The 109,665-nt window shown below is 54.5% G+C and overlaps 3 protein-coding genes across 6 annotated transcripts; 2 read left to right on the forward strand and 1 right to left on the reverse strand.

Moving 5' to 3' along the window:
• Window positions 1-21,965: 21,965 nt before the first annotated feature.
• Window positions 21,966-57,309, forward strand: PPFIA4 (PTPRF interacting protein alpha 4). 3 transcript variants are annotated; one of them, XM_067310527.1, is made up of 29 exons: window positions 21,966-22,710; window positions 30,298-30,399; window positions 30,518-30,682; window positions 31,566-31,640; window positions 32,958-33,053; window positions 33,550-33,771; window positions 34,315-34,461; window positions 34,978-35,116; window positions 35,489-35,568; window positions 37,342-37,473; window positions 38,985-39,047; window positions 40,408-40,499; window positions 43,102-43,240; window positions 43,507-43,712; window positions 44,182-44,422; window positions 44,702-44,737; window positions 45,423-45,556; window positions 45,728-45,891; window positions 46,612-46,708; window positions 47,011-47,092; window positions 47,738-47,938; window positions 49,290-49,352; window positions 51,426-51,601; window positions 52,535-52,632; window positions 53,376-53,551; window positions 53,819-53,887; window positions 55,016-55,193; window positions 56,378-56,469; window positions 56,600-57,309. In XM_067310527.1, the coding sequence occupies exons 1-28, from the start codon at window positions 22,474-22,476 to the stop codon at window positions 56,434-56,436; spliced, it is 3,669 nt and encodes a 1,222-aa protein (XP_067166628.1). In that variant the 5' UTR covers window positions 21,966-22,473; the 3' UTR covers window positions 56,437-56,469; window positions 56,600-57,309. The 3 variants fall into 3 exon arrangements, with proteins under 3 accessions (XP_067166628.1, XP_067166627.1, XP_067166630.1); XM_067310526.1 differs by having other exon boundaries at window positions 56,773-57,309; XM_067310529.1 differs by lacking the exon at window positions 44,702-44,737 and having other exon boundaries at window positions 56,773-57,309.
• Window positions 57,310-58,909: 1,600 nt separating this feature from the next.
• Window positions 58,910-62,825, reverse strand: MYOG (myogenin). Its single transcript, XM_067310637.1, has 3 exons — window positions 62,346-62,825; window positions 59,854-59,935; window positions 58,910-59,031 (listed from the first exon to the last, which is right to left on the reverse strand). The coding sequence occupies exons 1-3, from the start codon at window positions 62,823-62,825 to the stop codon at window positions 58,910-58,912; spliced, it is 684 nt and encodes a 227-aa protein (XP_067166738.1).
• A 16,106-nt stretch (window positions 62,826-78,931) lies between these two features.
• ADORA1 (adenosine A1 receptor) lies at window positions 78,932-108,333 on the forward strand. Of its 2 annotated transcripts, none has more exons than XM_067310539.1 (3): window positions 78,932-79,245; window positions 79,723-80,108; window positions 107,372-108,333. In XM_067310539.1, exons 1-3 carry the CDS (start codon window positions 78,976-78,978, stop codon window positions 108,003-108,005), a joined length of 1,290 nt encoding a protein of 429 aa, XP_067166640.1. In that variant the 5' UTR covers window positions 78,932-78,975; the 3' UTR covers window positions 108,006-108,333. The 2 variants fall into 2 exon arrangements, with proteins under 2 accessions (XP_067166640.1, XP_067166641.1); XM_067310540.1 differs by lacking the exon at window positions 78,932-79,245 and adding an exon at window positions 79,509-79,531.
• The last annotated feature ends 1,332 nt before the right edge of the window (window positions 108,334-109,665 follow it).

The raw sequence follows: 109,665 nt of genomic DNA on the forward strand, positions 1-109,665 counted from the left end.
GGGGTTGGCTGGGAGTACTACATCCTGCTATAATATGCTCAAGTCATGGATGCACGCATTGATAATTCCCCCAGTCTTGCAAAACTCCCTAGACTTTGGAGGCTAAAAAGTTGAGGAAACCATCTGCCATACCCACGCAACTGGCAGACACCAGCCACTTGGTTTCCTCCTCTCTCCACTGTGGGTAGGAGGAAATCCAGCCACTGGAGATGCCAGAGAGGTACTGCCACTACCCTGGGAGAGGGGTAGATGTGGTGACCCATTGGGAAGAGCCATCCTGCTCTGTGAGAGCAGGATGCAGCAATCCTCCATCGCTTAGTGTCCTGACTCTCTCCTTCCAAGGGGTCTCTGCTCTAATATAGGCTGATCGGGGTCAGCCTGAAATGCTGAAGCCCTGTTGTGGACAAGGAAGCAGAAGAGTCTTCCCAGGCTGCTGCCTTCACCCTGAGCTTTCTTCCCCCTCTTTCCTTCAGGCCTGGCGTGTGCACATGGAGAGTTACCATGGGTCAGCTGCCGTGTAGTCACCTGCTAAGCTGTGGCAAGCTGGAGGTTTCCTTGAGCCTGTCCTCCAAAACACATGAGATGTTGCAAAACTTCTCCACCAGATGATCAGACGCAGCTTATGAGCAACCACATTAATGGGTCCCTGGGGCAGCCCCTGTCCCTTTCCCCTGGCAGCTGAGACCCCTGTGGTCTCCATCTGCCCTTTTCCATCCCCATTGACTTCAGTTGAGGCTGATCCTCTGGAAGAAGCAGACACGGGTCAAGCAGCTGCCAAATGCACTTGATGGCATCCAAAGATTTCATATATCGGAGCTGCAAGAACTTGCAGGCACAGGGCAGGTGCCATTAACACCGATAACCAGAGCAGGCTGGCCATAGGAGAGCTGGTTTGGGCTGGTGGTAATGGGAGGATGCTGCTAATGAGATGGGGTTGGTGATTGCTGTGATGGCTTTATTGTCTTCCTATCATCCCCCAAAGATGATGGTTTGGGTGAGAAAGAGTTCGGCCTCTGTGCAGCCACAGCTCTCGGCTTCCTGCCTGCCTCGACCTTGCTCTGGCAGGGAGACGCATGCGGTTTGGCTCTTCCGTCTAGTTGTTGTTTTCCAAAAAGCGAATATTGTCAGATTCAGAGCAACTCTGGCCATATTGTGTGCATATTAATGCAGAGCCAAGGCAAGGCTCAGCATGTGCATGCGTCTGCCTCCAGTGCCCCGCAGATAGCAGGAGCAGGAGCTGGGTTTGTGCACATCAGGGTCTCTGCTCAGGAGCTGTAGAGGGATGTTATCTGCAGATGCAGCTCACAGCTGGCTGGGGAAGTGGTGGAGAGAGATGCCAAGAAGGGAGGCTGTGATGGGGAATCTGAGTCGCTTCTGCAAAACTCCTCACGTTGCTGCTTGTGAGATGCCGGAGAGGCAAATTGGCTGGGGAGGGATGGCTTGTCTCAGCATTCGAAGTAGGAAGGGGGCTTTGTGCCATTGCTAGAAGAGCGAGAGCAGAACAACTTCTGCTGAATCTCCTGGGCTGGGATGAAGCTGTCTTAGCTCTGGTGTGGGAGCCGGAGAGCCCGCAATGCTGCGTGACACTGATGCAGCCCAGACGCTCCTCTCCCATGCCAACATCACGGCAGCCTAAAAAAGCCAGGGGCATGCGAGGCCATGCCTGCCTAATGTGGGCACCGGGTGCCACTGGGTGCAGCTGACGGCCCTGGCTCGCCTCAGCTACGGATGCTCTGGCTCAGCTCTTCTGAAGGTGGGACAATCCCTGGGGGGCAGGAGATGTGGGTGTCCCCTCACGGCGCGGTGCCCATGGAGACGCCGGAGGGATTGCTCGTTTTGCTTTTCAGCTCGTGATTCTGGCAGATGGGTACCCGGCTGTGCTGAAAGTGCTGCGAGTGCCCTGAGAAAGCAATGAAGCATCCGTGCTCTTCTCTTCAAGCGGTCAGAGCAGGGATCTCGCAAAGTGTTACAGAGGCCGTGTGGCCCATGGGCGGCAAGAGAGCAGGGCTAGAGCCTCTAAGGGATGCATCAAAATACAGAGGCATTTAACTGCAGCTCGTATGGGACCCACTGCTCCGCAGTGGGATGAGGCTGGCCCAGGGTTGGCCCTGTGGGTCCCACTTTCCCTCTGGCTGGACAGTGGAGCTGGTGCTGCCCTCTTCACCAGCACAGCTCTGCGGCATCCCGAATTTCTGAGGGGTTACCCACTGCCCCCCCTCCAGAAGTCAGCCTATGCTGTAGTCACCAGGGTGGCTTTCGAGGGTGAGCAAAGCTGCTCTCAGATGTTTGCTCCCCATCCCACTTGTTCTCTGGCTGTTTGGCTTTCCCCATCATATCACTGTTCTCATCATTCATTATTTCTCTCTAGGTGAAGGCTTTTTAATAACATGTGACATTTCAGGCATTTTTAAGTCATTTCCTTTCTTCTCCTCCAATTTTCCTGCTGTTCTTCATAACTAGGAAACCTTTCTTTGTCCTCAGCCAGGGGGAGGTGGCTGTTATTGCTGCTGTTATCATATTCTACGAGGCTTGATTGGATTAACGAATATTCTTGTCTCTTTCTCTTTTGTGTCTCTTCCATTCCCATCTTCTTTAGCCTGATTTCTTTAGGAAATGAAGCTGGCAGGGTTGTCTTGTCACAGCCTGTTCTCTCCCCCCGCTAACTCTCAAATATGTTGGTCTCTCTTAGCAAATCTGACAGGGTGGAGAGCTCAAAATGCTCAGTGGCCCTTAGACTTGTGAACACTGGCAGCTGGCAGGGAGGACAGACGCAGGTGATGCCCCGGAGCGAGGTGCTGCAAGGGGACCGTGGTGATGCAACGGGCAGGGGGTTCACCACCCAGCAAATGTGACTACATATCACACTAGGAGCTTGAGGGGTCCCAGGAGCTGTTTCCCCAACCCATTAGCTGGGGTAATAGGCTGCATCGCCTGGCTATTTTTGCTGCTTAGTTGCTTTTCTTGTGTGTTTGGTGCTTGGAAAGGGAACTGGAGGAGGAAGGCTGCGCTAGCCAACTGAACAGGCCCTTAGTCTGGATTTCAAGAGACCTGGGTTGTGTTTTTAGCCGCAGACTCGTGCGTGGCTGTGCTCGAGGGCTTTCTTCCTGCAGCAGCAGGAGCTACAGCTGGTTTAAGCTAATATGTTGGAGTGTGAACTGCAGTGATGGAGGAGCCAGCAGAGATTTTCCGCTGCTGCCCCTGCTACCATTGCTGCAGGGAGAGGCAGTAACGCTGTTCCAGCTGCTGCTGCAAAAACCGGTTTTCTTGTTGTAACGTGGGGATTGTAGAACTTCCAGTGAGGGAAATCCTGAGGTTCACCCTTGCTCAGGGTGATTGCTTCTGCAGTATGTGGGGGGAACACAAGGTGGCATCAATAGTTCAAGTGCATCAGTGGAAAAAGACCAAAGAGCTTCTTGGTTCATAGTAGGACCCTGTTGTAGTGGCTGGCAGCTCCTGCTGTCCCAGCCCCAGGGCTGGGAGCCCATGGCAGCACTGCGACACCAGAGTTTGCCCTGCTTTAAGGTGAGGGCAAAGCTTCTCATGACATGAGAGCTCATTTCCCAGATCTTTAGACCTGGGTGGCTCATTTGTGTTGTGTCCTTTCCCTACTGAGATGCTGCAGATCACCCCATGTTGCTGGGCTGTAAAAGGTAGCTTGTACCCAGCATCCCTGAGGATGGGGAACTACGTGAGAACGTCCCCTTCCTTGGCCTGCTGTGGGGAGAGGGGTTGTGCCAGGCTGGGGTGGAGAGCTTGCGGCATCCACTCCAGCCCCTCTGTAGCCCCGTGGTATGGAGATGCTCAGCCAAGGTCCAAGAGGGCCCTTGCAATGAGGAAGCAACCTGTCTGCTTGGCGATTTAGCTGGGGACTTGGCTTTTTCTGTGGGTGAGTTACTGCTTGTTGGCACCAAGTCATGTTGCAGAGCTGCTTTCTGAAGATTTCGCCCTCGCTGTGCTGTGTCCTTCACTTTGCATGCGTGTCTGGTGTTTCTTTTGGGTGGCTGATTCTGCTGTTCTTTGCTTTCTTCAACCCTCATCCCTAAGGGGATGAACTGAGTCTTGTCAGACCTCAAACATAGCCCCTGCCTAGTCCCATTCCCAGAGGAGGAGATCTGGCTTGCTGTCAGGAGCCGTCTCGCTCCTCTGCATGGTCCCACCAGGCACCTGCTTTCCCCTCTACCTTGTGGTCCTTTCCAGCATGGGGGGTTTGCTGGGAAGTGCTGAGGCTGCGAAGAGCACGTGGGCACTTGTAGCCTAGCAGTGAGTAGGGTCCTTGCTGGCTCCCCATGGGCTGTCTTCTGCTAGGGGATCCCAAAACACGTGATCCCATTAGGGAGGATGCAAAGCAGTGGCTCTGAGTTGTGGTGCACCCCTTTATCATCCTCATGGCTGGACTCTCCATCTACTTGTGGCCTGCCAGGTATCAAGGCTTGATGATGGGAGGACAAGACCAGCTCAGATGCCACCATGTTCCTGCACAATGCAAAGACGCATGGAGCTAGGCTTTTTATCCACCTGTGAGATGTGGGTAAAGGAAGGAGAAGGGCTTGGCAGCTGTCCCTGGAAGAAGGAAGAGAGGTGGGGAACCACAGGCATCGAGGACTGAACAGCTCCACCCATCCTGGGACTAACTGCTGAAATTGCTGAATCTAGCAGCCCAGGCACATTCTGCAAAGAGAAAACACTGTGTTATTGCTTGGCACAACGTTCCCTGGAGTGGATGTACCTGTGGCCATGGGTCATGCTTGGGCCATGCTTGAGTACCTGCTGTGGCTCACACTGCTCTCTTATGTGCTGCTCACAGTGCTTGGTTCTGGCCAAGAACGTGCTGCTTCAGCTGCTGTGCATCCACATGGCATCTGCTCAGGAGCTGGGTGCTTGCATGGTTTCTCCTTCCAGGAAGGGTTTCGGTTTTACTTTGTAATCTCAGGCCTTTTTTTTGGTGGTGGTAAGATGGACTCTGTAAGTGAGGAGATCCCAGCTGAATAGTCCATTGAGGAAGCTGCTAATTTGAAGACATGTCTGTAATAATTAAATCATTATCTGGAGGGAAGTAGGGAACAGATATCCAGAACGGGGCTAATTAAAATCCAAACCCAGGATGACTCAAGCTCCAGGCCAGAGCACAGCAGAGTCTGCTGGGGATGTCTTCATGTGTAATTGCTTTTCACAACATCAGTCCCAATAGGAAACCTGTCTGTCCCCCTCATGAGACCCAGATTGACCCAGAAACTCTCCTGTCTTATCCTGTCCCACGTTTCCCAGACCAGATGCAGCTAGAGGATGGCCACACACTGCATACAGGGCACAGCAGGTGCTGAGACCCAATTTGGGAGGGTATTTGGGTCTTGGGCCTCAAGAACTGAATTCCTCCATATCTCTTGAAGATTTGGTCCTTATCTCTTTCAGCCCTCAGGCTTGGCCAGTGCTCCTTGGAAATCCTGTGAGATCAAGGAGCAAGGCAGGCTAGTATCAATGTCTGCTCCATGCACAGAAGGATTTCTGCTTTGGGGACCCAGTGCCTGGGAGGAACATGGATCAGGCTACAGGGAGAGATGAGTCTTGTGCTTTGGGGTGACTCTCCATCCAGGGTGGGAAGAGCCTGGGAGAGGTTTTTATGTTCTGTGTCACCTGTAAGGAGGCAATGCAGTGCTGGATATGGACCCTGCCCTTGAGTTATCCTTGCAGGTCAGCCGTGAGCGAGACCAAACAGATGAAAATGGCTCTGCTGAGCTGAGATGTGGTGGGCAGCAGATGCAGTTGTGACACTGGAGGGGAAAAAAGAGTCCTCCTACAGCACTTCATGTTATCACATGGAGATAGTGATGGGATATCTGCAGGGTGAGTGTTAACATGCATACCAAGAGGTGCCATGAATGCTTTGTCTGAGCCTAAGTAAGCCTCGTGTCCTTCATCTCCTTCAGCAGGGCCAAACCCTTTGCAAAGGGCAGTGCTTAAAAATCTCATGTCCTATTTTCAGAGGCTGGTCAAGGAGATGCTGGGTCTAGGGTTAATTCAGTGCTTTTGAGCTCCCTGCACTGGATGGCTGTCCACACCAGAGAGGTGTTACTGCTCTGGCTGCATAGTTTGAAGATCCTAACATGAATGTTAATGAGGTGGAACACAGCAGCAAGCATCACTTCGAACAAGCTGGCCTAGAATCACTGTATTACAGCAGAGAAGGGGCTGCAAATGTCCAAACCGGGTCACTTCCTAATTTGGTTAAGCGGAATTGGTGCATTTGCCTAGTGCAGAGAAGGTCAGGTGAGCTCTGTCTATCAGATGTGCTTGTGCTAAGCATTGCTCGGCAAATGCCTCTGTATCAGCACGGCAGGTAAAGCTCATCTCAGGTGGGCTGGCATCTGTGTGGAGCATCCGAGCTGGGGAAGGTTGGTGCCAGAGGCTGGGCAGGGAGCCACTTCTGCTTGGGTGAGCATCCCACCAACCCCTGACACACAGGTTTTTTTCCCCTACGTTGCCCTGGAGGGACTGCAGTGTTGCAGTAGCACAGCGGCTGGCACTGCGTCGGTGACATGGTGGGTCTCGGGGACAGGCTACTACAGGCTGCACCATCCCTAGGCCAGTTCTGGCAGAGCTGGGTGGGAGTACTTGGGCTCTGCTTGGCCGCCTGGCCTAGCAGCCACAGGGACTGGGGACTATGGGATGCACAGGGTCCAAAAGAAGTAAAAACTTAGAGTTGTCTGCAAAACCTTTAAAGGGTTGGCTTGGCTGCCGTGCGTAGGTCGTCTGTGGAGAGGGATGGGGGGGTATGACCTGTGTGGTCCTTGCTGTGTCCCTGCAGAGCTGGCAACTCAGTGTCTGTCTCCTGGCCTCTTAATTTGCCTGTTCATCCTCTCATCCTCATTCCTGTGATGCCCTCTGTGTTAGCAACACTCTTAAAAAGAGGAGTTCACGGTGTCCTGCAAACCCATCTCGTTAGTGCTCCTAACCCTGCATGTGTCCTGTCAGCTCGAGAGCTTTATTACACTGCTTGCTTTTAATAGAGAAGATGCGTGATATTGTCATCTCGGACAGCAGATGTGTTGCCACGTGTTTGGTTCATCCCCTGCCCCTCATCACCCTGTCAGGGATATTAAGGTTTCCCGGCCACCACATTTCCAAATGCCCGTAGGAGCACTGCTCAAACTGAGGGACCGGCATGGAAACAGCCGTGCCTGCATCTTTCCTAGCTGGTTGGGGACCAACATAATCACCTACATTTAATTTCTTTAAAAGCAAGCTGAGCTGCAAATGCACTTCTCCCTTTTCCTGGTGATGTCTCACATCGATCAGGTCAAGTCCTGCTCTCACCTAATCCCAGCCAGGCCAGTTCACTGGATCATCCCTGCTGCGAGTGCTTGGCTGTGTGGTCGCTTCCCACCTACCTCCTTCCAGCAGCATCACTGCCCTGGGAAATGTGTTAAATCCAGCCAGGTTGGCACCCACCTGCAGGGTGAGATCTGCCATGCAAGGTCCCTAGTGTGTCCTGGAGGTCCTTGAAGTGCTCAGAGGCAATTGCAAAGCACTGTGTTGAGGAGTCCTGTGCCGATGGGTGTAACAGGGGTGGATGCCCTTTGGGGGTGATCAATGGAAACATGGGATGGGCTGGACATGATTGGGGCCACCACCCTCATGACCTTCTTGGGCAAACTGGGCACAGCAGGGGAGACACTTACCAGTGGCCATGGACATCACGGGAAATGCAGTAGGGATGAGGGCACAGGCTCCTGGAGCTCTTGGCTGCAGGGCCACGAGGGTCCTGCACAGCAGAGCTGCTGCCAACAAGGTCGCAGAGCTCACTGCGTTAGTTAAGCTCCATGGAGCTAACATTTTAGGAGGGAACGAGTTGGAAATTTTCTGAACTAATGCCCAGTGCTGCTTTTTTTGACAATAAAACCTCAGATGAGAGGTCTGCTGGCATAGAGAAGAGACACCATCCTGGTGCAAACCATGTGCTTCCCCACCCTTTCTGGAGCAATTTTGTGTTAGCACCCTCCCTTTGAAGCTTATGTGGCTTTTTCAAGTCCCCCAAGATAGGGGAATGGTGCTGGGTTGCTGCAGTTCCCTGCCACAGCTGAGTTGCAGCATCGCGCTTTAGGGATTGCCCTTCTGTGAAAGTGCATGCTGGCCCCCAGTTTCCTCGGTTTTTCTCCTGTTCACGGCCGGACCCTGATAGCTTCGTGTTGTCTTTCCCTGGGTTTGGGACAAGTTGGTTGTTACCGTCACTTCCAGTTCCCTGAGCTCTGCCCAAAGGAGGGCAGCACCTCGGAAGACATGAACAGTGCTCCATTAATGCAGCTTAAAACCCTTTTGATGGCAAGCATATGCTTTTCCCAAGGCTGGGTTGATGGAAATGTCTTCTAAGCTTTCAGCATGAGTGTTGCATTGGTGCATGCGGTCCCCAGGAAGGGCAAGGGCTTCTCTGCTCCCTGCCTTTGTGGCAGCCCTGGGCCGTGATCCCTGCAGGGTGACGGCAGGGATGCTCTGCATGGTGTCATGCCAAGAAGGAAAACCTAAGGTCCAGAAGAGTTTCATGTCTCGCTGTGGGTCTCCCATTTTCAGTGCACTTGCATTTCAATACTGGAAACCTTCAGATGTTTCCAAGCCCCTCCTGAGAGCCTAGAGACGTCCTGTCACAGGGAGCCAATGCCCTGCTCTCAAGTGAGAGCCAATCTTTCTCTGTTTTGAACAGACCCTGAATCTGGGAACAGCTGGATCTTCATAAGGAAACGCAAGGCAGAAAGGGACGAGTGGCACGTTGTGGTGCTAATGGCCGTATTTTGCGGGGTGTCTCTCTGCCATAGGATACAAGCTCAGGAAAGAGCCAAGCCGCTTCTTAAATGAGAAATTCCCTGAGCCGGTTATCTGCAAGCAATTTGCGTATTTTTCTCAATGCATTTTTTCCTCTCCATTTTTTCTGCTCTTGACTTGAAGCTTCAGTGAGAATGACCCAGTTATGGGAAGCAATTAAACTTCAGTATCTCTCTGGTCTGGTGGGGCATGGCTCTGTCAAAAGCTCCCCACTGGATCAGACAGCAGCTTGTGGCATTCACAAAAAGCCTGATTTATTCTTCCTTATCTTTTTCTGTACTTGTTCCTCCCTGGATTTCTCTCATGCCCTTATCTGTCATTTGTTGGATGCTACCAGGATGCAAACACACAGGTCCCTTCTAAGGGGAAGGGAAACTTCCTGGTGAGCATCTCCTTCCCCACCAGGAGCCTTCAGAGATGAGTTCCCAGCTACGGGTACTTTGAGGTTGGCGTTGCTTATTCCACAGGTGGGCTTGAATCTATTTGTCTTGGTGTCTCGTGTTACAGTGGACAAGGGTTTAATGTTAATTCCTTGCTTGTACCCAGAAAGGAGATCTTAATGCGACAGCAGACATATAAAATACCTGATTTCCAGCCTTTCTGAGAGCAAAGACAGCCCTGGCCAAACAGCTGCAACCCGTAAAGCGAGCCTTCCCAGAGCACAGGCTGGGAGCTGGGGTCCCTGGAGGGAACTGGACTTTGCTATCCAGGAGAAGTGAGCTCCAGCTGGAGCTTCTTCCATGGTTGGGTATTTTTAGGGTGCTCCTTGTGGATTCTCTGATGTCTAATAAGGGTTGAGCTGATTCCACAGTTCTCTCAAAGGGGAACTGCTTGGATTTCCCTTCTCAACCCGATTCTCAAAGCTTATAGGCACGCAGCAGCTTTGGGGTCTCAACCTCACTGTCACAGTGAGAGAGGAGCATAGTCATCTGCCTCGAGATGTTTGGGGATGCACAGGGGCAGAGATATCACAGAAACCTCGTTCCTGAAAAGAAACAAGGCTTAAGATGAGAGAGACAGCTGCAGATGAAGCCTTCATGCGGCATTGCCCCGCTAGCTGGGGACTGCGTTTGCTGCTCTTTTCGCCCCTTGCTGCAGCGCCTGGCAGCTGTGTGCCAGGCAAGCTTCGTCTATGGGCTCGTTTTGCGTAACGAAGCATGCGGGCCAAGGATGCGGACTTGCTTGATGTGAGCTAGACAGAGGCAGGCAGCGCTCTAGTGTCTGTGCTTGCCCCCGGCTGCCTTTTAAATGTTGCTGTCCTCGAATGTCCCCAGGCGGCTGCCTCTGCCTGTGTCGCTTGCTATAAACCACAGGGATGAGCCGCCAGGAGCTGACGCTCAGCATACTGGTCCCTCCCCGCTTAGTTGTCATGCTGGCACCATCGGACGTGTGCAGGAGTGGTAGCAGGGTTATTCTGGCCAAGGTTTGGGGCACACTGGGACTGTGGTGCAGTTCACGTCCATCTCTTCCTCTGCCCACTCCATACTGGACTGGTCCTGCCCTCTGTATCCTCTGCCAGCTTCCTCCACCCCCTCCAAACCATGTGGGCAGATGACCAAAAGGCCAAGGCACTGTGGCTTGGCTGGGGAGGGTTGTGGTTATTCCCTGGCACACGGCTGCTCAGGAAGAAGAGCGAGCTTTGGCCAGGCAGCAATTTTACCCCACGATCCTGCCTTGCCCTACCAGGAGCTGAGCAAAGGTGGCTCTGAGATCCCATCCCTCCCAGCTGTGTCTGCAGATGTGTTTCAGGAGGGGTGGGAATACATGGGGTATGTATGTCTCCTTTTCTTCCACGGATGTTGCAGAGCTGTTACGATCCTGGAGCTGGCTCAGTCCCGACTGCGCAGAGCCGAGTAGCACGTCGGTCTCCCTGCTCCCCACCAAGGAGTCTCTGCAGCTGGGCGTAAGCTGTTTAGTATTAGGTCTGCCATCAGCAAAGGGATTAAATGACTTTCTAAAGCAAAACCTAGGAGGGGAATGATGTCAGCCTGCACTTAGCATAAGGAAGGGAAAGTGGAAGGGGTTAATACAAAGGGGAGCCCCCACGCCCCAAACTGTCTGCGATGCCTCTGGTCGGAGTCGTCCGATGCCCAAACCGAGGTCTCGGTGTGCTTCTTGGATAGGAAGGACTAAAACCTCCCACGTGAGGGAGGAAGGCAATGTCCGGATGTGTCTGGGGATAGCCCTTGGGTTGCCGGCAGGCGGGATGGGAGGGTCTGGGGAGTCGGGAGGGCTCAGGGTGCTGATCTCCTCACCATTACCTCTGCTCATGTGCTAATTGTTTTGTTGCTAGGGAAACCCATCCGTTTTGGCAGTTAAATCCTTCAGAGGTCACGCGGCGAGTGCACCTTGCCCTTCGCCATCGCAGCGGCCCCTCCATCCTTGCAAAGCACTCACCCTCTGCCAGCTGCCCCTTCCCTTCCCCATCAGCTTCGTCTCTGGCTCATCCACTGTGAGCACGGCCTGCCCAGCGAAGCGTTTTCGTTGCTGCTGTCCGTCCCCATGTATGTCGGTTGGGGTTTATAATAACGCGGCTCTGTGGTTGTCCTGTTCCTTACACTGCGGCCCAAAATGTGGTAGCTGGTGCATTGCTGAGCTTTGGAGGTGTCCCCATGTTGTGGATTGTGCTGCAGGACTTCACTTCTTGCTTTTCGCATTCAGATCGTGCTGGTGGTGAAAACCCTCAGAGTGTGATGCAGGGACGTGTTCCTGAGTCTGCAGGCAGTCTAAACTGGAGCTAGCAGCGGTAGGCACTTCCGCACTCTGTTCTGTGCTAGCTCTGAATACCCGGTAATACTTCCCAAATTTCACATAAAAAGCCTGGCTTGCCTCTTCTCTGGCTCTCCAAATTACCTAGCTGGACTCTTTCTCAATGCCACTCAAAATTGGTGGTCTGGTGAAGGCAGAAGGATGATGGCAAAATGCTTAAAACCTGCCTGAGCAGGGCAGGCGAGCTGGGTGCTGCTCCATGCCCTGGAGAACTCATTTAGCAGATTTCCCTCTCCGAAGCTTGCGCAGGCAGCAGTCAAATTTTATAATGCAAAATGGCGAGGGCAAATGGTGGCAATGGTTATTATTTCTGAGGCTCATTGCACAAAGGTCTCTTCTCAGGGTAAGGGTGATGGTCCTTGGTGCAGAAGAGATGCCAGCGAGCTGGGTGGTGCAGCAGAGACCCCAGATCCTGGGGAGATGAGCCAAGTGGCTGTTGCATTGCGAGGAGCATGGACTTTGCTGTGGGGTTTCCTTACAGTCTGTGGCCTCCTGTGTCCCCATGAGCCAGGTGCTCAAGGATCGCTGGCAAGCCCGAGCTGCCTGCTGTGATGTGGGTGCAAGGGCCCAGACGGGTGAAAAGGCACCACTACATCTTTTCTCAGGGCTCGAGCATGTCCATGGTGCAGATCTCGGCAGCCCCACTTTGTGCTGGTGACTCTTCTCTTGTCGCTGAATAAATTAGCAAATGCATGTGCTCCTACTGTGTGATTAAAGCAGGGCAGGGGCTGGTTTGCCAGTGAGGAGGATGGCTCCTGGCTCCATGGTGTCGTGTTCCCAGATGAAATAACTCTGTGTCAAAAGTGTTGTGGGGGCAGGACAGGTGCACCCACGGCAAAACGCTAAGTAAGATCACAGAAAATCTCCAACCATCACTCTGGGTCTCGGCTAACACTTGGCGTCGCGCTGTTGCCTCTGCGCTTTGGTCCCTGCAGCTGAGAGCAACTCAAAATTTCACCCTGCCAGTGGGGAAACTGAGGCACAAAGACTCACTTTCCTGAAGGTGAGAGGACTTTGTAACAATGCCACCTCTGTGAGAAACACAAGTTTTTCTCCCCATATTTGTAGACTGTTTCCCCATGGCTTTTTCCCTCCCAGAGAAGTCTGCATCCACCTTGGGCTGGAAACCAGCTTGACTTCTGGGATCCTGGTGCTTGTCTTCAGTTCAGACACTTCCAGGGGCTGGTTTACCTTGACATGGTGCTTTTAGAAGAGGCGTAGCAAGTGCATTTCCTTTTGCTGCTTGTTTAAATTGACCTCAAGTCAAGCAGAAGTCAAAGGAGAAGCCAGCTTTGTCCTAACAGAGCAAAGGCTGAGATTCTGGTTGCAAAGTTATAGAAGAAAAGCATAAAACAGCCATGTGCATGCAGGGAGTCAGGGATAGCAAGCAGACCGGCTTATTTAAAAAGGAAATGATTGTAACCAGCATTGCAGCCTGTGGCTTTCTGCATGGTGTTGGTTCCTGTTAGTGCCCTGTCCTCATCTCGGTAGATGGATTTGACTGCAGACCACATCCTGGAAGAGGGATTTGTGTTCGGTGTCATGCATCAAGCGTACCCGTTCTCCCTCCTCCAGGGAGGACAGCTCACAGCGCAAACTCTTTTGTGGTTTCGTGACCGCTCGCCCTCTATAGAAATCATTATTTCTCCAGCGTTGCTGGCAGTCCCATCAATTGAGCGATGCTGCCGGGTTTCTGTGGAAATCTGCCACAAAATGTTATTGGAGCAGATAACTGGGTATTGGATGCTGGTTGTAGGATTTGGGGGGGTTTTCTTAGCGTTTCTAGTGGTCCTGAGTAACCCCTTCAGCCTGCAGACTGCTGGACCAGCTCTGCAACAGGGTGAAATCCAGCTTGTAGGCAAATTATTGTGACTATATTCCCTTGCTTCACCAACATGCTTGCTGGGCTCCCATACAAACTCTTGGCCATACTGGGGTCCTGATGGATTTAGCAGTAACTTCAGACATGTCATTCTCTCTCCCACCAGTGGGGTTTTTGGCTGTTGCAGGCCCAGAGATCAAATTTAAAGGTAAGTCTGGGCTTGCTGAGTCTCTTGGCCAGGCTTTGGGATCCCACTTGTCAGTGGGACCGTCTGGTTTGGAGCCCTTCCGATTCTCTTTCCCGTCTGTCATCTTACCCCAAAGTGCAAAGGCAGGAGGTTTGCGTGTTGGCATGTCTTTAACCCAGCGTTCCCTCCCCTTACCCAATTCCTGCTAGCAATAAACAGAGATTGCATCTTTCCCTGGGGTCGATTTAGGACACTTAACCCATTTTGCGTTCTGAAACAGGGAAACTGAGTCAAGAACCATAATGTGACTGATATAACACTCTCCAACGGGTTACGTTTTGGATGCAGTGCCAAAGTCCTGCTAGGAGTATTCACCGTTGTCTGCACTGTGCGCCCTGTGTCTGCATCGGAGGACCCGACAGAGATTTCGACGGATCTGATGAGCTTTTTGTTGCAGAACAATTGCGTTTCTGCACAATGGCGAGGAGCAGGTGGCTTTCTGAAAATACCCACTGGAAGTTGTGTGTAATGCCTCCTCTCCCACGGGGAACTATAAATATCGGTAGAATACCAACACTTGCTTCTCCCTGCAAAGAAACAGCCAGATCTGGACATTTTTCCTCCCCGTTTCTCCTCTGCTTTAGTAAGTGGCTTAGGGCAAGCAAAGGCTGAGGATGGGAACCTCCTTTTGGTTTTGGAGCAAACCTTCATGGCAGAAGTGTAACTGTTAAGGTAAGATATTGGGAGTAGCTGTCTTCTTATTGCTTGCAGGGTCCTTTGCTGTCTTCTGTCCCCACACTTTAAGGACACCCGCTGCTGCGTGCCACCTTTGAGACAGGGTCCAAAGCCTGGAGATACTGCCCATATCCTTGCAGCATCACGTCTCCAGCAAGGGGCAGGTTGGGCTTTGTCCCCTGGGGAGCAAAGGACACATTGCTGCAGGCAGGGACCCTGGGTGATTTCCATGTGTGGCACATGAACATGGCAAAAAGCCTTCTCTCTCACCTCTGATTTTCCACTTGGGTCTGATCTGGTGGCCTGTGGGATGCATGGGCAGCAAGTCTCGGATCAGGGCTTGCTCCTGGATGTCAGGGCTCGCAGGGAGCCTGGTGTTCAAGCGAGCCTGTGCAGTGGGGAGGCGAGGTTTGCCCCAGGCAATGCACCCTGCTCCCCCAGTCTCCTGTTCTGGTGCCAGCGCTGCCTGCTGTGATGAGAGTGCTGAGGCCCAGATGAGTGAAGATGGGTACCGAGATCTGAACAGGGGAGGAACCACGACTGTAATTTTTCTCAGGGCTCAAATGCATGCGTAGCTCAGATCTCAGCAGTCCTTCTTCATGCCAGTGTCTCTTTTCCTGTAAATCCATCTCACTCTTTGGTAAGTGGATCCAATCCTTAATTATCTTTGCTACTAAAAATTGGCACCTTATTTCTAGCCAGAATGCCCCATTTCCCTTATCGTCCCTGGGTGTCCTGGCCACAGGCTGTCCCTGGCATCAGACGGGTACCATCTGCTCAGTACCCTGCTGTCAGCAGGGCTGCACTAAGGAACATGGATTCACCATCACCATATGGGCCTCATGGTATATTGGATCTTTCTTGTCCTTCTGCCATGGTGCATGCCAGTGAGGCCTCTGAGGCAAGAGAGTAAAGCAAAGGACCTGGGGAGAGATGCTGGGATGGGGCTGGACCTGCCGTTTGCTTCTTTTATAGCAATGCAGATTTTTCCTTGTGGATCCACTGGGATGGAGAAGCCAAGGTGTTTGAGCTCGCAGGCAAGGGCTGCTTGGGTCCAGACTTGTAAAACTCTTAAATAATGCCCATGTAACCTATGAAGCATATGGAGACGGGGCCGTGCGCAAGCACAGCAATGGAGGAGGGAAAGGGACGGTGGAGAAGGGCCATTAAGGTCTGTGGGGCAGGAGAGACACATGCAGAGCTCAGCTGGCTGTCTTCAACACTGACAACCCGCAGCTGGACATCTGCCATCAGCATGGCACAATCAGCGTCTTTCCTGCAATCCCATGGCCTCTGGAGTTTAAATCCCAGCCCATGGCCTGCACAAGTATGTGGCAGAGATGTCTCCAAGACTTGCCGTGGGTGAAAATTTCCATTTACAGACTCTGTACTTAAAATTACAGTTTCTGCCCAACCGCAACCTCTTTGCTGGTCTTCAGCCCCCTGATTTCCTGGGCAGTGGGAGCAGAGCACAGCTCAGACCTGGCATGACCACGATGGTGCTGGTGTCCCACTGGAGAGGCACCTTAAAGGCAAGCTCAGCCAATGGCCCTGCCATGATGGGAACAGGCAACAAGGGATGGGAACCACCAGTGTCTGCGAGCAGATGTGTCCTCAAAGTGCTGCAAGGAGCAGGGATGAGGATGTTTTTATATCCCTCTCTTCTGGGTGAGCCATCCTCTGGAGCCTGGCATGTACAGGGTAGGAGAGCAGCAAGGAAAGGTAAGGGATAGGACCTTCCCAGTCCCATTTGATGGGGCTATACAGTGTTCAGCATTCCTCGAATCAATTGGAGAAAACCATCCAGGCCTCCAGGTCTTACTGTATTGCCTCAGCTGCACCTGGGCTCTGCTCAGCACCCCGTGCTGAGCCAGGGCAATTCAGCATCCTCTTTCTCTCATACCAGGAACAATCTGCATTTTCTCAGCCTCTACCATGTCTCCAACCAAGGATAAACTGGAAAGTGGACTCTGTAGCAGAGATGTTGATGGCGATGTTCCCCCTCTGCCAGCCACAACCTGACCCCTCAGCTCAGTGGGTCAGGACTGACCTTCCCCAAGACCAGCTGGGGAGATCGGTGGCTCGGCATGTCCTGCCCCCCGAAACAGCATCCAGCTTCAACAAGGGCCAGATGTGCTCAAGCCAGGACATGGCTGCATCCGTGAGGATGGCGATGAGGATGTGCTTGCCAGAAACATCAGGATATGGCTCTTTGCACCCTGTCCATATAATGACGCTTAACAACATCAAAAGGCAAAGATGGAAGAAGAAGTGCCACAAGGAAAAACCTACAGCAAAAGGGGATCACCATCCTTCTTCCTCCCAGGTCTGGCCAGGAAGGGGTCAGCGCAGGATGGTCAGGACCCTGTCCTTGATCACGTGCTGTGCCGCAGCTCAGCCGGGTGATGTGGCCGACTGAGTGGAGGGGAGAGTCTTCTCAGGCTGGTGCGCTGCAAGCCTTGGGTGCTGGCACGGTTATGGACGAGGCCGTGGAGCGTGCCGGCGCTGGGCTCTCCTGCCCCAACAGCGCTGCTCTTTTGAGGCCAGGTTAGGCAGCTGATGAGGATTTTCTGAGAGCAGAAAAGATCAAACTGACATTTTTATGGAATGATCAATCTCTGCGAGCTTGCTGCCTCTGAGGTGTGTGTTAAACCATCTTTGCCAGCTGCCTGCTGGGGTGATGATCTTGCTGACAGAGCCACGGAGGGTTTTTTTTTCCCTTGTCAGGGCTGAGATGAGAATGAAGATGTTCAGAGAAGACTCAGGAACCTCTCTCTGCCTCGGTGTGCGGGCAATTTTGTCCATGGATAGAGGCTGGGAGTGCTTCTCATCCTGGTGTAAAAAGGGTGCCAGTCAAATTGGGGTGCTCTCCAGGTCACCTGTGTGGCTGCCAAGGAGGGTGCTGGATGGATGCTGTGTCCCGCACTGCAGGACGAGCATCCTGCCGGTGGCTTGGCTCTCTACAGAGTCGCACCAAGCAAATATCAGCCCAGGGGAAAAAAAAAACATTTTCCATCAGCTGCTCCATATCTGGGCGCTGTCACTGCAAACTAGCCTCTCCAAGCGGGCAATGCACAGCCGCACTATTTTGCTGTCCCAAACGGTGGCAAAAGCAACATTTTGGGAAGGTTATAAAGGAAGCACGTTTTCACTGGCGACAAACCTGCTTCCAACAAGTCTGTGCCTGGCAGCCCCACTAGACTAAAAATACCCAGCAAAGGGTTAGAGCTGTGCAGTGTCTGTTTTCTCTGCTCACCAGCTGTCTCTTTGCATCCTCACTCTTCCAGCCAATGATTGTCCCATCAGTTAAGGCCCTCTAACCCAGACATTAGCATTTACATAGTTTTACCGGATACAGTTGTAAAGATTGAGATTCACAGGCACTGTTTTGCTGCTAATTGCAAGCAAGCTCAGACCTTTCTGATATCCAGCACTTTTGGACTGCTTTAGGTCTGCCTCTGCTGCTCCTGAAGTCATGGGCAAAGTTTGCAATGCATTTGGGTTTGGGTGGTCATCCACATTCATCATCCCCAAGATGCTTAAAAGTGACCAGTTGGGCATCCAAGCCCGCCTAGAAATGCCCGGCTTCACCATGTGGGATCTGTGTCTTTTTCCTTGAACTCACAGGGGAAAAGGTGTGTGAAAATGGGTGATTTTCTATTGGTTTGGGAGGATGGACACAATCCAAAGGTTTGGGGTGGTACAGAAGTGGGGGGGTTGCTTGCATCTGTCCTGATCAAAGTCATCACTAGGCAGTTGGAAGCTGATGCTAGACTTGAGCTTCTTGTGTGCATGCTTGCCACTGTGCAGGTACACACCTCTGCGTGTGTTCACATCCCTGTGCACGTGCACATCCCTGCACGTGTGTGTGCCATCACAGGGGTGCACATCTGTGTGCACTCACCCTTGCCTGCTGCTTGCTGAACACTTCTGGCTCCAAAGGGCTCCAAGATAGCAGGTATCAAACCTGGTCTGGCCCTGGCGTCCTCATTTGGCATCACAAATGCCACCTCTGCAGCTGCTTTGACCCCAGACAGTGGTGCTTCCCATTAGGCTGTACTGTCCAAATTGTGCTGGTCTGAATGAGTGTCAGTGTCCATCTGTAGTGGTTATGGATGTAGCTGGTGCCTCCACTGCAGAGGGAGCATTTTGAGTGTGGCAGAGCATCAGCCTGGATTTGCCTGCGGGGGTCGTTCAGGCAGAGGGAGGCTTGAGGTACGGCCAGGTTATAACAAGGCTTTCCTGTGCCAATCCCTCTCTGCCTTGGCAGACGCATGGGTATGCAGCCGGGGATGAGCATCAGGGTGTCAATAGTGTACACAGAGAGCCTGAAAGCCCAGGGCTGGCTGGTTACCATGTGCCTGGGGGCTTCAGGCCGGGACAAAAGGGCTTTGGCAGCGCTTTGTGGCAGTAAGAAGTCTCATCCCTGTTTGTAGTGCTTCTCCAGCTGCAGTGATTTGTAGCATCTCTCCAGGAAGCCTTATACCATGGCACGCATCCTCCATAGCACCAATGACTGGTGGCCCAGTGTGCAAGGGGACAACGTGACTGCCCTTTCCATTGAAGACATCCCCCAAACCTGGGTATGGAGGAGCTTTGGACCCTTAGGAGACAAGTGTTGCCTGTCCTGGAAGGATAGTTTTATGCTCTATCACACCTTTGCTGAGCCACACTCGAGAGGGCAGAGCACAGATGTACAGTGAAGGTAACAGGATGTAACTGTATGCAGGAACAGGTTGCAATGATGCAAAATTGCATGTGGGCTCACCCATACCCCCTGCAAGTGCCCGTACGCGTGTTTGGCCATGGTGGAAGTGAGAAGAAAATTAGCCCTTGGATGATGCATGGGGGTGGAGCTGTGGGGTAAATTTGTGTGTCCTCCTGCGTTGTGTGGGTCCAGCCCCTTGGATTACCTCCGTGGGGAGCCACCGCAGCCCAGTCTGCAGAGTCTCCTGGTGGTACCCTCGGCGTCCTGATGCTGCTCACCCCATGTGCTGCTGGCACACAGAGCCAGTTTTGCGTTTGCAGCTGGGATAAATTTCCCTCCCAACATTGCTCCCATCAGATTTATGACTTGGTCATTCCCTGCAGCGTTTCCTCTCCCTGAACACCTGTGAATATTCACCCATGGGGCTGTTCCCTCCCGTCCTTGATCGATGTCTCTTAATTCGCCCACTAATTCATTCACTTCCCCGCTGGCAGCATGGGGGGACATGGCCACGTGGCTGATTTTGCCATTCGCATCACGTCACATTCGGGGGCTGTCTGGTTCTCCACGGTGTAAGCATGTTTCTCAATGCTCAGCTGCAGAACCAGAGGCACAGCAGCTAGATGGGGCATAGAAGCAGCCTGGTTTGGGTTTTGCACCCAAATTAATAGGGCTTAGCCATGGGGTATGACTGATTTCTGCTCTTCTGCCTGGAGTCTCCCAAGAGCGTGGGGCATCTGCCTCCAGGAGGGCTGGCAGTGTGACCGTGCTCACGTGCAGGTACTGCTGGGGCTGCCAGTTAGAGGACAGAGGATTGGAGAACCTTCTACCCGCTTGATTATGGGAAGGAACTCATGTCCAACTCAGCGCGGGGAGAGCTGGGGACTGGACAGACCCTTGCATGAGTGCTCTGTGCCCTTTCCTCCTCCAGCTTCCTTTTTGCAAGGATGCTACGGGGACAGGACGCCCTCAGCGCACAGTTATCCCAGACATCTGTGTCCTAATGGCCAGAGAGGAGCATGAACATGACTCAGGACAGCGTTACGTGCCTGCAACGGCTTTTATCCCACTGGAGGAATATGACTTAAATACGTAAAAGGGAAGGATGTGGGACAGCCACCTGTGCCACACAGTGCCCTGTCCCACATCTCCAGCCCATGAGAGCTGGCTTTCAGCATAACCCGCAGTGTGTTGGATGAACATTGAGGGGCTAGTGCTATTGCCAGGGCTTCTCTATTTTTAGAGGGTTTTCTTGTGTCAAACTTCCCATCAGCTGATGAGACAATGTCATCCCAAGAACTTTGCACGCAGCTACGGTTGCCCTGGCCTCGGCAGCAGCGATGTGTGTCAGCACGTCCGAGTGCACACGCCGTCTCCTTACATACACTGTCTTTGAACGGGGGGAAATGCCCCACAGTGCAACTGATCTGTTTGATATACAGGCAGAAAGCACAGGCATTTATTCCAGCTCAAAGGTCTAGCAAAGGCTGGTGGGGCCTGTTACTGCATGCAGGTCCTTTTTGCCCACATGTGTATTTTGGTTTGGAAAGGGGGTGATACAAGGAGATTCAGTCCTAGTTTCTGGCATTTTATCTATTGCAAAGATTTAGAAAATTGCTAAATTAAGGGTGACTTGGCTGGTGCTAGCCAAGCTGCCCTCACACCAAGCTCACCACATTGGGTTTTGCTGCTTCGTTCAAGTCCTGCCTCTGGTTTATCCCCCAGCATGACGCATCCTTGCCGACAAGACCTTGCAAAGATGGCAATGAGGGGTTGGCAGGTCCCTGGGGTGGCTGGGGTCCCTGGAGTGGCTGGCATGACAGCAGCACACCGACCTTTGCTGCTGGAGCCCCTCGTCTGGCTGTACCAGGTAGATGCGTTCCCAGAAAGGCTGCATCAGCAGAAATCCCTGTCTGGCTCCTCGCCTGCAGTGGCAGCTCCAGGCGCTTCCTGGCATCCCCCCTCCTCCCGTTATTTTAAGTCTCCACATCTCTGCTCGCAGGCTGCAAGCTGGGAGGTGTCCCAGCCTCTCTCCCCGGTGGCTTTTGGCTGTGAAAGTAGATGTGAGGCTGCTTTACCAGCATCACCCACAGGGTCAAGTCCTCCGGGACCACCACTCTTTAATCCAGCATAAATCCAGGCTGCTGCCCAAATTGGTGGTTCTGCCTCTCCCCTCCAGCCTCTCATCCCTAGCGCTGGCTGAGGGATGGTGCATATACTTGGGCAGTAATTTTGGAATGCTGCTGGCTCCAACCCCCAGGCAGAGATATGATCATCAGAGGACGCACTGTAACTGATTTAATGCTGAATGACCAATCCCACCGCATCTGTCCCCATTGGCGCTGTAAAGAGAGAGAGCATGAACATTAATCTGATCATTCAGTTCTTTTGTTGCTTTGACTTCATGCCAGGCTTGGTCCAAATTTGTGGGTTTGATCCTGATTTTAGGCTAATGGGGAGTATCTGCAGCCGGGGGACACGTGGGCTGCGGACTCTATCAGCAGACAGGTGCTCCGAGGAGGTCAATGGGATCTTGACCTGGGATATACGAATGCCAAAGGCTGCTGCAGGTTTTTTGCAAGGGCTCCAATGTATCTGTCAGCATTCCCAGGGATGCTGGTCCCTGCAGCTCAGTGTGGCAGCAGGCCGGCGTGTGGTGGGGGGTAGTGGGTACCCCTGCTCAATCACCCCCTTGGGGACGGGTGACATTGCCCACTCCCATGGGGGCTGAGCCTGCTGTTTGCAGCCACCCAAGGTTTGATGGGGTACATAGGGTGCTCGGAGGTGCCCTAGGGGTCTTGGGGGCAGCAGGAGGGATCTGATCTTTGTTCCCTCTCCTGTAGGTCACCACCTTGAGTTTAAAGAGCTGCGATGCTGGACAGAGACGCGTGCCCATACCAGAAGTGATCATCTCACTCAGCCTTGGAGGAGAACAGCCCTCCTTCATCTGACTCTTCCTCAGCATGTCCGGACAGCCCAAATATCCCCCAGATGCTCGCTGTGCTGCTGTCAGCTTGGGCTCCCCATCGGGACACGTCTCCAAGAGCCACTTCATTCCCCTCTGAACAACGTTCCTGTGACTCGTCGATGCTCTAGCCCCTCCAAAAGGCATCAGAGCAGCAGCACAAGGGGCTGCAACAGCCCCAGCAGTGACGAACAGCTGAGTGGAGAGATTTCAATCTGCGAGAGCCTCTTCAGTGGGAAGGACATCTCTCCATCCCCATGGGAGTGATGCTGGCTTCCACTTAGGCCTCAGTGGGTGCCTGAGCAGGAGGGATGGAGAAGCCCCTGACCTTTGCCTCCCAGCTGCCCTCTCCAGCACTGGCTCCCCAGGGTCCGTGGGAGCCCATAGCGATGTGATCAGGGCCCTGCAGCTCCACAGCACCCACTACCTGGCCCGTGGTCACCTCCAGGACCCTTGCCTGCCTGTTGTGCCCCACCATGATGTGCGAGGTGATGCCCACCATCAGTGAGGGGGACCCTCTGGGTCCCCAGCAGGGCCCTGATGCCGATGCTGACTTTGAGCAGTTGATGGTGAACATGCTGGATGAGAGGGACAAGCTGCTAGACACACTGCGGGAGACCCGCGAGACGCTCTCCGTCACCCAGAGCCGCTTGCAGGAGACCCTGCGGGAGCGGGACCAGCTCCAGAGGCAGCTGAACTCGGCCCTCCCTCAGGTAAGGATCCGACCCCAGGAAGAGCGGGAGCCCGTGTTGAGGTGTGTGAGGGGGGATAGGCCACTTGGGGTGGTTTTTAGCCCATTCTTTTAGGAAGGCCGATCTGGTGTTATAGTGGTGCTGGTGCTGGTTGTGTTGCACCTTGTGCCAAGAACATGTAAGCTCTCCCAAACATGTAAGCTCTCCCAAGCCAAGCCAGAACCAGGGTAGACAGCTCCCCTTCTCCTCCATACCCTGTTGGTCTGTTAGCCTGTGTGGGGAAGCATGGGACCACAATGTCCCTGTTAGCATATGGGGAAGAGGTGATAGCTTCCCGAGGATGCCCCAGGGTGAACGGGGAGGCAGACGCAGAGCCCACGCTAGCCCTCTGGTACCAAACAGCACGTGGGATGGTGCGTTTCGGGTGGTGTGGCTGGCTTGCTGCCTCTAGCTGGCTCCTCGAGACATAGGGCAGTCCTCGGTTTCGTGGGTTCCCCACCCCCACCTCATTTCCTTCCTGCTTGCAGTCTCTGAACAGGGACATCAGCCATGTTCCTTCCCCACTGCCAGAGGGAAACTCCCTTTCCCTGTCCTTTCTCTTGCCGGGAGGGCTCATTTCCAGCAGCCCCATTGCCCCAGGGGGCAAGGGGGGAGATGCAGACTTTCTGTGCCTGAGAGGGGATGTTGGATGCTGCCAAGCCCTGGCCACTCTCTCTGCTGCGCTTGGATCTGATCTCCAAAGATCCTCATTCCTGGAGGATGTTCTCAGGGCACTGCTCTGCCTACCTCTCATTGAGCAAGACGTCCTCACTCCCAAATCAGAGCTAGAGCCCTGCTCTGCTCCTTTTCAGCTGTGGGCCCCAAGGCCACAGAAAAAGTTTTCACAGTGGGACAGGGCTTCTTTGCACCCAGAAATTGCTCTGGACTCATTAAGGGGTCCAGGCTTGGCTCCACAGACCCTCTGAAGGAGCTGGCGGGACTGAGCCCTGGGAAAGGGATGCTCGGGCAGGCCGCCTAGCTCGACCCAGGCAGGGTGGGCACGTGGAGACGCCAGGCCCAGCAGCATTCGCCCACTAGGGCAAACTCTGCCACCAGCCCTCCTTTGTGGTGCCCCGTTGCCATGCTGGGCACAGAGCAGGGATCAGGGTGATGTGATGGGTCCATCTGTTCCCTGAGCTGGAGCAGACAGCAGCACACAGGGAAGTTGCCAGAGATCTGGGCTCAGCGAGCAGCCCGGGACACAGGGGAATCGGGGCTTGCTGTGGCCCTGCTGGGATTTCTGGTTCTGCTTTAAAACCTTGTGTTGTTCTCCTCCTGGCTCCTCCACTGGCAGATCCTGCTGCAGGTACTCCAGAGGCCTGGATTCGAGCTCTGCTCTGCAAGCAGAGATGCACAGGCCAGGAAGGGAGGTGGGGAAACATTGCAGGGATGCACAGGAGAGATCTGAGCTGCCCACCTTCCCTGCAGGACCTTGCAGGGAGCAGGATTCGGGGGGCTTTTGCACCTCTCTATTGTGGGTGGGATTCAGGGAGAGCCTGCCAAGAGCCCAGCAGGCAGGGGAAGCAGAAGGCTTGAAAGACTTGCATCCACGTGACTGTGCTGGTCCTGAGATCTTGGATCCTGTTGCTTTGCCTGCATGCTGCAGTGTGAGGCACCCAAGAGAGCCAGCTTGGGAAATGGTCAATGGACTGAAATAGATGGCACAAGCCAGGCCAGAGCTTGGGCTGGTGGCCAACCAACTCTCAGCATCCCTCCTCCACTCTGGATGGAGGGAAGCAGCCTGTGGGGAAGACAGCCCATGTCCCAGTGCACAGTGCTGGACTGGTCCTGGCTCTCCTCAGCTTGCCAAAAGCAAAAAGCCCAGAGGTGCTTCCCAGGAGCTCCTGGAGCCCCCATGTATGGGTTGCTCCCTGTCCCCAGAGATGCTCTGCAAAGTGCCCCGGTGCCCTCTCAGCCCTGTTCTCCAGGTGTCCAGGGTACAGGCACGGCCACCATCACCTCCTGTGTGCCGGTGGCTCGCGTCCCCTCTGCTCCAGGCTCCCCTGCTAACGTGCAGCTGGAGAGAGCAAGCCAGGTCACCCTGAGCACATGCCACCCACCCTGCCACAGCCGCCTCGGATTAAGGGACCACGCGGATTTAGTCTCTGCTCCGGCTGCAGTAAGGGGTCATCCGTGCCTTGGCATGGGCAATGTGCAGACAGACCAAAGCAAACTGGGTCACCGCAAAAGGACTCCGCATCAGCGCGCTGCACCAACGAGCTCGCTGGGTGCCCCGCTCCCAACCAGCGCTGCCGGTCCCTCCAGCTCCCCTGCACCACGGCAAGGGATGTGATTAGTGCAGGTGGCAGATGGGGAATTTCCCTGAGCTCCTGCTGCCTCCTGCTGCCTGCCTTTCCCAACAAGCCCCATTTCCTCCCCGGCACGGGCAGGCGACTGTCCGCCCTGCGGCTCTGCACCCAGGCACGGCAGCCCCCAGCGCCCTTAGCCCCAGCCTTCGCCGGAGATGAGGCCTCGGCATGAATGCAGGGAGCAAACCCAAAGGCGCTCACCTGCCCAATGGGATTAACCCCAGCATGTGCATGTACCAGGTAAGCAGGATGCGGCCGGTTTCTCCTCTGGAGTGTAGCATGTAGGCACAGGTCAGGGGCTTTCCGGGTGCCTGTCCCATCCTGTTCCTCCTCCTCCTACCTCTCTGTGAGCCAGTATCCCCCTCCTGAAACCTTCTTTGCCCTGGTGTTTATTGCAACAAGTCAGACTCCATCGGGAAAGGACAATCCGGGACTGCTGGACTGTCTGAAGAAACCCTGCTTTTTGGGCAGGTTGGGCATTCAGACCCTCGATTATCACCCACGAGGCTGATAACCCTTCCCCAGTATCTCTAAAGAGCCCAAGCCCCGGCTGTGCAGAGGATGTGTTGCGTGGGGAGGTTGGGAGGAGGTTGGTGGCCAGGGGACATGGCAGTCTGAATCCTTTTAGGGGACTGGGGCAGCCAGGTGATGCTGCCTCTGCATGGGATCCAGAGCACCGGCTGGGCATATCCTGAAGGCCGGTGATGCTCCAGGGCCTGCCCTTCTCCAGCACCAGCGTACTGGGTCCTGGACTACAATGCCAGATTGCCCCTCGGTTGATGAAAGCGGGCTTTTCTCCCCAGCTGGAGCAGACAGGGAACATACATGTCTGGGGCAGACCCACGGATGGGGCAGGCAGGGATGCTCCAGCCTGCAGCTCCTGGCCCCCCATGCCCATGTGGGGCCAGGTGCCATGTGGCTGAGCCGCCCCCCCCCCCTTTTCCATGGGGATGTTCCTCAGCCCCCAAAAGGCAGAACTGCAGGGCGATTTCCCGTGGAGACTAAGCTGCCTTAATGCTTCTTACATGATTTATTTATTCATGTGGGAGCACAGAATGCGACTTAATCAGGCTGAAAGCTCTCAACTCCAATTCCTCTCCCCTCCCTGCTGTTCAGGGAGTGTGGGCCAAGTTCTGGTGCTGAGGACCAAGGCCTGGTCGGGGTACGGGTGCTCTCAGCAGCACCCCAGGGCCCTGGGCATGGTTGCCAGCTCCCTCCTGCCTGACTGCTCAGCTCAGCTCCCATCCCTGCTTTTCTGGTTGTAAATGTGACCCAGGGATGCAATGTGCAGGACTCCAGGTGTGTCCAGATGTGTTCGCAGTACAGGGTCCCATGTGGGACAGTAATTCTCCCTGCCCCCCAGTGACTGGGGGCTCAGCAGGACTCCCTGTACCCAGCAGCGTGAGAGGGAGAACAGGCCTCCAAATTTCATAGAGGCTGCTGATACTGATGTCCTTGGAAACCTCCTGCAAATCTTCCATGCAGGCCCCTCTCCGCTGCACCCTCGCTGCCTCTCAGGGCTGCCCGAGGAGCAGAGAGCTGGGCTTTTGGGAGGGGAAGACCCGCTAAGACCCCCAAGCTCCCTGGAGGTGCCTGTGAGCCCACCTCCATCCCTGGCATCCTTGCGTCCTGACATCAAACGATCCCCCCAGTTCCTTCCATTCGACTTACAAACATAGAATACACGCTTGCAAAGAGCAATGTGAAAATACAACCCTAACTGGGTGGGAAATAGGAGAAGCCTTTTAAGTGTCTCAAGATTTTAGGGGAGGAGAGAGGGATCCAGCGGCTCAGCTTTGGACCCTTAGGGCTGGCTGTTCTCCTATGGCATGAGGGTGCTGGGATCTGGATTCCTGCTTGCTCGGCCGTATGCACGTTCATCTCCAAGCAATGCTGGGTGGAAATACGGGAGTCGTGGCTGTGCGCCAAGAGCGGGGGACACCTCTTCCCTGCGGATGGTCCACACAGAGTCACGGCACCGTGGCTGGAAGGGCCAGAATGTGCCGCTGTGCTACCCGACATTGACGGCAGGCAGTGGTTGAAGCCTTGGGTTTGCCTGGCGGGATTTAATCTTCATAATCCCATGCCACACATTGCCAGGGGTTGTGTTTATCCCTCAGACAGTGACTTAGGGCTTTCTCGTAATTCTGCTGCTCTGCTCCTGGGACAGCAAGGAGAAACTGGGAGGATGGGTCTGCCTCCTCCCAGCCTGTCACCCACACAGGTGGATGGGGCTCCGTCCCTTGCTCACCAAGTAAGTGGTGCTGACTTCCCAGCACAGTGGGGAGAGCATCCACCTCTGCAACCCCGGCCTTCCCCGCCAGCCACGGGGCAGAACAAGTGTTTTAGCCCTCAGCAAATCTGGGAACCGTGGGGTCCCTGCCCGGTGCTGGGGGAAGGTCAGCAGCCCATGTGCTTCATCGCTCCCTGTTATAGCTCAGGCTGCTGAATGACAGGCCCTGGGGACCTCTCGGCTGCAAGGATGCTTTTACTGAGCTCCATAAGCCTCCCTGTCTCTATCCTGGCGTATCGAGGGACTTGGGGAGTGATGTATCCCTAAATCTGAACCAGCCATCAATATATGGGCACCTAATCTCAGCACCGCTAACTGCTCTTGCTGCAGCTCTTGCATGCTTTCCCCTTGCCGGCTTTCCAAGCCCCAACGTAATCCGCATGGATGCTTGCAAGCTGCTTGCTCTTGTGTGCAGCTCTTGCATAACATGGGGATGCGCGTGCACATGCGTGTGCCGCTGGCCTCTGCCAAATCTTAATCCCCAGGGGCTGGGGAGAGTCCAGCTCTGGGAAAGCCTTGGCCAGGTCCGGTGACCTCCCCGGGAGCTGGCTCCATGGCAGGCTTTGCTGTACTTTTTGGAGCTGTAGGATGACCTGAGAGCAGGCATGGGATGGTCACTGGGCACGGCTGGGGCTGTCAGCAGAGATTTGGCTTGCTGAGGTCATTTTGGGGGGGTGATGGATGGAGATTGGGCTGGAGAAGTCTCGGGAGAAGCAATGGGGCAGGAGCAGGGCTGGAAAGGAGCCTGGGAGTTCAGATCCTGGGGTGAAGATGTCAAGGGACAGCAGCCCCAAGGGATGGTGATGGGCAGAAAGGTGGCTCTTCATGGAGATGGTGACTTTGCCTGCTGCGACTGCTCTTTCCCTTCCTCCCCGTTGTGGCATGTGGCATGCTCAATCCTGTCCCACTATGGGGTCTCAGTGTCACTCTGACACCACCATCCTCATATCAACCCCAGACTGAAAAGCACTGTGAGAGCAGGAATTGGGGAGAGGGAGGGCAGTGTCTCTTCGAGGGCCTAGGCCAGGTCAGCCTCTTCCCATGGCAAAGCTAAACCCTTGCCCGGTGAATCCCCTGTTAGCCTGCAAGGATGAAATGACGGGAAATCTGCTGCCTGGCATACAGAGATGCTGCATCCTGGGAGAGGACTGGTGCTGGGATTTCAGACAACCCTGCCTTGCAAACGACTCCAAAAATTGTGACGTTGGGAGAAAGGTGCCTCCATTCAGGGTTAGGTGTTCAAGAATCAGCAATTGGAGGTAAAAACAATCCCATCCAATACAGCTGTGCTCTTGTGTTGTTGAAGAGGGTTTCAGACAGAGACTGGACATCAGTGCGAGCCGTGTGGAGCATGGGGAGAGAAGGGAGAGGAAATTTTTGATTGGGACAAATAGATTTAAAAGCTCTTCATTTCTTGGCAAGATGTCAGCTGTTGCAGGAGGTTTCACTTTGAGTTGATCAGTGTTTAATTCAGCTTAAGCCTGAATGTTTTGCTTCAATTTTAAGATTGGGGTTTTTAAACATGAAAATTAGAGCGAAAGAGAATTTCACGCTGTAAAACTGCTCTCAGCCCCTTATCGAAATTTGGTTTGTTAATGCTCAAAGAAATCTCAGCTTCTTCTGAAACCCTTTTCCTTTTTAGTTCTTCTCAGCAACAGTGTGAAACCGATGTAAATTTATGAAGCGTTTCGGTGGTGCCCATTTGCATTTTACACTCCAAAAAGCTCCAGCTGCAAAGTGTTGCTTAGCCGTGGCATAAACTGGTGACTAAACCAGCAATGGAGCCCTGGGAGCAGTGGGAGGACGCTCCTGGGCTAACCTGGACACTTGATTTTCATTTTTAAAGAGAAAATTAACCCTCCTGCACTGTGGAAAGTTCATAGCAGGTTTTCTTTCCCCTCCAGTACAGTCACAAGTGCATTTGCTCTATTTCTAAGGAACCCATCATGTCCCAAAATCTGTGCTGGGGGGGTTATGGCTCTTCTTTGGCACTGCTCTGTGCCCAGCTCTTCCTTGCTGGCCGTGACCTCCCAGGAGGGACCGGTGGCCGGAGCAAGGACTGCTGGCATCTGCAAGACCGGTAGCAAGTGGGATACATCTTCCATTATGACCTGTCTCTCTTGGCTGGGACTTGGGGCTGGAAGGAGCACATCAGGGCTTGCTTCAGCACAGCTGCACAATGGCACTTTGCACCAAACCCTGCTGCTTTCATCCACAGGAGAGGTGCATGTGACCCTTCTGGGTTGTGCCTCATCCCTTCCTCGATTGCACCCCAGAGGTTGCAGAAATTGGGGAGTAAAAAGACTCAAAGGGGGACAAGACCACTTGGAAAGCTGGCCGAGCGGTTTGGGGTGCCAGGGATGAAACTGGGCAAGAATCTGCCTTTCTCTGGATATGGTCTGAACATCTCAGCCCAACTTGCTGACCCAAGGTGGTTCTTATCATTTCCCTTGGAACGAAATTTTGGGTAAAGCCAGGCCCTGAGGCCATGGGCAGAGGTCGGCTCAGGGCCAGGGGACCCATCCTGGCTGGCTGTGGCTTTGCAGTGTGTTTTAACCTGCTAGGACGCTCCAAGGCAGGTGCGCTGCTGGGTTGTGTCAAGGGGACAGTGAGGATGGAAGCATGCTGGCGGCCTTGGCTGGGGCGCTTCAAATGCCGTCGAGCACCTCTGGAGCTGCAGAGCAGTTTCTTGTGTCATTATTAATCAAACCAAATGGATAAACACCAAGGTGCTGCATTCCTCCCTTAAAGCCCTTGGGGAGTCCAGGAATAAATTGCCTCCCAGCCTGGTTGTGCTTCTCCTTTGGTTTTTCTTCGTTCCCTTCTTCCCCTCCCCATCCCCTTCACTCGCTGGCCAGGTGCTGGATGGAAGCTGCTCTGTGATGGGGATCCTGGCGGCAGGGCCGGCACACTGGCTCTGGCTCCGTCGTGTGCTTCCTGCTCACAGCCGTGCCCTGATTTCCGCAGGAGTTTGCAACGCTGACACGGGAGCTCAGCGCATGCCGGGAGCAGCTCCTGGAGAGGGAAGAGGAGATCTCAGAGCTGAAAGCCGAGCGCAATAACACCCGGGTAAGCGTAAAACCCTCTTGTTCAGGTCTCGGCTCCCAGAAACACTGGGCACCATGAGATGCTGGGTCAGTATCCACATGGCAAGGATGGTAAGAGCCTCACACTTGCTCTCTTGCAGCTCTTGCTAGAGCACTTGGAGTGCCTGGTGTCGAGGCATGAGCGGTCCCTGAGGATGACCGTGGTCAAGCGCCAGGCCCAGTCGCCATCCGGGGTCTCCAGTGAGGTCGAGGTGCTCAAAGCACTTAAGTCGCTGTTTGAGCATCTCAAGGCACTAGACGAAAAGGTGAGATGGGCTGCTGGGACTTCTCCCTCATGGCTCACTCCGTGAGCGTCCTTCACTCAGAACCAACCATCGAGGCTTTCTGACCCAACCTCCCTCCTTCTCCCCAGGGTGGCCTGGCCTTGTCTCTCCCTCTGGATGCCATTTTTTGTTGTTAAACCGGGTGGTGACACGTGGTCCCTCAGCAGCAAGTTTTTGGGTAGCCAAAAGCTGCAGCACCATGATTTTATCCGTCAGTCCTCCAGATGGGTTCGTCATTAGGCTCAGCATGGCAGTCTCTGTGCCACAGCTGCCTTTGCACGTGCACGGGGACATCAGATTGAGCAGAGCTCTGTGCGCTCAACTTCCGTGTGTCCCCAGCTCCGGGGCAACCCCTCTGCAGCCCCAACCCACGGCCAGGCCATACGGCTGATTGTGCTGAAATACAGTGGCTCAGACCTGAGCTGCAGCTGCAGAGCCAAGCCGGTGGAGCTGCTGAGTAGATGCTGCAGGGTTTGAGCTGCAGGGAGGTTGTTGGGGTCGGGGAAGGGAGTGCTGGTATTTGAGATCCTGATATGGTCTTTGCATTAGGACCCACAGCTGCTCCTCCTGACTCATTTGCCTTGAGCATCTCCCTGCTCTGTTAAAAGACATCTTCAAGGTGCCCCAGCCTTGAGTCTCCTCCAAGAGTCACTTTTTCCCAGGCTGTTCCTCTCCAATGTGCTTTCACTCCCTCAGATGATGGGATGGAGCATCTCTGCCCTCAGGTTGCTGAGCCTGTGCCCTGGATGTGATCCACCTGAGGCTGGCAGTCAGCCAGATAGGAGGGGCTGGGAGTTTGCCTGGCTCCTGGACACCTTCGCTACAGATGAGTAACAGCCTTTCCCGTTATCTTGCACAACTGCAGGTTCGAGAGCGCTTGCGAGCAGCGTTAGAGCGAGTGGCAACCTTAGAGGAGCAGCTTGTGGATGCCCATCGGCAGGTAAGAGGGACATTTCGCATCCTATGCCAGGGCCCTTGCTGGGGCACCTGGTGGACAGGGACTGCTTGATGCACCAAGGAGTGTGTTACACCCAATTTGTGAATTCATGTTGAATTTGGTGAAATTCAGCCCCCAAAATGATCATGCAAACTGGTAAAATGGCTCTCAGCATTTTTAATGTAATGGGTTTTATTTATATCAAGGCTTGCGCATGCTTAATATCTACAAAGAAACCGATAGTTCCATGAAACCTTTTGTCTCACAGATGAGGTTTTCCTCTATTGTTTTGCCATTTGGATTTTCATTTCACTGACAAAAGCAACCTGAACCTGATTCACTTCAGCTGGCTGACAGTGACTTTGCTTGTTGGGGTTTTTCCTGCCTCAGCAAAGACCCAAATCTCCCTGCTCCAAGCACCCTGTCTCACATTCCACACCTCCTTCCTTGCGTGGCCCTGACGCAGGGACTTGTCTGTCTCCCTCCAATATTTAGCCTGCTCATCTGGGAGCCCAGCCACTGCTGCCAAAAAGAGCCAGCCTGACCCATTAAGGCCTCTGTCTGGCAAAATTTTGCTCCTATTTCCAGTTGCCAGCGCATATCTCACAATACTTTTCCAGGCTCGGTGGGGAGGCAGCACTTGGCTTTTGAATGCCTTGCAAAGAGCTTTTCCCCCATCCTTCCACAGTGGAGCAAGGTGTGATGCAGGGGTTTATCTCCTGCTCCTGCTGCATATGTTTGCACCGGGTCTGGAGCCTGTTTGGCTGCCAAAACTAGTAATATTGCTTGTATTTGAAATGCTTCCCAGGATGCAGGGCTCAGCTCATGTAGCAACACCTCACCGCTGGGGCTCAGGCTCTTTGCATGGCCGTAACAAGCACTTCCATACAAGATGCAGCTTCATCCTGCTTCAGTGCTGTGCCTTCATTTCACCCCCTCGTACCCTGCATAGGATCTCTGCCTCCCTCTGTTTTCTTCAGCCTTTCCCTCCAGTTACCCCCAAGCAATAGGCACTGGTTGAATACTACGGTTGCTCTTAAAGGTGGGGGAAGCTGGTGGGAAGCTGGTTGCAACTGAGAGGTCAGGACACCTGATCTGTGTTCCACAGACTTGTGGGACCCATCCTGAGCACCATCTGCCTTCCCTTCTCCCAGCGTGTGGCAGTGGCCTCCATCTGCCTCCCCAGCACTATGCAGGGGCTGGTCGCCTTCCCTGTCCTCCTGCACCAGGACATGGGTGCAGCAAGGCTGGCATCACCCAGGGCCTGACCAGCCAGTCCTGTCAGGTCTCTCTGATTGATTAACTCCTGTTGTCTTGCAGGTGGCCACTCTGCAGCAAGGCCCTGTGCGGGAGGTCCCAGTAGGAGAGCGGGATGAAAGGGAACCCAAGGAGCCGGCACAGAAGCTTCCTTGGAAGGTGAGAGCCCTGAAAACACCTGCTCTGGCTGTGTTCACTGAGCCACAGTTTCTCCAATCCACCTGTTGCTGCCTACAGGATGCTGAATCACCCCTGGACATTTGAAAACCTTTTTCCCTCTCCATTGGGTCTAATCCCCTGGGAAATGTCCTTCCCTGCTAGGCGGATATAGGCCAAGCAGGCCATTTCCCAGTGCAGGGGAATCTGTGCTCCTGCTGGGACACTTGTTGGGACTTTGCTTCCCAGGGATGCTCTGCGCATCCAGGGTTTCAGCCCTCAACCATCCCTGTCTCATTGATCCTGTGAGGAGCCATGTCTCTGGTTAGTGGAGACTGTTAGCAGTGGCTCCCAGGGCCCCACATCCCTGTGCTCCCTGGCATCTCCCCGTCACGCCAGGTCCCTGCAGGGCCATGTTTGTCTGCTGGGTAGCCGCAGGCAATGCCAGCTCGTGCTTTGGGACAGTCAGGCATCCACACCCCTCTCTGCTGGCTTGCAGCGGCTCTCCAACGGCTCCGTCCACCCCGACGATGAGGCAGGGCGGGTGGTGGAGCTGCAGGAGCTCCTGGAGAAGCAGAATTTTGAAGTGGTCCAGGCCAAGGAGCGCATTTCTGCTTTGGCTGCCAGCGTCGCCGAGCTGGAGGAGGATCTGGGCACTGCCAGGAAAGATCTGATCAAATCGGAGGAGATGAGCAGCAAGTACCAGAGGGACCTCCGAGAGGTTAGGCATTGCCCTGTCACACTGTAAACCCTGTCCTGGGCCCTGCTGCGGCTTCAGAGACACTCACAGTTGCTCCACACTCTGGGCTGGGGAGGGATTGTAACTCCTATTGTACATGCAGAAAGGAGGGTTAAGGCCAGCATTTCTCAAAATAGACCATTGCCTTTGGGGGATTTTTGAGGCAGTCCATCAGCAGGGCTTCCCTGAGGTTGTGAGCAGATGCCAAGGAACCCAGGTGTGCTGCAGACTCACAGCAGTGAAACATGTCCGTACTAGTGGAAAGGGTGGTTTTTCTGTGATTACTTGATTCTCCTGCTATCCCCTCCCACTCTGTTGTCCTTCATCCCTGTACGAAGCATGTTTTTTATTGTGTGCTTGGACTTGGAGGGTGTCCCAGGCTTACAGGAGCTGTGTGGCTGGTTGTTCCCAAATTGAAGGTTACAGATCAGGACCATAAATGGGGAGAGGGATTGGGGAAGGACTGGGACTCGCCACTGTAGTTCTCCACTCGTACGGGACATGACTGCCCCATTGCTCTCTCAGGCTCTGGCTCAGAAAGAAGACATGGAGGAGAGGATCACCACACTGGAGAAACGCTACCTGGCAGCCCAGCGAGAAGCCACCTCCATCCACGACCTCAACGACAAGCTGGAAAGTGAGCTGGCCAACAAGGAGTCCCTGCACCGCCAGGTACCAGTGCTGACATGGATGGGGTAGCATGTCACCAGCTTTGCAAGGGGCTAGACGAGCCTGGCACATCCTAGCTGGTGCACCACCATCCTCCCCCTACCTTGAAACACCCCATCTGCAGGCCTGGGACTGTGCCAGATGACAGCCAGAAGCAGAGCCTGGAGGGACGAGGCTAAGCACCAGTTCCAGGTGCAATTGCAGCCACAGACCCAGTGGCAACATGTGTAGGAAGCATGTGCAGACAGCATCTTCGGGGGGATTTGGAAAGGGATTGAAATGGGAAGCATCAGACCCTTCTGGTCCAGTCATGGGTCAACCACAGTGGTGGGAGCAGGATGTATTTTCCCCCATCACCCTTTTCCCCCACCTGGGACTAGTCCCTCCCAGTTGGGACCAGCTCAGAGCTGGACCTGAAGGCTCCCACCACCCCAGGCCATTGGGAGGAAGAAGTAGGCACTGGGGATGGGATACAGGCAAGCCTCAGTGCCAGGCACCCTATTGTGCCCCGTTCTGCAGTGTGAGGAGAAAGCCCGGCACCTGCAAGAGCTGCTGGAGCTGGCGGAGCAGAAGCTGCAGCAGACGATGAGGAAAGCAGAGACGCTGCCCGAAGTGGAAGCAGAGCTGGCCCAGCGCATCGCGGCACTCACCAAGGCAAGTGTGAGGGGTACTTGGGGATGGCCAGGCCAGGAGAGCATGCAGGAACCAGAGGAAGAGACAGGTCTGGCCACCTGTGTGCAGTGACAGAGCCCCAGGGCCAGTGGCCCACTGCTCCCCAGTGTCCTGGCAAGCCCCCAAGCCCTCCTTGCAGGCTCAAGGCTCCCTGCTCTCATTCCAGCTGTGGAGTGCCTCCATCTCTGATCCCCTTGCTAGCATGGTCATTTTGGGGCTGACAGCACAGCAAACCGTGGTGGGGAGGCAGGCAGTGGGAGGGAGCGTTGCATCCTGGGGAGGGATGCTGCAAGGCAGGAAGGACCACAAAATTTTGGGGTTCACCATCCAAGAGGGCTGCTCTGCTTCTCCCAGGCAGAAGAGAGGCACGGGAGCATCGAGGAGCACCTTCGGCAGCTGGAGAGCCAGCTGGAGGAGAAGAACCAGGAGCTGGCCAGGGTAAGTGCTGCTCAACCCGGATGGGGGAGTCCTTGTGGGTCCTGGTCCAGCTTCAGTTCCCTCTCGCTTTGGCATGCAGGTGCCTGGGCACACTGCAACGGGCTGGCTCAGCTGATATCTCCAGTGCAGGATAGGGAGAAAGGTCTGGTTAGTCCTTTCCCAATCAGGATCTCTCTGTCTGGAGTCATTCAGGAGCTGGTGCCAGTCTCTGCTGCCAGCTGTGCAGCAATTTCCCCATCTCCCAGGCATCCTTTCTTGTTGTTAGTGTGTCTCATCCACTCCTTTCCCTGCACCACCCCCTTGCTCCCTGCACCATGCCTGCAGCTCAGGGCATTGCCTAGGCAGTGCCAGGCACGGACAGAAGCACCAAGCCAGGAGCCCAAACACAGGACAGATGGGGAAGCTCATCCTCCTGCCTGCGTGCTGGGCTGCTTGGTGGATGGAGCCTCCCAGCTCTGTCCAGAGTCTGTTTGGTGCTTGCCATGAAAGCTCCTTCACCTAGCAGAAGCCGTGAAATACTGAGACTGGCTCCGGCAGCTTTTCCCACCAGCCTGGATCAGTAACAGAGCTGGACTGAGGGGCGCTAGGAACAAAGAACATGACCCCTCGAAGTGGGAGGCTGAACCGGGGTGTTGCAGGATGTACTATTGGTGCCGTGCTCCTCAGCCAGCGATCTAGCTGTTGGCAAGGGAGGTTGCGATGCCCATTTCTCAGCTCACCTAGGCAGCAGTACAGCATGTGACCCAGCTCTTGGTCCTGCTGGGGAAGATCCAGGTTGTGGTGGCCCAGGGCGGAGATTTGGAGAAACCTTTGTGAATCCAGGGCGTTGGTACCCACTGGGGTCTGGAAGGTGTCCCCAGATTGTGACTGTCCTCATGTCAGGGACTCTCTCCAGAGAGCATATCTGGGCCCTGCCTTGTCTTTTTAGAAGCAGATCTACAAATAGCTGGTTGTCCTCTTGACTGCCTGATGCAGCTGATGGTATCACTGTGCATTTCAGCCCACATCCCATTATCTGTAAGCCTTAAAACACCAATATTTTGAAGGCATTTGAGTGCAAAACATTCTCCTGAAATCAAGTTTTGTGCTAAAGTTTTATTTGTTTCCAAGAGCTGACCAAAAGTGTCAGGGCTGAGCCTGCTCTCCTCCTTGCCAGTTCCGAGGATGGGCACAGGTGGGACCTGCTCTTGCACTGCCTGGGCAACTCCTGAGCATCACACAGGGTTGCTGCTTACGAGACAGGGGCCTGCTGGCATTGCTTGTCTGGGGGACGTGAACTGAGGCAGAGCCACGCTGCTGCCGTTGCCGTGTGCCTGCCATCCCCTGCCCAGGCATCTTTAGGGCTCTTGCACCCACGCTGTGCTTCATGGAGATCTCCATACTACATCACGTGTGATCTTATTCACACACCCTGGCTTCCCTAGTGCATCCCAGGGCAGTGGGAGACACGTGGATCAGGTTTTGGGCACTGTCAGGTGGGTAGAGGTGCATCTCCTTGGATGCTGTCCACTCTGTGCTTCAGCCCTGGCTGGGAAATGTATGTGGCAGAGACCAGCAGAGCCCCAGTGGAGGGTGTGATGTGTGCTGTGAGGATGGGTTTCCTCCCAGAGCTGGGCCCAGTGGATCAGCTGTTACGCCACCAGCGGGAATGAGATGGCAGGGGAACATCAAGCCTCTCCTGGTTCCCCATGGCGGGAGGAGCAGGTCTGAAGTCCCCTCCTGCCACAAGCATCCCCAAGGACTGACGTGACTGTCCACCGCTTGCCATTGCAGGCCCGCCAGCGGGAGAAGATGAACGAGGAACATAACAAGCGGCTCTCAGACACCGTGGACCGTCTGCTGAGCGAGTCAAATGAGCGGCTGCAGCTGCACCTCAAGGAAAGGATGGCGGCTTTGGAGGAGAAGGTAGTGACTGCAGTGCTGGCGCAGGGGGTCCTCTGGGGCTCCGGGGAGGGTGAGGGGTCTGCATCCCCTCTGGCACAGAGCCTCAGTCAGCTGCAGTGCAAAGGTTTGGAAGTACCCATGCAGGGATGGAGAAATGATCACGTGCAGGATGCCAGCCAGGCGCCAAGGCTGGTGGGAATGCAGGGAAGCGCATTCTGCACTGCGCCCTTGCCTCTGGCCAGCCCTCACCCTGCAAGACCCGTTCTCTGCCACCTTTCACCTCTAACAGCAGCAGGATTTGCCCTGCTCCATTCCCTCGCTTCCCTGTGCCTTCCCCTGCGCATCCTTGACCACAGCCTGTGCCCAGCTGGCACAACAAAACCCCTCTCTGCATTTTGCAGGAGAAAATGCAGCGTTCACCCTCTCCCACCTCCTGCCCACCTGCACATGCTGCCTTGAAACTTTCCTGTCCCCCAGGCCCTGCTGCCAGACTGATCTGCCTTGTCCAACCTGAGGCAGAGTCCATGAGCAGCCCTCCACATCCCATCCCACTCACCCTGGGGAGCTGGGCTTTCCTTTGCAGGAGCCAGCTGGAGTTGCTGCTGCCTCAGTGTGATTGCAATTAACTGGGAGAGCAGGTAGCTCAGAGCAAGGAGTATCCTTGCCTTGCAGAGGGGAGATCAGCCCTTGATAATTAACCTCTATTTGGGTTCCTACAGGAGCCAGGCTTCCCCCACGAATGGGAGATGCATCCCCAAGCTGATGCATCTAGGACCAGGTCTGTCTCCAAGTTGCTCTGCACCTTCTGTCCCCAACCAGAGCCGGCTGCATCAGCGTGTACAGCCATTCGGCTGGCATCTGAGTGGCTCTGGATAAAGAGCAGGACCCAGCACGTGGGACTGAGTCCAAATTCCCGCTCCCTAGGACAGGGACCAGAGTGGTGGCACATTACAAAGGGGCATCACCAGCTCCCCAGCCTGCTGCTGGAACTGGTTCACCCACAGAGTTTCTCCAAGTCTTTCTGGGGCAAAAATGATGCTGAAACGCCTGCCCAGCTGTCAGTGCCTCTCCAAAAAGAGTATTAGGTTAGACAGTCGCAAGCTCATCTTCTTTTCCTCCTGCCTTTTCGCTAGCGTAGATGCAGGGGACTCTTTTGTCCTTGACCCAGCTGCTTGAGGAGTTGATCTCCTCTTGGCTACATTTCCTAATCTGCAAACGCTGCCTATCAAATCTCTAATCACCACTCACCCACCGTGGTTGTGCTGTGGCTGTGGTGTGAGACAGGAACTGGGCCATGACAACCCTGCTTGAGGAGCAGGAGGTTTGCAGAGAAGACTGGTTTGCAGGCAGGTAGGTGAGGAAAAGGTCGGGGAACCATCGCCATCCCTCCTGCCACACGTCCATCACCCTGTCCACATGGTGATTCCACGCTGGCCATCCCTGCAAGGCCACAGGGCCACGGCCACTTCCTAAACAGTCTCTCTTTTTCTTTCCTGTTTTTGTTCCCTTTTCTTTTGTTTCATTTTTCAAAGAACACATTGTTACAAGAGCTGGAAAATACCCAAAAGCAGATAGAGGAACACCAACACGACAAGGTAAATGCTGCTGCAGGGAGCCTGCCCTAGTGACTGCGCTTCCTCGCTCCTAATCCCCGGCTAGTGGCAATCGCACCTCCTAAAATACCCTAGTTACGGAGGAGCTGGGATCCCAAAGCACCCAGCAGCAGGAGGCCACAAACTAACCCACGCAGTGGCTGGATGGAAGCTGCCACGCACCCTCCCGGAGACCCCCGGTTCAGTTCCCTAACAGGCACGTTCAGTCCAGTCTCCGTATTTCTATCACACTCATTCATCCCTGACCTCCACCAAGGACAGCAGCGAGGCTGGGGTTGCTTCGCCCGTGTTTCTAGAGGAGGGTTTTCCAGAGTGCTTGGCTGCTGCTTGGTGCGGCCTGACCGCGAGGGACAGTCCTGCCAAGATAGCCATGAGCCTTCTCCCTCGAGGCTTTCCTCACCCCCTTGCTCGACTTGGGGAAAGATTTGCTCCATGCCCAGGCTGCAGAAGGCCCCACAGGTCTTTGCACCTCCCCTGCTCTCAGATAAGATGTCCAAGTAGGGTCTGCAAGATGAGTCCACGTTATCCTGAGCCAGAAAGCCAGGGGGCTGCACCTTTGGAAGTGGTGGGACTTTTGAGGATGTGCCCTGTGTCTAGTGCATGGTTGGGGGGATCGGTGGGCTGCTTTTCCCCTCACCCAGGGCCTCTGCTCTCCCAGCTGCTCCCTGCCCGTGGCGAGAATGTGCGGGCATCGGTCCAGCTCTCTGGCCACGGCCGCTCAGCTCCAGGCAGAGCCAGAGCTCAGAGGCTCATATGATGATGCCTGTATGTTGCCTAGCCCCAGTTCAGTGTGTTTGCACAGAGGGCTGGATCTTGCTGTGCCTGGAGGAACCCATCTGCCCTGCTTCCCTGCTCAGCTGCAGCCTCCCTCCTTGCATCTCCCACAGAATAACCCAACCACTTAGCACAGACCCAGGCTCCCAATGAGGACGGGGCTGGCAGCAGGAGGAACAGGGCCAGTGTTAGATTTGTCTAGCGGGTTCCTTGCTGCCAACCTTTTGCCAAGATGAATGCACGCGTTCAGCCTGGAGCAAAGCCAGAGCATCCTAGTGGGACCGGTTCTCCTTCATCTCTCAAACCAGCATTGCTTTCAGCTCGCGTGTATCTGTCTGTCTGGCCTGTGATCACTCCCTCCCTTCGCGGCATCACCCCAGCATGGTCATTCACTGTCGCCTGCATGAGCTGTTTCTTTACTGATGTATCAAAGGTGCTTTGAACCTGGGATGGGGAATTTTAAAGAGAATATAAATATGAAAATAGCTAAGGACATGGATTGCACAAAATGTGGCTGCTCTGCAGAGCAAAACCAACCCCTGTCTGTCTCTTGTCTCATCCCGAACAGCGACGGTTGTCAGATGAGATCGACAAACTGAGACTGGAGGTTGATCAGCTCAAGACCAGAAGCGGGACGTTTGTGGAGAGCGTGCACACGAGGTAAGGGCCCAGCTGCCAAAGCCCATGCCAGCCCACATGCGCCCCTGGCTCGCATCCACGCACCCATGGTTTTTGCTCTTGGAGCACAATTTGGGACCCCAAAATGCAGTTGGCATCAGGCTTTCTTGGCTTTGCTGAGCTTCAGTGCGGGGCTGCAGGATGGCTCCTCGCAGCAGGGTCAGCTACAGCTTCACTGTCCCCAGTGTGGATCTGTCCCGGGGAGAGACGCTGACTTGAGAACTGCCCAGCCGAACTGAATGGCCCAAACTTTGGTCTTCTGAGGGTAAAAAAACACTGGGCATCATTTTTCTTTACATGCAAAGGGTGCAACCTCTCTCTGTCACCCTGGGGTGGTTTCACCCAGGCAGTGGATGCCGCAGTACTATCCTTGCTGCATGGCTCAAACTGCTGCAGACCATGCAGCAATTTTTTCTTTTCTGCTCATTTTTAGTCCTGCAAAAGTCCCTATGAAAGCTGGATGTTCACCAGATGTCTTTCCCCTCCCAGTGCACTGGGGACGGGCTGGTGGGGAAGGAGGAAGCTCTCACACAGTGGTGGCCCAGTGGCACAGAGATATCCATGTGGCACTGTGCTCTGCAAGGGTGCTTTCAAGGTGTCGCAGGCAAAAGAGAATGAACCTCCCTATTTTTACCTCCTCTCCATGATGACCCTCACACACCCTTTCATTTCAAGTTGGCTGGGAGAAGGGGGGATCCCAGCCCAGAGCAGCAGGAAGCAAGGTGAGTCCATTGGGTCTCAGCCTCCAGGACTGGATGAGGGGGCCAGCACCACTGCAAGAAAAGCGGGAACAGCCATGGAAAGTAAGAAAAGGAGGGTACCCGTGTTGCAGACTGTGTCCTCTCCTGAGCCCTCACAACTCGGATTAGAGACAATGAGGGACTGCCAGGACTGACCACCAGCCGCAAAAATTCACCTCTTAGGAAAGAACAAAAAGACAGAAAGGAGCCGGTGTAAAAGCTTCAAATATTTCAGCAGCTGGGGCAGAGAGGAGAGAGACTGGCTGCTCGATATCTGCCATGGAGAAAAGAAATGGGAAGAGCAAGGAAGAGATTGTGAGGATGAAGGACAGCCAAGTTCTGGAGAAGTGTCTGGGACATATGTGGGACTTCCTTGTGTAGGTTTGTAAGGACAGGACAGGCAATTTTTTTTTTCAGGAAAATTCAGCAAAAAGCTTGAGTTACAGAGGCTAAAATAATCCTCCAGATGAAATGTCAGCTTTTGTCTAAGGTTCCTTTATCTGTTTTTAGCTCAGAAGCAGCTTGTCAGCGGCTCCACAGCTTAAATCCCCTTGAAAACTTGGGCTGCACCTTCATCTGCAAACACCAAGCTGACGCCAAGCCAAGCTGCTCACACTAGCGATTTTGTCTGGGCTCAATAGGATACTGGGATAGGGAGCCTGGACCTACATCTCTGCTGGGAACCAGACCCACCATGGTGGAAAAATACTGATCTGCTCTGGAAAGTCTGTACTCCAGGCTGCTTTTTCCTTCTTAAATCAAGCCAAAAATCCTCACACCTCCTCTTACAATTCATATAGGGAGTAACGATCCCATTCTCTGCAAAGGGACTTCACTCAGCAGCCTGGATGGGTCTCTAAGACAAGGAGAGCTGAGCCAGTTGCTGCCTTTTACTTGCCTTTCCGTCGACTCAGTGACCAGCGGGATAGACACCGGTCATACATCCCCCACTAGATAAACAGGTCATCTTCCCTGCACAAAGAGCTGCTGTTGCTACCTTGGACTTCCTGCAGGCTCAGGCAAATGTCACTGAACTGGCAACATCAGGATCACCTTTACAGGCATTTCTACACGGCCAGGCAAGGTGGAGGTATCTAATTAGTACCATGAGTGGCAAAAAGTGTCCTCATGTCCAAACACTGTGTTGCTCTGCCCAGCACGTGAACCCACTCCTAAGCATCACCTGAGCTTGGAAGAAGAGGATGAAGAATTCCCAGACGCTTTCTGAAGGGAGAACCCAAGAGATGCTCATGTCCCCACACCCATAAAATCTGTTTCAAATGGGATTTTATTCATCAGGGCTTTTGTGAAAGTGTTGGAAAAAAAATTAAAATGAGAAGGAGAGCTCCCTGGTTGGCTCCAGTTCTGCACCCTGGGTATGGGGAGGAAGGACTCAAGGGGACTCTGGGACCGTAAATATTGAGAGGTACAGGCCGTGCTTGGAGAGGGGAAGACAGGAGGGGACTGTGCAGCCAAGGGCTTTGTAACAGACCTGCTATACTAAGTGTTTTCAGCCAGAACTGGCTGGACATCCCTGTGGGTACCGCAGCAAAGGGGGAGGTAGCAGCAGGATAGTGCCCAAGGCCGGGCTTCCTACAGCCTGCAACCACATCTCCAGGGCCAGGATGGGGGGAGCAAGGCTCCCTTCCCCTCCAGAGACTGGTTTTGCACCCTGTTTCATTCAGAGCAAGTGGGCATTGCTGGGGAGAGCATCCTGGAGTGGCACCATCCTCTTGCTCCTCTATCCCGGGCAAGCCTGGGTTGCAAGTGGAGGAGCTAGTGGGCCAGGGACCAGGAGCATCCTTGCACAGGGCAGCCTCCGCCATGGGCTCTCTTCCCCCCAGGTCCCACATGGGCAGCACCACAGACCTGCGCTTCCCACTGAGCACCATGGTCCATGCCCCTGCTGAGACCTTCGGGACAGCCCCGGGCCTGCCTCGCACACAGAAGGGTCGATTCGCCCGGCGAGAGGAGCCAGCCAAGGTAAGCCATCTTCACGGCGCCACTGGTTCAGGGTCTCCTCCTGGGCACTTGACTCTGGTCTCCTGGCTTGGACACTGGCCTCACATGGGGGCATCTTCCCTGAGTTGGGGACGTGGGGCAATTTCCTTCACTCGGCTTCTGTGGGGGAGTGATCCAGCAGGAAAGGTTTTTGCCTTGGGGTCATGTTGACTGTTGCTTGGAGGCTTCCAGTTTGGCTTTCAGAGACATGAGGGTGCTGTGCATGAATAGTGGATTTGTTCCCCCAGGACTGGGAGCAGGCCCAGGCAGGCAGTGTCCTGGCCACGGGGCCTCACGCGTTCGACAGCGACCCCGACATCTCCGATGTGGATGAGGACGACCACGAGACGCTCTTCAGCTCCATGGATGTGCTCTCTCCCAGCGGGCACTCGGATGCCCAGACGTTGGCCATGATGCTCCAGGAGCAGCTGGACGCCATCAATGAGGAGATCAGGTAGCAGCCACAGTCAAAAACTGACACCGTCTTGTTCTGAAACAGCTTCATGGGGCCACAAACTGCCAGGCCATGGGAGGAGGCTCCGATGCCCTGAGACTGAGGTCTTGGTCCAGTTTCAGCCGGGGAAGTGGCTCCAGAACATCCAGCCGCAGGGCTCGGTCCTTCCCTCCCTGTGGCTGCCTATGCCTCAGCTGCACCAGTGCTGGCTTGCTGAAAGAATTGCTGTTGAAAAGCAGCCCCCCCCCCTAAAATTTTAAATGAAATTGGGACCCCTCTGTGCCCTGGTTTCCATGGATGCTGATGGGTCTTGCTGCCATTCCTGGAGACCAGGGGCTCAAGTCACGGCACCTGGGGTGCATTTCCCTGGTGTAGGGAAAAAAGTCCATGGCCAGGAGGTGTGAGATGGCCAAGGACTGCTACCAGAAAAGTGGGGACCCAGGAGCTCTGAGCCCTGATGCACCCCCAGGATGATCCAAGAGGAGAAGGAGTCCACCGAACTTCGTGCAGAGGAGCTGGAGACCCGCGTGACGAGTGGCAGCATGGAGGGCCTGAACCTCACCCAGCTCTGCAAAAGGGCCTCCATCCCCACCTCGCTGACAGCCCTGTCCCTGGCCAGCTCATCCCCACCTCTCAGCGGGCGCTCCACCCCCAAGCTGTCCTCCCGCAGCGCTGCTCAGGACCTCGACCGCATGGGAATCATGACGCTGGTGAGGTGGCGCACAGGACCGATGGGAGCCTGGGGCAGGGGATGAAGCTGAACAGGGGGTGCACGTGTGGCTGACTGGGGTGGAAGCAATGCCCTGGTGTGTGCACGGGTGTATGGGGGTGTGACGTGGAACAGGGCGCCTGTGTTTGTCTTCTCCCAGCTTGGCTTGCCTGGCCCCAGTGCCACTCGCCGTGCCGGGGCATGGAGGGCTGCTGCGGGAAGTGTTCTCTGTTGACCACCTCCCTTTCTGTGTCTCTCTCACTTTCCCCCTTGCAATCAGCCCAGTGACTTGAGGAAGCATCGGAGGAAACTGCTTGTGAGTCGTTCCCATCCCGTTGGTTTCTGCCCAAGCCCCTTTTCCAGCCTGCTTCTGGCTTTGTCCATGCCAGGTCAGGCTGTGCAGAGCTGGGGACCCCAGGGATTCAGCAGGAACATCAGGGGGATCCCACCAGGTGCTTGGAGGCATGCCAGCCACATCACTGGAGTCTGAGCCCCATGTCCTCTGTGTTCCTTGGCTGCTCCTTTCGTCTTTGATCTGCATGGCGCTGCCTGTTCTGGCATGGGAGCTGGGACCAGCAGCCTGTGGGTACTGATGAGACACGGGATGTTCGGAAAGCCATCGGGTCTTCAAACATCGTGCATCCCTGCCGGGGACAGGGTGTTTTGGGGACATTCCCATATGTGCTCCTCAGAGCCCTCTGCTGCAGCTGGCAGTTTCTATCCCCGCATCCTGACCTGGACCATGGGGCTGCATCCTCTCTCCTCCCCATGCCCAGGATCTTGGCCTTTATGACCTCCCCATCTGCCTGGGCAACTCCAGCCATTGCTGGGGCTTGGGTTTAGGCTAATCCTGGCAGGTGGCAAAGCCTCAGAGTGCTGTCGGCTCTTTTGGCCATGCCTCTATGGAGCAAGAGAGAGGGGGTCAGTCTGGGGCAGCCAGCAGGGCATTGATGGGGCCAGCGGTTTTGCCATCAAACCTCACAGCTCCTCTGTCTGTTCAGTCACCTGCAGCTCGGGATGAGAGCCGAGAGGATAAAACCACCATCAAATGTGAGACCTCCCCCCCGTCCTCACCCAGGACGTTACGGCTGGAGAAGCTGGGCCACCCTGCACTAAGTCAAGAGGATGGGAAGAGGTATGTGGAGCATCCGTTCGATCTTGCACCAACAGTGGCTGCTCCATCAGTCCCAGGGCTCAGGGTGGGGGGAGCGTGGGGCTATGGGACTGGCTGGGGTTTGCTGTGGCTTGTGTGCTGCTCGGGAATAACCTAAAGGCTTTGCTGTTCCTCTCCCTCCTCCATCCCCAGCTCACTGGAGGAGCAGGCCAGCAACCCCAGCAGCAACAGCAGCCAGGACTCCCTGCACAAGGGCTCCAAGAGGAAGGGGATCAAATCCTCCATCGGGCGCTTGTTTGGGAAAAAAGAGAAGGGTCGCTTGATTCAGCTGAGCAGAGAAGGGGCCACAGGGCAGGGTCTGTGAGCAGCCCCATTCCCGTGTGCACTGGGTGGGCGTCCTCCCGGGCCAGGCTGTCCGCACACCTCCTGGCACTGTCTGGCTTTGGGGTGCTGTTGGGGGTGCCAGGCAGAGAAGTAGGGACATCCCATCTGATTTGGGGACATCAGGGCCACAGCTGAGTTGTGCCCAGAGTCTGCTGGCTCTGGTCCCTGTACAGCTTCTGTACTGGTCTGACAGTACAGCCCCAGTCTGAGGGCAGGCATATCCTGGGGCTTTCTGCTCCATGGCCTTTTCTGGCATGAGCATGTTATCAGCATTCGTGCTCTCCAACAGCTGCAGTGATAATAATGACTCCCCATCACTGTATCTTATCTCTAATATTCCCCAAATCTGCTTCCCTCTCCATGGGACCTCCCTGATCTTGCACAGCCCTTCAGTGGGCACCATGTTTCCACACCTAAATCCTTCACTGCTTCAGGGTTGAGTGTCTTGAAACAGAAGGGATGGCAGGCAAGGATCCCCTCTGCACTCCTCAGGGACCTGGGGTCTGTCGGAGTGGGTTGGAAATGGGGAGGGGGCCCATCACCTGCTGTACTGTGACCGTGCATCCCCAATGCCATGGTGTGGGGACCCCAGCAGTGCCCACGCTGACCCCGGGGATATCACACTAACCCTGGGGATGTCATGCTGATCCCGGGGATGTCACACTGACTCTGGGGATGTCTCGCTTGCTCAGTAGTACTGCTGACCGACACAGAGGTGGGCATGCAGGACCCCCTGGGACTCGGCAAGCTGGGGGCTCAGGCCGAGAAGGATCGACGCCTGCGGAAGAAGTGAGTGGCCCTCCTTCCCTGCCCCAGCAAGGAAATGTCCCACCTGATGGCTGTTAAGCCATGGCAGGTGCACGAGAATTGCTGAAAAGCCCTAAACTGAGACATCTTCTCAACTTCACCTTTCCTGGAGCCCTGTTAGCTCCACTATTGCTTTGTTGCTGGCTGCTTCTTGCTGCCCGCAGTCTCCTCTCTTTCAAGATGTCCTTCTCACCTACCTTCGTGTCACGGGCCTGTACAAGCCATAGCTGCTCCCTTCCCCGCAAACCCCCAATAAATCACTCTTCTGCTGCTGTTCCCTCCAGGCACGAACTCCTGGAAGAAGCTCGGAGGAAAGGTCTGCCCTTTGCTCACTGGGATGGCCCAACTGTCGTCTCCTGGCTGGAGGTGAGGCAGAGCATGCCCATGCATTGTCCCCACACACCAGCTGCTTTGCAGTTTCAGTCAATCTGTAGCATGCTCCCCTGGCAGGGGATGCAGTACCCCACACTCCAGCCACGCTTGGTCCTTGCACGCAGGTAGCGGTTGCAGAATAGCTCGTGCCTGGCAACTTCTCCCTGCCAAGCCCTGAGCCCCTCGAAGAGCCCTGCAGAGCAGGTGATTAGTGCGGGTGGCAGCAGGGACCTCTCCCTGGTCACAGAGACATTTGCCCTCCTGGCTGGTTGAGAAGGGATGTGGGAGAGGAGCTGTCTTAGAACCACTGTGGGACCAAGTGAGCAGGCCTAGGGGAGCAGAGCAGATCCCCACATCCCTCTCACAGTCTACAGAGTTGTGGTTGGGGGTTTCCTTATGCCTGAGCCTTGGCTTTGAGCTGAGAGGCTCAGCAGATGCTCTTTCCCTGTGCTGTGTCCATGACATGCAGGGATGCTGGGCTGCCACCAGGCCATCTGTGCAAGGTCTAAAAAACAAAGGAGCCCCACATGGGCATCCCACTTTTGGGATTTTGAGATTTAAACAGGGTATCCTGAAGACTGTCAGATGAAGTTAGGGTATGTCCCCCAGGCAGTCACTGGCTTTGCCCTCTTTTGGCAGCTCTGGGTGGGCATGCCAGCCTGGTACGTTGCCGCTTGCCGAGCCAACGTGAAGAGCGGGGCCATCATGTCGGCCTTGTCTGACACTGAGATCCAAAGGGAGATTGGCATCAGCAATGCCCTGCATCGCCTGAAGCTGCGCTTGGCCATCCAGGAGATGGTGTCACTCACGAGCCCATCAGCACCACCCACGTCACGGACGGTAAGTGCTCCGCACCGCCGGCCCCCTCAGGAACCACCTTCCCCCAAAAGAGACCCCAACACGGCAAGGCAATGTGGCTGGGCCCCACTTCCCCCAGCTCCTTGGGACCACGGCAGTTCATCAGTCCCCAGGGAATCCCAGTGTCTCAGGCAAGTACAGCGAGGAAGGGCTCACTAGTATTTGAAGCAGGCCATGGAGGGGATGACGTCCCCTCACAGATCAGTCAAGCCCCCAGACATGTATCCTCAGGTGCAAAGATAATTTACTGCCGTCAAGTGTGAAGCACTTTCCTGTCTTTGAGCACCAGCAGATGCTCTTATCCTCACACACAGGGGTTGTCAGCAGGAGGCTAACCCTGTCAAGCACCCTGCAAAGAGCAAAGCTCAGGGACTTGTCTGCCCTGGAAAGGATAAAATCCCAGTGAAACAGTGTATGTTATCTATATATTCCAGCTCAGATATTCACAGCTGTTTTCTCAATTGTTTCCACATAAACCTTTTTGGGGACCATCTGAAATTCCTGGGTCAAGTCAGAATAAGTACAGAACCCAGCCTTCCCCTGGACAGGATGTGAGACAGGTGGAGAGACTGTGTCCTGTGCTGGTCCCTAACGCTCCCAAGGAGACAGTGGTGCCCCAGTAATGCTGAGATGTGTCTGTAGAAAAGCAGTCAACAGAAAGAAAGGCCCCCAGGCCCCTTCTACCCACATGGTCTGCCGCTGTCCCAAGCATGACGTGTCCCTCGGATGGCCAAGGCTGGGGTCACAGCCATCAGAGAAGGTCCTGCAGGCTCTCAGAATGTGAAATCAAAGTGTAAAAGCAGCAAAAGAACCAGAGGGGCTTCTCCATCCTCTGGCTGTTGCATGCTGCCATGGCTCAGCGTGGCAGGTGCTGCCAGCCCTACCAGCATCCACGCCTCAGCCCAGGGCTGCCTGCCTGGGTCATGCAGTCCTCTGCAGAAGGGCAGGGGAAAAGCTCAAGCCGTGTGGTCTCTGCTGTAGGGTGTCTGGGAAGAGCTGTGCTCCTCACTGCGCTCTCCGTGGCTGCACAGACGGCCCAGGCTCCCCGCAGGTGGCAGGGGTGCTGGCAGCCTGAGCTAGGAGGACGTGGCAAGATCCCACCGAGGACAGCACCAAGAGCAAGAAGGGCCTGGTCCTCCCTGCCCCTGCTTAGCAGCCCCTCTCTGGGTTACCCTGCCTCTATTGCACAACAGGAGACCCTAAAACATCTCAAGCCAGGCTTCTTTCCAGCTAGGTCACTCCTTGTCCATTCCCTTCATTCGGTCCCAGAATCAATCTGACAGGCCACGGCTCTGTGGCTGGTAACCCTGATCACTGTGCCTTTCCCCTTTAGTCCTCCGGAAACGTCTGGGTCACCCATGAGGAGATGGAGAATATGGCAACTTCCACAAAGACGGTGAGTCTGGCCAGCCCTGCTGTCGCCACACAGCGTATCAGTTACCAAACTGAGCTCTGGGCACGCATTAATGTGCTAAACCCTGAGAGGGAAGCAGTCTTATGCTGCGTCTCATGTGTCAGCTCTTGACCAGTACCATGCACCTGTTTAGAAACCATCTTTCAGCCTTTAAAATCTCAACAATTTTGAAAGCTTGCTTAAAAACCATCAGACGCATTTTCCTTTGTCAAGATCCTGTGGCTTTTGCTGGGTTTCCAGAATAGCTTGTCTGTCTATTGTGAGTTAGAGGAAAAAAGAAGGAAAGATGAAAAGCCAGGAGTGATCTCAGATAGATGCACAAGAACAAGTCACATATTTGTCATCCTACACCCAGAGAAGTTATTGGCTAATCTCCCATTGACCTTTGCAGGCCCAAATATCATCCCTTCTGTATGAGCAGGAGGTGTTACTACCCTGGCTGATAGTGTGGGGTCCCTCAGAGTGACGTGGCCGTGTTCCTATGGGTCCCTCGGAGACATGTGGCCATGCTCCTGATGGCTCCAGGTCCCTCTGAGAGATGTGCCCATGCTCCCGTTTGCAGCTTAATGACCCTGTTTCCATGTCTCAGAGCAGGGGCAGCATTTCGGATTAATTGTGTGAATTATTAAGCATCTTATTGAAGCTTGTGTCCACTGGCCGGGAAGCACAGAACCTGTAGCTGCTGGGTGCCGTTTGGGGATGGAGAGCTCAGAGTTATGGCAGAGATGCAGCACTTCAGCACGTTTTGCAAGGTCAAACAAAACCAGCACAGGTTGACAATGGAAGAAATAGCTGCAGACTTGGCAAACTGGGTTGGCCAGTGCCTCTGGGGGTTATGACCCACAGGGCAGTGTGGACAAAGCCTGGGTGTTTCACTGCACCCCTCTCTCTTTGGGGGGGCCTGTGTTTGCCAGGAAGAGTGTGTGAGCCCCAGCGTCTGTGCCATTTCCAGGCTCAAGGCCACACGGTGTAATGCAGCTTTGAAGACAGGGATGCCCATGAAAATGCCCAGAGCACCCTGAGCCACGCACCCACAAGCCTGCCCCCCATCCCCTCTGGGTCACGCCGCGCCGAGGGGTCCCACGTTTGGCATGCGCGGCATGCACTCTCGCAGCATGGGACTGCCGGGATCACTGACTTTACCTGTCCTTTCTATTGACATGCTGCATGTGTCACACTTAGGACACAGAGGAAGGCAGCTGGGCACAGGTGAGGTCCTTATGTCACCCTTTTCTGCGGGCGGTGCATGGGGAGGTTATGGGAGGGAGAGTTGGATGCCACTGGGCTCCTCGGGGGTTGAGCTCCTCCTGGAACCTCTCACCAAATAGCATCCCTTGCTGCTCTGCGCAGAGCAATGTTTTCAGGGACCTCCCCTGTCAGATCCTGGTCCGGTGTTGAACACCTGCATGGAACAGTGACCAGCCACCCGGAATGGGAGGCTGGTTTCTGGTTGCACAAACATTAACGTTTCACTTTTTTTCTGGCTTCAAATTCAGGATAGGGAACATTTTCATGAACTGAAAAGGTGGAAGGAAAAACTCCTGTTTGGATCCATCACTTCCGGTTTCAATCAGTCCTGATCGTTTTATTTTTCTTCTGTTGGGTTTTATTTCATTTTTTGGACCCTAAATCAACTTGCAGTGAAAATGAATGGATGTTTTGCTACCCAAAACTGACCTTTTTTCATTTTGAAGGGATAAAATCAGATGTTTCGGTGATTTCTGAGCTTTTTTGAACTAAAGCAATCTGAAATGCACTGAAACCTATTCTTTAATTAGTTTTAAAGAAACTGATCATAAATTCCATGTATCCCTTGTGTTTGCCTTTTGCCTGCTGCTCTGTCTTCTCAGAGCATATCAGTAGGACACAGACCATTCCCAACAGGACCATTCCCTCCAGCACCACCAATACAGAGTAGGGTTAAACTCTTCTGGCCCAGGTTTGGTCCTCAAGACAGTTTCCTCAGGCTGCAGCATTGAACTGATGCTGGTCTCCTGGGATTGTCTGCAGCTCTGCTGAGCCCTGGTTTCTCCCTAGCTTATTTTGCTTTCACAGACGCTGGCTTATGGGGACATGAACCACGAATGGATTGGGAATGAGTGGCTGCCCAGTCTGGGTCTCCCGCAGTATCGCAGCTATTTCATGGAGTGTCTTGTTGATGCTCGGATGCTGGACCACCTCACCAAGAAAGACCTCAGAGTGCACCTGAAGATGGTGGACAGCTTCCACCGGTGAGCCCCATCCTCCGGAAGGTCCCCAGGGTGCAGTGCCTGTGCATGGAGCAGAGGACAGGAGTTTTGAGGGATTCTCCCCAGTCTTGGGCAGCCCCAGTGCTGGAGGATGGCTTTTCTAGGCTAGATCCAATTGCTTGGTCTGGGACAGCTCACATAGGCAAATGTTCTCCTTCAGTGTAGTCCCTGCAGCAAAACCAGAGAGGAACAAGCCTTCTCCTGGCTGTGGAGCAAACCACAGACAAAAAAAGGGCTCATCCCACCCAGTCTGCCTCTGGCAGGTAGAGCAGTCACCCAGTGGCTGCGCAGCTTCAAGAAGGCTCACACCATCTTACCTATCTTGCCCAAGTGCCAACATCCTTGTCTCCAGCCTGCTGGCACTCAGTCCAGATCAAGATCCGTTGCAGCAGGAATTATGAGCATCAGCTCATTCATCTCTCTGGTGGGCAGAGAGAAAGGGGTGCATGAGGAGCACGTCCTGGCGTGGCCTTTGAATGGGCAGCTCAGCATCTCGACCTTGTCATGGGGTACCACCATCCAACCAAAACCAGAGGCCTGTGTCCCACGGGCCTGCCAGGGCCTTCCCTGTTCTGGGGGTGAAGCCTTTGGCATGGAGTGGCTCCCATGGGCTGGTTATCCCTTCCTTCCCTGCCACTGAGAACGGAGCATCATTGCTTGGATCCACATGCTCTCAGGTGGGTAGAACAGGCTGAAGCTGATGGAGGGGGGAATTACCAAGAAAGGGAGAGCTGTTCCCTGATTTCTGGTTAAGATCTTTGCTTTGGGTTGTGTCTGTGCTTACCCAACCCTGCACCAAAGCATCCTTCAGGTGCATGGGGAGTAAGCAGGGACCTCCATGGGGTCCTTCCAAGCTGCCTGCCTCAGCGATGCTGAGCCTTCCTGAGGGTTGCGTGACGCCTCATGTCCTTGCAGCACCAGCCTGCAGTATGGCATCATGTGCCTGAAGAGGCTCAACTACGACCGCAAAGAGCTCGAGAGGAGGCGAGAAGAGACCCAGCATGAAATCAAAGGTCAGCAGCCATGTACAAGGTCCTGCCCTGGAAAAGGAGATGAAAAACATCCCAAGAGATGCCCAGTGGTCCTCTCTCTCCTCTTCCTTATTTTTAGCACAGTGCTTGTCAGGGGGAGGTCAATACTTCTGAGCAATGCCATACTTGCAGGCCTGTTCTCCGTGGGGTACCTCCCTGCAGTACTTCCCCAGCAGACTCTGTGCTCCAACTACATTTAGGCAGTTTACCCTTAGGCAGTTTACCCCAGTCAGGCATGAGGAGAGAGGAAGGGAGTCAAGACGGGAAAGACCTAGTCCGAGCACTGGATCAGCTTCTCCAAACCCATTCAGATGCTCAGGACAGCCCTGAGCTTGCTAAGCCTCCCCTTCCTCGCTGGCTGTCCTGGGATTCCCTGTGCATCTGGCTGCTGCTTAGATTATGTCTCATTACTGATAATGCCCTTAATTACAGCAGCAGCCCTGGGTTCTTAGGATTAATTTGCACAGTTGCTTTCTGCCTGTAATTTCTGCATTTAGTTTGATAAATAGAAGGGAGCCATTCCTGGCACTTGGGCACTCAGTGTTGCTGCTGGCCAAGGCAGGAGAACATCCCCAGCACTGATCTGGGAAAGATCGCTTCATTTGGTCCCAGAATCAACCTGAGGCTGTGTGTCAGGGCTCTGGGACATCATCAGGTCCCTGCACAGCCGGGAGTGTGACCTGAGCTGGCCTGGTCCCCTGAGACATGCCTTTGCTCTTTTGCAGATGTGTTGGTGTGGACCAATGACCAGGTCATTCACTGGATCCAGTCCATCGGGCTCCGCGAGTACGCAAACAACCTCGCTGAGAGCGGGGTGCATGGGGCACTGCTGGCCCTCGATGAAAATTTCGACCATAATAGTCTGGCGCTTGTGTTGCAAATCCCCACACAGAACACACAGGTACAGGGAGCATCCTTGGGGGCTCTTGGGTGCTCACTGCTGGCCAGCTCACCATGTCCCCTCCTCTGGCCCGGGGTTGCACTGGGCACTGCATGGAGGTGGCTGTGTTGCAGCTCCACCAGTCCCACCAGTTTGAATCTGCTTTTCAAAGCGGAGGCCTCGGCATGTGGGCTTTTTCTCCATCATTCTCAGAGTTTTCCTGGGATGAGGGTTTGTGCTGAGACCTGTTCCCATCGACAGGGAACACTCATTTGATGTTACTTGCAGGCTCGACAGGTGCTGGAGAGGGAATTCAACAATCTGCTCGCCTTGGGCACCGATCGGAGGCTGGATGATGTGAGTACCAAACCTCTTCCATGCCCAGATCATGATGGGCACCTGTTCTTGAGTAAGAAACAGAAAAAAGCAGCAGGAGCCTGACAGGGATATGGTGACTAGGCCAATGCTGTCATACTTGCTTTTTTTACCCTCTGCGGAAGAATGCTTCAGCAGGCAAAACCTTCTAACTCTTGTAGTCACACCTGGTGGCATAGGCTGGGAAGCACAATGCGATTTACTGACCTGGAGAGATTCATGCTGGTGAGCAGATATTTTCTGCATCAAGAAAATGCTTGCAGCATCCCAGGACCCCTTTGCAACATCAGTGGGTACAGGCAGGACCTCTGCTCTCTCCCCCTTCTCCAAGAGACCCAAGTAGGACGTCACAAACTCTCTAGAGGAGTTGCAAGAACAATGTCAGTGGAATTAGTTAAAACTAGTAGATAAGGCCCTGAGGAATGAGCTGCCAGGCCTTGGAGGCAGGAGAAGTAGAGTCTTGTACATCTTTCCTAGCCTCATGCTCGGTGGTCTGAATTTTCAAGAGGGCCCACATGGCTTTCCTTTCCATCTGCATTAATATTGCCTTCTAGAGGCATGGATGTTCTGGACATGGCACATTTGTGACCAGAAAAGCTGGTGTGTTGGAGATGCCCCATTAGGCAGCCAGAAAGCTGCACAGTTGGTTCACGTTGAGCCAATGGAGGTGAGAATTCATCTAGACCTCTCCTACATATAGGTTTCCTCCATGAGATATGACAGCAGAGCTAGTCTGGGCTCTCTTTATAGCATGGAGAGAAATATGCACTTCCAGATGCCATTATCTGGCCTAAGTTAAATTCCCTTTTCCCTTTGGGTGTTTACCAGGGCTCATGTGTCGATGTCTTGAGGGCATCTTTATGGGCAGGCTGGAGAGAAGAGGTAAGTAAGTTGGAAAGGATCATTCCCATGTTGTGGGATCCGAGACATGTCTCCAGTGTCCTCGTCCCAATTTGTTTGTGCACTTTGCACCATACAGTTGGTCTCCATGTATGGATAGACCCTCAGTTAGGGGAAACCGGTGCTGGTATCTCACAGGGGTGGAAGGTCCAGCCACCACTCAGAAGTGTGGGCTTATCCAACACCACATAACCTGCTTTTCCCTCACAGAGCGATGACAAGACCTTCCGGCGAACCCCATCCTGGCGAAAGCGCTTCCGCCCACGAGACGTTCACAGCATCAACATGCTTAGCGGCTCGGCCGAGACACTGCCTGCTGGCTTCCGTGTCACCAGCCTGGTTCCCCTGCCGCCTCCATCCGCCCCCGCCAAGAAAATGCCCCCAGAAGGTAGGTTGCCCCATTCCCCCCAGGGCTCCTCTTCCACTGTGGGGTCCCGTGCCCAGACCTTGCAGCATGTGCCCTTGGGAGAGGAGAGGGGGAGAAGCTCGCTGATCCATGCAATCCTTGAGCTGTTGTCTGCTACAGATGTTATTTCAGGGCGTTTATTTCAGAATCTGGTCTGGTGTGTGGTTTCTTCGGTTCAAAGCAACAAGATTAGGGTGAGGGCTGGACCAGGGCCGTGACAAGTTATGACATTAAGTGGGGATCTGTATCACCCACTCCAGGAACGGTGTCCAGGGCAGAACCTATTGGAATAGCACTGGGGGCTGCCAGGAAATGACAACTAGATCTGGGCCAGGCTTGTCTATCCTGCCTTTTGGGAACCATCCCCAAAAGGGGGATGACTTTGAAATAACCAACTCAACTTGGTCTGAGCGCTGCTGAGCAGCCGCTCTTCCAGGACTGGCAGGCACCTGCTTTGACATGCTTGCTGCCCATGCTGCTGGTTTTCATGCATGTTTTACCTGAGCATGCGTGTCCCTGGCTCTGGGGCTCCACGGGATGCCATGGCTGTACAACTCCCTTCTACAAGTTATCTTGGTCCCTTCAGAAGCTGCAGGGAAGCGTAGGCTCCAGCCAGGTCACTCCTGATCTGTTCCCTGGACCAGGTACCTTGGTGCCACTGCCCCAAATCACCCACCACATCTCTAGAGGTACAGAGCTGGCTTCAGCACACTCAGAAATAAGTGTGTGAAGGAGAATTTAAAAGTTGAGCTGTCACCTTCCAGCTCCAAGCCCTGGGCTCAGCTCTCCTCCTGACTTCAGATCTGATTCACTCAAATTTCATGGCTTCTCATCCAACGGTTTGAGTCAAACCGCTGCTTAACCCTTTCCACCCCAAACCTGAAAGCTGTGATCCCCACCCAGCTGAGTACCATGAAACTGGGGCAAAATCCCAAGGATTAACAGCACCCAGATTAAGGATGGCAAGGATCATTTTTTGAAATATCTTGGAGCCTTGGGGGCATTGGAGCTGGCTTGATGTGCCTCTTCCTTTGACCCTCATCTTCGTGTGGCTTCAGTACATAGACGCTGCCTAATGGGAGCAGCAACAAACATTTTGGGTGGGAATCTCAGGGCTAATTGGAGCAATCACTAATTGCATGCTCTGCTGTTTGACTCACTTCCAGTTGGTGCCTCTGGGTCGCCAAGACTGGAGACCTCCACAGTCCGGACGTACTCCTGCTGAGAGTCAGCGTGACGGGAACCAGCCCGGCCCTGGGTAGATGTGAGGAGGACTGAGGCCTCAGAGCTGGACTGGGGGCTGAGAGGGGAGCACGAGGCCTGGTGTCCTCTGCCTGGTGTCACTCAGGCAGGGTTTCTTCATTTGCTGAGGTTTGCCTCGCCAACAGGGTGCACGGAGACCTTGGCAGCAGAGGAACAACCTGCCGCTGCATGAGACTTATGGGCACCCTGCTGGGCCAGGAGGGTTCACCACCAGTTCTGGCTCGGTTTGTTGGTCCATGGGTCCCCAGATGGAGGTGAGCTGCCGTCCTTAGGGAGCTTTTTCTGCTTTGTTTCTCAGCACATCTGCACTATCCATACGGCCACGTGCTGACTGCCTTTTGGGACTAGGCCAGAGCCCAGCCCATGCCTGTTTCTTGGCCCAAAACGATAGACACTGCAGTCCTGCCACTTTGGGCCACACGGACTGAAAAGGTTGCTCTTCCTTCTGCTTGTGCACCCACTTTTTCCCCCCCCCGGCTCCCCATGGCTGCTCCAAACTCCTGTCTGTGGCTTCTCTGCCCACCTTTCCCTGCATCGGCCGGGTTACGGATGCATTCGCTGGGCGCCTGCTCCGTTGCTGGCGGAGGTAGCGTGAGCTGCAGAGATGCATCGAAAGAGGGCTACGGTACTTGTAAACCTTTCTCCTGCCTGGTTCGTTTTGCCAATACGCCGAGGGCTGCCTGCCTGGCTCGCCTTAGCCCCGGGCATCGGGGACGCTGCTGCCCGGAGGACTCGAAGATGAGGATTCAGGCTCAGCTCGGCGTGGAAATCCACACGCCGGGGCCGCTGGGCGAGGAGCTGCCCCCTGGACGGGCTGCCGTGCCGGAGGGGCCAAGGGGCCAAGGGGCCGGGGCCAGCGCCCGGGTCGGTGCTTGGCACGCCATGCGCGTGCGGGATGGAGGGACGCCAGCCGTCGCGGGGGCGAGGAGGGTGGCCGTCTGCCGAGGGGCGGGCAGTCGGGGCACTGTGTTTTGGGACCGGACGCCGCTCGGGGGGAGGCTGCGCCTGCACGGCGGGTCCGCGAAGGGCTGCGTGGGGAAGGGCTGGAACCGCCCCAGACGGCTCGCTGCCAGCCGGGACGGTGCTCAGCGCCCGTGGGACGGGGACCCTCCGTGGGCACCTGGGGGCCCGGGAAATACCCGTCCCTTCCTCTCTGGGTGCAGAGGAGATGCTCACCCCTTCTGCCTCCAGGCTACAGGCAGGAATCAATCCAGGAGGCTCTTAACTCTTCCCATTTCTTCCTCGTAGGGTAGGATCTATTCGTCTCCTCATGCCACGTTTGCCTTGTGTGGCCCCTATTTCTGATGTGATATTTATTGATGGCTGGAATGACCTATACTTATCATGTGCTGTTGGAAGTGCAATATCTGAGAGGCTATACAGTCATGATGTCTTTTCGGTGTATTATTTGCCTAATACAGTATTAAATATTTTTTTAATTTGAAGAGTCAGTGACCCCTTTATATCGATGCCCTATTCTTTCGTCATATTATTGGTACTGCATGGACTCCAAACCCTGAATCGGGTCAGGAAAGGATGTATGTGTGTTCCAATAAACAGGATTTTAAAGCAGTGCTGGCTTGTGCCTTATTTCTAGAGGCTGAAGTAGAAAAATAAAAGCTCTTTGGAGCATGGAGTTGGCATCGTCTGCTTCCCCAAGTGCTTTTTAGGGTACAGGACTGAACCCCAGTTGCAAGCCAGCGAAATGGCTGGTCTCTGCAGAGCCGATTTAAGTGTGGGACCCATCGTGTTCCCACTGCAGAGTCACCACGCTGAGGTCCAGCCACAGCCTGGGAGCCTGGGGTTTTCTAATTGGGAAAAATCTCCAATCTTGGAGGTGGGAGAGACCATCACAAAAGGGGACAGCAATAAAAGAGACCTCAAGTGATAAAAGAGCCCCCCAAGCCTGTTCAAACAAGAATGCCTTTATTAAAAAAAAAAAAATCCAAATAAGTTAGCAAAAATAATAATTAAAAAAAAATGGCAACTCCACACAGTGCTCAGTAGAAAAGACGGCAAGGGCAGCCTCCGCGGGGCCTCGACGCCCGCGAGATGCCAGCTGGCGAAAGACGTTGGTCGAAGAGCATCTTGGAAAAATTAGAAAGTGAACCCAACACACACACATTGGCCCCCAAGGAAATGAATGCCCCTGGACAGGGAACGAAACACAAACCCCACGCCGGCCGGCTGCCCTCTGCGGGAACTGGGGCTGCTGCCAGCATGGGGACACGGCGCTGCCGAAATCCCACCTCTCCCCCTTGTTTTTAGCTAGTCAAGCAGGAGCGTTTTGCGAGGAGCAGGAAAGGAGGCGAGTGGTTTCAGCGGTGCAGTCCACGACGCCAGAGAGGTAAATACGTTTTCCAGCAGCTGGACCGTTCCGCTATCTTATTTCCACCCTGTTACCAGCTCAAATTGCCACCGGGGTTTCTGCTGGCTCAGTTTTGAACTCGCTCCTCCTGAAACGTCACAGCCACATCCTCCACGGCGATGCTCTCCACGATGGAGGAGAGGGAGTGGAGGTTGCGGTCCTCCGAAGCATCGTCAGCCAAGAGGTGATCTGCGGGGAGCAGGGGAATAACATCTTTGCTGGAGATGGGGGTGGGCTGGGGACCATGTGCCCAGGGGACGCTCCCCTATTTGGGGTCTCTGGGGCTGGGGACAGCTCCTGGCACCATGCAGGGGATGCCCCATGATGTCCCACGCAGCCAGAGTGACTTGGGGACCTGCTCTTGACTTGCACCCGGGGATTAGGGGATGAGACTGTCCTTCAGAGAGGGCAATGGGGAGCAGAACTTTGGGATACTTTTTAGACTTTGTTCCCTGTTGGCAAATGAGACTTGAGAGCAAGTTTCTGCCTCCTGGAAAAAAACAGGTGGAATTGGGATGGAAGGGGGGGGGAGTAACCACAAAACTGAAAAAAATCAGCAGCTGCTATGGGGGTGGGCTGGGGGCCCAGAGGCGAGGGGAAGGGAGCCTGGGGAGAATGATGCTCAGGGCGTGCAGTGGGCAAAGCAAAGCCAAGGGATGGCAAAGAGCAAATCCTTCATGGGGACCAAGCCAGCCTGGTTCTGGGCTGCTCCAGTCCAGCTTCTTGGCTGGTTGGGAGCAAGCATCTCAGGGAAATCAACATCTCCAGGCACTAAGAGAAGCCTGGACTCACTGAGCATCGAGCCAAGGAGGCACTGGAGGATTTATGGGCCTCTAGGGGCTCACGTCTCTGCACCGGCAGAAGTCTGCGGAGTGGGGAGAGAAGGACAAGGCTCCCTTTGTCCTCCCCGAGCACTGCTCGGAGTCAGTATCCCCTCCCAGTTGTCCTCGCCCCGGGCCCAGCGAGGCTGCAGGACGACGGGACCCCGGGGCAAGAGGGGGAGGCTCCTACCTGCAGGGTTGCTGCCAAACTCCAGCTGGGTGCTCCACTCGGGGCTGCAGGAGGAGCTGCCAGACCCGCACTCGCCGGCTGCCTGCAAGGAGCCGAGACGCTGAGTGTGGGCATCGCTGCCTCCACCCCCAACCCCAAACACCGCGGGGCCCACCCGTTGCTCTCGGCCTCAGCACAGTGTCCAAGCGGAGATGGGCACATCCCTTGCCACCCTCCCTGTGAAGCTGTTGGCAGGACTGGACGAAGTATTCAAGGTCTCTGGGGCCGATCAGGGCCTGACATCGGCATGAGGGGAGCCAGGATGGGCTGTCCCTGTGCGAACATGGTTCCCGTGCCCCTGCCCCTTCCCTCCGAGCATCCCCAGCACCGCAGTCCAGCACAACCTGCAGGGATAAACCTTGGGATCAAGCTCCTGGTGGTGGTTTGCTCTTAGAAAGGGCGAGAAAGGGCATCTTTTCACTTGGTCAACAACCAAAACAGCTGAGAAACATTTTGGGGGGCTCTGGGCACTGTGGTCAACAAGTGAAAAATGCTGCCGTCAGCTCGCTACAGGTGAAAAAGTCTCTTTTCACCCAATGACTGGGAGAAAGGGCTACAGATAGACACCCATCCTTTGGCAAAATGACCTTTTACTGAAAATCACCTAATCAGGATAACAGAGCTGTCAAACGGGCTGGAAATTCTCTGGCCATCACAAGGAGAATTTCTGGGGAGTAGGTCTTTTGGCATTTTGATTTGTGGATTCTGGGTCAATTGGATGTTTCGCTGAGAAGTGACAACCTAAAAAATGAGACAGTTACTCAGCAAAACTCTGGATTCTTTTTTTTTTGTCTTCATCTCTCAGTCTTGAAGTGGATGTTCATTGACCTGTGCTGAGCCTGAAATACAATTTTGCATTGCCAGTTGTGGCAGCAACCCCAAAGCACCGTCTGTTATTTGTAGCCATCTAAAAACAGCACCTTGGGGATAAAAAAGCACAGCAGCACCGACTCCAGGTGGAAAACAGAGGTGGATATTTCACCTGGATAGAGCTAGTTCATGGTAACCCACAGCCGGGGAGCTAGCTGGCAAAACCCCAAATTTAGGGTCACTAGTATATCTTGGCTGCCAACACAGAGAGAGAATCAACCTCAGCTTGTCTCCGCAAGGCTTTTGCACTGAATTAAAGATTTCACACCACGTGTGAACATTAGGATGGGTTGGGCTTTCCCTTTCATAGGGAAACAAAATGAAACAAAGTCCATCCACAGTGGGATGAAAAAATAATTTTCACTTCAGTTTGTTTCCCCCTAAAATAGGAAATTCATGCAGATATGTGGGGGGGGGGGAGGTTGCCAAAAATACTGAATTTCACACTCACTATGTGAATTCCCTGTTTCTGCCTCGGTCACAGCCAGAGACAGGAGGCCGCAAGGAGGAGCAGTTATGCAGGAACTGCTCAGCGTGGGTCGTATTTGGGCAAGCACTTTGCATCAATACATTTGCAGGGACAGCAGAAAAATCCAAGTGAATCAAACCAGTGTGAGTGCGTAGCTTGGGTGTACCCTGGGAAGTCCCAAGGACTTTTTACAGTGATGCCTAAGATTGTTTTCAGTCCTTTACACAGCCCCTAAATGTACACACTGGGCTATCCTGATATCTGATGGTTTTCCCTTAAATCCCTTGGTCCTGGATCAGATGAATCTCTGTGAATCCCAATTTTCCATGCGTCTTATAAAGTCCATTTGTCACCCTCATGGCAGCAGGGAAAAGCATGCCCACGTATCCGCCCAGGAATCATAGGGCAGATAAAAATGTCCCCTCAAAACCTGGTTAAACCACCAAAATCTGGTGATTCAAAGGGTCCTGGCTTACAGTGTGCGTCCGCTCGGGGCCAGCAGCCCTAAGGGCAAGACGCAGCCTCTGCAAGCGTCCCCGCCTGGCTCTCGAACCGGCTTCTTTGTTCCGAGAAAAGGCTTCGGCAGGTGCCTCCGCTCCGATCCCCCCGTCCTTTCGCCCTGTCCCTTGCTCAGGACACTCCGCGCCAGCCGCCAAGGATATTTTATTTTATTTATGCCTTTATTAGCTCTGGCAAGTAAGGGCGCACGTGCCATGCTCCGTACAGCATCCAGCACTGGAGCATGCAGCCCACACTACACATATATAAATATATATGTGTGTATATAGGGGAAAGAGAGCTATAGATCCACTTTGCCTGAGGATGTGAGAGCACGGTTTGGGCTGGATCGTCGCCGCCCCATGCAGAGCACATCTGCCAGCCCGTGGTGGCATCGTCTGCCTTGGCTCTGCCGTCCTGAGGGCTGGGGGTCCCCGCTCCCCCCCCGGCAGGTCCGGGTCTGCTGCCTCCAGCTCCCGTCCCCGCGCTCCAGGGCTGGTTCCTCTTCCTGGGACCGCTAGCGATTCATCCCCCCCCGCTGCCCAGGGTGGTGGTGGCCCTAGCCCAAGGCGGGAACCGTGGGGCTGTGCACCCCGGGGTGGGCAGGGGCACTTACCGCTGGCTGGGAGGCCGTGCTGCGGAAGCGCAGGTCCCTCTGCTCCCGCTCCTGCTGGTTGAGGGTGCTGAGCAGGGTCTGCAGGCGCTCGATGTACTGGATGGCGCTGCGCAGGATCTCCACCTTGGGCAGCCGCTGGTTGGGGTTGAGCAACGTGCTCCGCTTCAGGGCCTCGAAGGCCTCGTTCACCTTTTTTAACCTGCGCTTCTCCCGCAGGGTGGCCGCCCGGCGCCGGTCGATGGAGACCGTCTTCCGCTTGCAGATCTTGCAGGCCCAGGGCAGGCATTGCCCCGGGCAGTGCTCGGGCAGGGCCGAGTCCTTCTCCTCCATGCTCACCCTGCCCTCGGCGCACAGGGCCACGTCGGGCTGCTCCGGGAAAGCCGTCGGCTCATAGCCCTGCAAGCGGGAGCCCAGGAAGTTTTCCCCGTCGTAAAACCTTTGGTCCGGGAAAAAGTAGGGGTTGGTCTCGAAGAGCTCCATGGGCGGCTGGGCGGCGGGGAGACGTGTGCACGGCTCGGGGACGGCTGCTCCGTCTCCTCACGCCAACTGGTTGGTGCCATTTAAACCCCGGCGCTGGCATTAAATCACGGAGATAAATATAGAAAACCTAAAGGAAACCTGAGCCCGCCCTAAGCTGCTGCCTCACATCAAAACTTGTCCATCTGATTTCATGTGCTCTCCCCGCGGGGATTACGCTGCCCGGGCCGGGCCGCGTCCGTGCCGGGGGTGGGGGGGGGTCTCGGGGAAGCTGGCACGTCGGGAAGAGCAGCTCGGCCGCCCCGCGAGCAAGGGCCTCGTTCGAGTCCTTTGGGTGCCGCTGGGGACGGCGGGCGGGCAGGCGGCCACGGGGCTGCCGGCTCCGTCCCGCATTCCTGCATCATCCGGTCCTTTCGGTCACCCGGAACCAGCACGGCCGGGCTGGGGGAGAGCAGCGCTCAGGCAGCTCCAGCCCACCCTGGGGCAGACGGTCCCGTGCCCCGGCCTCAGCTGCATGGGATCCTGCTGGATCCCTGCTCTTGGCATCCCAGTCCCTTCCCCGAGCAGCCCGTCCGCGAGCACCGCTAGCGAGGCAGCGCCTGTCCCACCTGCCCCGAAGCATTGCTCCGCTCCGTGCCTCCCTCCCGCCGCAGGCTCTGATGAGGCGGGCTTTTCCCTCCCTCCCCGGGAGGAAGAGGTGCTCAGGGTAGGCGAGAGCAGCCGGGACGGCTCGGTGGTGAGTCTGGGGCAAGTCCTTCCTCCACCACGGGCTGCACAAAGGTCCCTGGCTGAGTCACTTAGCCCAGACACCGAGCAGCATTTTAGGTGTGAAATCCCTTCTCTTCCAGGGCTCTTCCACAGCACTAAAACCAAAGGACGCCTTCTCCTGCTTGTCCCCGGACCCCTTGTCTGGCCAAGCTTGGAAGATGAACCATCCTGACACTGTCCTTCCCCTGCCACCGCTAATCCAAGCTTGCCTCTGGTGCTAGGTGCTGGACGTGTGTATAGCAAAAGCCCCTGCCCAGATGCCAAGGCCATCCTGCCATATCACTCTCTCCTGGCAGAGGCATGTCATTCCTACCTTGCCAATGGGGAAAGCGAGGCACAACTATGGGCCCCGTATGGGCAAGAGCAGGGTTGGGATTTTATCTGCTTCTCTGCCCTCCTGACTGACTCCAACCTCTGGACCGTGTCTCTCCAGCTTTGTCTTTAATTCAGAGGGGTTTTTTTCCACTGGGAACAGAAGAAACCATCTCCCATCTCGTCCTATTCCTGCTCCAGGCCAAATTCCAGCCAAGGGATCGGCCAGTGGAAAGAATGTCAGCAAAGAGAAGGGCAAAACGTGACGAGATTTTCCTTCCCCAAATCCCCCTCCCCGGGTTGGCCGTGCTGCATCACATTCCCTGGGCCCTCCCGTTTGCACCCTCGGTGACTTTGGGTTGATTTCTGGCCATTTTGAACCTGTTGCCATTAAAGGGAGGGATCTGACCAAGGGCTGGCCATTTGCCAGTGCAAACTGCTGCCAGGCGGCATCTTGTTGGCTCCTAAAACAGGCTGCCCAGGGAGGCTGCGCTGGGGATCAGTTGCCCCCCCCCAAGCCGAGTACACCCTTTCCCACCTCCACCGAGAGCTTTCCCCTCACCCCAAGCTCACTGAAAGCCCTCCAAGCCTAGCTGGTCCGCTGGTGAACAGGAATGCCTGCTGAAAACCCTCCTACCCGCTTGGCCCCATGGCAATGACTTCTTTGGGACTAAGAGCCTTAAAATGTGGCCTACACCCGCTTTTGCTGTCCCATGGAGAGAGCTGGGGTCCTCCGGAGGTTCGGCCTGAAGGACCGAGCTCTGCACACCCCAGATCTGGGGGACATCACACCCACAAGGATTTCTTAGCCCGTACTTTTACAGTGATAAAACTACTGGAGATCAACAGTAGTAAAAGCAGGGACTGCAGCATCGAGTTCAGCCTGGCCTCAGTGTAAACCCTGCGGTCCCTGGCGTCAAGCAAAACCCCTTAAATATACAAGAAGGAAATGTCAAAGTCCCAGCCTGACCCGTGCATTAGGTAAAAGCAGTAAAGCGGTTACGTCCCTGAGAGTTTGCAAAGGAGCTGGCTGAGCTGCAGCGATGCTACACTACGATAGACAGAGATGGCTGTGAGCGTGAAGCTGTGACCAGGGGATAACCCGTGCCCAAGAGCTTCACATAAACCAGCTGAGAAGAAATTTGCCTTGCTTAAGTGGACTTTTATCCTTGGAAATTGCTGGTGGATGCAATCTTGACAAGCTCTTCGAGCTGGACGCAGTAGGACCACTCAGCCTTTGCTGTATAGATGGCTTTTTTTAATTGAGATAGTGTGTTTGGAGGATAAAGAAACGAGCAGTGACATAACAGGCTTAGAGGTCCGTGGGACATGTGGCAGGCCCATACAACAGACCGGTCAAGCATTTAGCACTTCATAAAATGGGGGCAGCATCACTTGAGCAGGCGCTGGCAGTTGCGGTGGGCTTTCCCCGGCGAGGCGGGGAGCGGGCTCAGCGTGGCCCCGACGCACAAGCCAGGTCTCCTTCCAGCTCCTGGTGGCCAAGCGGGCAGCAGTGCTGGGAGGCACCCACAGGCATCCATCCCCGGAGATGGGGAGGAAAGGCCACCAGTAAGAGACCAGTGCACCCCAGCACAAGGACTGGGGAGAGAGATCCTGCACTCGGAAGGGATCCCAAAGGGCTGGAGTCATCCCAGCTCCTTTCGGGTGTCTGATGTGGGTCATCCCCAGAGACACGGGGAGCCGGGATAGCGCTACGCCCACCCCACCGTGGCTCTGCTCCTCCATCCGTGGTGCCAGTCAGACCCTCTTTGTCGAGGTGGGACCTATTCTCGGACACGGTGTGGAGATACAGCCCAGTCTGGGGTCCCCAAGCCCAGTGAGCACATGCACCCAGGCTGCCAAGAGACCCCAGGGTCCGGGCTACCCGGGGGGCTCCCTTGCTAGTCTACACCATCCTGAACACCCAGGGCCACGGGATGGGCAGAGCAGGGCGGCTTTTCCCAGGTCTCACTGCTGCCCGTGCCGACTGCACCCCGGGTAATTCGGAGCCGGCCAGGGGATTAGGGCTCTGCTGCCTGCTGTCAGGTTAGCCCGTGATGGATGGTCGCGGCTGGGACGCACACAAAGGCAACGCTGTGTGTGCGCCAGCGAGAACGTGTTGCAATCTGTCACGGGGTGACCTTCCCCCGGTAAAAGCGGGGGGGGGGGGACACGAGGGCCTCGTGGCGGTGGCTCGCACGTTTGCAGCCGGCGGGGAAAAGCAGCCATGAGGCTGAAGCTGAGCCCCAAGCTAAAAATACCAGTTCATTGAGAAAAACCCCAACAAGAAAGGTTTGTTCTTGCTCCTCCGGGCCTGCTCTCCCTGTCCTGGCTCTCCCACTGCAGCCGGGGCTGCTGCCCTCCCCAGGTCTGAGGCCGAGGATGCGGGATAGCCCCTCGCATCTTGCTTTTCTGCATTTTGGCAGAGCCCACGAGCACGTCCCAGCCCAACGCGTGGTGCTGCATGCGCAGGCGCTGTGCTGGAGGCCTGATGGCAGCCGGTGCATTTGGTGCCAGTTGGCTCCTTCCATTGGAAAGGGCAGAAAAAGCGGCAAGTTTGGGGGGGTTGGAAGCGAGCCAGGCGGTAGAGACAGCACTGACACCCCAAGGGCCGCAGGCAATATCCTGCTGCTGGGAAGAAAGAGGCTGGGCATAGGTTTTGAGTAGGGGACGGGATCCAGCAAAGAGACCATCCCGCTGAACAGTGGGAAGGATTTCTGGGCAGGAAAGAAGTTCCCCCCCAAAAAAGCCATTTCCTCCAGCCAATGCGCAAGCAAAGTTGTCCCAGTGCCAGGACCAACCAGGGACCTTGCCGCCCCACTCATACCCCTGCGGACCCCGCTGCCCCGTGTCCCCTCTTGCTTTCCAGCCTTGCCGCCATCCCTTCCTGCTGCAGTGACAAGTCGTAACATATTTGGGAGCAGCTGCAGGCGGCGTGGGGATGCTTGGCCCTCTCCCTGCTCCCCCGCGGCCCAGGCGAGGAATGCAGAGCAGACCTCTCCTCGGACACCCTGGATTTCCGACGTGCCTGCTCGCCGCAGATTTGGGATGGTGACAGCTGCTCGGCCGCAATGGGGCCACGGCAGCCGGCGACCCACGCTCGGAGCCTGCCCTGCGGTGAGCTGGGAGCTGCAGGCATCATGGGGCCAGGTCTCAACCTGCCAGGGATTTGGGACTGTTTTTAGGTCCAGCCTGGGAGTAGCAGTGGGGCACTGTCTCCCACGCTCCATCACTGCCTGGGAAGCAAGTAGTGGTGGCAGGGGCAGCTGGCAGCCCCTTCCTGACCTGTATCTGCCAGCTCACCCAGTCTGGGTTCTCCGGTGGGTTGGGAGAGCAATCGAACAGGGGTTGTGCAGCGCCATGCACAAGCACCAGGCAGGCCAAATTTGCCCAGGCTAACAGACGTGTTTTTCCCATGCCGCTGGCATCAGGACAGAGCCAGGAGGGTGGCAGAGCCATGCCAGCCCTGAGCTGGGCAGCCCCCAGGTGCAAGGAGCAGTTGTGCCCCCTCCGTGCCGTGCCTATAGTGTGACTGACCTGCTTCTCATCTGTCCCCACTTTACAGCCATGTGATATTAGTAGCAGTAGTGGGGTGTTATTGTACAGCTACCTTGGAGGAGTAAAGTGCAACTGGGTAATGGGGGTATTCTGATTACTAATTATTGTCCTTGGTTTTAGGGGTGATGTTGCTAATTAATAGAGTCATTGCTTCTCCAGATCTGTTTAAGGGCCAGGGCGAAGGGCAGGAGGTTTAGCTGCTCCAACTAGCCCTGTTGTGCCCCAGCATATCAGTCCACTGGCTCCTGGTCCAGAGACCATACTGGGTGCCCTGACCTACCAGTCTGCTGGCTTCCAGTCCAGCGACCATACTGAGTGTCCCAGCCCACCAATTCACTCGCTTCCAGTCCAGAGACCATCCTGGCTGCCCCAACATACCAGGCTGCTGGACTACACTTGTTGAGTCCTGCTGTGCCCCAGTGGCAGCACGAAACTGCTTGTGTTTCTGCCATGCCATGGCCACCCTTGCTTCATGGCCCCATGTCCTGGACATGGTCTTTCTTTCTCCCAACCCACCAGCCCTAAAATACAGCTGGAGGAGGGCATTGCCTGGCAGGGCCCCTGCTAGCAGACCCCACTTTGACAAAGCATGAGCATGCCAGGCCCATGGGCTCTCCTGTCAGGAGTCCCACTATGCTAGGGTGTCCCCGGCATGCAAGAGGCTGCAGCTCTGTCCCATGCACAGAGCGCCCGGCCAGCCGAGCTGCCCCCGCATGTGTCACAGAGGGACCAGGGAGCACTCGGGTTGTCAACAACGGGCTGTTTTCATGGGGTGGGAGAGTCTGGCTCGGCGAACTGGAGAACAGGTGGATATTTGGAGGAAGACCCATGAATGCAAGGGATTCATGAGCGACATGTGGCGGCTATTTGACTCCACGAGCGGGACAGCTGTCTGGGTCAGGGGATGGCGCAAGGCCCGGGGATGGGAGCTGGGGACAGCAGTGTCCCTCAGCAGCGGACAGTGGGTGGGCAGCCCCAAGGTGGTCTGCAAGGAGCTGCTGCAGAGATGAAGCTGGAGGGGTCCAGAGCCGGTGTGCTGAGTCAGAGCCAAAAACACTCAGGCAGCTTCAGTCCAGGTCTCATGGATGGCTGACCATGGAGTCATCGCCAGCTACGTACTGGGCATGTTCCAGCTGTGGGGCTCAAGAGGCCCTGAAGGTCCAACCTGAATCCGGATGCTGATGCTCTGGGATCAGTGTCCGAGGAACAGGGGGAAAAATGAGACAGAGGTGTCTGCAGGGCTTTCAGGAGAAAAACAAGTTGCTCCTGCTTTTTTCTGCCCTCACAGCAAACATCAGCGCAAGGATGGGTGACCCTCATGTAGGGCACCTTGGCCAGCTGGCAAGGGAGGGTCATGGGGATTTCCTGGCTTGGGGATGGGAGTGGAGGGGAGAGGGGACTGCAGACCCTCCCTGGGACATGCCAGCAGTGATGCCAGATGAGCCAGTCCCTGGGGATGGGACCCAGCCCTTCCAGAGAAGCCTCACCCTGTGCATTCCCATGCCTGGAAAGAGGCTGCAGATCATGGCTCAGCCCTTTCCCTTCCCACCAGGACTCATTCCTCTGAACCAAGGGATGGGTTTCCCCCTCCATGGGGCACGTAGCCTGACGATGAGCCCCGCGGGGCAGCCGTGCCCATGCCTCGCACAGAGCCCTAGAAACACCCCAACTCCTGCTCGCATACTCAGCTGTCGGGTGCTCCAGCAAGTGGTGTCAGGCCCGGTCAAGCGTCTCACAGATAATCCCGGCCCCACAGCAGCGAGGCCCTGGTGCCGGACAGGCAGCGCAGCATGTGGATGCGCCCCCCCCCCCCCCCGAGTATCCGCTGCTGGGAAACCCCTGCTGCTCACATGCTGGCCTTGCTCCCTTCCAGGGATGGTGGGAACGTGGCTGGTGGAATCATGCCATGCTTTTCTCACCCTGCTTTCCCCTGCTGACCATGGCGGGTCAAAGGCGAGGATCCCCTCCCACATCCCGTCTGCCTGGTTGCCCAACTGAGATCCCCAGTGCCTTCTCCAGCCCCTCTCCCTTTCCCAGATCCTCCCCTCATGCAAAGCTATGCCAAGTGGGAGAAAATGACCCCAATGAACACAGGCACTAGCTGATGGAGCCGGATTTGGCTACCGTGACCATGAGGCCTGGGGAAGAGAAAAACCAGTATGGTGGGGCCTCTTCCCTGACTCCACAGCAGCTGTCCCTGTGATGCTCAGGGTGGTCTTGCTGCCTCTGCGAGGCTGCTGCCTCTGTGCAACATCACTGCTGACCCATCTCCCCCCGCCAGGCCAGGGCTGGCTTTGGCGACCAGGCTGTTCCCAGGCTGTGGGTTGGAGCTGGCACCAGTCTGGGATGGGGTGTTGCAGGGATGGGGTGCAGAGGAGGGAGGCTTCCCCAGCTGGGGAAAATAGGTCTCCATGGGGAGGGGGAAGAATGGGATGAAGGGGACAGACTGAGGATGGATAGTGTCTGGACAGCCAGATAAATGCCTTGGCCCTGCAGAGACTCTGGGAGCTCCCCTGCACGCTTGCAGGGTGCTCCAACACCCCACCCCAGGGCATCAGACTCCTTCCAGCATGTCTGAAACACTCAGAAAATTAGGTGCGTGGCTGGCCACCAGCAAAACCAGCCAGAAGGACTGGAAAAGCCTTTAAGTGACAATTTTCTGAGCCTCGAGGTTGTGGCCAAGGATAACGCCCCTCCTTTGCGGTGTCACTGCAGGACTCGAGCATCCCATGGGGCTGTGGGGGGGGAACAAGGATGCCTTTTCCTTGCCAAGAGGGATGCAGAAATCATCAGCCTTCCCCTCGGCTGCCTCAGCCATGCAGCGCTCCCGACGGGAGAGGGCACCAGAAGCCCAGTTATCGGCATGCCAAGTCCAGCCTTTGGGGCTGCACCCCACTTCAGAGGCCGAAAGCAGCTCCGACTCCTTCGAACCCTTCTTCCTCTTGGGAAAAACACCACCACCTCCCTGTCTAGACACTCGGGGTGTGGACACAACCCTTTGTGCGGGAGCTGAGACAGGGAATCGCCCACACAGTGACCTGGAAATCCTCAGGGCGAACCCCTGCGGGGTCCGGCACCAATTTCTGACAGGGATGAGCCCAGCTATTCATTTCCCATCCCCAAAGGATTAAAATCTTGAGGTTTGTTTTTTCCCCTCAGCGTAATGACCCCAGCAGGTGCTTTTCCTGCTGAAGAGCTGAAAATAGCTCCCAGGGTTTGGCTTCCTCCAGTTCCTGCCCCCCCTCCCAGCTCTCCTTTTGAGCCAAAACATCCCAATCCGGGGAGGGGAGGCTAAGGGGAAGTGGGGGGACTTCTCAGAAACCCTTTCCTTTGCATTTTTATTGTGGACTGGAGGGGAAAAGGTCCTAGGGAAGGAATTTTTGACCTTGTCTTTACCCACCCTCTTGCACTTGATTCTCTCCAAGGGACTGTCTCTGCTTTCACCCCATCAGAAGGGACAGGAATTTGCTTTGAGCTTTTTTGTCTCTCATATTTCCCTTCCAGGGTCCTCCCCAGCATGGACCTGCAGGAGATGTGCCCCAGCATCCTGCTCAGCCACTCTTGCCTGGTGTCACGTCTTTTGCCTTTGGACTTATTGACTTAATCGCTTTTGGGGAGCAAACGGCTGAGGGGAGCAGAAGCCCTAGGCAGCCAATGTCTCATGGTGATCCCCAACATGCCAATGGCTGCACGTGTCCATCTCCCCAGGCAGCACTCAAATGAGCAGACACCACCGACCAGCCCCAAGGGCTTTCTCAGGACACCACTTATCCCTGTATCAAAGCCATCCTCCTTACGGACTAATTACCTGGGACTAATTACCTGGGTGCTGTGCCATGTGGGAGGCAGTGGTTCTGCTCTTCACTCCAGGGATGTTCCTGACTGCCCAAAGGACCTTTGGACGTGGAGGACAGACACTCATTTTGAGCATTTCTTTAGAGAGCCCAAATCCAGAAACTGGGAGCTCCTGTTGCCCTCAGCACTGGGCGGGTCCCTGATACCTGGGAAGGGACCTAGGGGTGCACCTGGGGCAATATCTGAGTTTGTCTTTCCCACTGCTTGTTCGGTGGCTGTGCTGGATCTCAGCTCCCCTTTAAAGCCAGCAGATAAGCAGAGGTGCGGTATTACATCTCCCCAGCCTGCTGTGATATTTTGGGAAAACGGAGCAGGCGTGAGACTGGGCTTGACCCTCTTTACTCCCTGCAGAAAAACACGAGGGACAAGGAGCCAAGGGGGGGGCTTCCTTCCCTGTCCCATCCCTGCATCTCCACCCTGAAATGGAGGAGACAAACAGGGACAGCAAATGCTGGGCTGCTTCGGCCAGGGTTTTTCGTGGGAAAGGGCTGCTCCTGGGGGTCGGGCTGAGCCTTGTTCCCGACAGGTCTCCAGAGAGCCAGGCGGGATGTTTGACTGCCGCTGAGCTGGGGACTGGCGGTGGCTTTGCAGAGAAAAGCTCTGGAGGTGGCTTTGATCACAGCTCCCCAGAAAGGCAACTTCTGCATCCTCCCTCTCCCCCTCTCTGCACTGCGAGGCACAGGAACAGACACGGGCCCTTAGCATCCCAAAAACAAGGGCTAGGAGCCAGCTCCTGAGACGCTTTGGGGCTGAGACACTGAACCTCCTGTGTCTGGTTCCCACTTCTGCAAAGCCTCACGCACAACAGGCGACGCATCACGGGAATGCAGCACAGCATCCCATGGCAGGAGCAGGTCCCCTAGACACCACTGCAGCGAGTTGCCTTTCTCCGTCTCCTCACTCTTCCCAGGACATAAATTCATCTGGGTGTTTCCCACCACACAGCTGGGCAAACTATGAGCTGGGCCCTGCAACCTGAATCCTTTCAACCCATTGGAGCAAGGGGAGGAAACCTGGAAGAAGCAGCCAGGCTTGCTGCCCTGTGTCCGTCGGGGCTGGTATGTGCCAAGCTCATGGCAGGGGACTTCTATTTGCACATCCTGAAGGAACACAGCCAGTGTTTCTGTGGGAATGTCACTACTGAATATCTCTGGGTTTTTCTGCGCAATGCAAATATCACATGTCCTGCTACAACGTCATCACAGAGTCGCATCAGAGTCCAGAGCCCTTGCTCTACAGAAGCTATCCCCGAGGGAGAAATGTTGGGACGCTGTTTTGGTTGGTGATCAGATGTTTTGGGGAATGTTTGCGCTGATCTGGGGCCATGTGGAAAGGATCGCAGCAGAAAGAGGAGAAGGGGAACTGAACAGGAGGCGGATCCCCTTTGCTGATAAGGAATTTTCCATGTCTTCAATAGCACTGTGTAGATTTAGGCATCTGTGAAGGATTTAAACAGCATGCAATGTAGGGGACCTGGCCAGAGAAATTCTGTCCCGACTTCATTTCTGGAAATAAAACAACAACAACAAGCCCTTGAGCTTGGAGAGATCCGATGGAAATAATTTTAGCAACAGCATCTCTGCGCTGCAGAATGCAGGACTTGCAGGCTGGAGAAATCACCTCCCGCCAAGAGCCTGACAGCTCAATCCTAATAGAGAAAGAGCTTTTTCTTTGGAGGGTGGAGATGTGATTATGGTCTGTAAGTGCCTGAGTGGGGAGAAAACCCTGTTACCGAAATCAAGAGCTATTCAGCCAGCTGAGAAAGATGTAGTAAGTGACAGCTGGAAGCTAAAAGCAGAGAATTTTAAAATAGAACTGAGGGACACAATTCTAAGGTGAGAAAAAAGAAGTCTTGGGACCAGCATCCACGGGGACATAACGTTCCCATCCCAGCTGCCTGGGGGCTGCCTCTCTTGTCTTGAACAAGGATGCCGGTGCCAGGGGACACCCCGTGAGAGGGAGGCATGGTCAGGGAAAGGAGGGAGGTGGAGAGGAGAGAAACTTCAAGTCAAAGTGGCTTCTTTGCCACTGTCATTCCTTCATCCCCTGCTTTTTCCTTCACCCAACGATGCTCTCCACGGAGTACACGGGGGCAAAGACCGGTGTCCCTGGGCCACTATGGCCCCAGCTCTTGGGCTAATCCTCACATCTTCCAGGTGTAGCACTGCAATCTCTCCCAGCCTCTTCATCCCCTTCCCAATATTTGCCCAAAGATCGATCAGAAAATGATTACACCAGCTCAAAGGTCCATTAAGGGAAGAGGTTTCAGTCTCTCATCCATCTTCCCTAGCAAGCCATGGCTCACAGGGGCTCTAATGAGACATTTTTCTCTCTATGGTTTTCTTTTTTTTTTTTCCTTCCCAGGAAAGTTACTGTTTTGCATGAGTCTTTGCCCCAGAAAGGTCTATGATTGCTGCTGCATGCTTCAGAGCACTTACACCACCAGCCTCCCTCCCTGTGGGCATGGCTCAGAGCCCACAGAGCCGGAGGCAGCAAGCACCAGCCCTCCTCTATGTGGGGCATGGAAGGAAAAAAAAAAAAAAAGCTCTTTCAATAGCACTTGTCTGGTTTAAGGGATGGCCATGGAGTGAGGGCAAAGGGTTTTATTTGTCCGATAAACTGCAGCACACTGACTTGCAGTGGTGGAAAGATTTAACCCCCTCCTGTGCCGCGTGCAAAGCTAGAAGTGGTGCTTAGGAATAGCTCTTGGCATGTGGCCTGGCTCGATAACGCTCACGGGGCTCCCTCCAGCAGCCGCTTGAGATTAAAATAGGACCCGCACACGTGGTAAGGAAGATACATCAGGAAGAAGGCAAAGGGCCTGGGTTGGGGCTCAGGGGCAGACACCGGCACCCCTCTGCCATCCGGAGTGTGCTGCACACCCAGCGAGACCTCTGCTCTACCCAGCTGCCATGCCATGGGCAACGCTGGCAGAGAGCTGGCTGTGTTTTGGCACTTTGGGGACTTTTTTTTCTCTTAGATTGAGTGATGGCTCAGCATTTCTTCTCTGCCAGATCCAGACTCAGGTTCAGGCTGGCTCCAGAGCCCCGTGAGTGTCCTCTCTCCCGCCATCCTGGAGGCATGGCGTGGTGGATGACCCCGAATTCACTACCTTTCCCCAACTCTGCCTGCAGCTAAAGGGACTTGGAGGGAGCAGGGAAACATGACTAATGCTAGTCTGGGGGGTTTGGCTTAAACATCTTGCAGAGGGTGGGTTGGAGCAGGGCCAAAATACTCGACTTGGCTGCAGCCCAGTGGACTGCAGACAACATCTGGTTGGCATCTGGTGGGGCACAGAGCTGGATTTGGCCCCTCTCTCTGACCGGCTGCCGGCCTCCCTCCAGGCCTGTGCGTGGGAGCCAGCAGCCTAATGAGGATGGTATTTAGCAGAGGCTAAGGAGAGCAGCATCTCATCCTGCCTCTGCACCCACTTGCTGCATGACCCGATACAGCCCATGACTCAGTTTCTTCTTTGCGCATGGGTAGTGCTTCCAACCTGCTTTAAAAAGTGCTTTCGGCTGCAGGACTGAGATGTGCTTGGTGGAAAGTGTCAGTCTGCAGGAAGGCGGATATCTCTCTGTCATCTTTCAGCACTGGATGTTTTATGTTAAAAACCCTGCTTTGAGAGTCCTGTGATTAGATGGCAACCTCAGTTTCCTGTGGTTGTGCAGAAAAGCTTGAAAATGTGGCCAGCACGTGACCTAACAGCTCAGGAGCCCAAAAGAAAATGAAGGGACTTCACATTTCAGACTACCTCGCAGGAATTTTTTTAAAGCTGTGTCACAGCCATTGAGTATCTGCTGCAGCTCCTGAACCCTGCAGCAAGTCCAGACAAGGATGCTCCACTCTGGAAAAGCGGGATGCTCCTTGCCACCCAAATGGCTTCCCATGGGACGAGGACCATGTACAGCCCCAGGGCCACACATGGCATCTGCCCATTTAATCCCCAAGGGATTCAGGGAACAACTCAGGAAATGATGTCCTACCACACGCTGACGCCTGCCAGGGCTCCTCATCACCCTGGTGGCACTGGCGGGGGGGTACCACAGTGCAAGCATCATTCTGCAGCAGGGCTGAGCACCACCGAGTGAGGCTGAGCCCCGCGATCACTCCTGATAACCCTGTTTGCTGAAGACAGCCTCAAAAAGCACGATAGTCCAATGCTCGAGCCATCGGGTCTCCTAATTTGTTCTTTCAGCATCTCGGCACAACAGAGGCACCTTTGGAAAAGTTTCGGTCTTTCCCAGTTTGCTTCTTCCATTTCTCCTTGTGCCATCTTGTCTGGACGCACCGGACCGTGGCGTTTGGGGGTGCCAGTCATCTTAATTAATATCTCGCAAAGAGGGTCAGCCCTCCAAGCACACAGCCCTGCACTGCTGGCACCAGCCACGCTCCTAACTTCCCTAATTAAGAGGCCCCTTTCCGTGATCAGAGGGACTCTGGGATGGTCTACATGATCGCAGAGGTGGAAAAACCTTCAGTCTTTCCTGCCTTGAGCACTTGGGATGGCAGCGTGGTGGTCCTTCATGTATGGAAACTGAGGCACGAAGTGGGACAAAGATCACACATACCGGAAAAGGCTTGAGAAATGGGTGGAACTGAGCTACCCGTGTCCTGACATGCTTTTTCAGAAAAAACATTTCTTGGCTCCTGCCTAGCCCTGGAGGTGTGCAAATGGGGTTTGGTTTCATCACCTGGGCAGACCAGCACAGCCAGCCCCAGTCCCGACATGCTGAGCCGTTTGGCGCATCACGCTGGCAGGGCTCCAGGCGTTGAACGTTCCTGTTTTCTCTTCCTGGAGTGGGCCACGTTTTCTCCCGTTCTCCTCTTGCAGGAGACGGCGAGCTGAAAAAGCCAGGTCAGGAATGTCCTGGCGCATCAAGCCACACTGTAACTCGTTGCCGTGCCTGTGCCCCCACTGTCCTTCATCCCCTGTTACTCCTGGCAGATGACACCAGGTATTTGCCAGCAGAAGATGCCCGTAGCAGCCTCATCTAATACTTTGTCAGGAACATCATGACCCATTGCAGCTCTCAGGACATTTTCTTCTTCCAAAGCCCAGCAAGGGCCTGGAGGACTTGGGTAACCTGCTGGGTGCCTGATGTTCGCAAGCAAGTTGTGTTTCCTGTGTTTCTTTTAAGGAATATTTGAAACTCTTCCGACAAAAGCTCTAGCCCATTTTCAGCTGGAAAGGACGAGCAGATGACGCCACATCCGCCAGGCCTGGCCCGTGGAGCGGTCTCTGCACAAGCACCTGGAACAACCATCAATTACGACTGAGCACATTTGCTTGCTCGATTTTTGCAGGCTTTGCCAGAGTCCTAAGAAAGTTTGTTCAGGCTGGTGAAAGAGCTTGTATCTCCCTTCCCACCGGTGCCCTTTGGTGGGACTCACATCTCTCAGCTGGGAAACTCGTTCTCTGCCTGACCTCTTTTTTAGGGGTGCTGCTAAGATAAAGTATTTGGGATCACAAGTCTCAGAGGGAAACACACTGAATACACTAAGGAAAAGGAGTGGTCTTTCAGTCTCCATGTTTGGAAGATTTACATACAATTAGGCTGGGACCTGCCTATGTTTGGCTTAGCATTTCGTTCTCGTGATTAACCTGCTGGTTTTCCTGCTCTCCTCCCAGCCGGAGGTTGAGTGCAAGGATGCTTTCCTTGGGAAGAAGGCAGGTGAGAGGTTTCAGTGCTACCTTGGGATGTCCTTTCCATTCCACACTCTCATGGCACCTTGCAGAGCCCAGAGCCAGCCTGGGGGGTTGCCCTGAGCATACTTGCCCCACATGTTGCCTCTGGTTTTAGGCTTGAGCCATATAACGGGATGATGGCTTCCTCCCCGCTGTGGGGATGCGTGAAGAGAGATGCACTAGGGGCTGCGAGACACTCCAGCAAATGCCTCCCATAAATAGCAAAATGTTTATGTGAACCCGCCATCCTCCTTGGTTTATTTTTCTCCCTGCAGAGTAAACAGATCTTTTAAATCCAAATAAGCTCTCCTCACCCCGCTGCTGGCACAGCCAAAGCACCCGGAGGTGGCACGTTGCCACAGCTCCTGGATGACCTCCAGATGCAGGACCCCCAGCCCCGCTCCGGCTGCTCTGTCAAGGCAGCTCAGGACAGCAAGGTGGAAGCCCAGCATATGGCACCAGGCTGTTGACGGTCCCCACAGCCACCCCCATTCCTGCCTTGGAGTGTATAGGCTCTGACAGAGGAGAGGGTCAAGGCTGTGGGACCAGCCTCAAGGGATAAATCCAGGTGTTGGCACATGTCCTGTCCCAGCACCCCAGTCCACTGGAGAGATGCAGACAGGGTTTGGGAGAGCTGTGTGGAGAGTCCCCTTCCCCAAATCCAGTCTGAGGTTGTAGATGGGCTGGAAGAGGTGAGGAATCAGCCCTGGTCCATGCAGCACCTGGATAAACTGGACCCAGCCACTTATGCAGGATTAATCCTGTGGGTGCCTGGACCACAGCTGGGACAGGAGTCCTTAGAGATACTGGGAGGTGCAGAGAGCGCCCAAGGAGGGTTACACTGGGGGGAGGGGGGGGGTGGAGGGCATTAGCTCTGCAAGGGTCATGCTGTGGCATTTTGGGCTTGCTGGTTCAGCTCCATCAGAGTCAGATCCAGCCCCCAAACCCATTGCCACTCTGCTACCCATCAAAAAGGGAAAAATTGGGGGGGTAGCCATTGCTCCCCAGATTTCCCCAGTAGCTTCTCCCATGATCTTAAATAGCTTCTGGGCCAGCCTCGGCACCAGTGTGGGGCGTGCATCCCTCCAAACGCCTTGTCTGGGGCTGGGAAGCAACCCCTGCCTTCTCCCCACCACGCTGAGCCGAGCCCTGCAGCCAGCTGCATGCCTGGGCTGGGCTGCAGACTCCGGGCGACGGGAAGCGGTGGCTGTTTTCCCCCAGGGCAGCCCCCCCCGCAAGAGATGCTGCCCCTGGATAAGGCCAACCCTGTGCCTTCCCCCCCCCGCCCCAGCCCAGCTCAGGGTGCAAATCATGCTGCAGGACCCTCCATCAGCAGGCGGGGGTGCCATTTGGAGGACAGTGCCCCTGAGGAGGAAGGGTGCTTAAAGGTTCATTCCCGATCCATCCCAGCACTGATTTTGGGTGAGATGCTGCCAGCTGGAGCCTGGACGCAGCTTTGGGGCTGCCTCAAAGAAATTTCCCAGCTCGCTGTGCCGGTTCTGGTCCTGACTTTGGGTTCTGATCCCGTTCTGGGGTTGAACCCAGAGCAGAGGCTGGTCCGTGTCCAGGTGCTGCCCTGGGTCCTTGCTTGCTCAGAGCTGAGGCTGGTTCTGGTTTTGCCTCGGGGTTCACATCCCCTTCAGGAACTGTGCCTATACTAAACCTTAATGTTGGTTCTCATGCTAAAACTGGGACCCAAAGCAAGTTCGGAGCGTGGGGCCGGCGCCGGCTCTGGCACTCACACTGCTCCCAGCTCCGACTTGGCTCGTCCCGCTGGACCTCCCCTTGCCGCCGAGCTGCACCGGTTCTGCCTCTCCACGCCTGGGCCAGCCGGCTGGGCTAGTCGGGCTCCCGCCCTCGCCGCAGCCCGGTCCAGCCCACTCCCTGCTCAGTTCGGCTCTGCACAGCGAGCCCCAAATCGGGTCAGTCGCTCTTTAAACTGCTGCAGGAGCCGCCGCGCTGCACCATGTGATGCTCCGGCTCCTGCTGGAAGCTGGCAGAGGCTGCGGGAGCAGAGCGGTGCAGGGCACCCGGAGCCGAGCACGGCTCAGCTCGCTGCAGCGGAATTTGGGCGGCACCAGCGGGACACGGGCGAGCCGAGCTGGCCGTGTGCAACCCAGAGCCCCGAGCATCTCTCCGGTGCCCACCCAGCATGCCCCCTGGGCTGCCCTGGGGGTGAAGAGCTCCGTTTTTTTTGGGGGGGGGAGCACCCCAAAAAAAGCACTTGGTTTCCAGGACAAGGTGAGCTGCCGGGGCTCGGTTTGGGAGGCCGAAGCACCGTGCAAATTCGCGGCAGGAAGCAGATGGGAGGGGAGCGGAGTGTCACCGCCGGCTGCAGCGGCCGCGGGGGTCTGGCGCACGGCCGCGGGGAGTCGCGCAGGGGCGGCGGGTCCCCGGCGCTGGCGGCAGGAGGGGCAGGGGGACGAGGCGCCCGGTGCTCCCCGGCGGCTCGCAGGCGGCTGCCGCTCGCCCCGCGCGGCGCGGGACTCCCGGGCGTATTTGCAAAGCAGATCGCTGCGGGATGGAGGTGGGCGCTGCACGGGTGGGACGGGAGCGCTGGGCTGGCGGGGGCTGGCCGTGCCCCGAGGAAGAGGGAGCAGCAGGGGCAGGCACAAACGGAGACTTTTTCTCCCGCCCCCCCCCCCCCCCCAGGCTCCATCCCATCTCACAGCACAGCTAACGATGCCAGTCGCTCACCGCCTCCCCATGTGTTTGCAGGTGACCGAAGGGCCCCAGCACTCACGGGGAGGGGACGGGAACATCATGGCACACCCCGTCTCAGCTTTCCAGGCTGCCTACATCTCCATCGAAGTTCTTATCGCCTTGGTGTCCGTGCCAGGGAACATCCTGGTCATCTGGGCTGTGAAGATGAACCAGGCGCTGCGGGATGCCACTTTCTGCTTCATCGTCTCACTGGCGGTGGCCGACGTGGCCGTGGGGGCCCTGGTCATCCCCCTGGCCATCATCATCAACATCGGGCCACAGACGGAGTTTTACAGCTGCCTCATGGTGGCCTGCCCCGTGCTCATCCTCACCGAGAGCTCCATCCTGGCACTCCTGGCCATTGCCGTGGATCGATACCTGCGAGTGAAGATCCCCGTCAGGTAGGAAAAATGCTTCGGGACCAGGTCCAGGGGTGGCTGCTGCTGTGGGTAAAGGGATCGAGGAGGACACAAACTCTCCAAGAAGCAGTCACAACAGGAGGAAGGTCTCTTAACTCCTCCGCTCCGAGGGATGGGGCACATCTGGCCACAGCAGTGATCAGAGCAGGCTCTGGCTGCACCGGGCTTTAGCCCACTCGCAGAAAGGGGAAGAGAGATCTGTCTTTATCCCAGGCTCCCCCTGCCGAGGGGAGCTCAGGACACTGGGGCTGGTGACCTGCTTGCTCAGGGACCTGCAGGACACATGGCATCCTTTCGGGGTATGGGGGGCTAGGGGTGAGACCCCAGGGTGTTTCATGAGGCAGCTTTGCCTCCCTGGGGAGAGTCCTGGCTATAAGGCTGCCCCGCAAATGAATCGTTTCCCAGCCCTTCCCCTTCTCAACATCTGCCGACAAAACTGAGCCCGTTGCAAATACCGTCCAGCTGCCTCACTGCTGTGCTTGGGCATAAATCGGGGGACGCACTTTCTTTGAACTCTGCAGCTCCAAGAGGAGAGAGTTAACTGCTTCCTGGCCAGTGCAGTGTCACAGCCCCTCAGTTTGCTGCCAGTTCTGGGGAGACACTGCCGAGGGGATGGGGCTCCCTGGCAGGACCAGGGGGTGTTAGCGGGACAGGACGGGGATATGATGCACAGCATCAGTGCTGTTCTCTGAGGGCATCCTGTCACAGCGCCTTGCCGGGCATTTGCTGTTGCTGGTACCCCTTGAGCTGTGTGAGGAGGTCCTCAGGCTGTAGGAAGGGGAACAGGGTGTTTGCTAGGCTCATCGGCTGCAGGAAAGCTCCCACTCATGGTGACCTGCTGAGAGCACTGCTGGAAAACTCAACCTGTGGTTCAGCGGTGCTGTGGGAGGGCTGGAGATGGGACTGGTGAGTCCCACAGAGCCCAGAGGGGAGGAAACCTTCCCCAAGGAAATGGCAGCAGGTCTCTCATTCCGGTTAAGAGAGGAGATGGGAAGGTCAATGCCAAGGAGTGGTGTGCGAGTGACGGAGCGCAGACGGTGCTCGCAAGCGGTTCGGGCTGGCCAGCAAAACAGCAGCGCTGCCGATTCACAGCCTGGTGTGGCCGGTGCTGCCAGCAGCCTGTGCCACAGGCAGGGACAGTTGAGCGCATGCCCAGCTTGAGTCACCCCATCGCCCCGTTCAGACCTGGGCTCCAGCCCATTTGCTGGAGGAACACATGACCCTTCCCCAGTGCATCAGCATCAGGACCCCCAAAGGGACCAAACCCCCTTGTGTAAGGTGCTGCCCAAACCCCCATGGGACAAGAACCCCTTCCCAGGGCAGGACTCCCTTGCCTTCTCATACGGGTGGACAGGGGCAGGAGGCATCCTGCATCGGGGCCGATGCTGACTGCTCAGAAGTGCCTGGCGTCCCCAACTCTGTTGGGTTGAGCCAGAGGTCTCTTGCTTTGGGGTTTTTCCCCTAAAAGTGACTGATGCTTGGGGAAAAAAGTGTGTGTGTGAGCGCGTTGAGCAAGAAGTCCTTGCTACCCACTCAGCTTCTGGCAATCGCAAGCTTTCGAGCTTTCTTGGAGCGTTGTCATCAGAGCCGTCAGCACCTCCATCTTCCGGGAATTTGTCCAATCCCTTCTGGAAGCCATCCTGCCCCTATACATCCCGCGCGAAGCTGCTGCGAAACAGCTCTTCCTTTGGTCTTGTCAGGGAAATTCAGTGGGTGCCCTCTCAGTCTTGCGTACAGAGCAAAAAAATACGGTCCCTGCTCAACTTCTCTCTGCACCCACCTTCTCACAGGCCTTTACCAGCTTCCTCGGTAAGTGTGATTTTCCCAGCCGGAAAAATCCTCGTCCTTTGGCCCACCGGTGTGCCGTGCGATTCTCACCCTGTCATCACTCTCAGAGCTCTTCTGGTTCTCCTACATCCTTTTCGAGGTGGGGAAGGATTCAGGATGTGGGAGGACTGCAGGTTTATACATAGCAACGCTCCCTAGTTCTCTGTCTGTCATTTTTACTTACAAATCCAAACAGTCTCTTTCCTCCCTTACTGTGTCTGAGCATCAAATGGGCCTTTTCAGGGAGATTTCTGCTCTGACAGCAGGATCTTTCCTGAGAACAGGATTAAGTTAGAGCCCCTCATGCTGGCTATAATTTGGGTGGGTTTCTCTTGTGCAATATGGACCCTGAATTTCCTCGTCCCGTTTCGTGCTCAGGCACTCAGCATCATGAGATTTTACTGTGGCTCTTGTAGCCCAGTTTAGCACTGAAAGACTTCGTAGCCTCAGCAATATGAATTTGGCTTCTCCAGCTCTCCTGTTTTCTTGTCCCTGGAAGTTTCCTTTTTCCCCTGTTGTTAATTCCCTGCAGTTGGCAAGTGCTGTGATTTTAGCTGCTTGGTTCAAGTCCTGGACACAGCAGCAGCAAAACAATACTGGAGAACACAAATAGGATAGAAAACACTGCTAAAGGGCCAAAAAGCACGTTACCAAAATATGATGCTGAAACATTTTTTGTGGGCCCAGGTGCTGATAGCTTGAATCACAGCTTCCCAGTTTTGCTCCTCTCGGTGACACCAAACCCACCGATGTGCAAAGCGGTGCCAGATGCTGGGAGCCTGAGACACCTTGCAGGACTCAGGTCCCTCATGAGGCGCCTGCTGCAGGACCATCTCCATCGTAGCGCGTTGCCTCGACTCCTCTCGTAGTCAGAGAACCGACGTGGCTGCTTCAAAGGGACGATTCGGCTGTTCTGCTTTGGCCGACTTGTTTCACCTGGTGAAGTGTCCACTGAGCCAGGGGTGCTCAGTACCTGCCTTGCACTCATTTTTTGGGAAGGATGTGCTGGAAAAATCCAGCTCCCTCTCTAGAAAAGATCCCCTGCTGTGGCCTGCTATCTGGTAGTGCATATGGAGAGGTGGATCTCGCCTCTCCTGGCATCGCCTGGGCTCTGCATGCATCCTGCACCTGGGATGGGCTTTGGCAGACAGGCGGGAATAACCCCCTCTCCGAGGAGGGTATCTCCATCGTGGCAGTGGGGCTGCTGCCTGCCCGCCCTCACCCTGGTGTCTGAGGGTCAGAGTCCTGCTTTGTGGGTGCTCACCTTAACAAGCCCAGCGCCCAGTGCCTTTATATTTTGGGCTGCGTGGCCAGGACTCAGCGGACAGGACCAAGGAGAGGGGCAGAGGCTGAGGGTAAATCATGAGCTGGACATTCCCAAAGGGCCAGGGGGAGCAGACATCCTGCGCCCGCATGTCGCAGCTCACGCCTGGGAGACACCAGGGAGAGCTGCTCACACAGGGAAACATCTCCAGAGATGCAAGAGCAATAGGCTCCCCAGCTGCGATGGGATCCTGGGCTCTGCCAGCAGTTGGAGGTTTGCAAACATCGGAGCTGGGGAGGGAAACACACAGGGGCATCTCTGCCCTTGCCCTGGCCTCGGGAGCAGCCAGGACATGGAGCAGGGGCACGTCTGCAACGCGGAAGCGCAGAGCGTGGTCAGCCGGCGCCAGGCCTGGATGGGACAGGGTCAGGAGACAGCATGCACGCTACACCCTGCACCTCTGCCAAAACAGCACGGGTCAGAGAAAGGCCCAAGATAAGCCTGGCTCGGGGGAGAGGGGTGGACACCCGCCAGCATGACTGACACGTGGCCCAGTGGGGCAGACAGGGGTCCCTGCTGGCATCTCTTGTGCTGACTTGCCGGTGGAGCCCCTGCGTCCCTGGCCCCACTGTCAGCTGGCACGTGGCTGGTGCTGGCTCTGACGAGGCTTGGGAAAATGCTCTGACTGCAGGCAGGGGAAATGCATTTCTCAGAGGCAGCCAGCAGGGAACAGGAGCAGCAACGAGAGAGGCTCCATGCATCTCCACTCCATCCTTGTGCCAGCAGCAAAAGCTGTCTGTGCTAAGGGCTTCCCTTGCAGGGTATCCTTGCATTTCTGAAATGCTGAAGGGATGTGCAAGGTTTGCAGGTGCCACAGAGGTCCCTGTCACATACTGGCCAGCTGGAATGAGAAGAAGACAGGACCGTTGGCTGGAAAGAGTTGTCTGAAGGAGAAACAAAGTCACCACCAGGCTTTCAAAGCTTTCTATTTGATTAGGCAATGCAGAGCTGGGACTGGAAGCACAGCTTGGCAAGGAGAGGAGAACATGGTGTAGTGCAGCCCAGCTCCAGCTCCTGGCTGCACACAGAAAACCCCCTCCCTGGGGCTGCAAGGTTGGGGGCACCACCCAATGGTTTTCTCCTTGTGCCACCAAATGCATGGGCCGTTTGCTTCCCACATTCCCTCATGCAGCCCACCAGAGAGTGAGTCTTGGGTGGACGGCAGACATTTCTGCCCCGGGATTGGGGTTTGTTGGCAGCATGGCCATGTCTTGAGCAAATCTTGCCATGAGACATCTCTGAATTTGTCCAGGGATCCCAGCTGGAGATGTCCAAGTAGTCACAAAGCTTCTGTTTCAGCTTGTGTGTCTTCCTCGCTCTCATGGCTGGGTTTCCCATCGAGCCAAGGGCAGGCTGCCCAAGCAACCACTGGATCAGGGCTGGCTTTTCCACCATCACACTGAGTCTTTGGGGCAATCATTGCTTAGGGGCAGCAGCAAAGGTGATCTCCAGCCACATTTACATGTGCTGAGCCAAGACATGGGAACACCAAAGAATATGGGCTGACCGTGCAGCATGGAGGCTGGAGGTCCTGGCAGGGAGACTCCAACAGTGAGTAGTTTCTTAGGGGGGTTTACCAAAAAGAAAGGGAATTCTGGCACACTTTTCTTCTTTTTAGTGACCTCCCCTCCATCAGCAGCTCTTGAATATCAGAGGGAAGGGGACATTGGAGGCTGAAATACGTTGACGGGTGCGGAGCTTGGAGGCAAACCCAGCACCCCATGCCCCTGGCAGTCTGGGGACTGTGTTATCCCACCAAACCCTCTCCTTCTGTCCCAAAACCCTCTGAAGCACCACTCTGGGGCTGCTGGAGGCTGCGTTCCCCCGTGGGGCCATTCCTTGACTGTGGGAGGATGTAGGAGCATTGCTCCACTTGAGCAGGCTGGAGGAGAGGGTATCGTACTTCCCAGCCTCTGCGGGAACTGCTCCAAACAGCTGGAAACCACCTAAAATAGGTCTGATGTGCTCGTGCCGGCGGAACAGACTCCCCCATCTCCCCTCTTGCATCCTTCCTTGCTGGCCCGGTGACAAGGCAGCAGCCCAGGCGCCCCGTTTCCACCCTCACCAGGCACAGCAGGATCCCCCGGCCCAGCCTGTGCTTCCCCCTCGCAACCACACTCACCGCTCCTGGGGAAGATGAAACAAGTTCAAAGGGAGGGGAAGCAGCAGGCTGGGGACATCCGACAGGAACCAGCCCCCCAGCATCTCCGCAGCAGCCACTGGTGACAGGATGCAGAGGGGGGATGCAGACGGGGGGATGTTTGGGGAGGGATGTAGCTCCTTTGGCGCCTGTCTCCACTCAGATACGCCATGTCGGACTTTTTGTGGTGTGCTGGGGGGGTGGCAAGGAACCAGTGTCCTCAGGACCTGCTGCAGCCAGAGCCCCCGCAGAGCACGTGTCTCAGCCGGCAAGGTGCCGTGGGGCGGCCGGATGCACGGATGCAGACAGGTCTTGTCTTGGGATTTCCTCACGGGTCCTCCCCCCGCCTGCTTGTCTTGGACCATCATCTCTTTCCTCAAGTGCTTTGAAACTCATGCCAGGAAGAGAAAAACCTGGAGAAATCTGCTTGTAGCAGGTGTCCTCGCCTGGGGGGCCTCTCGCTGCCCAGCAGGGCATCCCCTGCCCTTCGTGTCGAGCCCTCACACCAGGGTGCTGGGTGCTCACCCGTCACCCCAGCCTTCCCCTTCCCACCGCAGCTCCCCAGGGAGCCTCCTGCCAGAGTGAGCTGCGTTTTGTGTGAGGCTGCAGAGCCGCGGAAATTAAATCAAACTGGGCTGGAAATTGCTAGGGAATGGGAAGCAGGAGCTGCGAGGGGAATACAGGACTCAGCAGAGGGAGAGCCCAGGACAAAGCAGGGTCTGTGAGGAGAAAGCTGGGTCTGTGAGTAGCTCTGGAGGACAGCTCTGGCACAGCCTGCTGTTTCAGAAGTGCCCTGTCCTGAGCCTTCGGAGAAAAACAGCTCAGGGATGGCAGGAGCGCTCATCAGCCCCGACCTGCAGCTCCTGCAAGCCAGGAGGAGGGCCGATCCCAGCTCTTTGCAGCAGGATGCTGCCAAGGGGGGGGACGGCAGGGGTTGGGTACAGGGCAAGGGGGCTGCTCTTCGCTTGTGCCAGGGGCTGTTTGGGCACTGGTGCAAACGAAGCGCCTGTCCCTCCTTTTCCCTGTTTGGGGCGATGCTGGAGAGGAGGTGAGCTTGAGCTCCAGCCCTTGCTGGGATTGCAGCGCTCTTTCCCCTTCTCCTGGTGCCTGCCAAGAGCCGCAGGCATGGGGCCAGCTGGGGCTGGGTTACAGGAAACCCTAGGAAGCCTCATCACCCGTGGCCAGCTGGGTCATGGAGCAGGGTGTATGTCTGAGCTGGCAAACAGGTTTTTCCCCCTTTCCTCCACTGAGGACTCAGGAATTGTCTTGACTGGAGTGTGGTGGACACCCTGCTGCCATGGGAGGGCAGGAAGAGGTAGATGAGAGGGGCCTTGGGATGGGACCATGCTTTGGCCCAAATTCCCAGGAAAGATCAACTAGCACTGAAGAGCGTGGTGAAATCTCCCAGTGCTCTGGACTCTGAGTGCCTGGAAGCCTCCTCAGACATTCAGGCTCTCAAAGACCAAGGACAGAGATGGGAAGGAAATGGAGAGGTTTCTGCTGAGGCTGGGAAGTGTGGTGGCCCCTTGCCCTATCCCTGTGGGAAATGGCACCCTGGAGGAGACAGTGTCCTCTGAAAGGCGGAGGTATCAAACCTAAGAAGCAATTTTTCAGGCTGGCACCAGGGTTTCAGCCTGGAAAAAAAAGATCAATGGGAGGAAATTAAGAAAAGGAAGTGTATGCTGCACTTGAGGGCAATCTGCCCTCAAAGGTGATGCTTTTCATTTGGGAGTCCTCTGGGAAGCTGAGTCGCAGGAGATGTATCTAACCAGCCTGGCCAAAGCAGATGATAAACCAGGGCAACAGCAAGCAAACCTGCCCAGGCAAGCAAATGAATAAACCCAACCATGGCTCTTCTGAGGCTTATTTTTAAATTTCGAGGAAGTGTTTCAAAAACATCCAGGTGACTCAGATCTGGGAGCATGAGACAGGAGAGCTGTTGGGGGGGGGAGGGTCTCGCTCTTGGGAGCTCAGCTAGGTTTCCTTCAGTCTGTATTAGTCAAAGAAAAGATGCCATCCCTCCTTACAGACCCTGCCCCAGTGAAAGTATTGACTGCATTTCTCAGGAAAATGCTCCCATTTTCCTAAGCTGGAGAAGTCTGAGGGACTGACAGGTCTTTGATGCCACCTCACTCCTTGGTTTTGTCTTTTCTGTTGCTGACCTCCACCAACTGTATTTTTAGCAAACAGGGGTGACCTGTGGAGACCTTCATTCCCAGGGAACAGGTAGATCATAATCAAGCACAAAGAATAAAAAGCAGAATTCACTGTCCAGAAGGGTCTGTTGGAGACTGGAGATTTTCAGCTCAGCGTGTCGGTGTTAAATCAGAGCAAGCATTTCACACTGAGAGTTGAACTCTGTTCGGAACCAGGTCCATGGTGCATGGACAGGCTGTGCAGGTACAGCGATTGTACCACTCCTCCTAAGGAAAAAACTCTGCCAGCTCCCCTCCCTCAGCGATTTGGCCTGGGGGTGGCATGTTTGTGCTGGATGGTGCATTACAATTATAATTATAATTATACCGTGGCAACGCATCCACACCTGGCACCGAACTCTGCTGTGCTAGGTGCTGTACAAATGCAGAAATGGTCTCTGCACTGGAAAGGCTGCAACCAAACAGTGCTGGGTGCTTCTGCCCCTTCAGGGCTAGAGCTAAACCCAGCATGGATCTACCCCCAGATCTAGGATGGATCTATTCCCAAATTTGCCCCCGGGATCTAGCTCCAGGGTCTAGTTTAACCACGGGAGATTGTACAGGTCAGTGAGCTGGCTTTGTAACTGCCACTACATATGGGAAGCTCCAGTTTCCATCACTAGCCACTTCCTCATCCCTGAGATGTCTGAGGAGTTTGTGGGGCTCTGTTAAACTGGGGAGGGGAGAGCATTGGAGAAATGAAGGTCAGGAGATTTCAGCTAAAGTGATTTTGGTGCTGATTTGGAACCGAACTTGCAGCCCAGATCTGGAGCACAATCCTGGTGTCACTGAAATGATCAGAGCACTGGAAATGGGCAGGCTTCCCTCCACAGGTATTTTCCCAGAAGGTTATATTGGTCTCAATATCCCTATAAATACCTGGGTGAGCCAGCTTTTGGCAAGACTCTGTGATTCACAGAGTAATTTTCAGCTGAGTGCATGCTAAGTCAGAGCTCAACGCTGCATCCATGCTCAGCAAGGGCTCTTCCCTCAGCAAGGGGATGTCTGGATTAGGCGCTCCGGGAGTACACACAGCCGCCACAGCGGCACCACGAGACATTTGCTGACAGAAAAAAAAATCAGATCACTCAAAAAAGCTACAGGCACTGAGAAGCAGGCCAGAGGGAAGCAACCTGGGCTCTCATCAGTGTTTCCAGCTCCTGAGATCTTGGGGAAAAAGCTTGGGTTTCATGCCGTGTCCCTCACTGGGATGAGTGTGGAATGTAGCAAGGTTCCGGCTGGGGGGAGCCACAGGATGGGTGCTCTCTTCATGGCAGCACAGAGGGAAAGGGGGGAAGAGCTCGGACCCCCCCTCCCCAATTCCTGAGCAGAGATGCCTGGGCTTGCTGATATTTGGGGTTAGTCCCAGACTTTCTGGATTAAAATGACAAAAGGAGGTGTGTGACCTCCAGGCACCCAGGATGGGCAGGCCAGGCAGCAGCACCCCATCTTGTCCTGGACCCCCTCCTGAGCAGGGCGAGATGCAATCCCTGCGCTGGGCAATCTGCCCAGGGGATCATTTTGCCCTGACCCCGTTAGCTAGAAGTCAACATCTGTCCCCTTGGTGGAGCGTATGTCTTCCCGCATTTGGTTGCAGGGAGATGAATGATAGCCAGCTCCTTCCTGCTGGCTCTCACCCTCCATATGCCAGTATCACACTCTGGGAAGATTTTCATTAGGGTTTTTCCCATTTTCACTATTTTTGAGGTTAAAACGTTGCCCCTTGACAAGACGTCACAAGTAAATCTGAAGGCATGTTCCCACCAAGGGAAGAAGCACATTTACAGGGAGGGAAACTGAGGCACAGAGCAGCAACACGGCTCACTCAGGGTTACCTACCCACCTGGGCAGGGATGGAGGTCAGGGCACAGGAGGTGTGAATATAGATGTTGAGACACACCAGGATGACCTGGCATTTCCATTGATGCACCATGCAGTGACTACCCTAATCTAATATCACAGCTGTCCCTAGGGCACCAGACAGCAGGGCTCCTCTGTGATCCCAGTGTGTGCCATGGTGCTCCATGCAGGCGTAACAAGGTGAAACAGGGTTTCTTCGGGAAGTCAAATGGTCCTTCTGGGTTGCAGATCTCTTATGTGCAGAGCCTAGAGCCAATAGCGCTGAGAGCCACAGCTCAATCTGTCCTCCTTAAAAGTAGCAGCATTTCCACCTACTGAGAGAGTCAAAAAGGGCTAAGACGCATCTGTAGGCGCCATGCAGTGTGGCTCCTGCCCATGAATTCATCCTGCTGTGAACACAGCTGTCAAACCAGGCTGAGATGAGTGGATGGGACCCGGTAGGGCTCTGTGATCTTCATAGCAGTGGTTTGGGTATGTTTTTAACCAAAAGCCCAAAAGTGGATACTCTATGAAGCAGACAGAGGGAATGTTGGACAATGGGGACCCAATATGCTTTCTTTTCATCATCCCATGGCAATAGGAATTGTCCATGAGTTCTCCATCAAGCAAAAGTTGTGGAGCACCAACTGCCAGGGCCACCGGACATGGTGGGATGAACAGTGGAGTGTCTGCAACATCTCTGCTCCCTTCACTTCCCAGCTGCCTCTGCCTTTCGAACAAAGGCATGTAAGGTGGATGAAGGACCTGCTGGTCTTTTGAAATGGTGTAACACAGGCAAAGCTGTAATTCAGCTGGCGGGCTTGACACAAAGCCTGGGAGAGCCATCCGTTTGGGAATTGACCATGTCCCACCTCCTGCTCTAGCACTGCTGGGCCCATGTGGCTGGAGGAAGGCAGGATTTAGGCTTTAGGGAAGAATGCTGGATTCTCCTGGAGAAAAAGAGATGGGAGGGAAAGGAAAGGAAAGGAAAGGAAAGGAAAGGAAAGGAAAGGAAAGGAAAGGAAAGGAAAGGAAAGGAAAGGAAAGGAAAGGAAAGGAAAGGAAAGGAAAGGAAAGGAAAGGAAAGGAAAGGAAAGGAAAGGAAAGGAAAGGAAAGGAAAGGAAAGGAAAGGAAAAAACTGCTGTGACTCCAAGCTTGATGCCCAAAGTTTGACTTTTCTGGAGCTGGGTTTTGGGGCCAAAAGAAGGGCTCCCCACTGCTGACGTGTCCCGGGATTGCAAGTCTCTGCCTGGGCACTGGGGTTGTGAGTGAAGGGTGGTCCTGAGTCCATGGTATGATAGCTCACCAAACCCGTGTTTGAGCAGACACTCAGAAACACCCAGACAGCCTCTGTCACACTCCCAACAGCACTTCAGAGCTGGCTTTCCCTTTCCCAGAGTGACTGGGGTGCTTTCAGGGGTGTTGGATTGATGAAGGTGATGATGATACATGTCTGGACCCTGTGTCCGATCTTTTCCAAGGACCCCGTATAGCCGATGGCGATGAGATAACGGAAACACCCTAATGAAGGAGGATTTGCCAAAACAAAAGCTGCCGTTTCAGCCTGCCTGGCCTCCAGCCTGCCAGCCCAGCCCAGCCCTGAAGGCTGCATGTCAGGAGTGAGTCAGGATCAGCCCCACATCCCAGCCAGCCGAGCAGGAGGCAGCTAAAGGCATGCAGGAGCCCTGTGACAGGGAGCTCTTGAATCTACCACCACCCTAGAGATGGAAGAATTTGACTCCATTGGTGGGAAGTGTTGTCATCATCTGGTCTTTATGGAAATGGTACCACCTCCACTTTGTGCCAGCCAGTGTAGGTGATAAAGTGACTCATGGGGCTGGGTCTGAGTGTGCAGGCGGGCTCGGGCACTCCTCTGCCACTGAACCCAGCCAGCACAGACCTCCTCCCCAGCCACTAGCTCTGGAGGCTGGTCTCTGTGTCATTGCACAGCCCATGGCACATGCATGTGGCATCCGTCTCGCTCCGGTCAGACAGGTATCATGTGGCTCCCAACAGCTTAGCCACCCTCAGCTCTCTTTATGCCCCAGGGTGCATTACCGTGTGTTTCTCTGGCCTGTTCCTGGCATTAGGATGAGCTCAGCCATGTCCCAGAAGTGCCACGTTGACCCTGTCGACAAGAAGGGGGATTCTGGCCACAAGCTTGGATGGAGACAGCTAGTACAAAGTCTACCAAACTCTGCTTTCAGGGTATGATATGGAGGGACCACAGATCCACTGCCACCATCCTTGGGGAGTTTGCAGTCAGTGAAGCCAGAGCAAACCAGGTCTTCTGTCCAGGGCATCTCAAAGCAGCCTGTTCCTGAGTGCAAGAGGATATTGCACATGAATTTGCACTTACAAGGGGATGTGGCAGCCACCAGGCTGGGACCTGGGAGTCCCTTGGCATTCAAGACAGATCAGGCAGGGCTGGGCAAAGGGGTTCACTCAGGGACTGGGGGCTGCATAGCCACTGCATCCAAACAGCCATGCTCAAAATCAGTCTGACAGCCAGGAGGAATGATTCATCCCAAGGGGTCACGGCATGAGCCTTGGCATGGAAAGAAGGCTTGGAGGGGACCAAATGGAGCAGCATTGGAGGAGTCAAGAGGGGACTGAAATTCAGAAAATATTCAGAGTATTACCTGCTCTGATATTCTGGCTTGAAGACAGGGGTAAATGGAGAAGGTCTTTGTAGCACAGAAAGGAATGAAAAAAGGAGGAAATCATATGGAGGACAAAACCTGGCAAAATGACCTGGAAGATGAGTTTCTTCATGACACACACAGGAGTCATTTCAAAGTGGAAAGAAATCAATGGGCAGGAAGAAAATCTCTGGCTGGAGGAAGGATGGGGAGAAATCCTCCAGGGCCCTACCCAAAGGGCAAAAGGGAAGCCCAGACACAGTTCACAAGGGTTCAAGGCTCCCAGCAGACAGCACGGGGGGAGAAGCTTAGCTAGGGGCCATCAGGACACGGAGCACAGAGGAGGCCGTGAGGGTGAGAGATGGCTCCCAGGAGGGACAGGGACATCTTGAGAGGTTCATCCCCTTGGGGACACTGGCACCCTCTCAGAGCCTGGAGGAATGACAGTCAGCACAGCTGAGCTACCACAAACAGCAGCAATTTATTCTGGAGAAAAATTGATGCTTTTCCTAAGTGATCCTGCCAGACACGGGGTGGGTGGTTGTGGGTGGGCTGCAGGGAGAGCCCAGCATGTGGATTGGGGGTGGGAGGAGCAGTACGAGGGACCCAGTCCTCCTGGGATACGTCATCTGAGGTGCTCTGAATGGGGACGTTCCTGCCCCTGGACTCAGAAACCAGCCATCCCGGAGGCTGGCCGTGCTTTTGGCAGGAAGATGCCTTAGCTGGCAGCATGGCCACCCAGCTGCTGGGTCAGCCGCTCGGCTCTCGAGCGGGATGCCCCATTGCAAGAAAGAGCGATTGATACTGTCCAAGGTGGGCACAAAAAGCCCCACAGCCTGAGGGTGCCCTGCGGAATAGCAATGAGCTGAGCCTCCCCTGCTCTGCAAGCAGTCCGGCCCTGGTGCAGCCTGCCGCCAGGCATGTAGACCTGCTTCCAGCCAGAGGGTGGCTGAACAGGCAGATCCAGGTTGAAGGATGTCACTGGTGATGGCATCAGCAGAAGAATATAAAATAACCCCAAGGGATCCTCCTTCCAACACAATATGAAGGGTATCTATGGGTTAAGGCTAGACTGGTCATGGGAGGGGGGGAAAAACAGGGGAATGTATTTTTTTGGTAAGGCAATATAGAGCAGCATCCCAGTGCAGCTGAAGCCAGTGGAAAAATTTGGCAGGATCTGTATTTGTCCTTCACAGCCTGGAGCCCTTCAGGACCCAAGTCCATTGCCCCACCTCTCGCTGCCTTTTCCTTTCTTCCTCCTTTCCCTGACTGCTTCCCCATGTGGGCATTGCCCCCAGCACCAAGCTGGGGCCTGCTTCCGACAGCTGCTGCAGTTTTGGTTGGTGTGGTTTGATTTTTCTTCTTAATGAAAATCTCTGTTCACAGAAAGGAGCTAGAGGAGTAAAGGGAAATAATCCCCAAGCCCCTGTTTTCCCATGCTGTCCCTGAGACACAGGGACAGAAATCCTGCGGCTCCTCCCAGCCCACTTTGGGCATCTCTCTCCTCCCTGGGCTATGTCTCTACCTTATCAGGACCATTTCTCTCCCTGCATCCAGAGACCAGGATATCTTTTGCTTAGACTCCTTCAGATCAGGAAAGTGCCAACTCTTGGCACCAGGGATGCTTTTTTGTTCAATTTGGTTCATCTTGCTTCATTTGGCATGTCACAGTCCCCCTCTGCGACTCAGTTTCCCCATCTGTTCACAGAGGGAATGATGCTACAAACCTTCCTAAAGCACTGAGAGGCCAATGCTGAGAAATGCTGTCTCAGACATAGCCATAATTAGCACACTCTTGCAGATGAAATTATTTCTCCTTCCTTTCTGCACTGTTGACAATAATGATTGATTTAAAACTTCTAACACTCACAAATGATGCTGTTTCCTAAGGCAATATTTTTTTTCAGTGCAAATGGCTCTGTACATCCATGACACTGAGCAGTCAAGACAGGACTGCATGGGAAACAGATGGTCTGCCACTGGATAGACATGGCAACACCGTGCAAATCACGGAGGAGACTTGTGCAGGTGCAGGCGACTGGGTTTTATTGTAAGGGAGGTCATTCCCCACCTTCAGCGCTGCTGGGACACGGGTACTTTATGGGTTCACAGGGGGGTTGTTTGCTCAAAGGGAGGTTGAGGTGCATCAATATCAGCAGCTGTCCCTATCCTGCTTGTGTGTTCCTAGCCTGCTCTGGCCCTGGCAGTGCAGATGTGCCAGACTCCTAGAGCCATCCCCTGCTCTAAATGCCACAGCCCAGCCACAGCAAAGCGCCTCTGCCCCAAAGGCCTGGGGGACCCTCTTGCACGGATTGGCACTAGTGCATATCCTTCGTACATCAGGAAAGGGAGATGCCAGGGTCCCTTGCACGTTTCACAGGGACCAGCACAGTCCACATGCATGGGGAGGACTTGATCCTGCCTGGGCCATGCATCTTTCATGTCCATTCTCTGCGCCAGACAGGCTGCCTGGGCAGACCCAGGCTATGTCTGCCCATTGCTCCTTGCCTAGATTTAATTGACAAGGTAATTAGGAAGATGTGCAATGTGTAATTTATGCCAAGCTGATGCATTCCACTGTAATTCCTGGTCTTGAGTCTCAGCTCTTTCTCTCAGCCAACCTGATGGAAATATTCAGTTGTTTCCTTCCGGGCAGTAAGGTGAATTGGTTTTCCTCCAAGGGAATAAATCAGTTAAATCTGAAACAGGAAACATGATTTAAATAATAAACTTCAGGTTTGCTTTGCACTTGCACTTTTTATTTGTTTTCTTGGTTAAAGATCGATTCTCTGTGATGGGGGGGGGGGACATTTGATTGCGGTGTTGACTGGAGCCTTCACTTTCAATTTAGCATTTCATTTGTCTGGTCAAGATATGTAGATCTGTACTGGACAGATTCATCTCTGTATAAATAGTTTTATGGCTTAACATGTGTGTGCTCTGATCCTCAGTCTTCTCATTTTTATTGCATTTTAGAAGGATGTATAACACAGATTTTACTCATGATTTGTGGCAAGTTGTATTTGTACAGAAGTTGAAATTCAGCTGTAGTGCAAAATGACACCTCCAAAATGGTTTTCATTAATTGAAAGTACATATAGCCAACTCATTAGCAAAAAAAAATTAATCTAACCACATTTCTCATTTGAAATTAATCTTTTAAGCAGAGGAAATATGCACTATATAGAGGATGTTGAAATGGTTGTTTGGGATTACCATGTCCTTTGAGGTTTAGAAACAATAGATCTCATCTGCTCTCCTAATTCTTATTTAGGCATTAGAGGGGGAAAACAACCTCTCTTGTTTTGCCAGCTCCCAGCCAATTTTTCAGCTTTGAATGTATTAATCTTTGAACTGGACTAAGTGCACAAAGGGAAATGTTCCCTCTGCAGCAGCAGACTGTGCTGTGATGATCCTGGACAACAGTAACAAGTTGCAGCCTAAGAAACCAAAGAGTTAAGTTGTTTGACTGCAAAGTCAGAAGTATGGTTACCAAGCAGAAGTGCAAAATCAAGAAATTAAAAGATAGCTGATATCAATCTCTTGTTCCAGCTGTAATTTAGGATATCTTTTTCTCAAGCATCCTTCTGCATGTGACAGATAAAGACTCACCTCAGTCGTGCTTCATGGCTGAATTAATGCCTCTTAGCGGGAGATTCTATCTCTGGTTTCCCACCTCCCGTTTACCCATGGAGCGGGGTGCAAACTCCTGCTGAATGTGAATGATATGTCAACAGCAGGTCTCAAGAACCCTCTCATTTCCTTTCCACTTGATATCTCTGTCCTGTTCCTTCCCTTCAATGGCCATCCATGCCTTTGAGACTCACGTGGTCTGAACTGTCCCCTGGCTTCCAACTTGTCCTTTTATTTGGCAGTATTTGCAGAGCATGACAGTGATACACAGGGAAGGGTGGTGGTGCTGGGCAGTCCACTTGGCGCCATGCAGATGGCACCCAGGCCCTTCTTTAGTTGGCACCTTCCTCCTAACATGAACAGCTTTCTGCAAATCACAGCATTTCCCCAAGGCTCTCACTCGAGATGGAGTAAGAGCCATGGAGGCTCTCAGAGTCCGGGTGGACCAGACATTTTATAATTGCCATCTTATTTTGACTTCTCATAGAGCCCACACTTGACAGATCTGGCATTTTAAGCAGTTTTTAAAATTGCCTTCTCTCTTCTCCCTCCCCTCTTCCCCCCCCTCTCCATTTTTGGGGGCTGACTTTCAGAGTCCTCATTTCGGATAGGTTCTTTTGGATAAATAAGGTAAATATACAATGCAGAGAAAAATTCAACAGCAATACAAATAGTAATTAAAAATTGCCACTTTTATCCATCAAAGTCTGTCTGGATTTACACCAAAGATAGCCAAAGCTGCCTTTTGTCCCTTCTCCCTGGCACAACACCAGTACAGAGCCCTGACTTCTCTAGTCATACAGTGACATGCAGAGATATGTGAGATCAGCTGCTGGGTCAGGCCTGCCTAATCATCTCCCAGCTAATTGCTGTGGCGGCAAGCAGTGGCAGTTGGGGAGGAGGGCTGACGTGTGAGAGCCCGCGAGGTGACCGGATGCATGTAGTGATGGTCTGGCATAGAGAGGGCAGATGACCCAAGACTCCTGTCCGAACACATCCATCTCCCCGTGAAGGTGTTAGGAGAGACAGAAGGCAAAAAAAACACCTCCAGGTTGCTTTGAGGAGAGGAATGAATGTGGGTTTGGACCATCTCTTCTTGAAACCTTCTTGCTCTGCATAAATCATCATTTGCTGGAGTTGGGGTTGCTCCCAGGAGAGCAGGGGGTGAGCCATGGGATAGGGGGCCCGCACCTCTCTCCAAGGAGATGTTTGAACACAAAATTTCTCCTTTTGACAACAAAACTGTTTAGACACTAAAAATGTCCAGTAACTTTATTGCATGGAGGTCACACACTGAAAACTGTTCAAATTTATCATACTGCCCACTAGCCGATGTAATCAACTCTCATAATTTTACCCCCTATCTCTTAGTGCCTGGGCTGTTGCTCTGTGCCCTAATTCCCGGCATTCTGTTATTACTGAAGAATCTCAACTGCTATTTCTTTTTTTAAAGGCAGTACTTCTCATACTTTGCATTGCAGAGAAATGCTCAGAAATGCTGGTCTCTGAAACCAGAAGCCAAATGACAAGAACATTACATTTTTTCCCCAGTTCCTGAGGTTCTGCAGCTTGTTTCATTATTTTGAAGCTGTTGCCAATGGTGTTAAATCACTTCCCTCCCACCTACCCCCAGGCCCTGGATGGAGAAGCCAACAATCCAGGAAAATCCTGGAGGGCTGTGACCACACATGGTGGAGCTGGGAGGGAGCCTTGGAGCCGCCTGGGCGCGGGAGGCTGAATGCTGTCTGTTACCCCATAAGGAAGCAGGCAGTGCGTATGGGAAAGTCTTCCTCGGCTTCATTGCCACGCACTGCTGCAAGAGCGAATCTGTGCCTCAGTGCGATGCACACCCAGGTCCTCCTGCCAGGCAGGGACACTGGGTGCACCTGCAGGACCATCGCTCAGCAGCAGCAGGGTGATACATCTGGAGCACGGCTGTCCCTACATGGATGCTCAGCGCCCCAGGGGGATTCAGTGCTGCCCACGGTGTTGGGTGGTCTCGGGGCTCCTTTCAGGGCAGGGATGGTCACCCCTGGGTCTGCTATCCCAGGGAGACAGATATTAAATCATTGTCATTTCTGTAAGGCATTGGATGCCCCAGGCTTCCCCAGACCCCTGGTTAACCCTGACCCACACAAGTTTGGGATAAGGGACTCATTCTGGCTGGAGAGTAAACCTCACCAAGTGTTGTTGCTGCTTTTGCAGTGACCATGTATTGAAACATGTTAGGATCCAACCATATGCTATAAATCAAGCTCAGTTTGAAAACAAGATTAACTTTATATGCAGGAAGGACTTATATTTACTGCTCAGTTGAAGGACGCTGTATGAAGGATGTGAGAAAAATTGCCATGGATGACACATACTCTTTTGCCTTCTTTGGACAACAGCAGCGTCTCCCCTGTGCCTGGGGGAGATCCTGAAGAAGAGAGATGTGTGCAAGGTTCCCATGCTTTCCACACTCCCTCCCTGCGATCTCCTGCCTTCTCGCACTCTCATTTCCCCTTGCAGCTCCCTGTTTCAGTGAGAGCCGCTGGGCTGTCCAAGGGGAAGCCAGCAGCACAGGTCTGCGGTAGAGCTGCTGCAGAGGTTACTTGCATTTCTTCTCTGAACTGAGAACAGGACAACTGGAAAGTGATCTGAAAGAAGATCTGTAGTTACTGGAAGTCTGTGGTTTGTTCCCAAAGATGGGCTGTGATTCATCGCTCGAGCCCAGGGAGTCCGCCAGAGCAGACATCCCGAATGAAGCAGGCTGCAGAAATCCATCCAGCTATTTCTCTGATGAAGCTGGTCTCAGTCCTGAGAGGGGGGCTATGATTTCTTGGCAATGAATTTATCTGGGTTGGTGTGAGGTCGTGGCTGTTCCTAACATCACAGGGACCGGAGATGTGATAATACAAGTCCCTTGCAGCTCAGCAGGCAAAGGTCGAACTCGATCCGTTAGCTGGAACCAGAAACATGACACTTTAGACTCAGAAACCAGGTGGCTGAAGTGTGCACGTCTATGTGTACTGGGGGGTAGATAGATTACCCCTTAAGCAGCCTAACGAGGCTGTGGTGATGCTGCCCCACTGGAAATGTCAAGCTCAAGGTGGGATGAGCTGTCTACATGCTTAGCTTCATGGGGCTGAAAGTGTCAGGAAAGCGACAGAGGCGGGGGATGTGTTGGACACCCAGGTCCAGGCCTCAGACTGCTGGGGGAGGATGCCTGTTCCCATACTTGGAGCCATCAGCTGGATGGAAATCCCTAACATTCTCTCATGTTTTGTATTGGGAAATTTGGGTGACAGGACCTCAACACAGCTCAGCTGCCCTGTAGACACAGCACTCCTCATCTCCAGGCACTTTAGCCCATACGAGCCCTTTTCTGCTGTATCTATCTCCCCTGGTTCTTGCAGAGCTATGAGTGTCCCTAGTAGTGCTTTTGGATGTGCCTGTGCCTCTCTGCAGCCCTTGGGGAACCCATGACCACCTCCAAGGGCCCAGGAAAGGTGCCAGGGAGGCCTGATCCCATGCCAAGGCAGTGCCATCTCCCCTAGACCCTGTCTGGGGTCCAGGAGAGCTGAAAATGGGCACAGCCCCAGTGCCAGCCCATGCACAATCTGCACATCCCTGCTCTGACAAAGCTCAGAGCACAAAACCTGCTCTCTCACTACCCTCTGTTTTCTGTCGCTTTCTTGCTGTTTTGCCAGAGCTGTGGCCAACTCTAGCTTCACCCACTGCTAAATGAAGCACTCACCAAAGCCCTGGGGACACAGCATCTCTGTGTGCAGGGACCAGTCAGTTTTGGCAGGGTGGATTTGCTCTTATATGCCTCATAATCACCATCACTTTTATCCATTAAAGAATTGCTGGCTATTCAAAGCAGTTAGAAACGTCCGTCAAATTTGCCGGCTGCTTCGTCTGGTTGTAGCCACTTGCGCTTTGTGGGCAGTCATTGCAGAGTAATTTCTACACAGAGATCTGTCATTTTCTGCTGGTAAAACCAAGCCATCACCCTATAGCACTGGACACAGACTGGGCCAGGAGGGACCTCACTGGGAATCACGCAACCAAGTGCACTTACAACTCTATAAAACCCAGTGAACATGATTTCAGCCTCTCCTACGGTGGCTTTAGGCCAGGTTTGCATGAAGCAGCCTTGCAGCATGGTGTGGACTTCTCCTACAGCAGTGGGATGCAGTGCTGCTTCTCCCCATGCATCCCCCGCCAGGTGCCAGGCCAGCTGCACCCCTTTGGCTTTGATAGACAGTGCTTTGAGAAAGCTTTTTGGGTGAAGAGGTCCTGAAAGAAGAGGGTTAGTCATGCCCAGCTCCTCTCTCTGCTGAGGGTGTTGAGCTGTTGTAACTCCAGCTGACACCATGTGTGCTGAGCTATAGGGCTAGAAGGCGCTAGCTGCTTGTAGAGACGATCCAAGATGGAAAAGATACTGTACAGTGCAGAAATCCTCTGACGACAGTCAGTGGGGTGGTTTGAGCCACTCCAAGCCATGCCAGGTACATTCTGCCCCTCCGCAGGGCTTCAGTGGGAGTCCAGCCACAGCAGCAGCTGTAACCACTGAAATCACTGCACCTCCCTCCAGCGCTTTGCACACAAGGGCCTCGTAGCTGCATAGCAGGAAGGATCTAGCAGCCACCAGGGACATCTACCCCAGGATGTCCTCAGAAACTCCCTTCTTTGGACACCCTGGTCCCCCACCTCTTCTTGCTGTACATGGCAGGCTTTGCTGTGCGCATGTCAGGGAGCACTGAGAGCCCTGTATTGCGGAGTGTGCGAGAGCCTGCACTGTCTCTTCTCCCATGGTCCCCCAGGCTCAGTGCCCTGTGGTTCCCCCCATGTCCCTGTCCCAGTGCATGCTCCAAACTGGTGTAGCTAGTGATGGTGGGAATCAGACAGCCCTGACTTGAGGTGTGAGTGCCTGAGGTGTGCCAGAGAGGTTTTAGGCAGAGGTCTCGGATGTAGCCTCATCTACATGCATGATGAGATATTCCCATCAGTGCCTCTCCTGTCGTGGGAATCTGTTTACAACCCTGAAGAAAGTGCGACTTGCAGAAAAAGCAAAGTTATGTTTACTCAAGTCTACCCTCCAGCTCAGCTCTCTCTCATCCTGAGCAAGAAAACATGGACACGGAGTTAGGTGGGGATTTTCCTCCTCAGCTTCCTTTAAGCCACTTCTTCAAGGTCACGCAAGGAATCTGAGGCCAGGACTATGGAAACTGACTTGCCTGAACTACCAGGCACTGGCCCATCCTCTCCCACCATGTCCCCCTATCCCCTCTTTGTCCCAGGGGCCTGCTGGCACATCTTGATTTTTGCCCTTCACGAGCAGTCCCGCAGACCAGCCGACTGGAGGTGCTAGGAGGCAACAGGGCACCTTGGGTCCTCCCTGCTCCTTTGGAGCACTAGGGAGTGTCTTTGTGGCAGGATATTGGCCTTGGGCTGGCAAGGAAATCCTGTGCCAATGAAGGCTGCCTGGCCATTTAGACGCAGGACAGGGGCTTTGTCACCTGCCAGCACTTATGTCTTCACTGCAGAAGGCCGCACTCTTCTGGCTCATCAGAAGGAGCATCCACAGGCTTTGGACCAGTCCCAAAGTATGTTTAGGTCTTGTGTTCAGCCTGGCCCAGCTGGCATCTGACAAGCAACAAGTCTGAGACTTAGAGATCCCATGCATCCCAGAAGAGATGCTGGTAGGACCTGTCTCCTTCCTCCAGGGCATCATTTTCAAAGCATTTGTGGGAATGCACTGCCATGGAGAGCTTCATCCAGCTGCCAGGTTTGGCAGATGTTGGCTGACATCCATCCCTTCCCAGGGCAAGGATCACCATCCACATGCCCACCAGCTGTCACAATACCCCATTTCTTCAGAGAGCCAAACTATGGTGGAAAAACAGAAGTGACGTGATCATGAGAGCAATGTGCTGAAAGAGTGTCTGCACCCCTCTGCCTGGGAGCTGTTTTGTCACATTACCTCTATGGCTGTGTTGTTCCTGTCTGTCACCCCCATCCCAGCTGTGAACGTTGCAGGGATGGCGCAGGAGGGTGCAAAACTCCTCTGTGGCAGGAGGGAGAGTGCGTTACGCCTCATTCGATGGTCCCAGCTGTTTTTGCAGACGTGGGCCCATCGCTAGTGTTAGTTTGCCAGCAGTCATTGGATGGATGTTGTTTAGAGCGTGAAGGATCACGTGGTTGGTGTTTGGCCCTAAAGAGCTGCAAAGATGGAAGCTGAGGATCTGGAAGGGAGCACTGAGACGTGGAGACCCTCATAGGCATGGACTCTAAGGGGCAGGTAACTGGGCAGCCCCAAAGGGTGGAACAGCTCAGGATGCACACTCCCATCCAGGACACAGCTGTGTCCTCCGGGGAGGACAAGGGACAGCTCCCGGCCAGCCAGACTGGCTTTCCAGCCCCCCTTGCAAACCTTCAGGAACACCTACAAGCCTGAATCATGGGCTCAGCCCCAACACACTGGGGAGGCATAAAGCCAGCGAGGAGACAGTCCCAACCTGAACAAATAGGAGATGCATACAGACAATGCAAGAGGGATGCTGGTGCTAAGACCTTTGTACCAATGCTAACAGACCTTTCTAGACATTTTAATAAACCTTCAAATCCTTGATAAGTTTAAAGATTCTGAAATCAAGGGTTTTAACCTATATTAAGCCCAAAAGAGATCTCAAGGGAAGAAGAATTATGGGAAATAGTCATGGGCAAGAGGCTGAAAAAAGAATAGACTCTTCAAGTCCAGAGTTAGAATTGAAAAGGAGCTGTGATCAAGGTCTCTCTTGCATGCAATGTCCCCTCTGCAGCACTTCCCACCTTCCCCGGGTGCCCTGGGACTGCCATGTGCCAGCTGTGAACCACAGCTGAGGTTCCTCCTCTCAGGAGGTGGATACTGCTTCACACTTCTCAGCAGCTTCAAGCTCCAGCATCTGAGTTTTCCCATCCCATGGCCTCCAGCACACTGAAAGATCTGAAGCAAAGATATAGCCAGGAAAAAGGACCAGAAACCTAAACCATCTGAGATCAAAGTGCTTTTGTCTAGATATTTTCAGTTAGATCAGAACATGCTCTGGCTGCTTTTCCTTGTTGTGTTCGTAATGCAGATGAGCTTCATGTCAGCTTGGCCTCCTTTCCTCCTACCATGTTGGCTCTGGCTTCATTTCGTTAGTGAGGGCCTGCCTTCATTACTGAATTAATCTCCCAGGAATTGCGCTGAAATAAACCCTACCAGAGCAATGACCAGTGAAGCCACATCTTGGGGCTGGCTGGAGAATTGCAAGTTATTTTCTAGGAAAAAAAAAACAGTATTCAAAGGAATACTAAAAACTTTTTTTTTATTCAAACCAGCCATGGAATCTTTCAAGCTTTTTCAACCAAGCCAAGAGCAAATGTTTCTTGGCTGTAGAGTTGGATCAAAATGTGGGAGGAGACCTGGGAAATGGACCCTCTCTTGGGAGACAGACATCTAAACAGCATGCGCTGGGCTGAGCCCCATTCCCTTGGCTGCAGTGGAGAGGGATGAGGAGGTCCAGCCACACCAAGACTTGGTGGTCTGGTGACCAGCGTAAGGAAGAAGGAAATCTAGTTTGGGAATGATGAACACAGCAAAAGAAAACAAAGGATAATGTCCTCAGGGTAAGGGCCAGGGGAGCATTTTGCAATCTCCTGGAGAAGAGGGGCTGCAGCATCTTTCCCAGGGACTCCATCCTCAGCACAAGAAACCGTGTGTGACTGAAGCATCTCTTGGCACATCCTGTCACAAGTAACCATCTCTCCCTGGAGCAGCCTGCTCCAACTCTCCATCCCCTTACCCATTAGCTCTGCATGACTCCTGGGTCTGGTTTGTCTGCCTCTGTCTCCAGCTGTCACTTATCATGCTTCTTCTGGAGATGCAAACAGCACTCTATCAATAATGGATATCTTGGCTCTTTGCAATGTTTTCCAAGCCCTCAAAGACATCCTGGTTCCACCCCAAACCAAAACTCCTGCCCATACCAATTCACCGCAATGTCAATGAGGATGGATGGTCGCTGTACTCCCTCCAGGCTCCTTTCTCCTGGTCTTGGCAGGGTGTCCAGGAGGGCTTGGGATGATGCCCATTTCCATGGGGAAGGGACAGCATGAAGACAGCCAGCAGAGGGAGGGAGGGCTAGAGGAGAAGCCGGAAATTATGGCCAGGCTTGAAATGCTGCAGATGAAGGAAACAAACCCAAATTTTATGATGATGGCAGTGACCATTATTGTTGATGTTTTAGTCACAGCTGTTAATAAAAATAATAGTAGTAATAAAAATGCAATGATGATAGTGATGGTGATAATAATAATATGATTATTTATTAATTGTAAGCCATTACCAGTGTTTTCTAGTGCTTTTGCCTCCCAGGCCCATCCCAAACTCCAGCCCTATCGTATTAATGCAAAATGAGGTAAATGAGAAAGGTTTTTTTTCTTTCTAGCATGTCCAAGGCAGGAAAGTGGGAGCAGCAAGGGCACTCCCAAGCCCTTCCACTATTTGCTTCACCACCAAACACCCTGTGCAATGGTGTCGGACTACAGGTGGGATCTCACATTTCATTCCTTTTAAGTAAGGTTTGCAGCCTTCAGAGCAGCTGAGCCCCACGGGAACTGCATGGTCAGACCCCATGGGTGGAAGGAGAAGGAATTCAGAGTCATTTTATAGCTTTTATCATTTTTTTTTAATCATTGGGTTTTAGCCCAAATTCCTGCTGGTTCACTATGCAAGACTGCCAGGGAGAGATGTGGGGAAGCAGGCACCTATGGGCCCTGGGGCAGTACCATTACCTGCAGGGTGCTGCAACTGGAAAGCCTCACTGCCCTTGGCTTCTTGCCCAAAGGAGGAAAGGGAACAAAATCCCTGTAGCTCCAAATGTTGCTGGTTTCCACTTATTTCTTCAGGTTCAGCCATGGCTCCTGTGACCATGATGACTTGGGCAAACATGGATGGGGACACACAGGCTTCGTTTATGTCTCAGCCACTGGCTGGTTCTGCAGTGCCCTGGTTAAACCTCAGGGTGCAAAGCAAAGCGGGGAAGAGTGTGAGCCAGGACCAGATGCTCAGGCCGTTGTGTTTGTGTCAGGCCAGGGATGTGCAGTGTGGGAAGAGGATGGATGTGCAGCAAGGAGAGGATGGATATGCTGTGTGGTGGGGGATGGATTTGCCGCCAGGAGGGGATGGATGCACAGTGCGGTCGGGGATGGATGTGCAGCATGGCAGGAGATGGATACGCAGCAAGGAGGCGAGATGTATGTGCGGTGAAGTGGGGAGATGGACGTGCAGCCAGCGGCGTGTGGGTCTTTTGGCCTGCTATGTGTGTGTTACAGCCTCTGGACCACGCTGGCTTGCATGCGCCCTGGGACTTGAGGTCTCCGCAACCTCCACAGCTGATCTGATAACTATCTGCAACAACACACAATGTTCTGGAGCTGCAGGGGGGCAGGGTCACCAGGGCTCGGTCCCCTGCATTGGTTCCCCCATCCTCTCCACTCTGACTGCAAGTGTGAACACTGTGTCCTCCGATTCGGCTCTGGTTCATGGCTAACAGCAGGGTCCCAGTGATCACTCCGTCCCCTGTGCTCCCCACTGCAGCGGTGACAAGTGTGTGCTTCAAATGCAGGCGTCCAGGGGAGGAGAGAAGGGATGAGTACCACTCTGTGCCTGGGGGCCTGGCTGCAAGCCCGGGGAAGGTGTTTGGGGACTGCAGTGGCACGGGTGCTGCCCAGCATCCTTGTCTTGCCTGTGACTGCTGTTGTGGAGTGCTGCAGCACCGGGTGAGCACCTGGGATGGAGGCACATTCAGCAAAATTAGAAGAGCCCTGGGAATTGGGAGATACCTTGCAGGGACAAGCCTTAGCTTGCAGGGCCGTGAGAAGGGCTTGCAAAGAGAAGGAGCTAGGGAGGGGGGGGTTGATGCTGCTATCTTTAGTCCCCCCTGGCTGCCTGAGCCTAGCAGGGTGGGAGCAGAGGGTTATGAATGGAAGGGCACAGAAGCCCTCCTGAAGGCCTTCCTCCTCCATTATCAGTGACATGGGGTGCACAGGTCAGTGCACAGCCCCACGAGGGCCTCCTGTACCCCTCTGCCGCCAATGCTCCTGTGGGACCCCTCTTTCTCTTTGCTCAGTCCACAGCACTGGTGCTCCCTGACCGAAGTCCCCACCACCCCTCAGCCTACCTGTGCCCCAGCTCTCCTTGCCCTATGCATTTCTCAGGGTCTCCTGCCCTTTCTCCTCCCCACAAGGAATAAATCACCCTCTGTCTCCAGCCTTGGCTGGCAGAAGAAACAGCAGCCCACAGTGACACATCCTTCCCATGGGACCTGGCTGCCTCTGGGATGCTGGAAATTGCTTCCCAGACCAGAGGGGGTTCACTTGGGAAAACCATCAGTGACTGGTGGCTCCAGACCCTCCAGACTCCTAGGGACCAATGTCCCTGCTCCATCCTGTGTCCCTCTGTGCTCTCACCCCGACAATTTGCCTGTGAGCTGGAACTTGAGAAGGGACCTTCAAGGAGGGAAGAAGGATGTGGGTTCTTGGCTGCAGGACTGGTGTATTAAAAAGTTCTAAAATGCTTCATCTTTATACCACAGTTTAGGGCTGCAGGCATGCAGTGGGGACCTCTGAGCACCGGGAAAGGGATCCAGGTTTTCCAGCACCTCCATACAGTCCCCATGGCCAGGTTAACACCAGCTTTGCTCAAAAACCCAGCAAACGTTCTTTGTTCAATCCCCTCCAGTGGAAAGAAATAACACTTGGGCTGTGAATCTTCTCAGCCTCCAAGGAGAAGCTTTCATCTGAGGGCCAAGGGGAAAATCAATCTAGCGGGCTTCACTTCCCGCTTGAAAAGCTCTGGAGAGACGGGCACAGCCCCAGTGTGCTCCCTGGTGGCACCAGGGAGGAGGCAGAGCCAAGCCAGAGCATGGTTCTCCTCTTCCCTCCATCCCTTGGCACCCTCCCATTAGGAAAGAGGTTTTGTCAGTCAGCCCAGCACATTAGGAAATGAAACAGGCTCGGCCCAGAAGCTTCACCAGGGGTCCATTAGCACTGATGGATCCTTCCTCCAGCCCAGCAGATCCCAGAGGAAGCTTTTGCTAGCAATTTCCTCCACTGGCACAGGGGGAATTAGCTGGGGCAGGGTCCCAGCAGGGCCAGTGCAGGGGGATGGCATGCAGGCAGGGGGTGGAAAAGATCAGACACTGCTGTGTGGCGTACTCAGATGTAATGTGGGCTGCTGAAGAGACATGAAGCCCCTCTAGGTATTGAGGTCGCTTTTGATCACACTTTTTTGAACACACAGACTGCCCCCATCCTGGTCCAGGCTGCTAATGCATTTCCTGGCTTTGAATCAACCCCAAGAGCTCCAACTTTACCCCTGAGGTCTCTTCCAGTCCCTGGGGCTGGAGGAGGCAGTGGGAGACAGGGTGGGGGTTCCCCAGGGCACGTGCAGAGAAACCAGGATGTTAACATGTTTATCCAGATGAGTGGTTAAAAATTTCCAAGGAAGGGAGGGAAGAGCACTGTGCAATCTCAGCATGGGCACTGGCACCCCAAGTGGAGCAGTCTTAAACCTGGGCAAATGATCCTGCTAGTGTTTAATTCTTCCCTGCGGTCACTGTCTCTTCCACAGATATAAAAGCATGGTGACACCCCGGCGGGCAGCGGTGGCTATTGCTTGCTGTTGGATCGTCTCCTTTCTGGTGGGACTTACCCCTATGTTTGGCTGGAACAACCTGAACAAGATGCGGAGGACTCAGGAGCTGAATGCCACCCACACAGAGTTTGTCATCAAGTGTCAGTTCGAGACCGTCATCAGCATGGAGTACATGGTGTACTTCAACTTCTTTGTCTGGGTCCTGCCTCCCCTGTTGCTGATGCTGCTCATTTATCTGGAGGTCTTCAACCTCATCCGCAAGCAGCTCAACAAGAAGGTCTCCTCCAGCTCCACTGATCCCCAGAAGTATTACGGGAAGGAGCTGAAGATCGCCAAGTCCTTAGCACTGGTCCTGTTCCTCTTCGCACTGAGCTGGCTCCCTCTGCACGTCCTCAATTGCATCACCTTGTTCTGCCCATCCTGTGAGACGCCGCACATCCTCACCTACATCGCCATCTTCCTCACCCACGGCAACTCAGCCATGAACCCCATCGTCTATGCCTTCAGGATCAAAAAGTTCCGGACAGCCTTCCTGCAAATCTGGAACCAGTACTTCTGCTGCAAAACCAACAAAAACGTCAACAGCACCACTGCCGAACCAGACAACTAGGGGCTAGGAGAGAGCAGAGAGGAGGTTCTCCATGCCCAGCCAGGTTCCCGTCTTACTGTTGTTCCTGCCATCAGGGGAAGGGGCGAGGACCCTGGAGAGCCAGGTTAGCCAATCCTGTGCAATCTGAACAGCCGTATCCCCAAGCTACTCTAGGGAGTTATTTATTCACAAGCATCGTACTGTTTTGATATTGTAGCCTGCACTGTTCCTTACTTTTCTGTTGTTTTTTTGTTTTGTTTTTTTAAAGGTTGCCAAATATTTAAGAAGAAATTGTACAGACAAAGGCGCGGTTTATCTTAATGCAAATAAAGTAAAATGATGAAAACCACCTAGAAGGTCCTCTGCTGTTGATGGGGACCTTTGGCTCCCTGGAGCATGGTGGTCGGTGATGCTGGAGGCACCCCTGAGGGGTACCTCACCCTCTGGCCACCACATCCCCAGGCCAATGGAAGTACTTGGGTACCAGGGGAGAGGGACACACTGGTGGGAGTGAAGCTGCCAAGAGCAAGAGGAGCCCTGGTTAATGAGATTTTGGCAGCTCTGAGGCACGGGGTTTCGAAAGCACTCCTGTCCCTGCAAAGCCAGGGAGAGGCAAGCCAGGCTGGGACACTAACCATGGAAGGGGGTCAGGAAAAAGCATCCCCTGGCAATGCCAGCACCCACTGCAGTGTGAGGAACCCACCATCCCCACAGAAAAAGGGTCTGTCTCCAACTCACAAGGCTACCAAAGTGGGAAACTGAAACCTTCAAGCATAGCCCCAGAGTACTTTCAGCAAGAAGCACCCTTTGCTGCCCTGATATGTCTCACCACAGACTCCAGCAGCACCCTGTCACCCTGAGAGCTGCACCCAGAGGGCTGTGTCCCCTCCGTGTGCCCTCTCTCTTTTTATTCTAGAGGATTCAACTCCTTTCTTCCTCTTCTTATCCAAGCGGGCCTTGCCAGCTCATCCTGCACTGGAGGGAGGCAGGATCTCTGGGTGAGGCTCAGAGCAGCTCTGCCAGGCCTGACTCTGTGGCAGGATTTATTCCAGGGCTGACTAGGTGGTGGGAAGAATTAATCTGAGTTAATCAGGATTCCTTTCTTATCAGCATCCCTTATTCACTAGCATCCCATGGGAAACACACTTCTTATGACCCTTTTCCTCCCCCAGGAGGGTCATGCCCCTTGGACGTCACTGAAGGGCCAAGTGACTGCAGCAGGTTCCTGCAGCTGGGAGAGGCTGCAGAGAGGAAAAGGAGCTCGGATGGGTGAGATTTATGGGTGGCTCTTTAGCAGGCTATGCAAAGAAACACAGTGCACATGTGGTGGGGGAGTTTGGCCTGCTGGGTGCCCCCTTCACCCACCAGGGCAGCCAGCCCTGTTCAGTCTGGAGGGGGCTGCAGCTGGTTACATTTCACTGAGAATAACAGGAGGGCAACAGGAGAGGGTGGGGAGAAGGATGAGAGAAGATGGTTGGGCTTAGCCTCCCACGTTCAGCTAGGTTCTCAATATACATTGTATATCGTGGCTCTGGGCTCTCCACACTCGGACCACTCTGGGCAAAATGCATTGGAGCGGAGCAAGGAGGCTTGCAGAAGAACAGCAATGGTGAGGAGAGGAGCAAATCCTTCCTTGGACCTCAGGGCAAAGGAGGAGCCTTGACTGCCCTCCTGTCTTCCC

The sequence above is a fragment of the Apteryx mantelli genome, chromosome 25 (genome assembly GCF_036417845.1).
Source record: "Apteryx mantelli isolate bAptMan1 chromosome 25, bAptMan1.hap1, whole genome shotgun sequence".
Taxonomy (NCBI): Eukaryota; Metazoa; Chordata; class Aves; order Apterygiformes; family Apterygidae; genus Apteryx; species Apteryx mantelli.

Excerpts from the sequence above, each read along its gene's own strand:
- MYOG (XM_067310637.1), bottom strand. The coding sequence starts at position 62,825 with ATGGAGCTCTTCGAGACCAACCCCTACTTTTTCCCGGACCAAAGGTTT. Across the intron at positions 59,936-62,345 it reads GCACGGCCTCCCAGCCAGCG|GCAGCCGGCGAGTGCGGGTC; the intron begins GTAAGTGCCCCT and ends GGCTCCTTGCAG. Across the intron at positions 59,032-59,853 it reads GTTTGGCAGCAACCCTGCAG|ATCACCTCTTGGCTGACGAT; the intron begins GTAGGAGCCTCC and ends TGCTCCCCGCAG.
- ADORA1 (XM_067310539.1), top strand. The coding sequence starts at position 78,976 with ATGCTCCGGCTCCTGCTGGAAGCTGGCAGAGGCTGCGGGAGCAGAGCG. Across the intron at positions 79,246-79,722 it reads CACTTGGTTTCCAGGACAAG|GTGACCGAAGGGCCCCAGCA; the intron begins GTGAGCTGCCGG and ends ATGTGTTTGCAG. Across the intron at positions 80,109-107,371 it reads CGAGTGAAGATCCCCGTCAG|ATATAAAAGCATGGTGACAC; the intron begins GTAGGAAAAATG and ends TCTCTTCCACAG.
- PPFIA4 (XM_067310527.1), top strand. The coding sequence starts at position 22,474 with ATGATGTGCGAGGTGATGCCCACCATCAGTGAGGGGGACCCTCTGGGT. Across the intron at positions 30,683-31,565 it reads TCAAGGCACTAGACGAAAAG|GTTCGAGAGCGCTTGCGAGC; the intron begins GTGAGATGGGCT and ends GCACAACTGCAG. Across the intron at positions 31,641-32,957 it reads TTGTGGATGCCCATCGGCAG|GTGGCCACTCTGCAGCAAGG; the intron begins GTAAGAGGGACA and ends GTTGTCTTGCAG.